General features: G+C 32.5%; 19 protein-coding genes and 1 pseudogene across 32 annotated transcripts; 9 read left to right on the top strand and 11 right to left on the bottom strand.

Annotated features, from left to right (window-relative positions):
- Positions 1-5023: 5023 nt before the first annotated feature.
- Positions 5024-7187, bottom strand: LOC107261467 (E3 ubiquitin-protein ligase RNF170). Of its 4 annotated transcripts, XM_048375006.1 has the most exons (6): positions 6825-7176; positions 6459-6694; positions 5987-6085; positions 5644-5695; positions 5339-5470; positions 5024-5226 (listed from the first exon to the last, which is right to left on the bottom strand). In XM_048375006.1, the coding sequence occupies exons 1-6, from the start codon at positions 7084-7086 to the stop codon at positions 5216-5218; spliced, it is 792 nt and encodes a 263-aa protein (XP_048230963.1). In that variant the 5' UTR covers positions 7087-7176; the 3' UTR covers positions 5024-5215. The 4 variants fall into 4 exon arrangements, with proteins under 4 accessions (XP_048230963.1, XP_015576454.1, XP_015576455.1 ...); XM_015720968.3 differs by having other exon boundaries at positions 5024-5470; positions 6825-7166; XM_015720969.2 differs by having other exon boundaries at positions 5024-5470; positions 6459-6658; positions 6825-7151.
- A 2841-nt stretch (positions 7188-10028) lies between these two features.
- LOC8283276 (blue copper protein 1a) lies at positions 10029-10933 on the bottom strand. The gene is made up of 2 exons (XM_002521802.4): positions 10581-10933; positions 10029-10438 (listed from the first exon to the last, which is right to left on the bottom strand). The coding sequence occupies exons 1-2, from the start codon at positions 10786-10788 to the stop codon at positions 10182-10184; spliced, it is 465 nt and encodes a 154-aa protein (XP_002521848.2). The 5' UTR covers positions 10789-10933; the 3' UTR covers positions 10029-10181.
- A 2981-nt stretch (positions 10934-13914) lies between these two features.
- Positions 13915-14964, top strand: LOC8283277. Its single transcript, XM_002521803.3, has 2 exons — positions 13915-14253; positions 14452-14964. Exons 1-2 carry the CDS (start codon positions 14010-14012, stop codon positions 14715-14717), a joined length of 510 nt encoding a protein of 169 aa, XP_002521849.1. The 5' UTR covers positions 13915-14009; the 3' UTR covers positions 14718-14964.
- A 6320-nt stretch (positions 14965-21284) lies between these two features.
- LOC8283278 (lignin-forming anionic peroxidase-like) lies at positions 21285-22899 on the bottom strand. The gene is made up of 4 exons (XM_048373737.1): positions 22534-22899; positions 22251-22442; positions 21965-22130; positions 21285-21865 (listed from the first exon to the last, which is right to left on the bottom strand). The coding sequence occupies exons 1-4, from the start codon at positions 22765-22767 to the stop codon at positions 21480-21482; spliced, it is 978 nt and encodes a 325-aa protein (XP_048229694.1). The 5' UTR covers positions 22768-22899; the 3' UTR covers positions 21285-21479.
- Positions 22900-30833: 7934 nt separating this feature from the next.
- Positions 30834-32439, bottom strand: LOC8283279 (lignin-forming anionic peroxidase). Its single transcript, XM_002521805.3, has 4 exons — positions 32069-32439; positions 31790-31981; positions 31506-31671; positions 30834-31406 (listed from the first exon to the last, which is right to left on the bottom strand). The coding sequence occupies exons 1-4, from the start codon at positions 32300-32302 to the stop codon at positions 31021-31023; spliced, it is 978 nt and encodes a 325-aa protein (XP_002521851.2). The 5' UTR covers positions 32303-32439; the 3' UTR covers positions 30834-31020.
- Positions 32440-34129: 1690 nt separating this feature from the next.
- Positions 34130-35670, bottom strand: LOC8283280 (lignin-forming anionic peroxidase). The gene is made up of 4 exons (XM_025157849.2): positions 35308-35670; positions 35026-35217; positions 34734-34899; positions 34130-34631 (listed from the first exon to the last, which is right to left on the bottom strand). The coding sequence occupies exons 1-4, from the start codon at positions 35542-35544 to the stop codon at positions 34249-34251; spliced, it is 978 nt and encodes a 325-aa protein (XP_025013617.1). The 5' UTR covers positions 35545-35670; the 3' UTR covers positions 34130-34248.
- An 805-nt stretch (positions 35671-36475) lies between these two features.
- LOC8283281 lies at positions 36476-38578 on the top strand (annotated as a pseudogene).
- A 7208-nt stretch (positions 38579-45786) lies between these two features.
- On the top strand, positions 45787-52787 carry LOC8283282 (CDPK-related protein kinase). 3 transcript variants are annotated; one of them, XM_002521808.4, is made up of 11 exons: positions 45787-46511; positions 48110-48240; positions 48505-48546; positions 48645-48753; positions 50083-50161; positions 50268-50564; positions 50641-50753; positions 51082-51189; positions 51296-51358; positions 51467-51634; positions 52156-52787. In XM_002521808.4, exons 1-11 carry the CDS (start codon positions 45966-45968, stop codon positions 52294-52296), a joined length of 1797 nt encoding a protein of 598 aa, XP_002521854.2. In that variant the 5' UTR covers positions 45787-45965; the 3' UTR covers positions 52297-52787. The 3 variants fall into 3 exon arrangements, with proteins under 3 accessions (XP_002521854.2, XP_025013607.2, XP_025013606.2); XM_025157839.2 differs by lacking the exon at positions 45787-46511 and adding an exon at positions 46564-47377; XM_025157838.2 differs by lacking the exon at positions 45787-46511 and adding an exon at positions 47415-47837.
- Positions 52788-66937: 14150 nt separating this feature from the next.
- LOC8283286 (pentatricopeptide repeat-containing protein At5g39710) lies at positions 66938-70837 on the top strand. Its single transcript, XM_002521812.4, has 3 exons — positions 66938-69697; positions 70121-70211; positions 70463-70837. Exon 1 carries the CDS (start codon positions 67237-67239, stop codon positions 69496-69498), a length of 2262 nt encoding a protein of 753 aa, XP_002521858.3. The 5' UTR covers positions 66938-67236; the 3' UTR covers positions 69499-69697; positions 70121-70211; positions 70463-70837.
- A 2278-nt stretch (positions 70838-73115) lies between these two features.
- On the bottom strand, positions 73116-75041 carry LOC8283287 (protein ALP1-like). Its single transcript, XM_002521813.4, has one exon. The coding sequence runs from the start codon at positions 74749-74751 to the stop codon at positions 73372-73374; it is 1380 nt and encodes a 459-aa protein (XP_002521859.1). The 5' UTR covers positions 74752-75041; the 3' UTR covers positions 73116-73371.
- A 2586-nt stretch (positions 75042-77627) lies between these two features.
- On the top strand, positions 77628-82819 carry LOC8283288 (zinc finger protein ZOP1). Of its 3 annotated transcripts, XR_001535405.3 has the most exons (7): positions 77628-77858; positions 78040-78240; positions 78828-78918; positions 79679-79774; positions 79883-80285; positions 82276-82352; positions 82505-82819. XR_001535405.3 is itself a non-coding variant. In XM_048374404.1 (6 exons), exons 1-5 carry the CDS (start codon positions 77850-77852, stop codon positions 80236-80238), a joined length of 729 nt encoding a protein of 242 aa, XP_048230361.1. In that variant the 5' UTR covers positions 77628-77849; the 3' UTR covers positions 80239-80285; positions 82276-82819. The 3 variants fall into 3 exon arrangements, 2 of the variants coding, with proteins under 2 accessions (XP_048230361.1, XP_002521860.2); XM_048374404.1 differs by having other exon boundaries at positions 79679-79750; positions 82276-82819; XM_002521814.4 differs by having other exon boundaries at positions 82276-82819.
- A 5588-nt stretch (positions 82820-88407) lies between these two features.
- Positions 88408-90050, bottom strand: LOC8283290. Its single transcript, XM_002521816.4, has one exon. It carries the CDS (start codon positions 90018-90020, stop codon positions 88701-88703), a length of 1320 nt encoding a protein of 439 aa, XP_002521862.2. The 5' UTR covers positions 90021-90050; the 3' UTR covers positions 88408-88700.
- Positions 90051-95327: 5277 nt separating this feature from the next.
- Positions 95328-99868, bottom strand: LOC8283292 (pentatricopeptide repeat-containing protein At1g73400, mitochondrial). Of its 4 annotated transcripts, none has more exons than XR_007215853.1 (3): positions 97857-99866; positions 97013-97186; positions 95328-96722 (listed from the first exon to the last, which is right to left on the bottom strand). XR_007215853.1 is itself a non-coding variant. In XM_048374000.1 (2 exons), the coding sequence occupies exon 1, from the start codon at positions 99562-99564 to the stop codon at positions 97885-97887; it is 1680 nt and encodes a 559-aa protein (XP_048229957.1). In that variant the 5' UTR covers positions 99565-99868; the 3' UTR covers positions 95328-97241; positions 97857-97884. The 4 variants fall into 4 exon arrangements, 2 of the variants coding, with proteins under 2 accessions (XP_048229957.1, XP_048229956.1); XR_007215854.1 differs by having other exon boundaries at positions 95328-96311; XM_048374000.1 differs by having other exon boundaries at positions 95328-97241; positions 97857-99868.
- A 504-nt stretch (positions 99869-100372) lies between these two features.
- LOC8283293 (pentatricopeptide repeat-containing protein At5g13770, chloroplastic) lies at positions 100373-102488 on the top strand. The gene has a single exon (XM_048373998.1). The coding sequence runs from the start codon at positions 100407-100409 to the stop codon at positions 102282-102284; it is 1878 nt and encodes a 625-aa protein (XP_048229955.1). The 5' UTR covers positions 100373-100406; the 3' UTR covers positions 102285-102488.
- A 3995-nt stretch (positions 102489-106483) lies between these two features.
- Positions 106484-108075, top strand: LOC8283294 (lignin-forming anionic peroxidase). Its single transcript, XM_002521820.4, has 4 exons — positions 106484-106825; positions 106917-107108; positions 107229-107394; positions 107494-108075. The coding sequence occupies exons 1-4, from the start codon at positions 106592-106594 to the stop codon at positions 107877-107879; spliced, it is 978 nt and encodes a 325-aa protein (XP_002521866.2). The 5' UTR covers positions 106484-106591; the 3' UTR covers positions 107880-108075.
- Positions 108076-109552: 1477 nt separating this feature from the next.
- On the top strand, positions 109553-111033 carry LOC8283295 (lignin-forming anionic peroxidase). The gene is made up of 4 exons (XM_002521821.3): positions 109553-109841; positions 109943-110134; positions 110280-110445; positions 110537-111033. The coding sequence occupies exons 1-4, from the start codon at positions 109608-109610 to the stop codon at positions 110923-110925; spliced, it is 981 nt and encodes a 326-aa protein (XP_002521867.1). The 5' UTR covers positions 109553-109607; the 3' UTR covers positions 110926-111033.
- A 1979-nt stretch (positions 111034-113012) lies between these two features.
- LOC8283296 (lignin-forming anionic peroxidase) lies at positions 113013-114569 on the top strand. Its single transcript, XM_002521822.4, has 4 exons — positions 113013-113355; positions 113445-113636; positions 113725-113890; positions 114001-114569. The coding sequence occupies exons 1-4, from the start codon at positions 113125-113127 to the stop codon at positions 114381-114383; spliced, it is 972 nt and encodes a 323-aa protein (XP_002521868.1). The 5' UTR covers positions 113013-113124; the 3' UTR covers positions 114384-114569.
- Positions 114570-120024: 5455 nt separating this feature from the next.
- Positions 120025-123132, bottom strand: LOC8283299 (SWI/SNF complex component SNF12 homolog). 3 transcript variants are annotated; one of them, XM_048374291.1, is made up of 3 exons: positions 122947-123132; positions 120773-122372; positions 120025-120332 (listed from the first exon to the last, which is right to left on the bottom strand). In XM_048374291.1, the coding sequence occupies exons 2-3, from the start codon at positions 122338-122340 to the stop codon at positions 120260-120262; spliced, it is 1641 nt and encodes a 546-aa protein (XP_048230248.1). In that variant the 5' UTR covers positions 122341-122372; positions 122947-123132; the 3' UTR covers positions 120025-120259. The 3 variants fall into 3 exon arrangements, with proteins under 3 accessions (XP_048230248.1, XP_002521871.1, XP_015576499.1); XM_002521825.4 differs by having other exon boundaries at positions 120773-122856; positions 122947-123131; XM_015721013.3 differs by lacking the exon at positions 122947-123132 and having other exon boundaries at positions 120773-122940.
- Positions 123133-126148: 3016 nt separating this feature from the next.
- LOC8283300 (trihelix transcription factor ASR3) lies at positions 126149-129393 on the bottom strand. The gene is made up of 2 exons (XM_002521826.4): positions 128469-129393; positions 126149-126577 (listed from the first exon to the last, which is right to left on the bottom strand). The coding sequence occupies exons 1-2, from the start codon at positions 129100-129102 to the stop codon at positions 126273-126275; spliced, it is 939 nt and encodes a 312-aa protein (XP_002521872.2). The 5' UTR covers positions 129103-129393; the 3' UTR covers positions 126149-126272.
- A 1628-nt stretch (positions 129394-131021) lies between these two features.
- LOC8283301 (plant UBX domain-containing protein 7) lies at positions 131022-136262 on the bottom strand. Of its 2 annotated transcripts, none has more exons than XM_015721015.3 (10): positions 135936-136262; positions 135461-135564; positions 135236-135346; positions 134058-134253; positions 133883-133960; positions 133723-133791; positions 133191-133334; positions 132958-133057; positions 132043-132308; positions 131022-131550 (listed from the first exon to the last, which is right to left on the bottom strand). In XM_015721015.3, exons 1-10 carry the CDS (start codon positions 136032-136034, stop codon positions 131389-131391), a joined length of 1329 nt encoding a protein of 442 aa, XP_015576501.1. In that variant the 5' UTR covers positions 136035-136262; the 3' UTR covers positions 131022-131388. The 2 variants fall into 2 exon arrangements, with proteins under 2 accessions (XP_015576501.1, XP_015576500.1); XM_015721014.3 differs by having other exon boundaries at positions 132043-132317; positions 135936-136259.
- Between the last annotated feature and the right edge of the window lie 4089 nt (positions 136263-140351).

The raw sequence follows: 140351 nt of genomic DNA, 5'->3' as shown, positions 1-140351 counted from the left end.
AGCCCCGTTCATCTTCGGTGCAAGAGCGCTCGATCAATGAGCTATTACGCACTCTTTCAAAGGTGGCTGCTTCTAGGCAAACCTCATGGCTGTCTCTGCACCTTTACCTCCTTTATCACTGAGTGGTCATTTAAGGGCCTTAGGTGTTGATCCAGGTTGTTTCTCTTTCAACGATGAAACTTATCCTTCATCATCAGTGGCCGACCTTGACCCCTGTTATTTTGAGGTCATGTCTAGTATTCAGAGTTTGCCTCGATTTGGTACCACTATCGCAGCTTGCATCGAAGCAGTGCTTTACCCCTAAATGTGCACTCAACTGCTTCGCCTCAAAGCATTTCAGGGAGAACCAGCTAGCTCTAGGTTCGAATGGCATTTCACCCCTAACCACAACTCATCCGCTGATTCTTCAATATTAGTCAGTTTAGAACTCCATTTAGTTTCACCAAGCTTCATTATGGTCATGGATAGATCACCCAAGTTTGGGTCCATAAGTAGTGACAATTGCCTAATGAAGACTTTTCAGTATGGCTTCGATTCTTCCCTTAACCAAGCCACTGCCTATGAGTCACTGACTCATTTTTCAACAGGCACACGGTCAGAGTCATGGGCTCCTCCCACTGCTTAGGAGCTTACAATTTCATGTTCTATTTCACTTCTCGATGGGGGTTCCTTTCACCTTTCCCTCATTATACTACTTCGCTATCGGTCAACCAATGAGTATTTAGGCTTGCAGGTGGTCCTTGCTGATTCATACAGGATTCCACGTGTCCTATGCTACTCGTTCAAAATGTAAGCTAGTGATGCTTTCGGCTAGTGGTCTCTCACCATCTAGGGTTCACAAAGTAAAATGTTTCAGTTTGCCAATGTCATAACCCGATTTGTGGGCCCGTGACCGGCGCTAGGGAATGGGTAGGTTTAAGGCCTCCGAAGCCCGTAGCAAGCCTAACTAGCCAGCAATCCAGATAATCACATACATAAATATATATTACTTAAATAACTTATTAAATAAGATTGAATAACACATATATTGCAGACATGCACTTAATTAATTAAGTAAATAGTAAATAAATAATTAAATTCATAATTCTATTATTAAATAAATAATAAATAACTAATCTAAATTTATAAATAAATTAGTTGGATAAATAATAAATAAATAATTTAAATCTATAAATTAATTATTTAAATATAGAATAAGAAATAATAAAAATTTTCAAGCAATACCTACAATAACAAAAATATATTAATACGATAATAACGTAATTAATATACGTAATAATTGTTAACCTAAAATGCTAGATAAGAAATTGGCATGACGCATATGTAGAGGATATATGACTTTAACTCACAGTTCTACCGTACTCCACTGTCTGCTCCTACGCATCGAGAGCTGGCTGGACTAACGGATTATCTAATCATAGAAATAATTGAATTAATAAATTTTTATAACTTTTCCTAGGCCTAGACTCCTAGATTAGACTGCCAAAGAAATTCCGATTCGAAAATTCTATAGAAAATACGACAGAATCTCCCTTAAAAATATGGATATTTACCCCTAGTATAATGGGTCCAGAACATGCTAAAAACACCTCAAATATACCATAATTTTTTAACGGGAGTCGGGCCACCAAAAGTATATTATTTTTTTCGATTTTGTAACACAACTCAAATCACAATATAATAATTAACAGTTCAACAAAATAATACTATTCACGATACCACATACAAATATTTTTCTCGCATTTAATTTAATTAATCACAGCCTCAATTTATGCAACAAATAAATAGTTTCTTCTATACTTAATATGTAGTATTTCTACGGTCAGGCTACTAATTAATTAAATAATTAATTTAATTATTAATCCATTAAACATTTTTTAATAATTCTAAACAATTTTTAAGGTCTAATAAAATTATACCGAGCCGAAATCTAAAATTTTGTGCTTCCGGGAAATACCAGATCCGAAAGCCAGTACTGCCAACGGTATCAGATTTCGAATCTAGAGATGCCTACGTGAAGCTTGAGTTGCGGGGAGTCCAAATATGCAAATGTCTTCACCTGAAACTCGTCGAAAACCACTAGATCGAGGCTAAAAGGTTTCAGCTCCAACGAGGCTAGGAGGAGCTAACTTTGGGTTATCGACAGTTGGAAGCATGATTCCAGCGTCAGACTGGCGAAAGGATGACGACAAGCAACTATTTCGACGGCGGCAACAAAGGTGGAGCTTTCCTTTCTCCAACTCGTCGTCGACAGCAAGAAAGAAGAGGAAAGAGGCAACGCCGGCTGGAGGGGAAGAGGACGAAATTTCGATGGGCTGTGGGGTGTGGCGGGTAGGGCTAAGCACGAATCGATCCAATTCGGTTATCTATAAATCACCAGTACTATACCAAACCTCGGTTATTTTAAAATTGAAGCTACCAGTACCGTACCAAATATAAAAGGTTCCAATACCGTATTGTACCAGTTTTACGGTTAAATAAGTTTGGTTCGGTGTTATTTTCGGTTCTAAAAAATTTAAAAAATACAACTTTAATCTTATCTTTAATTAAATACATTTAGAGAAAATATGATTACCAACCTAAAAAAAGTAGCATGAAAATCTAAATTAGAATTGCAATCACATTCTTGAGCAACCTGTTTTGCAATTCAGTCACTTGTAAATATAATAATTTATTTAATATTCAAATACAAACCATTAAAATATATGTTACTGCTAGCATAAAAATATTTTGTAGATGGCAATTATTAAAATAAATAAGTTTACAAACTTTATGTAGCACTAAAATATATGTCCAAAATTAGCAAAGGAATGTTATTACCTCCCCTCAAAATTAGCACTCCATATTTAATCTTGGCATAAGGGACTCACCAATCTCAGAATCTTGAATAACTTTTGCAATAAAAGTAAAAAATTACGTCAATAAAACTTAACAGCATCAACAATAAACAAACATATGTAAAAAGTAAAGAAATATTACCTGACTCTATGCTTTCAATATCCTCTATTAATTTTTCTAGTTGGATAGGTTTATTTGAACTTCTAAGCCAATCTTGACAACAAAGGAGGACCTCCGCTGTTGTAGGAAGTAAAGAACTTTTATATTGATCTAGAGTTCGTTCTCCAGTACTAAATGCAGATTCAGAGGCTACTGTTGAAGCTTGGATAGCCAATACATCGCATGCAACCTTGGACAAGATAGGATACCTTACTGAATTCACCTTCCACCATGCTAAGATATCGAAATCAATGGTGAATTTTTCTGCAAATTCTTCGAAACACCTATCTAACTCAGATATCTTAGACAAATTTTGTTGCGCTTTTTCCTCTAAAAAGAACTCATCAATCTCTTCTTTTGTTTCCATATCATTTGGCCCACTATCATATGTAGATTTTTCTGAGCTCCCTACAACCTCACCCATATATAATTGATCCTGAATTATCTAGTATTCATCTACCATCAACTCTAAAGCTGTTTTCACAATTTTTTCCAAATTGTTTGTCTCATCTTCACCATAATAAATGGTATACTTAACTTTCAAGTACTTTAATTTGCACCTAGCTTTCAAGTACTTTAAATCTAATATTATAGTATGTATACTAGATTACTAGTATCAGTATACTATGTGACATATTAATATACATAACTTATATTTTTTATAGAATATAAAATATATTATAATATTATAGTTATTTTTAATATGTATTATTTTTTTATTTCGATAACAATTGCTTGAATTATATAAATGATAAATATAAAATTATTTTTTTATAGAGTATAAAGTATTTTATAATATTATATTTATTTTTAATATGTATTATTTATATAATATAAATAATTATTAATAAATATATGTAAAAAATTCAGTTATACGGATTGGTCCGGATCAGTACAAGACGGATCGGTTCTGGTACGGTTATTGTATGGTTTTTACAAAAGAACCAATATCATACCGTAATAGTAAAAAAATTCGGATCGGTTCAATTCGGTTATAAAAACTTTCGATTATTTTGCTTCTGGTATTTTTCGGTACGGTTATTCAGTTTGGACGGAAATCACCGAGATCCATGCTTAGCACTAGTGGCAGGCAGCGGAAATGGAAGGGTGTGGGGGAAAGGAGGTGGCGTCGTGGAGAGAGGAGGGGGGAAATGGGTTGTTTTGTAATAATATTCTTTTTTTGAAAGTAAAAAATAGAAAATGCAAATAAGTCCCCCACAAATAAATTGCTACAATGACACCGATGTCTAAATTATTTTTATTTTATTTGTTTATTTATTTATATATATGTAAAATAAATAAATCATCAATATTTAGTGTAATATTAATTTCAAGTTAAATAGAAAAGAAACATTTTAAATAAAACTAATGTGAATATAAATAAAATCTATTATTTTTAAAATTACAAATCTAAATCTAAAATTTATCAAATTACCCTTGATAAAAATTAAAGCAATTAAAATCTAAAATCACGGGTATTACAGCCAGGTTGTCTCTTGCCTGCCCTTGGATTCAACAACAGTTTGAAAGGTTGACCTATTCGAATACCTCTGAATCTATGCTTATTTTCAATTCCCTGAAGTATTTCGTCGCTTACTACGCCTACAAAAAATTGGAGAGCTCTCGAACTCAAGACCTCTATTTCTGAAGGAAAAAGCCTTTACCAATCCAGCTAAAACTGAATTAGTAAGATAATAAAATAAAATAAAAATATTTCTGATGTTACAAAATATACTGACAAACTAATGAAGAATTCATTTAAAAATTCTACCTATTTTATTAAAATTTAGCTATAGCCAATTCAACATAAATTTAATTATGTCCAATGATAGATTAACTTTCACCTTTAATTTACAAATAAATTCCATATATTTTACAAATTTCAACCAAATAAAATGATAATGCAATTCAATGGTGCGAAAAAGAACTAGCATGTAATAGGATCACAGAATTAGAAGAAAGGAACATCTAAAATAGCCTCAAACATGGCGCACACATATATATACATGAACCAGTTGGAAAGATGGAACTTTGAACCTTCAACACTATGGGAAAATTCATTTGGTTGAACTTGCATTCTTGTTATGTACAGATAGATGGTCGAGGTTACAACAAACTTCCTACGAGTATTTCATTTCTATATACAAAGGTAGTTGCAATATCCACTACTTTAAAAACACATCAGCATCAAGAGATTCGTCTAAGAAACCAGATCATTTCAACTCCATCCTGCAAAACTATATACAACACTGTTAATAACCTTCTGCTTCATATACTGAGACTATCCAGTCCGTCCAGGTGCATGTCAAATTCCTACTTCACTCATCTAATGGAAACTCGCCTAAAGGTTGAGTGGCAGCCAGATGCCTGACACGCTGGGCAAGTCTTCGTCTGCGGTAGATGCCAACCAAACGCAGGACAAGAACAAGAGCAATAGCAACATAATCAAACAATCTAACAATTCCCAAACCTCCTGTATATCACCAGCCATAATTCGTACATGTTAGACACATTGAATCAACAAAAAACGAAAGACACAAGTTCAAGACACAGCTATAAACACCTTTTAACACTATTCATATCTATGATTATTGTGTGTTAGCTCTTACATTTGGCAGAAGTACACAAAGTTAAGATGGACCTTACCAGTAGGAATAAAGTTGAATGGAGTGGCAGCATATAAGACACTGAGCATCATCTGCACGTATGAAAGATATCAGAGTATGCTCAGTGAAAAGCTGCAAGATTAGTGACTAAAATTTTCTTTTACTGTCGCACAGTTGAGACAAAATATTTATATACTTAAACAAGGCATAAGACTCATTCATACTAATAAGTTAACATAATGATCTACTGTCTTTACTTAATTATCAGACTATAATATATGAGAACATTCAAAAGTTCAGCACTCTAAAATGACATCAGGAAAAAACTGTTCAAGAACTTTACACACATGTAATCATTTTTGTGAAAAAGATGCTGAACTTACTGCAAAAAGGCGTATTTCGTGAAGGTAAGAGTAAGGTCTATCAGGATCCATCATTTGTAGAAACATTCTCTTGATAAACAATGGTGATTCCCGCACTTTCTGTCCAAGAAAAAAAAAAAAAAGAACGTGCCACAGATCTATTAAATAAGAAAGTTTCTGTCCAAAGGAGCTTAACAAAACATTCTTCAAGTTGCAAGAACAGAAGCCATTAAATCAGGAAAGGACTTAGGTATAAATCTCCATTGGCAAAACTATAAAAAAGATGGATTATATATTGCATATTTAGTCATCAACAAAAGAAAAGAGAGAGATCAGATATAAATCCACCCTTAATGGCTCACATTGGATTTCACATATCCAATCATAACAATCAGCAGGCAGTTTGTATGCAATTTAAATAATGCAAAAAACAGCATATTGTTTTTAAAAGATCAAATCTAAATGGAAGTACTAGAAAAATCACAAAATCTACCTGAACAAGTCCAAGGGCACCGCCAATGAAAAGTCGGTTATACCTATCAACATTTTCCAAAACTTTAGTAACGTCCTGATCTTGGTGCTGGCTATATAAGGATGCCTCTGGTGTAAGCTTAGTAATTCTGGAGGCGCACATAGGACACTTGCAAGGCTTCGATGCTGCTGAATAATTCCAATACTGCAGAATACAACTCCCTGCCACAAGAATTATCTTTTCTTGAATTGCAATTTCTAAAAGACCAAAATCACAGACGACGCAGATCAAAGACAACAAAATTAACATTTTCCTCTATTATGAAACCCTGATTGAAAAAATTAAAAAAAGAAAAATCACAATAGAAAGAGAAACAGAGAAACGCACCGCAATACCAGTGGCCGCATATGGATTTACAAGGAATAGTAAAGGTACCAAAACAAATAGGGCAACAATCATCACCAGGAGGCTGACCGACAACATCACCACTACAGCTAGGGTTTTTCTCCGTCGCTTTTTCATTTCCATTGTCAACAGCAATAGCACTATTACTACGAAGACTACTACTGGAACTTTCTCCATCTGAAACGGTATCATTTGCTTTCCACACCTCCAATCCCTTGGCGAAACGCGCCTTCCATGTATCCATTTTTTTTTTTTTTTTTTAAGTCCAATACTGAAAGGGATAACCTGGGTTTTCTTTTTGTACTGAGATGAACTGTAATAACAGTTTCTTTTTATTATTTGTTTATTATATTGTTTTTTATTTTATTTTTGTTTTTACTTTTCTGTGAGTTCTTTTTTATTTTTTAAGAGAATGAAACTTTAACTTTTATTTTCTAATAATAATAAATTTCATGTGCTTTTTTATCCTAAATATAATCATTTTATTTTTGTAAAATCTTCTTTTTATAAATTTTTTATCTCCCTCTGATCAATATAAAAATATTCAAGAAATTTAATTAACATTTTCTAATTCATTAAATTATTATAAAAATTATTTTTTAAAAAAGTCAAGAAAATGCTTCCTAATTAATTTTTTTCTTAACATCACAATTATGTTATATATTAAAATTTTATATTATGGAGATATATGCTAAATGAGGATTTTAAATTTTATGAATGCTGTTAAAATAATAAATTATGAGAAGTTTATGTTTTATTCTATTAATAGATTTTATGATCTCTTTCTTTAACATTTAATAGAAATGTAAAGTATTAGGAATAAAAATACAATCTCATATTATTATAAACTTTTTAAATATTTATTTTTATTTTTACTTAAAAACAATTGATTTTGACATAATTCATAAAATTACGAAATTCTTATAAAATATATTTCTAATGATATTTTTCATCTCTTATTTATATTCATATTTTATCTTTAATATATTTAGAGTTTGTTCATCAGTTTATACCAAAATAAGAATGTGAAGGTTACAGAAAGAGAAAAGAGATTAATTATTGACAATAAAAAAGTTGTCACGCAAATCAAAGCAAAATCATTAAAACATGAAAAGTATGAAATTTTAATTTGATATATGATGGAGTAAACAATGAGGAGGAGATGGTAAAAAAGGAAAACGCGGCTCTATTAATGCCAAAAGGAAACAGTCTTTTGATGATACTTTTACTCACACAAAATCCATTGCCAGCAACTGAACGTAACACAAATATGATCGGTGTGCGTGTCACGTGAACACATTATCCATGGACCTTTTTCCTTTTTTTTTTTTTTTTTAATGTAATACTAAAATATGTATGTATTTATCAGTACTAATTATATACGGTCGATATAAATATAAAATATTGAGACTCGTATTGCCTAAATTAATTATAATAAGATTTTACGTAGTAAATTAAATTCATCTAAACGTATTCTATTTTTAAAATTTGGTTACATACATTAAAAAATTTTAACTTCAACTTTCATTTTTTTTTTGTCTCTACTTTTTATTTGTTTGGAGGAACAATTATTTTTGTCAAGAGGGAATTTCAATGTAAGAGTTATCCTGTTATCATTCTATACAAGAACCCGTTTCCAAAATAGATTTGCTTTTAGAGGATAAAGCACAAAGATACACGGTAGAGATGGCTTAAGTCCATTTTATTTTTTGTGAAGATATATATTTGTGATTGACATTTTACCAGTTGAACTTGTTTCTCATTTTCTTAGTGATATATATCTTCGTTAACTTTGTTTTTAGGAGCTAGTTGCTCCCTCTGCTAATTCTTTTTTTCTTTTGCAATTCTTTTTTTTTTTTTTAATTGCATTTAAAAATCTGATTTTCAGACATATTCCAACGATAAAACTTTATTTTAAAAATAATTGAGATGTCAAAGCTGAGTTAACTAGCAATTTATGATTATTTTATTTATTATATAATTTCATTTATAATAATATTAGTATAAAATATATATTTATTTTTTGTTTATAGTATTTCTATTTATATGTATATTAAATTTTTATAAAATCATATAATATATTCTTATAAAGTTTTTGTATTTATTATATACTAAAACAAATAAATATAAAAAGTATATATATTTGTCAATTTTAATTTTATATTTAGTTCATTGCACTAATAAGTCTTCATATGTCCATATAATAATTATTTTTCAAAATTCAGATTGTTAGAATTCTTACTATTTCTTTATTATTATTTTTTAATATCACATATACATATGGATTAAAATTTTTTAAATTATTATATTGGATCAATTAATTCTCAAATGTGTCACGAATTTTTTTAAACTGTTTTTATGTTCTAAATTTAGAATTTATATTTTTTTTATTTTTTTTATTATTTTTAATTTTAAATAATATGAATATATATATATTTAAATACAAAGAATTATAGATGTGGAGCTGTGCATAGAATGTGCACAAAAATAAGTCCTGCACAGGGCCATTAAATAGTGTTGCTTGTATTTGGACTTTAATTTTGTTTCTCTGAATTTAATTCGAGTACCGCACACTAGCTACGACCTCGTTATGGCTTCCATTGCAATAATGGCACCATTAAATTTATGGTGCTGCCCTGCTTCCTGGTTTCATCTTGCTGCTTAGAAAATTAAAACATATAAATATTTTTATTTTCTTTCCTCTAAAATGCTAGTATTTGTTAAATATTCTAGAAAACCCACATTTCAAAGTAAAACATATAAAAGTCAATTGTATATAATAATATTTATAGCAATCAATTTCTAATAATTATTTATTAAACTAATAATTAAAGAAAAAGGATACAAAAATTGTAAGATATCAATTTAGGACAGACTAGGCAAGTTGCGTGTGCCACTTGGTTACGTACACAGCCCCTAATGTAGCTAGCTTTCTGTCGGTTGTTTCTAATAAGATCGTCACTGCATTCTTTTGTTTTGCGATAATTAAACAAAGAATTTACTGGAAAATTGGTGATTAAATTTCTTATAATTTGGTTTTAATATTATGAATTTATGAATAACTTGTGCTTTCTTGTAGTTAACTTATGTAATACTTTAGACTTTGATTGATATATTATATGAGAAAAATCTGCCAAATTACAAATTATATTTTTATTAAAAATTAATTAGAAAATAAAAAAGAGATTCAGTAAATGTCTTTTTTTATAGCTCACGATCTGAAATCTCCAACATCAACTAAATACGACACACAAAATGATCAACGCATAATAAAATCCCAACAATATTGTTAGCAACCAAACGTGAAATTAAAGGATAAAAATTCTCGGATCAGCAGCGTTAACCACGAAGCAGCGGCAGCACATAGAATTTCATTTGCCCAAGACCGCAATGGATGCCGTCACCTCCACCGCAGGCAAAGTAGTAAGGTTTCCATTTATTCAGTACAAACCTGAACCCCTTACCGCCTCCCTGCTTCCCATCCGCAACCTTGACGGCCTTAGTCAGGTTGCATGTAACGAAACTGCTTAGATTTGGTAGCAAGTATACACTATGAGGATGCGTGCTGTTATCTTTTGGTAGTTTATACTTGAATACTGCAAAATTTTATATTACATTAAAAATAAAATAAAATTATGGGTAAGATATTTTAGCTGTACATCTAAAATGATAAAGTGAAGTCCATTTTGCTGGAGCCTGTTACACCCAAACTAAAATAAAGCATAATGGTCAACTTACCAAGGGTATCATTAACATAAAATGGGCTATTCCTGAAAGCCCAATCGGTATAATCAAAGCCGAAAGTCCACTTGGCGGAACCGCCTACAACAATCTTCTTAGGAGTACGTGTGCATTTAGGGGGGTGGGAGTCATGTTTGGCTACACTGACTCTCAACATGAAAGCACAAAGCACCAGCAGTATATATCTTTGGGCGTATGCTGCCATATCCCTTGGAAAAGAATGAAATTCAAATCTTTTGTAGAAACTGGGGGGAAAGATTAGATATGTGTTGCTGTGAGAGGAGTAGCAAATGGAGGTTTATATAGGGAGATAGAGAGGAGAAGGCAACGTGGAAATTGTCAGATTGGTGTTTATTTCTGTACATTATAATAGGAAACAAGCAGAAGCTCATTGAGTGAGTTGGGTTCTTTTTTCTCAATCTCTAAGCAAGTCTTCCACTTGCATCCTTAATTGCTTCTTTTCCTTCGTTTTCACGTTATGTTTACAAGGGACGGAAGAATTCTTTTTATTTCTTTTCTTTTTCTCTTTTCTATTGAGAGAGTTATATTACCAACAAAAAGAACAAACGAAAGAAAAAGCCCCATCATATGCTATTTAACAAAAATACATGGCGAAAATTGATTGGAATGACCAATGAATTTGCTTTTGTTGTTTAGGATCTAATTTCTACAATGTAACTTTTCAATATATAGACTAAACATAATTAAGATGCAGGATGTTAATTGAACTCAAATATACTTAACCATTAATTAAAATAAATATATATATTTTTATTGATAAGATCATATTGCATTCATTATAACCACATGATTAGATTCAGATTGTCTAAAATTTTATTATAAATTTATACAGATAATTATATATTCTCTTCAATCACGTGTATATTGAGATTTTATTTCACATTCAGTTCAAATACTAATTAGAGTCGAGTTAGAGTGATATATTCATTCATTTTATTAGGTGAATTATAGAGAGTTGTAATTTTCAATATATTCATGTATTCATTAAATAAGAATTATAAAATTTAAAATTAATTTACATTAAAAAGATTTTATTTGAGAAGTTTAAGTAAAAATATTTTAGTATTTGATTTTAGGTTTAATTATTAATTAAATCTTAAAATTTTACACTTTTTAATAATTTTATCTAATTATTTTAGAATAAATACATGTACCTTTAATTTATTTTTAAAAATATTTTTCAATAATAATTTTTAAAAATTTTATAATGAGAAAAATGATATGGCAAGTCAATTTTACTTACTATCATAAAAATGAGTTAGTCAATATTTATTATATTTAGATGTAAAATATGTAATTGAATACACATATATAAGATTTTTAATAATTATATTATTAAGTCTAAACTAAGTTATTTTTATTGATTCATACTCATCTATTCTATGAAATTTCAAAAATTGTCACTAGAAAATATTTTTAAAAATAAATTTACTAATTTATTTTAAATTTTAAAATAATTAAATAAAATTATTAAAAATATAAAATGTAAAATTTAATTTATATTTAAGTCTTAATTTTTAAATATTAAGCTATTTTATATAAATTTAATTTAAATTTTTTAAATAAATATATAGAAATACTAAAAAAAGAACTCTAAAATTTACCAATATATTATTATAGGGAAGGGTGGAATTTACGGGTAGTCGGTCAACAACATGGAAAAGGCTGAATGCATGTGCATTTGTGGAAGTGCAATGTGGGTTGGTGCCGCCAATAATGGTGGCAAAGTTTCCGTTAATCAGCAAATAGTCAACTAATAGTAGAGTTGTTTTTCTCATTTGAAGTCTCTAATTTTGACCAAAACAAAGTCAATCCTGCGAATTTAACTGAAATACTATTTTTCTTTTTCTTTTTCTTTTCTAAGAAAAGAAAAATGAAAGTTAAATACTAATTGTTCTATGAATCTGAGACGTCCTTGTGACGTGATGATGATGGCAAAGTTACTACTAGCATTTGTCATCATAATTTCTTTTTTTTATTTTTTACTGTCCTCGAACAATATTTGGTTATTGTATGGTTAAATCTTGGGCAAGCTTTGACAACTTAAATGAAATAAAGGATATTAATTTACTAATCAGTCCACAACCTTTACTTACTATAGCTATAACTATAATTGTTTTTAATATATATACATACAGCCCAAAACAGATAATATTTTAACTATCTATCTTATCTCTTTAAAGCTGTTTGATTACTGAATAAATAGAATTATTGGCATTTGATATGTTAACAGATATTTTTAAATTTATATGAGTGAGTTTCTTCCATTAATAAAAGTTTTTTATTTTTTTTTTAAGTCAAATTATACGAATTAGTAAGAAAAATTAAAAAGATTCCATGTAATATAAAAAAAATTAATTAATTAAAATATTATCATGAGATGACAGTAGTAATAGTAATAATAAAAATAATAATAAGTTTAATCACATAATTGTAATAATACTAATATTATAATAAATAACTAACATGATATATATATATATATATAATTAAAATACATGATGTAAAAAATTTAACAATAATTTATCATATATAAATAATAATAAATTTTAAATAAAATAAATTAACATAATTATAAAATTTTAGTTATGATTCCACTTCCGATTCCTTATTGCCCAACAATTTTTTTTTTTCAAATTCCCCCTTGTTCCAATTGTTATTGTGATTTTGAACTTAATTTCTCTGAATCAAATGAGCCTTCATTTTCTTTCTCAAAGTTATTTTGGTCATTCCTCGATCATTCGTTAGATCAATAGTAATTAAAATGCTAATAATGAGTCTTTTTGTTAATGTTATTACAATTTGACTTCTTTATAAAATTAAAAAAATCATTTTATGATTTAAAAAATAACCACTAAATGAACAATATTGAAAGTTAAAAACATAGATTCTTTTACTATTTAAATAAAGTTTTATTTTTATATTATTTAATCCTATTTACTTTTATTTTTGTTGCTCATGAATTTGTACTCCATCTGTTAAAAAATTGATTCAAAAACTGTTTTTCTTGTTTATTTTTGTGGCTTATAATATAGGCAAAGAAAGGCCACTGTTATAGTTTAACTTAAGATTTTGGAAATGGGAGGAGGGGCTGTAAGAAAGAAAAGACAAGTCCCATGAAAGCATGGTTGATGTGTGAAATGTGGAAGAGAAATAGAAATGAAGGACCCAACGTGGACTGGAGACTTAATTACGGAAAGGAAATCCAACTTATTTGAAAAAAAGGGTCAATTTGGCAGTTCTCCACATTGTCTTTTCCTTTTTTTCCCTATATATAAACAGCCATTAGCTCATCCTCTTCAGCAACACAAATAACAATTATTCAGTCTTTTCCTATATATCACTAAGTGTTTCATATCTACATAACATAAATTCCTTCAATTTCTTTTTCCACTTTTGGTAAATATGGGTCTAAAATACACACAAGGATTCTTGCTGCTCGTGCTCTGTGCTTCCATGTTGGGAGTCAGTGTAGCCAACAGGAACTGGCAATATGGGTGGAATAGTCCTAAACACGGCCATCGTCACCCTAAGTACACCGATACTCCTAAAAAGATTGTAGTAGGCGGTTCCGCCAACTGGACCTTCGGCTTTGACTATACTGTTTGGGCTTTCAGAAACGGTCCTTTCTATTTAAATGATACTCTTGGTAAGTTCGTTTCTTCTTTATCATTCTTAATATCAATTGAGTTAAGAGTATAGCATTAAAAAAACACTCAACTTTGTGCATAACAAGTCCTCCTAGAATCGAAATGAGTCCACATATAGTTACTTAAAATGCATAAGTAAGATATTGACTATCTTACAATATTCGTATCAAGATTTTAACGTGGCATGAATTTTGCAGTATTCAAGTATGATCTGCCAAAGGATAATAGCACACATCCTCATAGCGTATACTTGCTACCAGACCTATGGAGTTTCTTGACATGCAACTTGACTGAGGCTGTCATGATTGCGGATGGATCACAGGGGGGTGGCAACGGGTTCGAGTTTGTACTGAATAAGTGGCAGCCTTACTTTTTTGCCTGCGGTGGAGGTGAGGGCATCCACTGCAATCTTGGCAAGATGAAGTTCTACGTGCTGCCACTGCTTCGTCGTTGGCACTACTGATCAGACAATATTTTGATAGATACTTCGGGGAGTTATGCACTGCGCTTAACTAAATAATTACAGGAAATTTCGTTTCGTGTCTTTGTGTTTGCTGCTAATAAGATTAACATGACATTTTTCTTTGTAATTAGCTGATGATCAGCTAGAGAAAAGAGATTATGTTACACCTATTGGGTCTTTGTGCTTTTGATATTTTATTTGTTTATGGAGAATATAATAATGAGAATCTTGTTGAAGATTATTGAAATAGTTCTAACGAAGAAAAGTGTACTGTCAATGCATTCCTTGAGGTAATTTGAGTCAATTTCTTTTTCTCAATAATATTTAGTTGAAGTTGCACTAACTTTGGCATCTTTTGACATTTGGCCACAAAAACACAGAGTCTGAAGCAATTTCTCTACCCGTTGAAAAGTTTATATTGTGGAATTGTATAATTGGAAGAGAAATTAAAAAAAGATTGGACAGTTTTTCCAGTTGCCAGTGCACATAATAAGATAAACACGAGTTGCAATTCCAGTGGATTTTGTCATATGAACCTAAGAAATTAGTTATTTGTGAATTTATGTTTGTACGATTCAGATTGTATCATGAAATTCTAATTCCTTTGGCGTCGATGTAGTTTAAAGAAAGAGACTTTATGGTTCTAAATAGGTAAATAATAATAATCTAGTTATTTTCTTTTTGGTTGATAAAGAAAAAAAGGAAAAAAGAAAAAAGAAAAACCGCACTCTTTCTATTGGATGAATCGATGCGGGAGGTGGTAGTATATAATTAGGCCTTCTCATGCTGGGCTGACCCATATCTGTCTTTCTTCTTCCAACTTTACTTTTTCTATAATTTTATTTTATTTTATTTTTTTGTTTGACATGGTTGATAATTTGAAGTGGTAGTAGGTGTTTGTACTGTTCCTTCTATTTTTTTGAAAAAAAAATAAATGCCATAGCACAAAAAAAGAAGAAAATAACAATTAAATATAATCTTTTAATATAAATTGAAGAAAATAGATTCATTAAAACTAGAAATACATGGATTGTAATTGTTTTTGTTCTGCAAAAAGAAAAAGAGCTAAAAAGTGCTAAACACGAATCTTCTGAGGGAAGGAGATCCTGATACAAATAGGTACGGAAGGTTCTTCAAAAAAGTGAGCCAATAGGTACTCGCAACAATTTTGGCCATAGCATCAGCAGCCTGATTGGCCTCCTTGTATCGGGGGTGTAATTAGAGAAGACGCAACAATATTTTCATGCATTCAATTATCAGATAGAATTACAATCGATAACGACATACAGCTTAGAAGAGATAAATTTCAAGAAAAAAGATATACGAGGAAATTATAACATTCAGTTGAGGAACTACAGATTCGCCTTATTTCCCCACGAGATGATCATGGCAGTTGCGAGATCTGAACTAGAAGTCGTACCAAGACATTGCCATATGTGGCACCACCACTGAAAAGAACTTGATCTGATTGAAGAGACCTTTCTTTCGTATCACATTCTTGAAGTAAAATATTGCTGTCAGAAGAATGGGCGTGTGACTAGATCAAGTGCAGTTAAATAGGACAACGATGTCTGCGAGTGCTGGTGGCGAATCCAGCATCAATGTCAGTGCCACTGCTGTATATCCTTAGAAGCTATGTACTTGCAGTCTTTGAATCCCTGCTTTCAAGCCTCACAGTCCAAGATGGACCACCTACCTACATGACGATTAAACCTGTTCATGGGCCTGGGTACCCGCCCAGGCCCGCATTCCTCGGGCCGAGCTTGGACAATAAATTTTGTATACAAGCCCGGCCGAACTGAAAAAGCTTCGTAGTCTTGGTTGGGACTTGGATTTTATATAAAATCCAAACCCCGTGGCCGATTAAAATCATCTTTTCACGCATAAAATATTTTGTCTATTTACTGCCACAAGTCCACTTACTGGTAAAGAAATTATCATAACAAAGCAACAGCAAGGACTTCTTCTTCTCCAGCATATTATGCCGTTGGACCTATGGTAGAATGGAAGTAGGCTGTCTCTGACATACCTTTCTTCTTAGCTCTATTTGTCATTTTTTTTTCTTCTCTCCTTTTAAGATCGGCTCGCTCGTTATTGATGCCGCTCCGCCATCATGCCGACCACATCCACCACCGTCACTCACCATCCTATGGACCTCCTTGCATGACTCATTTCACCTGACCTCGACGTCAAGCTAAAAGCTCTCAGAGAAGTTAAAAAGCAGATCATCGGTAACCTCGGCGCTATCCCAGCCGTCTCCTCCATCTTTTTTTTTTTGCTTGTATTGCAGAAATGTTACTTGTCAGTTAGAGTTAGATCTGGAAAATTGTTAATTTTTGTGTTACATGTGAAGTGATTTATTTATTTTTAGAGATCTGTGCGGTCGCATTTTTCCAGATCTGTTCGTTTTTAATGGCTTCAAATTTGCCTAGTTATTTATATATATTGCTGTAGCTTGAAATGGAACACTCATTTTGTTCACCTCAAGATTCTATATGAGTTATTTGATAATTTGGTTTTGGTGGATTATAAACTGAAATTTATATTTGATTATTTAAATGGAAATCTGATATTTTCTGTTTTTTTTAATATAATGCAGATTAAAATTTAGTTCATGGCTGAGGAACAAAATTCTATAGTACCCGAAAATGACAAATATAAACAGCCCATTGAGGATGGCTTTGCAGAATATGAAGTTTCCAAAAAGCGAGCAAAGAGTACTTCAATTGTTTGGGAACATTTTGAGCTAATCGGAAATGATACAAATGATGCCAAAGCGAAATGTAAGTACTGTAAGTCTATTTTGGGTGTTGCTACAAAAAATGGAACATCACATTTAAGGCGTCATTTAACTAAATGCTCAAAACATGGAAATGCAGATATTAAACAATTTCTTATAGGTAGTGAAGTATTAAGTGATGGGAGTAATTCTATAAAGAATTATAAGTTTGATCATGATGGATTGCGCCATTGCATTAGCATGTTTGTTGTTGAAGGTTCTCATCCTTTTACTATTGTGGAAGAAAAGGGTTTTAGACGCATGTTGTGTAAGGCGTGTCCTCAATTTAGAGCATATAGTAGGCACACTCTAAAAAGAGACATTCTTTCTTTGTATGTGAAAGAAAGGGATAACCTTAGAGAAATGATTTTCAATGCTCCTGGTAAAATTTGTTTGACAACTGATAATTGGAAGAGTCAACATACAAAAGTTGAGTATATTTACATTACTGCTCATTTTATGATAAGTGGAAACTACAAAAGAGAATTTTGAGATTTAGAGCATTAGTTCCACCTTATGACGGCCTATGCATAGCTGATGAGATTGACTTATTTTTATCTCAATGGAATTTGAAGCATAAAATATTTTCAATCACTGCTGATAATGCTTCTTACAATGATACTATGATTTCTATCCTTAATGGTCGTCTCGCAACAAAAGAGTTTCTTGTATGTAATGGAGAGTTTTTTCAAATCCGTTGTTGTGCTCATATTTTAAACTTAATCGTACAATCAGGTTTGGATAGTATCAGTGATATTATTAAGAAGATCAGAGAAATTATGAAGTATATTGATAAATCACAGATACGTAGAAAAAAGTTTTTTGATGTTGCAAAGAAAAATTTTCACTTAGATGTTAGGAGAAGATTTAAGTATGATTGTCCTACGAGATGGAATTCGACTTATACAATGCTTGATAATACTTTTTACTACAAGAATGTGTTTGATTATTTTGGGACTAGAAGTCATGTACTTAGATCTTATAAAATCTCAGAAATTGAATGGAAATATATTTCTATGATTCATAAATTTTTGAAGGTGTTTTATGAAGTGATAATTATGTTTTCGGCTCATAATACTCCTACTTCAAATTTATTTTTTAGAGGAGTGTGGAAAATCCATTCAAAATTATTAGAAGTTGCAAATGAGCCATCTCACCTTCTATGCAATACCGCTAAGGCTATGCAATCTAAATTTGACAAATATTGGGCTAATTATAATGGAATTTTGAGTTGTGTTGCACTTTTAGATCCTAGATGCAAAATAAATTTTTTGAAGTATTGTTATGGTAAAATATATGGGAAAGACAAAATGGATGAGATGGTAGAGAAAGTTATGGCTACCCTTCGTAAGTTGTTTGACGAGTATAGACAAGAAACTAGTTCTAGTATTAGAACTTCAAATGAGGAACCATCAAGTGGTGGTAATTTTGTTAGTGACATGAGGGATGAGCAATTTGAAGATTACAAAGAGTTTTTGGGTGAAACAACTACAATACATGGTAAGTCACAATTAGATCTTTATTTTGAGGAACCAACTCATAATTTGACTGAAGATTTGGATGTTTTGGAGTTTTGGAATAAAAGTTCAATGAGATATCCCGAACTCTCAAAAATGGCACGCGATGTTTTAGCAATTCCGGTTACAAGTGTTGCTTCAGAATTCACTTTTAGCATTGGAAATAAGATCATTACCGCTTCTAGAAGTTCTCTTAATTCTAAGACGGTTCAAGCTTTAAATTGTCTTAAGGATTGGATTCGTGCGAAGGCAATAAAAGTTGTTTATTTATAATTCAATCTATTTTCTGAATTTTATTTTCAAAAATAAGTTTTATAATTGACTAATTTTTATTTTATAAATTTTGTCTAGGTGATTTTACACCCAAATTTGAATCCAATAGTTCAAGTGAGGATGATATTAGTGATATTGATGGCGAAGAAGAAGCAGAAATTATGGATTTTTAGGTAAATTTATTATTTATATATTGATTTAGCTTACTAGTTATTTTTATTTATATAAAATACTTATTAATTTAAATATTTTTTATTTTGTAGGAAATATGAATTTGCCTTGAAGGTGCTTCATCTATATTATTGTGCTTTTATTTCAGGTTTTGGAGTTTTATTTAGATGGTTAAAAATATTAATTGATGTTTGTATCTTTATTATTATGATGAACATGATTATTGGGTTTAAATTTTGAATATTTGTGTTGAAATTGGAATGGAATTTTGAATATTTATGTTGAATTATTGGTCGGGCCGGGTCAGGTCCGACCCGAACCCGCACAGGCTCGACCTCTTTTTGCAGGTTTAACAATTAGTCGGGCCAGACCGGGCCGGGCCCCGCTTTTTAAAAAATTTCGGACTCGGGCTTGGGCTCAGAAATATTAAAAATTTATCGGGCCTGGGTGGGCTCGGGCTTGTCCAAAATCAAGTCAGGCCCGGCCCGAGCCTGCCCAGGCCCAGCCCATGAACAGGACTAATGACGATTAACATTTTGGCTAGTTTCTGACATTTATATCCTAAATTCGAATGGCGGAAATGGCATCTCAAGGTAAGAAGGAATATATACTTGCATAAGCAGGGTGGTGATTAACTTGTATACAGATCAGGTAATTATATAGCATGTCGTCGTTTCTGTATGGGTCACTATTTTATCTATGGGAGCAGTCTTATGCAGGCAGCCAGTAACTGTCGAAATTTGATGCCCCTGATAACAACTTGAATGAGACTTGAAATTTTCTTCTTTTCATAAAATAAGAATTGTCAAAGGTTAACTTATGATAAGAGTTAAATATAACGAAGTAAATTACCTTTTCATGAAAAAGGTAAGATTTGTTTAGAAATCCCATTGCTCCATCTCTTTTCTTAATATTATTGTAAATAAAATTGTTTTCAAAACTACAACGTAACAAATATATTTTTTATATTCACAAAAAAAAAAAAAGAATTCTTATTTACTAAGCTAATTTATAACTAATAAGTATTCTTACTAGTAAATGATTAAGGCACGTATGAATCATTTCTGTCAATTTGGAACTTTCTCAAATGAACATCTCCTTTTTTTTTTTTTTTATTTACTAGTAACTTACATCTATTTCTGTCCGGACATGTTGCCAAGAGAATCTTAATTAGATGAAAGCTCAAAACCGGGTCCATTTATATTTTGCGATGGCCTTAACCTAAATCAAAATAAATATCAGAATATTAAAAGTTCATCCTAGTAATTTTAGATGCTTTTGGGACATATGGACCGAGTTGATTTTATTTAGTGATCCTTACATTATTTCTAACACCTTGATTTGCTCTCAACAAACTTCTGCCTTATACATCTTATTGCAGGTGCCTACAAATGTTGAAAGTGTTTCTAATTATTCCACTCCTAAATCCATATCTTCACTTCTTTCACATAATTTCTGCAGCATTTTCCTCATTTCTTGAATGCTTCATAAGTTTCTTTACCCATCTCACACCACTTTTCATTTTCTTTACAAAACTTTTAGAATTTCTTCCCCACTTCCGAATCATATACAAAAGCTTCTATTTTCATATGTCACTTTCTACTTCCTTATTCTATTAGTAAAGTAACCATCAATAACTATCTAAATAACTCCTGCTCGTGGATTAAGAAATAAAACATGAGTCCGAAACCTAGGATTTAATATATGAACTTTAATAGAATTTAGATAAAAATAAATACACTTTTTAATTCAGTCTCACAAAATAACTGGACTTGAACCAAACCTAATTACAGATGTAAGTATTTACATTAAAAAGACATTTGAGGATAAGAGTAATAAGCTAATATTTGTATTCTTTTATTCAATAATTGAAAAGAATTACAAATGACTTACACAAATAATATATTAGTACTTTACACTTGATGAAAATAGAAAGAATCAGAAACAGCAAATTTATAGAAAAAGGAAATCACAAAAAAAGTAGTAAAAGGATGTTTAATCATTGGAAAATAAACAAATTAATTACTTGTTGACGGCACTGCAGATTCTCCTTATTTCACCACGAGATGGGTTGATAAGATTTCCCATCTTGACCATGGCAGTTGCGAAATCTGAATTGAAAGTTTCACGATTTTTGCTATGCTCCAACACAATGCTGTCCGTAGAACCTCCGCTGAAAAGAACTTGATCAGATTGAAGAAGACCTTTCTTTTGTATCAAATTCTTGAAGTAATTGTTGTCGAAGGAATTGGGTGTGACTAGATCGAGTGCAGCTAAATTTGCATCGCCCCCGATAGCAGGACAACGGCGTCTGCGAGTGCTAGCGAATCCAGCTTCAATTTTAGTGCCATTGCTGTATATCCTTTCGCGAAATGTAAAGCATTGAGCTTGTCCTAGAGTATGGGAACCTGCATTCGGCAAAATAAACAATTTTAGCATCATGAACAAGAAATATATAAGCTATTAACTAGGTCTGCCGGGCTCTTAGAATAGTTCCAAGCTCCAACCTGATAAAGCAACCATGTCCCGAGCACTTAGGCCTTTGCTTCGGAAGCGAGATATAAGTCTGTCAAGGCCATCTCTAAAACTAGGAAGGTCCCTGTTGGCTAGGGTTCTACTTGCAGTCTTTGAATCCCTTCTTCCAAGCCTTACAGTCCAGGATGGACCACCGACCTGATTCGTACAAAAACAAGTATATTTATTTACATGATTGATATTAACATTTTAATTAGCTTGATTCACTAGATTCGAATGTCGAAATTGGCATCTCAAAGAACACATATTTATACTTACATAGGCAGATGCATCTCTTGCTGCAACAGCAAGGATATCAGCGCAGGAAACAACTCCAGGACATATCTTCTCCACTGCAGATTTCGCTGTGTCGATGACATCATAACCTCTAGCAGAATCCTTATTGGGCAGTGCAGACTTCTCGCTCTGGATAGATGAAGTCTCATCCAGTAAAATGGAGGCATCACAACCCTGCAAGACCCAGGATTTAGTTCCCGACATGAGATTAATATATACAAGCTTAGGACCGTAGCAATTGAACGGGGATACAAGGGGTACGTACCTGAACAAAGCAATCATGAAAATGCAAGCGAATGAGAGATGCAGCCATTCTACGTTCTCTTGCAATAGCAGTTTTAATGGAAGTTCTGATAGTAGTGAGGGCCTTTGGACATGTTTTGTCATAAAACTTAGAGCTGAGTTGGGCCTGGCATGCCGGGTTCAAAAGCAGCAACATAAACATGATGGCTGCGGCTTTTGCTGGAGATAGAAAGAATTTGGAAGCTGAAGTTACCATTTTCTATGGTTTTTCTCTATATAGCGGGAGTAAAAGAAATGTATTAATGGAAAGAGATCAGAGGATGAGGGTGTTTCCGATACTGGAAAATTAAGCAAGATAATTAAGAGTTGAGATGGAGAAGAAAAAAAGGTGGCGATGAACTTATATAGAGATTAGAGATCAATAAATTGCACGTGAGAAGCAGTCTTATGCAGGCAGCCAGTAAGTGTTCCAAGTTTGATGCCTCTAACTTGATTCAGACTTGAAATTTTCTTTATTTCACAAAATTTGAATTGTCAAAGGTTACTCATAAAGTTGAATATGCAGTCCAGTTGTAGGGGGTGATTTCATATCACTAATTTAATCTCTCAACTATGTGAAATAACCATGCATTTAGAAACAATGTAAGGATAATTAATATAAAATATGTGCTTATTTGATTCACCTTTAATATCTCAATATTTAATTGCTCAAGTATTGAGTTAACAATTTCTTATAAACACTTTTCAAATTTATAATTATAATTAATGAATGTTGAGTTATCAAACACATTTTAATAAATTGAAACCATTTGTTTGATAATAAGTTGGGGATCAATGATTGTGGCCCTCTAATTACCACTGGCACTGACTGCTACTTAATAGTAATGTGATAACTCATCTTTGTCAATTTGTTTTTCTTTTTCTTAGAAAAAGAAATTCTGATTTATTTTCATATAACTTAAAAGGGACATATGTTTCCTTAAGACATGTTGACAATAGTTGGATAAAGTTGAAAAATCTGATCCACAATGGTCCTTACGTAAACTAAAAAACTTTCTGCTTGCACTCTATTAGTATTATTTATTTTCGTCTTCTTGTTAATAATTCTACATAATTAATGCACGTGATTAAATATTAGTCTTAACCTGGAGGTATTATAATGTGCCAAAAGAAAGAATGAGTAAACTTATTATTTGTATGATAATCAATGCACTGAATAAATAAAAGAAACTCATCAACAAATAACAAGTAACCTAATTTATATTCGCTTAATTCTTTTAGAAACACCCATCAATTTTGGCGTTTAATGTATTCAGCAAAACTTTTGATCGTAAAGTTATAGTCAAATGAGACATCAACTTTTTTTGTTTAGATAATTTTAAATAGTAAATTCTAGCCATATTTTATTTTAACCCATTAATAAAATAATGGCAACTTCTAAAACCTTTTAAAAATAAAATTGATAACCTGTTATTAGAGATTACCAATTAAAATGGAGTTTGCTAAAACAATATATGATAGTTTTTAAAAAAATTATATTCTTAAAATATATAAAAAGTTAATTTAATTTATAAAAAATATAAAAATAATTGTCATTTTTCGTAATTTAATAATAAATTTTGCGATTATAAAAAAATTTAATATTTTTCATAAATTTGTCAATTTTTTAATAAAACATTAAATTTTACAAAAGTTATCATTTTTTCATATATCATTCATTTTTTTCATAACTAGTTTCACCTATGAAAAGCTAGTGTAATTTGTGAAAAAATATGAAGATAATTGTCATTTTTCGTAACTTAGTCATATATTTTACGATTATAAAAAATTTAATATTTTTCATAAATTTGTCAATTTATTTGTAAATCATTAAATTTCACAATAGTTATCATTTTTTCATAATATCATTAATTTTTTCGCAACTAGTAGCACTTACTAAAAATTAGTATAATTTGCGAAAAAATATGAAGAAGATTATCATTTTTCATATTTAGTAATATATTCGCGATTACAAAAAATTTAATATTCTACATAAATTTGTCAATTTTTTGTAAATCATTGAATTTCACAAAAGCTAATCATTTTTTTTGTAATATCATTCATTTTTCTGCTAATTAATATCACTTATGAAAAATTAGTATAATTTATGAAGAAATATGAAGAAGATTGTCATTTTTCGTAATTTATTAACATATTTCGCGACTACAAAAAATTTAATATTTTTCATAAATTTATCTATTTTTTCCTAAATCATTAAATTTCGTAAACGTAATAATTTTTTATAGTATCACTCGTTTTTTCTAAATTAGTAACATTTAAGAAAAATTAGCATTATTGCTAATTAGTGAAAAATATAAAGAGCATTGTCATTTTTTATAAAATATTAATTGTTTTCATAATTAAAAATTATAAAGAGTTCAATAAGTTGTCAGTCATCTTTACTTATAAAATTTAAAAGATAAGAATTAATGGTGTTATTTTGTTTTACCTTAGAAAGCACCATCAAAAATATAATAATAACAATAACAAACTGTTGAAAGCAGCAAGAAGAAAGGCATAAAAAAGGGAGAAGTTTCAGACACTGTACAGGCAGAAAAGCATGTGCAGGGTTACTCATCACACACCTCAAGAAAAGGGAGCAACTATCCCTGTCAAAGGGAAAGGTCACTTCAACCATCCCTAAATCAAAAAGGAACATTAGACATAGGTCTCAAGGCAGCCATTGTATAGATTAGGCTACCGTTGCAACCTTGTGTATATAAACAAAAACAATCAAACTGTAATAATTAGAATTCATATACTCAGTAAATATACAATTCATCGTCTTAAATTCAACATGATATCATAGTAGGTTTAACCTGTACTCATCATCTACCCAACATTCTTAAGCCATGTCTCAAAACGATAAATTAACCAACATAACACTAAAAGGTAACTCAAACTATTTTGAATGGTCAAAATCAGTGTATATCGGTCTCAGCGGCAGAAGAAAGCTGGGATTCATCACTGGAACCAAACAAAAACCAAAACCAAAAAGGCCAGATGCTCCAATAGAGGAAGAGTTAGAAAAAATGGAGGAATGGCAAACGACAGACCATTTGGTCATGTCGATGATCACCAACACCATGGAAATACAAATTTCCTGATTCTGCATTCTAATGGAGTCATCAAAGGCCATTTGGGAAAAAATGAAGGGATTATACGACCACCAATAGAACTTTGCCCACATATTCAAACTTAAACAAGAACTGTCACAAATCACATAGGGAACAAAAAGTTCTTCGGAATATGCAATAGAAATACTAACCAGATGGGAGGAGTTGCAAAATTACCTTCCCCCATCAAATAACTCAGAAGAAAAAAAAAGAGCAGTGCAGGACCTCGTATATACCTACCTGGAAGGACTGGACTCAAGCTACGAAGGCTTGAGATTGCAGATCCTCTTGTCGATAGAGCTCTCTAGAATAGACGATGTGATAGCAAATATCAAGCGCGAAGAAATAAGAAGGAGCACCATGAACTCAGCCCTCGATGTTACAGATAGTCGAGCCTATACCACTCGACGAGAGCAAGCCCGCCAGAGGGAAGGACCGAGCGCCATCGAGCGATGTGACCACTGCAAGAAGCAGGGCCATCATCGCGATGGCTACTGGCATCTCCACCCACAGCTAAGGCCGTCTCTGGGGTGGGAGAGCTCTAGAGGCGTGAATAAAGGGGAAAGAGGCGAGGAGGAGAAAAGGTTCGGCGGACAAAGTGGAAAATAAAATCCTAATGAGGGGATAAATATGACAAGCAACGGGTCGGGGACATATAACGGGGTAGGGTTAATTGGTAGTGGGTTGGGTGCTTATAACGGGTCTGAAGGTTATGAGCAAACCCGACTCGACTCTATGACCCAACCCGGCTTTGCAACAACTCGACCCGACTCTAACCCATCTGACCCGACCTGATTTCAAACCGGATCCAACATTGACCCGACCCGACTCAGACCCAGACCCGACCCGACAGTCTCGCTCCAGCTAAATGAATTATTATCTCAAATCCAAGCGCTAGTTCAGCATCAACAACCCAGTGGGTCAAGTTCGGTATCTAATTCATTTAATTTTGTACTACCATATTTAAAAACATGTCAAAATGATTAGGATATTGATTCCGGTGCCTCTGATCACATGAAATGGGACAAAATAAAATTGTTAAATTTCTATCCCGCTAAAAATCTTCAACATATGACAGTTGCCAACGGAAACAAAATCCAAATTCAAGGTAGTGGCACCACTACACTACTTAACAAATCTCTAAAAATGTCTTGTTCTTACCTAACTTCAAATCCAATTTATTGTCAGTTGGTAAAATAACTAATGATTTAAATTGCAATGTTATTTTTTCACCATCTTCAGTCATGTTTCAAGATCGAATTACAGGGAAGACAATTGGTAAAGGACATTATGACAATGGACTATACTATCTCAAAGACTCCACCATTCACTATCTTGTGTCGACAAGACCAATCGATCAAGGCAAGCTAATGCATTTACGTTTTGGGCATCCGTCCGACCTTGTCTTGAACAAACTGTTTTATTATAATTTAAATTCCAGTCATTATAATATTTACAAATTTTTTAAACACACTCGCCTTCCTTTTTCTCTATCTTCTCGTGTGTGTAAAAAAAGATTTGAATTAATTCACTCTGTATTTGGGGATCTGCACCTGTTACATCTTATAATCATTTTCGATACTGTGTCACTTTTATTGACGATTATATTCGCACTACTTAGGTCTATTTATTGAAAGGGAAAAACGAGGTATTACATGCTTTCAAGAATCTTTTAAACTTTATTAAAAATCAATACATCGAAAAAAAAATTCGTTCTGACAATGGTACAGAATACATAAACCAAAATTTTTCAGAATTTCTTAAAAAGGAAGGCATCCTTCATCAAACTATTTGCATCAATACCCCAGAACAAAATGGTGTCTCAAAAAGAAAAAACAAACAACTTCTTGAAGTCACCCATACACTACTCTTTCAAAATAATATCCCCTCCACCTTCTGGTCTGATACACTCCTCACTGCCACATACCTTATCAACCAGTTACCCAGTGCCAAATTAAAAAATCTCAGTCCTCTAGAAGTCCTCAAGGGAAGAAAAATTAAGTTAGGACACATTCGAGTCTTTGGCTGCACTACTTTTATCCATCTTAAAAGACTTAACAAATTTGATAAAAGCTCCGCCAAAACCTTATTTTTAGGATATTCCGTAGGAGAAAATGGGTATAAATGTTATGATCCCCTCACACACAAAACTTATGTTTCCAGGGATGTATCGTTTCTAGAACATGAACCCTATTACACGAAGAATGACCATCATAGTGCTACTCCCAACCACACTTATGGGCCACACACATTTCTATTTCTGCATAACCAATGTTTGCGCTCGAAAAGAAATTCCAATCAGACAATCACCAGGGGAGCAACATCTCAACTTAAAGACAATACCTTCAAGGGGAGAGAATATCACAAGCAGCAAAGAAATCGAACCTCCTCAGGAAGAAATTGCCTTAAGAAGATCCACTCGACCAACCAGGCCTCTCATCAGGTTAGGGGATTATGTAACCCATAAGGTATCATTTCCAATTCAACAATTCATTTCTTATGATTTAATGTCACATCAGTATCAAGCCTATCTGGGAAACATCACGGCACACACAGAACCCACATCTTTCTATGACGCAAACACTAACCCTAAGTGGTGCAAGGCCATGAAAGAAGAGTTTTATGCCCTAGAAAAGAATAACACTTGAGATATTGTTCCCCTACCACCAAAAAAAAAACTGTAGGGTGTAAATGAGTATACAAAATAAAATTTAATTGTGATGGATCAATCGAGAGATATAAGGCCAGATTAGTAGCCAAAGGGTTTACACAAACCTATAGCGTTGACTACCAGAAAACCTTTGCACCGATAGAAAAAAGGAATATTGTTTGCATTTTATTATTTATTGCTACTAACTCAGGATCAAGTCTATTCCAAATGGACTTAAAAACGTATTTCTCCAAGGGACTCTAGAAGAAGAAGTCTATATAACCCTTCCTCTAGGCCACAAGTTCACATCAAACCCGTCTTTGGTATGTAAACTAAAAAAGGCAATCTATGGCCTAAAGCAGTCTCCAAGAACATGGTATGCCAAGCTAAGCCTTTTCCTTCTAAATATCAATTTCAATAAATGTACTTCGGATTCCTCTATGTTTATAAGACACAACCACACATGCACTATCATTATTCTGGTATACGTGGATGATATCATCATAACCGGTAATGATAATGAAGAAATTGAAAAGGTTAAGCAAAAGTTAAAAAGGAAATTTAATATCAAGGATCTAGGTCAACTATCATACTTTCTTGGAATAGAAATAGCCAAATCACATAAAGGCTTGTTTCTATCCCAAAGAAAGTATGTACTCGACCTTTTAAAAGAAACTGGAAAACTATGAGCTAAACTTACAAACACTCCAATGGAAACTAATGTCAAACTTAAGTTGGATGATGGTAATGCATTAGATAACATAGGACATTATCAATGCTTAGTAGGAAAGTTGATCTATCTAACTATCACTAGACCCGATATTTCCTACGCAATAAGTATGGTAAGTCAGTTTATGCATACTCCTCGCACCAGTCATCTAGAGGCCATTGATAGAATACTTAGGTATATCAAGGGAACCCCAGGACAAGGAATCTGGATGAATAAAAATAACTTTAACACTATAATTAGCTACTCTGATGCAGATTGGGCAGGAGACAGTGATAGAAAGTCAACAACAGGATTCTGCACTTTCATAGAAGGAAATTTAGTAACATGGAAAAATAAAAAACAAAGCGTAGTGGCAAGATCAAGCGCAGATGCAGAATATAGAGCCATGGCATCTACACCAAGTGAACTCACTTGGATCAAGCAAGTTCTCCTCGACATGAAAATAGAATGTAAAGGACCTATGCAGATGTACTGTGACAATCAGGCAGCTCGACACATTGCATCTAACCCAGTGTTTCATGAACGTACCAAACACATCGAAGTCGATTGTCACTTCATCAAAGAAAAGGTACAATCAGGCGAAATCAAAACACCATTTGTCAGAAGTCATGATCAGCTGGCCGACATATTTACGAAAGCTCTCAACAAAAACAATCATCAAGCCATTCTCAACAAGATGGGTTCCATCAACCTCTACGAACCCACCTTGAGGGGGAGTGTTGAAAGCAGCACAAAGAAAGACATAAAAAAGAGAGAAGTCTCAGACATTGCACAGGCAGAAAAGCCTATGCAGGGTTACTCATCACAGACCTCCATGAAAGAGAGCAACCATCCCTGTCAAAGGGAAATGTCACTTCAACCATATCTAAATCAGAAAGGAACGTTGGACATAGGTCTCAAGGCAGCCATTGTATAAATTAGGCTACCGTTGCAACCTTGTCTATATAAACAAGAACAATCAAACTGTAATAATTAGAATTCATATACTCAGTAAATATACAATTCATCATCTTAAATTCAACACAAACCAATTGGATTAAAATTTTCTTTTCTTGTAACGGCAACTTATTTTCTCTTCAATTATTTTTGTTGATGGTCGGAATTTATGACTTTAGGGATAAAACCGAACCAACTATTTTGGACATAAGTTGGCAATCTGCCGTGTGAGAGTTTTGCTCGTCCTACTCATTGCCATTCCTAATTCCATAATTAAGCCTACAAAAACATCAACGCTGAAATTAATTTGTTCGCAACATCAAGTTGCATTGTTAATTAATTTGAACCCTAATTAGTATTGGTTATAAACTGTAATGTGATGTGTAATTTCAAATTGGTTCCTCATAATTATATTTATTTTATATATGCGATATCAATTAAAAATTAAATATTGTGCTTGCGGGTCGTGAGCTAGTATACATTGTCAAAAAAAACATTCAATTGTCTTTGATGTTTTCGTTGTATTGTTCATTTTTGTCCTTTATATGATTGATATTTTATGAACGAGGACAGTGACAAGACCAGCCATCGACAGAGACATTTTTCTGGCAATAAACTTTTTACCTGCTTCCTCCCCGACTAAACATGGTCTTAAATAAGCAGCCTCCAGAAGGAATCGACATTATTTCTAACATCAAGAATCTAAGCAGCCTCAGACACTGTTATGTTAATAAATTCCCAGCCTCAGACATATCAGTAAAAAAATTTAATAATTAATAGATAATGTTTTTGTTTTGGATGATGTGATAGATGGAGTATTTATATTAAAAAATAATTAAAAATAAGAGTAATAAGCTAATAATAGTATTCTTTTATTTAATAATTAAAAAGAATTACAAATGACGTAAACAAATCACATATAGGTACTTTACACTTGATGAAAATAGAAAGAATTAAAGAACAACAAATTTATAGAAAAAGGAAATCACAAAAAAAGTAGTAAAAGGATGTTTAATCATTGGAAAATACACAAACTAATTACTTGTTGACAGCACTGCAGATTCTCCTTATTTCACCACGAGATGGGTTGATAAGATTTCCCATCTTGACCATGGCAGTTGCGAAATCTGAATTGAAAGTTTCACGATTTTTGCTATACTCCAACACAATGCTGTCCGTAGAACCTCCGCTGAAAAGAACTTGATCAGATTGAAGAAGACCTTTCTTTTGTATCAAATTCTTGAAGTAATTGTTGTCGAAGGAATTGGGTGTGACTAGATCGAGTGCAGCTAAATTTGCATCGCCCCCGACAGCAGGACAACGGCGTCTGCGAGTGCTAGCGAATCCACCTTCAATTTTAGTGCCATTGCTGTATATCCTTTCGCGAAATGTAAAGCATTGAGCTTGTCCTAGAGTATGGGAACCTGCATTCGGCGAAATAAACAATTTTAGCATCATGAACCAGAAATATATAAGCTATTAACTAGGTCTGCCAGGCTCTTAGAACAGTTCCAAGCTCCAACCTGACAAAGCAACCATGTCCCGAGCACTTAGGCCTTTGCTTCGGAAGCGAGATATAAGTCTGTCGAGGCCATCTCTAAAACTAGGAAGGTCCCTGTTGGCTAGGGTTCTACTTGCAGTCTTTGAATCCCTTCTTCCAAGCCTCACAGTCCAGGATGGACCACCGACCTGATTTATACAAAAACAAGTATATATATACATGATTGATATTGACATTTTAATTAGCTTGATTCACTAGATTCGAATGTCGAAATTGGCATCTCAAAGAACACATATTTATACTTACATAGGCAGATGCATCTCTTGCTGCAACAGCAAGGATATCAGCGCAGGAAACAACTCCAGGACATATCTTCTCCACTGCAGATTTCGCTTTGTCGATGACTTCATAACCTCTAGCAGAATCCTTATTGGGAAGTGCAGACTTTTCACTCTGGATGGATGAAGTCTCATCCAGTAAGATTGAGGCATCACAACCCTGCAAAACCCAAGTTTAGTTCCAACATGAGACTAACGTAAGCTTAATAGGAATGCATGTAGCAATTGCATGGGGATAAAAGGGTACCTGAACAAAGCAGTCATGAAAATGCAGGCGAATGAGAGATGCGGCCATTCTACGTTCTCTGGCAATAGCAGTTCTGATGGAAGTTCTGATAGTAGAGAGTGCTTTTGCACATGTTTTGTCATAAAACTTGGAGTTGAGTTGAGCGTTGCATGCAGTGTTCAAAAGCAGCAATATTAACATGATAGCTGCTGCTTTTGCTGGAGATAGAAAGAATTTGGAAGTTGAAGTTTCCATTTCCTTTGCTTATCTCAAGAATGAAACGATAATAATTTTAATTTAATTGTTGTTTTTCTGAAAAGAAAAAGGCAAGAAAGTTTTAGAACCGTAAAAAACAAGAAAATCAGATGGAGAAATGATAGAAGGGTGGAGAAGAAAGCAAGGTGCTCAGAACCTTATATAGAGATAAAGAATAAGGTGCTGCTGAGCACATGAGGAAGGGTTTGCGTAATCGCTGCAGCCAACCGTTGTTCAAGATTGATGCCTGTGAATAGGACTTGAAAATTTCATAGTTATGATCAAACAAATTATATAAACAACAGTCAAAAATGCTCAGATTATAATCCAGCTGTACAATTAAAGCTAAACAGACAAAGATAATAAAAAGGAAAATGCTTGCTTACGGTATTTGTCGCTTTGTTCGTAATTAATTAAGGATGTTTGTCATTTGTTTCTGATTGACCTTCTGGTGCGAGAGAGAGATTTGATTGCTTACGCTATAGCCCAAAAGTCAAAAGGGTTCAATAACGGTGTGTGAGAGAGAGATTGATTCCTTGATTGAGATAGCAGCCACGTTTAATTTGTTCCTTTTAGTTTTCTTTTATGGTTTAATAATTAGACACCAACATGCTTAATTTAACATTATATATTTCAAATTAAATAGATTCTTAAATTTTAATTTGTGTTCTCTTACTTGTAAAAAAATTAAATTTCTCACGTGAAAATACCTCCATTTGAATAAAATATATAGTCCAATAAATTGAAAACTAGGACATTTTTCTACTAATAAGCCAATATAAAGTTTAGGTGAATAGAGTCAAATGTTCCATAATTTGACAGATGACCATCATTGCCTAAATGTATCTATCTATTAAACCTTCAACATGCACTTTATAATTAGCACTTATTCTCCACAACTTTTTGTTAGTAATCCTAATATAAACGTGATTCTATATTGAAAATCCAAAATTGTTATGATAAATTTATTACACAATCTTTCATATACAGTCAGATATATATTTATATTTTTAAATTTTAATCATTTAATCAATTTTATACTCTAACTTTCAATCTAATATATTTAAATTTATTTTTCTTTGTCATATGTCTATTCAGAAAAATAAATTTTAGGTGTAAATTAAACTAAATTTGAATTAAAAACTTTTTAAATATTAAAATATCAAATTGATTAATTATTACAATTTTAGAAGCATGAATACAAACTCAGCAGTCATATATAGATTCATATTTTATATGCACTACGCCACTGGTATCGCGTGCAAAGAAGACTAATTGGCATCTATGTATATTGTTATTAAATTATGCTAGCAAAATTACCCCTTAAGCATATAATTTATCCCCGTCACATCGAGGGTAAACAAATTAAAATAAAAGATAATATACTATTTTATTATAATTTTTCTTTTTTCGGTTTTCCTTTTTGTTTAACACTTGATTTTATATGATCTGGCAAGAGAATTCCAACTTTGGTCATTAAAAGAACTGCAAATTTTCTCTCCTTCAGCCTTATGGTTAGCCATTTGATATTTTAAAGATAAACACTTTCTATGGTGACTTTATTTTTAAGCATTTTCATGGTGATTTTATTTTTAATAAAATAAATTATATCTAGTCAATAACTATTCTTAAATGATAGAAGAATATCTTATTTTACGATGAAAAGAGTGAAAAATAAAAATAAAATAATAATATTAAATTGCTTAATAATAATGAATAAAGAATATTTATTTCAGACTTGATGAAATACAAGAAAATTTGAAAATTTTCATATATATAATAAATTCTTTATTATTAATTAATATACAAAAATTGAATGAATTACAATTGAGAATGAATAAAATAATTAATAATTAATAAAAAGAAATAAAAAAATTGTGGGGGAATGGAGTAGGACATGTGCAATTAATTATTACAGTTTATCGATGGCAATCATGAAGGACAAACTAGTTGACGGCACTGCAAATCTTTCTTATCTGCCCAGCATTTCCATTGATAATATTTCCCATTTTGATCATTGCAGATGCAAAGTCAGAACTAAAAGCTGCAGGACTCCTGCTATATTCTGAGACAATGCTATCTGTAGAACCTCCACTAAACAGAACTTGATCTGATTCAAGAAGACCTTTCTTTTGTATCAGATTCTTGAAGTAATTGTTGTCAAAAGAATTGGGCGTGACTAAATCAAGCGCAGCCAATTTTGCATCACCACCAACAGCTGGACAACCACGGCGGCGAGTGCTAGCAAAACCAGCATCAATGGAAGTGCTATTGGTGTAAATCCTATCACGAAATGTGAAGCACTGAGCTTGACCTAGTGTATGTGAACCTGCAACATGGAAATGAAAATACTGACTTAGCAAGACTGATTTTGCTAAACTATAAAAGGCTAGGCTTTTATATGAGATATATATGTTGGTTTGATTCTAACCTGATAAAGCAACCATGTCCCTTGCACTAAGGCCTTTACTCTGAAAACGATAAATAAGTCTGTCAAGGCCATCTTTAAAACTAGGAAGTTCACTGTTGGCAAGAGTTCGACTTGCAGTAGTTGAGTCTTTTCTTCCAAGCATCACTGTCCATGATGGACCACCCACCTATACAATGTGATTGACAAAATTAAGAATTAATCATTTGCTGTATTATTTATTGTTTAGATTAATAGATATGTATATATAAGAAGATTGTCTCTAGGACTAGAAATCTATTTTTTATACACATACGTAAGCAGAAGCATCCCTTGCTGCCACAGCTAGGATATCTGCACAGGATACAATTCCAGGGCATATCTTTTCTACTGCTGATTTTGCTTTGTCTATAACTCCGTAACCTCTGGCAGAATCCTTATTGGGTAGTGCAGTCTTTTCACTCTCTATCGTTGGAGTCTCGTCGAGTAAGATAGAGGCATCACAACCCTGCAAAATATCAAGGGCATTCATGAATCAGTTGACTGAAGAGAAAAAGCAGACTGGATCTTTAATATAGTTACTCTAACGTATGCATACCTGAACAAAGCAATCGTGAAAGTGCAGACGAATGAGAGAAGCTGCCATTCTTCGTTCTGCTGCGATTGAGTTCCTGATTGAAGTCCTGATAGTACTGAGAGCATTGGGACATGAATTGTCATAAAATCTAGAGGTGAGTTGAGCCTGGCATGCTGAGCTCATCAAGAGCAGTAACATAAACATGACACCTACTGCTTTTGCGGGTGATACTAAAACATCAGGTACCGGAGTTGCCATTACTTTTCGTATTCTCAAGAAGAAAACTATGGGTTTTGTATTTGTAATGAAGAATTAAACAATTAATGTAGCTTTTGGGAGGCTTAACACGAGCAAAAGAATAGAGAGATGTGAAAGTTGATGAAGAAGAAAATAAGACGATGAGCAGCTTATATAGGGAAATAAGGTCAGCCCGCATTAGAGCCACTATACGCGTAGCTTATGACCAAATCCAATCCAATCAATTTACTTCGGTTTCTATACCAATTTCAATTTCAGCTTTGGCATCCATAAAATAATTAGATATATTAGTTTGATTGCCTCAAACTTGACAAATTCTTATATAAGAGAAATGTTCATATAGAATACTGCAGCTGTAATTTATGTGTAGTGTTGAATTATCGTTCTTAGTAATTTCTTAAGATAAAATTAGTCTTATTCCCACAAGATTTAGCAACTTTGCTTTGATTTGGAACTATATGCCCCATGGGAACTTGAAGTTATATAACATTTTGATGGTCAAGTTTGTAGTTCTTGCCCGTTGGCCTTTGTCTTGGTAAATCTGTGACCAAGTTTTTGCCTCCGTACTGGGAAGATATATATTTATATATATAATGATAGCAGCTACGTTTTTGCTATGTAGATAAAGGAAATTTCGTAACTTATTGCCGTTATTATTATTTCAATTATAAAATTAGATTTATTAATATAATTTAGTTAATTATTTAATATTTAATATTAATTTATAATAATTTTAAAAATAATAGCATACTAAATATTTTTAATTTTTTAAAATTTTTATTTATATTATTGCATTAATAAAATATTTCTTTATTAATATTACCTTTAAATTAATACTATTAATAAATTATTTCTAAAATATTTATCTATTAATTTTAATATTATATAAACGAATACTATAATATTATATTTTTTTAAAATAATTTTATGTATCAAAAATTAAATATATATATAAAAAAAATAAAATCTTACTGTTTGTGGAGAAGCCAAATGTAGTCTCGTATTAGTAGAGAAAACTCAAAGTTTGAGGAGAGATTAAAGGAGCAAGCCACAACGGGCAAACATCAAACCGGGAAAGAAAAAAGTTAATTAGATCTTGAGCGACAGTCCAATGGGCTACTGCAGTAGCCCAATCTGATTCTAATAGCAGTCAACGACAATGATCAAAGAAAAGCGCAGGGAAAGAAAAGAAAAAATGAGTGTGTTTGGAGGAGACAGCTGGAGAAGAGAAGCACAATACAGAAAGAGAAGAGTTGATGATGTTCTGATAGAAGGTCTTGATGTTTTTCCTTACAAGAAGCTTTCAAGTGGCAAATATGCATGTCTTTTTTGTCCTCACAATCCCATCCTTGATTCTCCTCTCATGCTCTCTGTAAGCATTCAATGTTTTTTTACTTGTTCTTTTCTTTTCTTTTGTTTTATTGTTTCTCGAATATTCTTGTTCCTTTTTGTTATCAGAGGTTAATTCACTTAATAATGTTAGCACTTAAAAGACCCAAATAGGATTTAAGTAGAAATTCCTGATTTCCAAACCCTATCTAATTTTAATTTTTTCTTTCTTTCCTTTTTTTTTAGGAGTAACATGAAGTTTCTGTGATGAATGCCACCTTAATAAGGTTGGGATTATAAACTAGTTAAGAGTTTATAATAGTTTATATTGAATAAACTTAACGGGACCTAGTTTTGTCTGCAAATGGTTAATTTTATAGAAAAGACTGATTTTGGGCTTCTGGGCAAGCTAATGGATAGTGTGTTAACATTCAATATGTCGGAGCCAATCAATTAGGTTTTTCTGTTTGGAAGCGAAGCTTTTTCATATATGAAAGTAAGTATTTGGGTTCTGAAAATGTTACTTTCTCAGACGCATTGCAAGGGATCACGCCATATTGCAGCAGAGTCTAGGCTGAAGGAAAGAGAATTGATGAGAAAAGATGAGATTGATAAGATATTAGAATTATCAGACTTTCCTGTTGGCTCTATGAATTCTACTAATTTGAACAAAAAAGTAAGATTAGGCAGTAAACCATTGATTGAGCAGACAATGAAGGCTCTGCTTCTGAGGTACTCTGCAGTGAAACTTCCCAGCAGAATTCTGGTAATCAAAAATGTGATGTGACATGGAGCATGGGACAGGTTGTTATTGTGGCAACAACAATTGAAATTCAGAACATCTGATGCATCACTTGTACAACAACAATTGGAATTCGAAGAGCGCAGAGAGCGAAAACTCAAGTTTATAGAAGCTGGTTGGAAGCGAGACTGTCATGGAAAATGGTTCAAGGATGAGAATATGAGTTTCCTTTTACATTAAGCATCAATAACCTATTCCGGCAATTCGTAGTTTCAGCTTCTATGTCAATGTTATCATGGCTGTTGCTTAGACCTGCTCATGGCCGGGCCTGGGCAGGCTCGGACCGGACTTGACTTTATTTTGAACAAGCCTGAGCCCACCCAAGCTCGAGAATTTTTTAATATCTCTCAGCCCAAACCCGAGTCCGATTTTTTTTAAAAAGCCCGGCCCGGCCCGACCAATTGTTAAACCTGTAAATACGGATCGGGTCTGGGCGGGTTCAGGTCGGGCTTGAGTTTAGTTTTATTTAAATATATTATTAATAACAATAAAATTATAGACAAAAATAATAGATAGTTAAGTGGTATGTAGTACTTAATTATAAGTTGAAGGTGACATTTCAAAATGCTAGGTATGACTTTTTTTTTTCCTAATTAAACTAAACATCGGGCCGGGCCGGGCCGGGCTTGGATTTTTATATAAAAGCCCAAGACCGGTCCGAAGACTACGGGCTTTTTTCGGGTTCGGGCCGGACTGGGCTTGTATATAAAATTTGTTGTCCAAGCTCGGCCCGAGAAGTGCGGGCCTGGGCGGGCCGGGCGGGTACCCAGGCCCATGTTGCTGTAGCTTGGGAATAATGAAGTAAACCATTCTGCTAGCATTATCACACTATTCAAACATAAGAAACCTTCAACTTCTTACATGTTTAATGTATCTAATGCTGCTATTTATGCTTACAATTCCTTGCAGGTAGAATTTGACTCTGATGAAGAAGATCCAAATGCATGCTTTGCTTGAAAAAAAAAATCAGCAAGGACCATAATCTTGGAAGATTAAAATGGGTTTTGGATAGCACGACCACTGTCAGTGGGTTGGATTTACTCTTAAGTTGCTGCTTTCTATGATTTCCAGGCACCGTAATGTTTCTGTTTCTGATCTTGGGGTGTTATGTACAGATGTTATCACAGTTACAATCAGGTAGTGGAGGAAGCAGATTGTATTTTAGAGGTATATTTATGGTTGACCAAGTGAAATACAAGATGCTTTAGCTGGCAAAATGGGAGTTCAACTAGAGTTTGCTTAAATGCTTTACAGTTAGCAATTACCAATAATGGCAGCGATGCAATTTGTAATTCTTTTTGTCTTGCTTTAAAATTCTTCATTGTTCCAAGAACATGCATGTATTCTTCAAAGTTTTAAGTCACAATGTGTACCGGCAAATTGCATTTTCGACTTAATTCTTATTTAAGAAATGAGCTGTGGTTATACCCGAACTGGAATTAATTATTTGATGGAGAGCTTGATAAGAATTCAGACCCATTATTGCTAAGATGACGCAGAAATCAAATTAGAACATAAAGTTTAGTTCCTCAAATCTATTGGCTGTACTCTAAAATGCCAATTACTTCCAATTGGCCTAGAGTTTCCAGAAGAATTATCAATAATCATTTAGCTTGGACTCTCAGCACCACAAAATTAGCAAAACCATGTGTATGCTTTCCAACCATGAGAATTTTTCTGCAATGTGAATAACCCATTGCCTCTTTAACAAAAAAATGACATCACAGATTCTTTGTCTTAAGCTGTTACATTCCTGGCAATTATTTATGTTGGTTGGCTGTCCGGAGATCTTTAATATCGTAGCATCTTCTTGTTGGATTTAGTACATTCGACCCTTATTCGATATATCTAAAAGAATTGATGTAAAATAGGAATCAAAATTAAATTTTGTGGGTCAAGAACCATTTACTTACAGATAATTTAAGTGTAGTTTGTTTTTAGCTCTTGAATGCTTCACTGCTTATCCAATCTGAATCAAGAATTGGATTACCCGACAAAGTTATTAAAATTGGACTTCTAATATCTTTCATAAGTATTAGATTATTTATCTATAATTGAATAGCAAATTTTGAGGGTTAAACTGGGCTAAACTAGTTATCACTATCCCTGCAACAGAAGTGCAAAAACAGAGATAAAAAGATATTGGCTTGCACTGTAAACAAACATCTTTATGAGAAAGAAGGAGAGGAGGGTACTTGATATGTTATCCTCTAACAATGACATCTAGTGGCCAACCAACTCATTGATGTTTGATAGCCAATGATGATATCAAAAAACAAAAGGAATCTCAAAATCATTTCCATTAATTTGGATAATAATTTTGAAGATCTTTTGAGAAACAAGAAAGTTCAGGGGGAAAAGGCTTCATTAAATGATGAAAATTGTGTGTATATACTTATCAAGTAATTAAAAATATACTATGTATTTTTTAATGAATATCTATTTTTTACTGTATGCTGTATTACAGAATCCACTTTTTATATGCGCCAAATTTTATTTTATGTCACAGGGGACTTCAAAATATTATTCAACTTCAGTATTTTAAATCTTAATAAAATCGATTATATAAGTAATAAAGTTAAATTTTAACAGCTGTGAATGTAAAATGTTGAGTTTAAACTACAAACTAGTCCATGATTTAGACTCTTGTATATGTGAACTGTGCTTATGACCCTCGAATTTTAACTCAAATGTATAAATATTTAATAATTATTTCATTTCCTTCACTTCATTTACCAAAGAGTTAAATTATTATTTTATTTTATATTTAAAATATAAAAATATTATTCTACTATATAATTCATTAAAATAAAATAATATACATATAATAAGAGTCTAGGAGAAATAAATAAGCTTTAACATATATAAAGAGTTGAAAGCTTAGTTTGACACCAAGAGCATTATTTAAGAGAGGCCCTGCCTATTAACAACAGGCACTCCTGGCTCCCACATTAGCTTGGCGTTTATTCTTATTTAATTTGCTGCCACATCACCCTAATCACACAACTGGATAATAATGCCGCCGGTGCCAAATTATTTTTTTAAAGAAGAACAATATCATTATAATTTTCATATATAATTATACATCTATATAAATAAGATGATAAAAGTTTGATTCCAAATTTTAATTGTATAGCTGTATTAAAAAATTTATTTATAAATTTTTTTTTGATACATTTTAGATTATATATATATATATAATTTCTAATAAAAAATTAAATGAGTTATAAAATATGAATTTTTCTTAATTACGTTCAAATTTAAAATTTAATTTAATCTATATAGAAAAAGAAAGAGAGAGATATTAAGTGTGAAAGTACAAAGCAAGTTATGATAAATAATAATCTCATATTATAAATCATCATTATAAAATACTGCAATTTACAGATAATTGAACAGAAAATATAATATTAAATATTAAATATTTTAAAATTATAATAAATCAAGTTTAAAGTAATTAATTCACATACTTTTGTGAGAAATACAATAAATACACATTAATTTAAGTAAAGTTTGAAATATTAAAATCCTCTTTGATTTTGGGTAGTAATAAAATAAGAAGGAGAAGAAGAAGAAGAAGAAAAGCACACGCGGAGTAATCATTGAAATTAACAGAAAAAGTAGGGAAGTCGGGTATCAAATAAAGAATCCAATTTCACCGACTATGCTTTTCTTTTTGCCTTTGTTAATCAGAAAAAGCTTCTTTTGCCTTTGCATGTGATTTTGGCCCTTTCTGCTTCACGGCCAAAGATTGCATTGCTCAAGATTTTGGGTTAGTAATTTGTACTAATTAACAATGAAGGATACGAATCTTTCACCTAAAACTATGTTTCCTGCAATCCATTTTAATATGAACATTTTTGACATTACATTATCCCATAATCTTTTTATAAACCATCCATAAACATGCATTTAAGTTGGCTTTATATATATCTATGGACTACGCACCATAAAAATATAATTTCTTTACGATGAAATTATTCCATCAATTCTAAATCTAACACTGGTTTCTATAATTCTTCTATTTTTTTAATATCTTAACTACTAATATTATTTATTGAGTTCATTTTTATATGTATAGTCTAATTGCCAATAGATAATAAATATTTTATGAAAAAAAAAAAGATAGTATTTGGTGACGTTAATACATCTCTTCAGTAGCTGTAAGTTTAAAAAATAATTTGTATTATTTTTCTCACTAGGGGGGTGTCTTAGTGGATGGTGTTCAGTGGGATCTATTCAGATGAAATTATTAAGGTTAATATGAATATGAACTATTTAATAATTATGTCAATTTATCTCAATTCTAACACGATACAAATTTTTAACAAGTAATACGAATACGACACGCATAACACATTTATTTAAATGGATCGTGTATAGGTTATAAATCTGACATAACCTGTTATATAAATAGTATAAGATTTAATGTATTTAACATATAAAAAAATTATATTTTTTCAAATCAATAAGAGACAAATATCAAATCATAATTAAAATTTTCAGCTATTATAAAGGATATTTTTAAAATTTATATAAATAATATCAAATTATTTTGTTGGAGTTTTATTTTTTATATGAGAGAGGTGATACAAAAATAAAAAAGTAGAAAACTTTGTTAGCATCGTCCTACTAATTAGATTTTATTTTTTATATTTTACTTTTAACTATTTTATTTTAATTTATTTTTATTTTTTAAAATTTACGGATTGTAAATGAATTAGATTGGATTGACATTGGCCTAATACTATATGAAAAATTAAATGGGTTATAATTGGTTTGCAAATTAACTAGTTATATAATTCGTTTCAAGCCGTGTTATAAATGTATCAATCCGTTTACTGACCTGAACATGCTAAACTCAATTTTAATCCATATTCTTTTTATGTTTGACAAATCAAATTCACATGTCATAACTCATTTTAACACTCTCTGGTAAAGACAGCATTAAAGCTATACACAATTAAGAAGATCCATGCTTAAGATTATCAAACTTACCTTCAAGATTTTATAAAGAGAATTATTTTTTTAAAAGCTTGCGAAACATTGATATTAAGACGAATATTTTCAAAAAAAGAAAAAAGAAAAAAAGGGGAATAGGCGACTTTACCACTAGACAACAACAGCACCTTGTTTTTCGCTTTTCTTAGACTAGTGTCCTATCAACTAATATCATTATTATCCTATGATGAAAAATTAATAAAATATTAACTCTTAAAAATAAAATTATTGTATATGACTGCCATCAAACCAACTATTAAAATTATTTTAATTTTTTATTTATTAAAATAAAAAATTATAATTAATTTAATTCATAATGAGTTGACATAGTTAGTTATTATTTAAGAATAATTCCATCCAAACATTTCAATTATTGGGAGAAACAACAATAATTTCATATAAGCGCATATTAAATATTTAATCAATAATACCAGAGTTAGTGAAGATCAAATTTTAAACCTTTCAATTATAAAGGCTCTAATATATTACCATATCAAATAATAATTTAACTAAAAAGCTTAAACTATTAATCGACGTTCCAATAAGATGTTAAATCATGAAGTAAATAATTTTATTATTTCATAATAAAACATATGAATCCAACGTAGAAAACAAATTACATAGTACTAGTTCTTTGGTTAAACAAAAAAAAAGAGGAAGATTCTAGAAGTACAAATGGACAAAACTGAAGGGCATGTCTCTATATTTTTGAGCAGTTTTTAATATGGTAGTGCGGTAACAGTATAAAAGCTTGGAAACTGTGAATGCCAAATTAATTTTTCCATATATGCATCGAGTAATCTGTCTCCAATGTGTAGTAATCCATTTAGGTGGCGTAGCTTACTTACATACTCATTTGTTGTACACCCGAATCATCCTGTTGCTTAGAAAAACATGCATACTCAAACCAGAAAAAAAAAATATATATATATATATATATTTAATTTTGTTATACACACACTGCTGCCTGTGTATAGGATCCACAATTTTGGATATATTGTAAAATCCATTATTAATCACATTTGTCCAATTGGTTCTTGCCACATTTATCTGTCTAATTGATTCCAAGGCAAATCATGGCTCATACAAAAATTCAAATATGTTGAAATAGTGAAAGAAAAAGGGTGATATCTTATCTAATCTTTATTTTTTCTTTTAAATTGCTTCAGAGGTGTATTTATACTCTAGCTGTATGCTTATATGCTTTTCTAGTTAGCCATTTTTCTTAGAAAAAGGAAAAAGCATTTGACTAGCTTAGAATCCCATGGATGTAGATATCCCAGAATTTAAATATCATAGAATACAATGAACACTTTTTAAATTGTAATGACTAAAATAAGAACTTCTATTATAAACTATTACTCAATTCTACATTTGAATTGTGTTTTAATTTAATTATATCTAAAAACAAAAGTTTGATACATTGCAAAATTAATTAATAATTAAGAAAAAAAAAGTGACATTATCAAAATTGAAATTAAATGCATATCATACTACCATTTGTGTTATTATGTCTTAAATTATACCCCACAAATTTGATATTATAATTGTATAACATGCAAATCTAGATGATCTTTTTTTTATTAGTTTTCAATTATCACACAGTATTAATAATTGGTAATTTAGTTTTAGGCAGAAACAATGAATGTAGAGAATTTGTGGAGCAGAAAGTTATGTTAATATTGAGCACAAACACAACTGCTGTGTCCATTTCAGAGTTGGTTAGCAGAAAGTAATCGTATTTAATAATGTTTGACTGGACAAAATAAGAGCAGCCAAATACAAGTAAACAAAATTCATGCATGGTTGTTGACCTAAACCTATTTGTATTTATTTTATTTATGCATCACTTGAAAGCATATGTTAAAAGATTATAGTCTAAAGCTCAGCCATCGCTTTCACTCTTCCAATCAAAAGGCAAAGCAGCTGTTGCATTAAGTAATTAAGCTGAGTTTAATTATATAAAACAGGTGCTGTGTCAATTCGATCCCAATACACTACAACCATATATCTCCAAATATACAATCACCCTTAGATAACTGCTGTTCATATTACTTCAAAAGAATATTCAGAACTAATCCACTTAATTTTAATTATGTCGAATTATCAGTTTAGTTTATCCAACTAAACTTTTTTTTCTTATACTTAGGTTAACCAATTACGCAAGTCTAATTGAACTCTTTTATTGTTTTATTTCTATAATTTAAACTTAATTAAAAATATCTAAGTTAATTTCTAGATTATTAGATCAAATTTAGACTCTGACAAACTAAATATATATTATTTGTGTGTTTAATTTTTGATATATAAATTTTTTATTTTTAATATATATATTTATTTTAACATATGAGATTTAAGTTTATACGTAATATTATGATATTTTTACTAATTTATTGATTAATAATTCATATTTATAATTAAATATTAATTCTAATTTTAAAAGATAGCATATTAATAATAAATTAATTTTCTAATTAGATACTAATTATTTTTAAAAAATATTTTAATTAATAAATCAGCTTTTTAATTAAATAATAACTCTAATTATTGAAAATAATATTTTAGATATTATATTTACTAATAAATTTAATTTATGAATTATACAATAATTTATAATTTTAGAAAATAATAATATTAATTATACAATAGTACTAATTAGTATAGAAATTTATTTTTAAAATAATATTTATATTATTGATAATATTTAAAAAATTAAAAATATCTAAAAATAGTTAGTTTATTATTATATAAAATACTACAGATTAATATTAAATTTTAAATTTTTTATTAAATTGTATCTATAAATTTAATTTTTTATAATCGAAATATTAATTACAATTGTATATGACACACGGATAAATAATTAAATAAATTTTAATTTTAATTAAAAATTTAATTGTTTATTAAAATTAAAATTTTATTATTAAATCGAGCTCACATCTAATTATTTTGAAAGAATTCCACCAAATTACACCCTGCTCTCGTATTTTACTGCTAATATTTTATTGATTATTCTATCATTTAAATTAAGTGAAAAAAAGAAAAGAATAAAGGAAGTCACGTGCATGGCTCATGGGTAATCAATCAAACACTGTACAGCTCACTTTCTCTTAACGCCTTCTAACTCCGTATCATACACCAACAAAGTTCATCCTTTTCCTCTCAATCGGTTCCTTCTCTCTCTCTCTCTCTCCACACTCTTCAAAGCATCAATACCACCACCACCACCACCACCACCAGATTTCCCACACAATGCCATAACCACCACCGCGTTCAAGGACAGAGAAAAATGGGGACTTGCACATCAAAGCCACCAAAACCCAACCCATATGCACCCCAGAACCAAAACCAACATCAAAATGTCCAATCAAACCAAACCCAGAACCCAAAATCACCGCTCACACCACTCCCAAACCCAAAGCAGTCACCTTTTTTCCCATTCTACACTCCAAGTCCTGCCTATCTCTTCAAGAAATCACCTTTCACTGAATCAACACCAGTTAATAATAATTCCACTCCTACTCCTATGAGGATCTTCAAGAAACCATTCCCTCCGCCATCACCAGCCAAGCACATTAGAGCTGTTCTTCGTAGGAGAGAGCAGAGAAAAAAGAAGAAAAAAGCCTCAATTCCTGAAGAAGGTGAAGGTGAAAGTGAGAGTGAAGATGGTGTTCAGTTGGATAAAAGATTTGGGTTCTCTAAAGAGTTTACTAGCAGATTGGAGGTAGGAGATGAAGTGGGTAGGGGTCATTTTGGTTATACTTGTTCTGCTAAGTTCAAGAAAGGTGATAGAAAAGGACAACAAGTTGCTGTTAAAGTCATACCTAAGTCAAAGGTTCTTTCTTTTCATTTTCTTTATATTTAATTTGATTTCTTTCTATCGAGATTTAGTTGTGCAGGTGCTTTTGTGTATATTTATTTATTTATTTTATTTGTTTTCCTTTCTTTCTTGCATTATCTGCTTTTCTCAAAGTCTGAATCTTTTGTCTTTATTTTTTTCTTTCTAATTATTAATTTTGAGAAGCAGCCATAAGACTTTAAGTTTGAATCAATAGGAAGAGGCTATTTGGAATAATGACGATCAGTGCGCAGAATTGCTGCTTGGAATCCTTTGTAGGTAGAAAATTGGGATTAAAAGTTTTATTATGAATTGGGTGATTGGTGCTTTGAGTGTGATAGACACAAAGTGACCGTATTGTTTATTTATTTACTAGTTCTTTTTGGGTCAATGGGAAAAAAATTGATCTTTAGGCCCACCTCGCTTTCCTTTGGATGGCACAGGTTGTTTGGATATGTTTTTAAACCACAATTTTGGGCCAGAATCCGTAGTCTACAATTAGAAATCTTTATGTTTGCCAGCTAATAAAGGTATGTACTCTAAAAGGAGTGGGAACTACTGTTTAACTTTTTTTTTTTTCTAGAGACTTCTTCTAGTTACCTTCTGTCGACACTTGAGATTTGACTGTTGCTACTAAAGGATGAGGAAAGGAAATGGTTCATTAGCTGTGAATGGACCTGATTATTGAAAGGGATCAATCTTCCATATGGGGTCTTTGCAAGCCCTGATAGTTGTTGCACCATTAGGCTTGATGGTGCAGTGAATGGAGAGGAATAGCTTATGATGGGATTAAGACATGTTTTCATGAGATTTCGTCTTTCTTGAAGGAGTGCTGTTTGAGGGTTCATTCTGTTATTTCTCCAGTTAATATCAAGAAATTTATTTCCTCATTTATAGCTTGAAGTAAAGTTGTTTTTACACTTCCTATATGATTGAGCTTTGGCTCTTTTGACGTTCTCCTGCTCAATAAAGTACCGGAGTTATAGAAAAGAAATTTGTGTACTTTATCGAATGAATAGATCACCATTTCAGATTAGTAGAGTGGTCGTATATGGAGTTATTTGACAAACTCACCCTTTCAAATAATCACCATTGTACGCATTTTCCTGTGGACAACTCTTGCTTTTGTTGTCTTAAAGTAAAAGGCATGTCGTAGTGCTCATAAATGTTGATTGCAGTAACTTGTAAGAGGGAGTTCTAAATGAACTTTGTTTTTGGGAACATTGGACTTTGACATTATGGACAAGTTGGCAAGTATATGGCATTATGTACTTGAATTAATTTTATTTAGAAGGAAAGCAGAAGCAATATGTAGCTTATATGGTAAGCTGCAGCGTTCCTATAAGTGTTAGGTCCCTCCTTCTGGTTAAGAACTACTAAATTTTATTTATATTCTAGTCTTAAATTTCTAAGAAGTAATGCTTATTCTCCTTTCTTTTTTTTGCCCTTTATTCATAATATGCAACTTTAATAGAATTCATAATTGACCTGGTGGAAAAAATTTAGCATTTTCTCATTTCTCTCCTAGTTCTTCTAAAGTTCTAATCTTCCCTAGAGCAATTTGTCCCATTTTGAAATGTTTTTTTCTTTGGCAGATGACTACAGCTATTGCAGTTGAGGATGTGAGAAGGGAGGTGAAAATATTAAAGGCCTTGGCAGGACATGGCAATCTCATACAGTTCTATGATGCATTCGAAGACATTGATAATGTGTATATAGTAATGGAGTAAGCTTGAGATCCACCCAGTTTAAACATGTTATTCTTTGCTGTATGCCTATTGTTAACTAATAGGGTGAAACTTTTATCTCCTAGTTCAGATAAGGACCCTGATCATTCTTGTTTGATGCCAAACCGTTGCCCCTCTTGTCTATATTCTAATATTCTTTTTTTCTGGATATGTATGATACAATCATTGAGAGGCATGTGTATTTGCTGCTTTCTGCAAGCATTATAAGTTTTTTGACAGTATAAAACACATTTCTTATTCAGGTTATGTGAAGGAGGCGAGCTTCTAGATAGAATACTTTCAAGGTTATTCTTTTAGCAGTTGTAATAAATGTTAAGTTGGTCTCAGTATTTATTTCATTCCCCATTATAGCTTTTGACTGACTGTTTGACAACCGTTTTAGGGGTGGGAAATACTCAGAAGATGATGCAAAAGCTGTCTTGGTGCAGATTCTAAATGTTGTTGCTTTTTGTCATCTACAGGGTGTGGTCCACCGAGATCTTAAACCAGAGGTAAAATATGTTCTTATTATTTTTCATTATTTCTTTCAAGAGAATCACATGCATGCTGAGATTTCATTTACCCCACCAGAAAAAAAAAAAAGGAAAGCTAGAGCAAAAAGAACTTGTACAATATTCTGATATAGGAAATTCAAAGTTCTGTGCACTAGGAATTTATTTAATCATTTGTGAAACCTTGGAAGTAAAGTGGAGTAGTTGACATTTTGCTCTACTCTTCTTTGAACTATTCTATTTCTTTTGCCCTTTTCTGTATATTCAGCTGTTGCTCGAGTATGCTTGTTAAACATAACTTACCTATGATTCTTTTTTCTTTTTTCTGTTAAGCATTTTCTTGGGATGTATCACAACTGTTATATTTGGAATTGAAAGAAATATCTGAGTTGAATAATTTTTGTGTCTATTGATATTTATTTTGACTGAATTGCTCCATACAAGAGAATATATATCCTGGCCGTAAGCCCAAATGAAGTTTAGGTTCAATGTTGTTCTTTGTAAGGTGTAGTACTTTTAAAATAAGAAAAGAAGTAAGAAATTAACCGCAATTACTTGATCTTAAAAGTAGATTAATTCTTTTCGGCATTGTTTGGAATAATCATGTGCATCCTGCTATTTTTGCATGACTGTCATTTCTTTCAAATTCCTTGTTCTTAAAAGTTGAAAGAATGGAAGTCTAAAAACTCTTGGACTTTCCATACATGCCTATTGACTAAGTAGCATTTAGTTGAATGGAATTCTTGCTTTTTAAACTTTCTGAACAAGGGTTAATGTATTCCATATAAATTTTTGCGTAAGAACACAGTAAGCAAAAAAGAACAGTGATACAACACACATGACATCCTAGTTTTAAATTTTTATGTTGCTCTTTGTTAGAAGTTGTATTTATCCCACATCGCTTGGTTACTAGGCTGTTATAGTGTATATAAGTGGATTGGGCACCCTCTTCCTTTGAGCTAGCTTTTAGGAATGAGTTCTACCCAAACCCATTTATAGCGATGGTGGGTTTGGACCTAGTAGTTGTATTTTATCCCACATTTGCGATGGTGGGTTTGGACCTGGCCTGTTTGCATGTCACGCTAAGCATGAGGGAAGGTGTTAGAAGTTGTATTTATCCTACATCGCTTGGTTACTGGGCTGTTATAGTGTATATAACTGGATTGGGCACCCTCTTCCTTTGAGCTAGCTTTTGGGAATGAGTTTTACCCAAGCCCATTTATCACTCTTCATTTATAATTATCTGCAAGTGGTGGGTTTGGCTTAGATGGTGCTGTAATTATAATTGATCGCTATGTTGTAATCTAAAGTATTTATTCACTTGTTCAGAACTTTCTATATACTTCTAAGGAAGAGAACTCTCAGCTGAAAGTCATAGACTTTGGCTTATCAGATTTTGTCAGGCCAGGTTTGTCCTTGTTGGTAACATCTGATCAAATCACCAGTTGCTGTGAGTTTTCTATTACATGACCTTGGAATCTCAACTGGGTGTTTGTGCCTATGATGATTTCCAGATGAAAGGCTTAATGACATTGTGGGGAGTGCATACTATGTGGCACCTGAAGTCCTCCATAGATCTTACAGTACAGAGGCTGATGTGTGGAGTGTAGGTGTCATCGCATATATTCTACTATGCGGTAGTCGTCCATTTTGGGCCAGGAGTGAGTCCGGTATTTTCCGGGCAGTCTTGAAAGCTGATCCAAGTTTTGATGAAGCACCTTGGCCTTCTTTATCTCTTGAAGCAAAAGACTTTGTCAAACGTCTATTGAACAAGGATCCCAGGAAGCGAATGACTGCTGCTCAGGCTTTAAGTGAGTGATTCACTTTCTCATAATTGTTAGGTGTTCACTGTTATTGTGAATTACCACTATAACATTTTGTTTGCAGGTCATCCTTGGATACGGAATCATAATGATGTTAAAGTACCTCTTGATATTTTAATTTTCAGACTCTTGAAGGCTTATATGCGCTCATCTTCATTGCGCAAGGCTGCTTTAAGGGTGTGTATACATTAGTGATGACAAATAACCAGAAAAGTTTTGAAATTTTCTACATGTTAGTGGAAGTATTTCATCACATAATATTTTTAACGTTGATGTGGAGTATCTGCCTACTAGGCTTATAAAAATTTAGAAATGTCATCCTTTTTTCTAATCTTCTCTTTTGCATACTCTTTCTGATGAATTTGATAGCAAAGCTTCTGTTTTAAACCTAAGATCCAGTACAACTATGGAAAACTAGCTGGAAGCTTGGTTTCCTGATTACTATGAGCTAAGCTTTGTCTGTTTCCTTATAATCAACCTGCCAATTTTTTTGTATGTCTTGCAGACATTGTCTAAGACATTGACTGTAGATGAACTGTGTTATCTGAAAGAGCAATTTGCATTATTAGAGCCAAACAAAAATGGCACCATAACCTTGGAAAACTTCAGAATGGTTGGTAACCTTCCCTCCTCTCTCTCACCCAGCGACCCAACCCCATTTTTATGATATCATGACTGGATAATGGGAATTTTTGTGCTGTTCTTTTTTCTGGGTGCAGGCCTTGATGAAAAATGCAACGGATGCAATGAAAGATTCACGCATCCCTGATTATCTTACTTCAGTATGGGCCATGTTGCCTAATGTGTTTGTGGCAATTCCATATTTTATGTGCTTATGAGCATGTAGTTTAAACTTGTACCGACTTCCTCTTTTCTTTTCTTCATGTCAGCTAAATGCACTTCAATACAGAAGAATGGATTTTGAAGAATTTTGTGCAGCTACATTGAGTGTCCATCAGCTAGAGGCACTTGATCGTTGGGAGCAGCATGCCCGCACTGCATATGACCTTTTTGAAAGGGAAGGAAACAGAGCTATTGTTATTGAGGAACTTGCTTCAGTAAGTTGGAATTTTCTCACATGCAAATTTCGAACAACTCGCCACATTTTCATGTCGTAGTGTATCAGTAACACAGAAGTAACCTCAATGAATATGATGCCTATAAGCTGGTATATTGACAACTTAGCTATCCATTTAATAGAGGCTTGACTAAATGTGATTCTTAACTATACTTGAAAGTCAGTAAATGAAAAATAATAGGTCAGGGTTTTGTCAAATATGCTTTTGACCAAGATTCCTATTATATGGAATCCTTCTGAAGGGGGTCTCCTGTGCTTGATTATAGAAAAGGAAATTTACCGTTCTTTTCCAAATGGGCATTCATATCATTCATGCTCTTATTCAATCTTCATTTATTGGTTTCAAGTGTTTCTACTCAGATGTTCATGTCAGAATTGGCCCAAGAGCAACTTATTTATCCACGGAAATGTATTGATTTTCTAACAAATGCTTGCAAACTCTTAAGATTTGGAAAAAAGCCAGACTCCCTGACTCTGAGATTTTTATGACTCGAATTTCAGGAACTTGGACTTGGCCCCTCTATCCCAGTTCATGCTGTTCTCAATGACTGGATAAGGCATACAGATGGGAAGCTTAGCTTCCATGGTTTTGTCAAATTGTTGCATGGTATATCCAGCCGAACCATAGCAAAGGCACAATGAAGATTAGGTGTGTTTTTATCCTGCTGGAAGTGTCAAATTTGCTTTGTTTTTTCTTGTTGGCAAACATCAAAGAAGATGCGTGAGATACAATATTTTAGGTTAGACATTCGCAGCGATGAATTTGGAGCTTTATCAGTAATCACTTCCACAGCCGCCCTTCAGTGATGATTATAAGAGCCTTCAGTCTTCGTACTTGATTCTTCATGGAGCAAGAATTGACAATGATCTGCCATTTGCCATTGATTCATTATACATACGTAGAAGAAAGGTCATTGGCATTATGTTGTAAAATTATAGTTTAGTCTTTGTCTAAGCAGGCAAAAGCTATTTTCATTTTTTACTACTATTGATATTATTGTTTTTCTACACATATTCCATTGCTTGCTTCTCAAATCTTTGTAAAACAGATCAATTTGCCTTCTGAACTCTGCATTAAGGGATCGAACAGGTCCAATTTCTAACTTGTGCAAATAGATTCAAATTTTAACCAAGGCCAATTGTTTGTGAAATCAAATTCCTGCAAAGAAAGTGAGTGGACATTTTTTTTTTTAATATTTATTTGTTAGCCTTAGGCCATGTCAACGACTAATGTCCGCAGTTCCACCATCCACCTCGGTTGACGTCGAACAGCAGCGACACCAGTGCTCTCTTGCTTTATTTTATCAAAGGGGAGCCGAGAGCTGTTCATGGCATAATCCTCATGCTGTAAACTCAAAGCATGGACAGATCCTCAAGTTAAGACACAAGCGGCCTCTTGCCATGGGGGTCTTTCTACTCTTTCGGATCTTTAAATTACCGAGTTAGCTCTTTTGGATTACACCATAAATGATCGTAGAACTATTAGAACATTGCCATTGGATCAAGAGAAGAGAAATGAGAAAGTTAGAAAGCCATAAGAGAGTGTAGAGAGAGTTTTAAAGAGACTTGTTTAGAGGAAAACTTGCTTTTTCTATTATTATCAAAGACTTCTCCTTATATAGAGTGGAGAGTCGGTAGAAAATGTACAAAGGTTAGTGGGTATCCCACTAAGATTAATAATACAAAGACTATCAAACAAAAGTTAGTGGATATCCCACTAAGACTAATAATACAAAGACTATCAAACAAAGTGGACATCCCACCGAGACTAATAATACAAAGACTATCAAACAAAGGTTAGTGGACATCCCACCGAGACTAATAATACACTTCACTTACATAATAAGGACAAACAATAATATAAAAGAGTGGTCAAATACGTGGTCAAGACGCCATCATACGAGTCATCATCCATTGGTCGGGAGTCTTGCATGAGGGCTTCGCCGTCCCTGGTTAAGGTAGGGTCATCCAGAGGAGTTGGAAGATCGGAGAAATGAAATGTTCTATGGATTGTTCAGTTGATTGATGTCCATTGAAGGTGCAGACTAATGGTGCGTATACATTAGTCGTCCTTAATTCATTCTGTATCGCAGGCCCGTTTAGTTCTTCCGTGATTGGTGGAGGAGCAAGATGTAAAGGACTATCAAGCGTTCTCCAATAGCGAGGATATTTTGAGTTGCATAGGTGTCTTCCGATAATGGAGATAGGGCCTCGTAATATGAAAATAGCATGGTATTCAAGCTCCGGAATTATTGTCCGAGAATAACTGGTGCCCATGAATAAGTTTAAGGAGATCTCCTGTCCACTGGTATGGAGTCTTGAACTGTAAGGAATCTCCATGGATAAGACCCCGAGTTAGCTTCATTATTAAAGAAGTGTAAGAGATTCATAATAGGCACCTCTATAGCATGATGATGATCGTAGATAGGCACCATAGAAACCATAACTCACTTTCATGCTTTGGATGTTCAGGAGATAAGTGGTAAATCAAACACCAAGGGTAGTCCGGAAAGAAGAAGTTGGGTTGGATTGGGAGTGAGAAGAACTATAGGGTGATTCCGAGGGCTTAGAAAGTCCGGATAAGAAATCCGGGATTAGGTTTCTTATCCCTTTTATATGCTCAACCTTAAAGTCATACCTCGAACCATGATTTTAATCGCAATAGTTGGGGCTCGTGCAAGGTCTTCCGGTTGGATTCAAGAATCTTGGGAAGGAAGAGTTGTCCATCCGAACCGGGGAAGTCTTTGTCCAATCGGGAAGAATTCAAACTTTTATCCCGCACTTGACCGCGAATTTCCTTGTAGGTTGTGTGATAATGTTTTTCCCAAGAGGAAAACTGACCCGATGCATATCCACACAGTTGTTCTTTGTCGTGGAGCTTTTCTAGGAGGATGGCCCCCATGCATAGTCAGGATGCATCCTGTTTGGAGAATAAGTTCTCCCTACTGACGGGATTGTAAGAGGTGGCGGATTGTGGGCCGGCCTCTTTTAATTTTGACAACCGTTGTTTGTTCCGCTCCCCATGGAGGGGGGTTCTTTTCGAGCATCTTTGAGAGGTGGCACGTGTAACTGAGCGGTGTGGAATGGCCTCTCGAACATAATTCAGGATTCCAAGGAACTGTTGAATTTGTTTTACCGATAAATTTTCTTCCCGGAAAATTATCAAGTTCCTTTGTCAGTGGGGACCATATGTATCGGCCATTCTTGAAATGCATTCCAAGAAATTCAATTTCTCGTTGTGACAAAGCTCTTCTTTCGGATAGCATAATGCCATATTTTTGGATGATGGCAAGGAACTGTTGTAAATTGGTGATGGTCCTCTCACTGCTTCCGAAAATAGAAGGATGTCGTCGATATAGATCAAAGAAGAGTAAAGGATAGGCCCAAAAATCTCAATCATTGTCTTCCCGGAATTGAGATGGGGCCGTCTTGAGCCCAAAAGGCATAACAGTCCACTGGTATTGGGCATTAGGGATACAAAACGCAGTTTTGTATCTCTCTGTGGGCTGGATACCGAGTTGCCAAAAGCCTGCCTTTAGGTCAAATTTGGAATAGTACTGGGCCTTTTGGATGTGGACCTTGAGATTTGAGATTCGAGGGAGAGGGAATTTGTTGTCTTGAAGGAAATGGTTTAAAGGTTTGTAGTCTATGACAAGCCTCTTTTTTCCTCGGATTCTTTCAGACCTTTTCTCCACATAAAAGGCTTGGCAAGCCCATTGTGAAGTAGTGGGCTCAATTAAACCCTCATCAGAATGTCGGGGCATTCCGATCGGGCAAGGGCTAGGTCATGGGAGACATTCCCATGTGTGTGGCTTTAGTAGGGTTAATGTCTTCATTAAGTTTGAAGGGAGGCCGATATAGAATTGTGGATTTTTCCACGGGAGGAAGAGGATGTTGGAAATGTGAATGGGATTCTGGACTGAACTGAAGGAATTTTTCTGTGTATGAAAGGAATGGAGGAATAGTATTCGTCACAGAAAACAGATTTGAAGTTTCAGTGTATGACCTAAACTGTCTTTTGAACTTTATACCAGTTGGAAGGATTTGGAGCTTTTGAGCTTGGTGATAAACATCAAATCCTATCAGAATATCCTTGCTTGGAAGATCTGAACCAATGATGTGTGTCCACACAACGCAATCGTGAAAGAACTGAATTCGATCTTCCGCCTCGATCGAGTAGTTTTGAAGGTTTGACCATTGGCCGCCTCAAGAACCGATCATGGGGCTTCCAATACTCCGATGGGAGAACCATTGGGTTCATCATGCTTCTTTGAGCTCCAAAGGTCAAAGAAAGCTATTACCGAACAGCTTGGAGTATTTTGAGATGATCTCGTATGGGAATATATGGGACTGGAGGAGGTTTTATAGTAAATTGAAAAGTTTCAGGAGGTGGAGGAGAAACAAAGAAAGAAGATAATAGGGTTGGAGAAAGAGGATATTGTATTGCATCTTCCGAATATCCTTCCCGACTTTCTTCATGCACCAATCATCGGGATTGGTATTTCACTATCATCCGAATCAAGAAGATTCTTGTGAAGACTCTGTGGAGTCCGAGAACTCCATTCTAACCCAAATAAGCTTCTGGGGTAAGATCTTCTTGCCTCGAAAGTAGGGACTCTATTTCTTCTTGAAAGAGTCTGCAAGAGATAAGGACATGCTAACTTGTTGTATCATCCTTGCCGACTTTTCCGGATTCCCCGGGACAATTTTTCGCATAATGTCCCTTCCTTTTCGCAGATGAAACATCTATCGACTTGTACCCCTGGTTCCGTTTTTTACGGAAGTATTTAAATCTCTTTGGGTTCTTTTCCCTGAACTTCTTGTTGCTGCGCGTGTATTTCTGGAAATGATGTCCAGATTTCTTCTTGTGATTTGTACAGACGCAGTTGGTGGCTTTGCACTTGATCTTTAGGTGGTTTTTGTTGCAAGCCTTTTGGACAATCAAGTCCCTTTGAGACAACCTTTTGAATAATTCCTGTTGATCACACATTCTCTTAATGGAAGAGAGTGTGAATTGCCAGATTTCTCCAAGTGTAATAGAGGTGACTGGTCTTTTTGTAGCCGCAATCATATTGTTAACCTCAGGTTGTATCTCATCTGGTAGAGAGGTGATGAAGGTATACTTTAGTGTATCATCACCATCATGTCCTCCAATGACATAGTAGAGCTTGGACATAGCCGAATAGTGCTTTTCCAGATCCTTCATCTTGAATGAACAGCATTTTCGATCAAAGAACTCTTGTTTCTGCTGTCTTATGACAAGGTCATAACTTCCAAGGAACTGGTTATGGAGGATCGTTACTGCTGCTGATGGAGTCGGCAGAGTGACAAATTGAAGCCTAGTGTATTCAGGCTGAGACTGAAACCAATCTCTTAAGCTTCCGGTAAACCTTGTGACAAATTCGGCAAGGACTTTTTTGAGTGTGGCCCCTTCAAGGGTCATCTGAAGATCAATCCATGCCAAGAATTCAGAAAGCTTATCCTTCCATTTTGATGGTGGCAAGTCATCAAAAGTGAACCAAGGTCCTGTGCTAGCTGGCTTTGGCCTTGGGTTTGGAGCTCCAGTGGGAGCAAAGAATGACTGAGCATCTTCATCTTCAGGTTCTACTACTTCTGGACTGGGATCAGTAGCAGAAGTGTTCATGAGAATTTCAGTGATGTCCGCCATCTCTGAATCCGAAGAAGATTCTGAATCATACGGACTGATGAGAGATTGCTCTGGAAATTTGTCTTTAGGGGCTAGAGGAGGAGAGGATTTCTTTTGCTGGGTTTCTGTGTTTTTTGGGTAAAGGTGAGAAAATGTGCCAAAGGGCTGATAAAAGGGTTTCTTGTGGTTGTTCTGGTTGTGAAAGAAAAGGGAAAGAAGAAAAGTATGAAGGAGTAATAGCCGATGAGGTTGAAGGCCGATATGAATGTTGGAATTGCAGACCGGTCTTCCGGAGATCATTTTCAATTTGATCTATTTGCTTCTTCACCGGAAATCTCCTTTGCTTTTGCATGAAAGAGGGGGTAATCTACCGAGGTATCCGGAGTTCTTTGTCCAGAGCTTGATACTTTCTTTGTCAAGGATGAGTACGATTGCAAGACTTCGTGAAAAGTATCCAAACAGGATCCATGTTTTGAACCAAGTGCGGGCTTGATCCAATTTGCCATCTATCTTTTCAAGTAAGTGTTTTGGACAATAGAATTAGATGTCCGCCAGTTGAGAACTTCTTGAGGGGGTGTCAGTTCTAAGTTTCCGAAGGTGAAATCCGTGTAGGAAGGATTTCGGATCTTTTGTTCTCTGTTTTTCCCAAGGGAGGGAAATCCTCCGGTTGTAACATGAAACATTCTTGAACCAAGGGTTGTACTGTGTCTGATTGAGAGATGAAGTAGGTCCAAAAGTTCATGGCGTTGTTATACCTGGCCCAACGTTTTGTACCTCCTGTACAAAACTGGACGGGTACCGGGTTTCCAGCCTATAAACCTTTGGATCCGACTCGATCTCCATTCGCAAGTTGCAGGAAGGGGTTTGCCATATTCAATGTTGAGTTGTGCCATAATTTCTTTGAACTCATCATAAGAAACGCCAATGACCGTTTTTCCTTCTCTGGCAAGAAACTCAATTGCCTCGTCGAACATTGGCAGTGGCTTTTTATTCTCTTTCTGTGAACCATCTGGATCTCGATCATCTGGCTTAGGATGAATCTCCGAACAAGAAGTATCCGAGACATCCTTTTCGATTCTTCGCTGATGCCGAAAAAGTGGGTTCAAGATAATCCATGTCATCATGACATAGGCACTGGCTTGCACATTTCGGGGCTACATCCCGGACAAAGTGTCCTCGACTTCAGGCAAAGATAAATCTGGTTGCCAGATGCTTGAAAGGAGTGAATAGGGACCTTCTCCCTAGGCCGTGATACTGGTTGTATCATTGATGCTTGGAAAATTGACGGTGCTGAGGAAGATTCCTCAGTTCTTGTAAAGATCGTCTTAACAGTCCCATCCTTTTGCTGTATAAAGAGGGGATCTGTGGCTTGAACTGGTTTTGATTGAGATGCTTGGAGCTTCTCATAATTTGTTACCCACTCAATAGGAATTAGTTTCTGTAGATCTTCCTTTTCAAGCTGTCGAGGAGCTTGAACTATTGTAGGGGTTTGACCAGAATCAGCCATGATGTACAAAGCATCTGATGAGGCTTGGAAGCCTGGGATCTGCAGGTTAAGTGCATGATCCTGCAATTGATAAACGATCTGATGGTGAAGAGTCGCTGAGAGAGCATTTTCAACTTGACTAGCTCCCGTGATTTGGACTTGTACTTTTAAGGCAGTGGATAGATAAGGATCACTCAAAGAGAGGTTAAAGTTTGGAAAGAAAGTCAGAACAACACTACCAGTGTTGAGTGTTGTGACTATTGTCCCAATCACTGCATGCTCGTACTTGAGGTAACGAGTGTCCAAAAGCGACATCCGTGCTGTAACAGGCAATCCCATCCTTCCATGATAGGAAAGGACAAGTCTCACAGCTCCGAGATGGAGATGAGAATAGCCTTGCTTCCGCCATTGTTAACCTCAGGTTGTAAGCCGAGAGCTGTTCATGGCATAATCCTCATGCTGTAAACTCAAAGCATGGACAGATCCTCAAGTTAAGACACAAGCGGCCTCTTGCCATGGGGGTCTTTCTACTCTTTTGGATCTTTAAATTAGCTGAGTTACATTCAGTCATTTTAGAGTCATTTGGTCCGTGAAAAAAGGATGGGAATGGGAACAAAAATGGGTAGTTTTTATTATTGTGGTTTGTTTCATTAAAGATCACTCTAGAATTAAAATGAATCCTTGTTTCAAAGGACCAACCTCTCAGATCGGTGATGAGAGATGGTCACTTAAGAACTGTGATGAATTGCATATGTTAAGTCGTCATCCTTTTCTCTTGCTGGCTCGCTAGACCATCATATCAATGAATATCACTTATTATTTTTTTCCCTTAAAATATAAAAAAATCAATTTTTATAAAAATTAAATTAAATTAATTATAAATAAGTAAAATAATAATTTATCATTTAAATAAATATTGTTTTTATATATTTATTACATATAATAAAATTATAAATCCATTATTTTTTTAAGTATATACTAATATGAACGATAAATAAATTCAGTTCCAAATCCATATTAATCTTAAAAATCTTAATCTAGTCTTTTTGAGACGAAAAATATAATTATAAACGGCGTCATTGGTTAAAATGCATGCTTGTTTGGACGATTGCATCATTGTCTTTCAAGCTCGAATCACACTTGTACATTAACAACTAGTAGAGATATTATTGAACTTTTAGGAAGCATACATGCACGTGCGCCTTTTTTCTTTTTTCAAAAAAAAAAAATAAAAAAAAATCATATGTTACAAAAGATATCTGATAGAGAGATATTACCCTTTTAGTTTATTCAAAATATATATACGAATAGAATAAATAATAAACAAGAATTCATACATACAACTAAAATAATGATACAAATAACACGATTTCTTTATTTTTCTTTTCACCACATAGCCTTTGCTAAATGAAAGGAACTTATTCTATATATATATATATATATAAATAATACTTATCCTAGAAGAAATCTTATTAGCTATATATATAAATATGTACTATTTCATCAAGGTTTGAGACCCTTGGATTAATATTTATCCTAATGGAGCATATGTTTCCTTTCCACAGCTTTCTATTATCAATTATGAGAATTTGGTAGTCCTTTGCCCTGATGGTCCGGTGGTGAATCACGATCTTCCGTATACATTTCTTTTTCTTGAAATCTTGATACATTTTCTTCTCCCCTGCAACAACAAATAATGAGAATTAATACTTGATAAATATAAGTATGATTAAATGTTTAGTAAACCGCATATAAACAATATACTATATACAAAATTACATAAAAATATTCATTGAACTCACTCGGTTTGAAAATTTCGGTTCGACCATCCCATACTATCTCAAATGAAGATAATGAAAGCAAAAGCAATATGATAATGCCAACAGTAAGGAAGCTCTTGCCAGCCATCTTTTTCGGTTCTCTCTCTGTGTCTTGCTAATGACTTTTCCATTTATTTTTTTTTTTTGATATTCACTCTTGCAGAAGAGATTAACTAGCTTCTGATGTATATTACGCATTTGCTTGTGTTATGATCTATTTTTACACGAAGAAATGCATCCGAAAACTTAGAAAATGAAGACCAAACCATGTAACTTTTTCTATTCAAAACCAGAAAATAAAAGCATATTTATGCAGTCCTTAACGCGGTAAATACCCCACCTATTTGACTGTTTAGTCATTGCGAATTGTTTGATGAACTTGATCAGGTTATTTATTTTTAACTTAGTCAGTCAATTAATCAAGACTTGATTTAACTTTTGACAATCATAACTGTGATAATAATTTTAATTATTATGATAGAGAAATACAAGTGTTTAGTTGCTTTTATTTTAGTAAGTAAAGCAGAAAACATTATGATTAATTTTTATCTGAAAATAGAAAGTCAAAAACATGTTACACTGTCCAATTTGCATGTCTGTAAATCTTTTTCTCTATAAGATGTTCTTTTGAACTTTTTCTTGGGTTTAAAAATATATCATATGATGTTGAAATGCAGTTTCTTCTAAAAGATATTATTCATTAATTACAAGTCATTGTTTAAAAAGAAATAATAACTTGAGGTCATAGTTTGATACATTTTATATGACTTTACTTATACGTAAGATTAAACTGAGTATTTATAATCTGAAGAAAATAAAACATAAACATTGAAAGAAAAGAAAAAGTGAAGGTTCTATTCAATTTAGAAAGATTCAGAAAATTCTTTTCCTATATTCAATTTGGAAATGTTTTACCAGTAAAAGTCAAACTATATTGTTCGTGACTGCTAAACTGGCTCATAATGCTTTGTACACTTGTTTTAGGATTTAAAATGCTCTATAAAAGGTTTCATCTAATCATCTTTTACTGATTTTCTTTTTTCTTTTGCATTTTGTAATAATTGTCTGTTAAAATTCACATATTCTTATGTAATACAGATTCTTGCTTACTGTTGCACATATGTTTTCCAGTAGAATATAAAGTTTTATAGTACACCCAATTAATTTGTTTTTCTTTAAAAAAAAAAAAGAAAAACACTACATCTAATTTGATAGTAAGAAACGAATATTTAAAGCCAACAAAACTCTAAAGAATTTTGACACAGATCTCTCTAGCGGGTGTATGAATTGCTGAAAACAAAGAATTGAAATTTCCTTCAAGAATTAGAGCTAAATTTTGAGGTCAGTCCTTTATGTTGTTATAGCAAGGCAGGAAAAGGTCAAAGTTGTATGTAAATTAGGGTTTGTTTATAGCTAGAATTTTCTTTTGGTTGCAACTGCATGGCTGACTTGTACTATTCATGCATGCAGCTGCAAAGCTAAGTTCCTTCTTTCCAAGTTTCAACCTTGTACAATTGACTAATTTTTGGATCTGTTGATTCTTTTTTAGTTACAAAAGAATATAAACATGCTAGCCGTAAAACCCAAAAGAATATAAACTTGTTGTTTGTCAGTTTTAGAATAGGATAATGGTCAAGAGACTATCTGCAGTTGTTTGATCTTAGAAGTAGATTAAATCCTTTAGGCATTGTTTGGGACATATCATTTTGCATCCTGTCTATTTTAGCATGACTTCGTATCTTTCAAATTGTCTTGTTTTGACGTTGGATTTCCCAAACTTGAGAGTTGATTAAATAAGAATCCAATTTGCATCTTTTTGAACTTTTCAAATAAGGGTTTAATCTAGTACGAACAGAGCAATTAAGCAAATAGACAACGTTAGGAAACATTCGCACACATGACATCCTAGTGTTGATCATTTTTTGTGTCGTCGTTTCATTTATAATTCAGTGCTTATTTTTGGGTTAGATAGTTGGTGCTGTGTATATGATTCTTCTCTATGTTGTAATGAAGTTATTTATTCACTCGTTCAGAACTTTCTTTCTGCATTATCCTTTTGAGGAAGAGAACTCTCAGCTGAAAGTAATAGACTTTTGGCTTATCGGACTTTTCAGGCCAGATTTATCCTTGTTGATAGCGTCTAAGCAAATCACTACTTGCTGCGAGTTTTGTGCCACATATGATATGGTTTGGAGTATAGGTGTTATAGCATATATTCTACGATGCGGTGGTCGTCCATTTTGGGCCAAGACTGAGTCCGGTATTTTCCGGGCAGTCTTAAGAGCTGATCCAAGTCTTGATGAATCACTTTGGCCTTCTTTATCTCCTAAACTGAAAGACTCTGTCAAACGTCTGTTGCACAAGGACTCTAGTAAGCGAATTCTGGAGCTCAGGCTTTTAAGTGATGCTTCATTTTCTCATAATTTCAGGTCTTCACTGTCATTGTGAATTGGCGTTATAATATTTTGTTTGCAGGCCGTCCTTGGATATGGAATCATAATGATGTAAAACTACCTTTTGAAGGCTTATGTGCGCTCGTCTTTCTATTATATGGAATCCTTCAGAAGAGTGTCCCCTGTTTTTAAATATTTATCCACGGAGGTGTATCGATTTTCTCTGACAAATGCTTGCAAAGTCTTGTAGTATTTGGACAAAACTAGACTCACTGACTGTTTGAAATCTTTATGACTTAAATTTCAGGAACTTGAACTTGGCTCTCTATCCCAGTTCAGAAATCTATACTTTCTTTGCACAAATACTTCTAAGCATATTAAATAGCAAGAAAAAAATTATTTAAATTAACATTCATGTGTAACAATTTATCGGTCGCAAAATATTAAATTATTTTAATTGAATTTATGCGATTTATAGTAGATATGAAAACTTTTCTATTTTACTCAAAAAATATGTGAAAGCATCAATAATAACTCATCAATTTATAAATTTCACATAATCATATACAATCGAAATGATAACACACAAAATACAATTAGTCTTATTTGTTGCTTTTATTTTATTTTGTTTACATATATATCCTTTGGCCTTAGCGAAAAGGAACTAACTTATTATATATATATAAATGATATCTTTTCTGGGAGGCATATGTTTAAGTGGTCTGGCTCTTAGCTATACGTCCTATTTCAACATAAGAATGTGTTGATGCCCTTATTTGATACTGATACCACAGCTTTCTATCGTTACTTATTAGAATTGGGTGGTTGATTTTTGTGTTGGTCTGATGGCGAATCATGAATTTCTGCATATATTTCATTTTTCTTGAGATTTTGATGCTCTCCAGTGATCGTCTTTTCTCCTACAATAATAATAAAATTTATATTTAATACATAAAAGTATCAATTAAATATTTAACAAACCATATCCACAGAAATTTCAAATAGTTGAACTCACTATGTTTGAAGATTTTGGTACGACCAGCACAGACTATCTCAAATGAAGACAGCGAAAGCAAAAGCAATATGATTATGCCAACAGTAGTGAAGCTCTTGCTAGCCATATTCTTTCTCTTTTCTTTCTCTCTCTCTCTCTCTCTCTCTCAAAGGATTAATTAGCTTATAATGTATATAATTCATCTGTTAGTGTTGTCTATTTATACACAAATAAATGCATGTAGGAAACTCAGAAAATGGAAACCAAAATGTGACTTTTCTATTCAAGAAAACCTTAGAAAGAAAAGCTCCAGTCTTTAACGTGGTTTAGGGTAAATACCCGAGCTTGGTATATTGCCTAGTTACTGTGAATTGTCGACTCGCTATGTAAAACCCTAGAATGTAAATATTTTGATACAAATAAGAGGAGGGAGATTTAAATTTAAAATTTCACTTGCGATTCTATAGGTGCTCTCTAAAAAAATATTTGATTAGCTTGATCAAGCTATTTCTTTTTGAACTTCTAAATTTTGATATTATTTTTTATAATAGCAATATTAGTGGAAGATTTTGGCAAGTTATTTTGTAAAGACCCAATTTGATTAATACTGTAAAATCTCTCTATAGAAATAATCTTTATATAATTATAAAAAAAATAATTCATTATAAATATAAATAAACTCTATGTTATAATAAATTATAAATTTTTACATCCTCCTTAGAAAAATATTTCTCAATATAGTAAAATTTATACATATATTTTTTGAAAATATATATTATGTTATATTATCTTTCTGGTTTGTCTCTTCAATTTTATTTATATATTATAAAAAAATATTAATATATTTTATCTCTGGTTTTTATTATTTCACTGATAAAATTAAATATTAAATTAAAAAAATTTAATATTCAAATTTCTATTAAGCCATAGCTTATTTTATAATTATAAATTTTATTTAATTTTAAATATATGACTGTAGAGAGGTTTTAATATAATATATTAGATAATGATGGAATAATAATGGAGAAACTAGTATATTATATTTTCATTTTCCAATTTGCTTTCTCCATTACCATGTTTTCCAATTTTATAAATCTGGTGCCTATGAAACGGAAGACTGTCCTTTCAGTGATCCTTATATTAAAGGAGTCTCAGAGAAGTACAAGTTTTCCAATGTTTATCTGCAATTTAAGATTCAAAATATTCTTTTCCATTTTGTATTTGGAAATCTTTTACTGGTAAAAGTCAAACTGCAATATTTTTCTTTTTGTTTTCTAGGAAAAGTACAATTAAACAGGCCCGTGATGCTTTATGATTATTTAATTTTTATTTTTAGAAAAATATTTCATGAAAGGGAAAAGTGAATAGAGAAAGAAAATTGTCAATTTAATTTATATTTTATAGAACTTATAAATAATTACTGTTGCATATATTTTCTAATTAATAAAATTAAAAGTTGTAAAGCACATTCGATTAGCAAGTAAAAATAAAAACAAATATTTAAAAAAGAATTTCCAGTTGTCCTAGAAAATGGTCATAGTATTCTTTCTTTTGACAAGAATCTCTCTTCCCGGTGTAAGAATTGAAAACTCTGCCAGGGACAATTCATGCACGCAGGAAGCTAGCCACCAAATGCCAGCTTAATTTCCTTTCCAACTTCCAACCATGTACGACTGAATCCATTGAGCAATACACCTTACATGGAATTTCTTTTAGTTTTGTTCAAGAATCAATATATATATATATATATATAATTAAATAAAATTTATGATTATAAAAGATTTAATCTAATGAAAATTAAAGTATTAATTTTTTTAATTTAATACTTTATTTTGTTAGTAAAATAATAGTAACTAAATATAAAATATATTAACATATTATATAAAAAGATTAAAAAAACAAAATAATGTAAAAATAAATATAAGTGCTGTGATACCTGTTACTAAAAGTGTTTGGTGCAATAAGTGATATAGCTGTTTCAAATGTTAGTATATAGATAAATATTTTTATTAAAGTAAGATTTAAAAATTTATAATTTATTATAAATTTTTATTTATAATTAATCTAAATTAAAATTATTATTTTTATAATTATATAAAATTTATTTATATAGAATATCATGGTAGAAATTTTTTATGGAATCATTGTTCTTGAAGTCAAGTCATTGTCAATTAATTTAAGTAACTACCCAAGAAAGTTTTCATCGAGCTCTTAAGTTGAGGTGATAATAATGAACAAGAGAGAGTTAAAAAATTGGCATATTTCAATACCAAATCTAAGTCAGGATAATTTCTCGAAAAGAGAAATAGAATCTAAATTAAAGAAATAAAATTAGATAGAAATTTTACGTTTTCTTGTTATAAAATATTTATGACTTTTATTTAGCTTAAATATTGTTGTTATAAGTAAAATTTAGCTTAAATTTCTCAGTTTGTTTTTTCTGGAAGATAGCTGATCTTATATACTCTTTTATTAAATTATAATATTTTCATAATTATAAATTTTATTTGATTTTAAATGTATAATTATACTTAATTGAGAGTTTTGAAAATAGACTTCATACAAACCGCCACAAACAAAAGGGTCTCTCTCTTACTTGGGTAATATAATCATAAATTTCGGAATGAGCCTCAGATTTCCCAAAACATATAGAATTGGATAAATGTAGGTCGTCAGCAAGGTTAACTTAAAATCACAGGAGATCTTTAGCGGCAATTTTGGACGTGCATGTCACAGCTTTTCTTCTGCGGACAGTTTCTACTAATAGCGACAGACTCGACAGCATCATAATTCATCTTGCCAATACAAGCCAAGGAAGACATAGGATTGGCTGTAGGAGATCACCCCGATTTCAGATTGGAATTTATCAGCATGTCTCTGCTGATAAGAATTTCTTGATAAATTTATCGTTCCATATAATAAAGGTAAGTTGATAATAACTCTGACACATGATTTGCTCTTAATAAATGTCCATGACAAGTCTTTAAATGAAGAAATCTGATGCTGATTTCATTGAAATAAGTTTACATGTTATTGTTTCTGTATATGTTCATCTCTAATATTTTTTGGTAATAAATTATATTTTCTTGACCAAAAAATGAAATAAAATACTTGAACCCCATATCTGCAATTAAACTCTTCCTGTTTCAGATTTAAGGAAAGAAAAAAAGGAGACTCTTCTATTTCTTCTTCTTCTTCTTCTGTCACTCTTTAGCTAATCCTATTTTTCTCAACTTCCCGTAATGCCCCTTCGGAATCGCCAAATTTTCTATTCCTTCCATTCCCTCTCATCTTCAACACATACCCTTTTAGCAGAGAAAGCCCTAACCTTTCTCAAACGCCATCCTTACCAACTAAATTGCCTCGCTTCTCAATTTACCCCCGAGGCAGCTTCTAATTTACTACTCAAATCCCAGAATGACCAAACCCTGATTTTAAAATTCCTAAACTGGGCTCAACCCCATCATTTTTTCAATTCTCACTGTAAATGTCTTGCCCTTCACATTTTGACCAAATTCAAACTCTATAAAACAGCACAAACCCTGGCTCAGGACTTAGCCATCGTTACGATTGATGATAATGGTGAATTTGTCTTTCAATGCCTTAAAGATACATACTTTTTATGTAACTCAAGCTCTGCTGTTTTCGATTTAGTGGTAAAATCTTATTCCCATTTGAATTTCATTGATAAGGCTTTAAAGATTGTTTCTTTAGCTAAAGTTAATGGATTTATGCCTGGTGTTTTGTCTTATAATGCTATCTTAGATTCACTTATTAGGTGTAAAAAACCAATTAGATTTGCTGAAAAAGTGTACAGCGAAATGATTGCAAGTGGGGTTTCTTTAAATGTGTTTAGTTATAATATTTTGATTAGGGGATTTTGCAGTGCGGGCGATTTAGAAATGGGTTTAAGGTTTTTTAAGGAAATGGAGAGGAATGGGTGTTTGCCTAATGTGGTTACTTATAATACTATGATTGACGGATACTGTAAGTTGAAGAGGATTGATGAAGCATTTGGTTTTCTGAGATCAATGGGATTGAAAGGTCTGGAGCCTAATTTGATTACGTTTAATATGATTATTAATGGGTTGTGTAGAGATGGAAGGCTGAAGGAAACAAGTGAGGTTCTTGTGGAGATGAGTCGTAAGGGTTATGTTCCTGACGAAGTAACTTATAATACACTTGTCAATGGATATTGCAAGGAGGGTAATTTTCACCAAGCTCTTGTTTTGCATGCAGAGATGGTGAGAAATGGTCTATCACCCAATGTTGTTACATATACTTCATTAATTAATAGTATGTGTAAGGCTGGAAATTTGAATCGAGCAATGGAGTTTTTTGATCAGATGCATGTCAGAGGACTTTGTCCAAATGAGAGGACATACACGACAATTATCAATGGGTTCGCGCAACAGGGACTCTTGGATGAGGCGTACCGGGTTTTAAATGAAATGACCAGGAGTGGATTTATACCTTCAATTGTGACTTATAATGCCCTCATTAATGGACATTGTGTTTTGGGGAGGATGGAGGAGGCCATAGGATTATTACAAGACATGGTGGGCAAAGGGGTATTACCTGATGTTGTAAGTTATAGCACTATCATATCTGGATTTGCTCGTAATCAAGAGTTGGACAGGGCATTTCAAATGAAGGTGGAGATGATTGGCAAAAGTGTTTTGCCAGATGCTGTTACCTATTCATCACTTATTCAAGGTCTGTGTGAACAAAGAAGGCTAACTGAAGCTTGTGATATGTTCCAAGAGATGTTGACTATAAAGCTGCCTCCTGATGAATTCACTTATACGACTTTGATCAATGCTTATTGTAAAGAAGGCGATTTGAACAAGGCTCTTCATTTGCATGATGAAATGATACAGAAAGGCTTTCTACCTGATGCTGTTACTTACAACGTGCTTATAAATGGACTTAATAAACAAGCTCGATCGAAGGAAGCGAGGAGGCTTCTGCTTAAGTTGTTTTATGATGATTCTATCCCTTCTGCTGTAACATATAACACACTGATAGAAAACTGCTGCAATATTGAATTTAAGAGTGCAGTAGCTCTTGTGAAAGGATTTTGCATGAAAGGTTTGATGGATGAAGCAGATCAAGTTTTTGAATCAATGATTAACAAAAATCATAAACCAAATGAAGCCATTTATAATGTTATTATACATGGTCATTGTAGAATTGGAAATGTTCTGAAGGCATACAAGCTTTACAAGGAAATGGTTCATGTTGATTTTGTTCCTCATACTGTCACCGTTTTGGCTTTGGTAAAAGCACTTTTCACAGAGGGGATGGATGGGGAGTTAAATGAAGTCATAGGAGACATATTAAGAAGCTGCAAGCTGACTGATGCTGAGCTTTCTAAGGTGCTTGTTGAAATCAATCAAAAAGAAGGGAATATGGATATGGTTTTTAATCTGCTTACTGAAATGGCCAAGGATGGACTCATTCCAAGTACTGGAACTCCTACTAATGCTATTGCTAGGGGATAGTCTGGTTTACAGATAATTCATCCTATCTGCATTCAAATATTCACTAAGTGTACTTTGTCCTTTTAAGAACATAATGAAGTGAGCTAAATTCCATAGTTTCCTTGCTTTTGCCGTTCTGATACCTAAAGTCGAGTCCTGTGGGCCCTGCAAAGGATCCTGATCCTGACACTTACACACATTTCCTCTGATACAGATGCTGGTAAATTTAGTACTTATAAATCACTAGCTATCTTTGCCAACACTTCCAAGAAAATTGTATTTAATCTTATGAACTTTACATTCACCAGCTGTCCACATGCTAGGATATTTTTAATACAGGACATCACATTGCTACTGTTCATAGTAAAGTATATGTGTATAAAGTAGATTCTTCAAACTTCTATCTGTTTTAAGTTTGATATCACATATCAAAAAATTTTGCAGTCTCTTACTTGAGCTCTCAGTATGTCTCTCAAAAGGAGATTGAGAGGCAAGATAACCATATAGAAACCATGCCTGCAATGGAAGCCATGTCCAACCTTCCACCTCCCCCTGCTTTTTTTTTTTTTTTTCTTATCAGGATTGGTTTTGAGGAAGTGAATATTTTCACTGATTTACTTTATCTCTTTCCTTATTACTCCAGCTTGTTAAATTGAGTGCCTGATGACTGTTGAAGAATGGCTGTAACAAATCTTCCTGCTTGATTAATACAGCTTTCATCTTTCTTTGGTGAGGTAAAGATTCTGTATCATGATATCATTATTAATTAATGTACTTTCCCCCTCTTATGGTTTTCAATCTTTAACGAGCTTTCCATATGCTCATTTGCATCAATTTTTTTAGTACTAAACTCTTTAAGCCTTCAGTCAACTGCAGTTACCTTATAAGCTTCTACTGAAAAGGTCAATGTGGAAACAAGCTTGTCATAACTTTTGAAACCTTCCATCGCTTAGCTTTTCATATGAGATCATTGGTTGTTTTGCAGTTTCTGAAAACTATGAACAGCATACATATAGAAGAAGAGGAGCTATAAAGCTGAAGCAACACAGGCTTGTTTCGTTGCCGGGCTTGAGTGCCACAGAATAGATTAGCAGTGCTTCACATTGCCTTTTTGCCGTTCCTGAAGCCAATAATATGGCTTTGAGAATTGTCTCCAGTATTTTTTATTCAAACTCAGATTAGTTTTCAGCAACTTTATGTAAGTTCCATATGGTTGCCAAATTTGATTTATGCTTCCATATTAGTATCCTGTATTAGCAAGAGAGAACCAAGATGGCTATTCGACTGTGTATCCACCCTAGAATTTGCTGAAAACTAAATTAGCATTGGATCTTTCACAATCCACATGCGCCACAGCAAATCAGCTACCGATGTCCCCTAAATGAAAATCCACTAACTGATTAACCAGTGTTATGGTATTACTCTCTATTTATTCTTAAAACCTGACACTAAAAAGAAAGAAAAATAAAAGAAGCTACAGAATGCGAAGAATAATAATCATCCTTTCTTCATGTTTAGTTGATGTTGGAGACCTGTATTCCAACGTCATGTAAAGCAATCACCAAACCCTGATTATATTTGCAGCTGCAAATTGCTGAAGAATAGTACCGACTCAACCAAAACATCCTCAAATTCAGCAACTATACACCAGAGTACTTATAGATGTGAGAAAGTAATCGATCATAACATAAAAATTCTCAAGAACTATTGTGGCTGTTCATATTGCAGTCAAAATATAGTAAACATTCTTTTCACTGCTTGACACAGTTGGATACAAAAGAAAATTACAGATCGAATCTACACCACAAATGAGATAAAAGTGTAAATGCACAATGAACAAATAAATTATTCCCAGAAGGAACGTATGGCAGAAACGTGGGAGAACAACTACAATTTCTATAGTCCAATTTTATGGCTTCCATTAATGTGACTTGTACACAAACAAATTCAATAGACAAGAAAACAAAACAGATATAGCAAGAGAAAATACCTATGATCAGGATTTGGGACAGTGATATAAAGGACCATTGCTTCACTAATATAAAAGCAAAACCGGATGCATGAAAAAACAATATATGAGATGAGAGGTGACAGCCAATAAATGTGCTGAAAAGTAAAATCAGAGGATACCATGACGAGAGACTAATGGAAATTAAAAGAATCAACAAAGACTTGCAGAGGTGCAGGGTAGCACTCGCAGCCTGGTTAGCAAGTGAAATTTCTTCCAATTATTCATGTTGCTTATTAGATTTTTATGCAAGTTCAACTTCTGAATTTATATTTCATTTGAGTCCACCACCAGTTGCTCTCAAGAGAATAATAGAGAGAAGGTTCATTTTCTGTTTAAAAAATCAACTAAGAATTTTTAAACCATCTTCAATTCATGATGCTATTTCACTAGAAAATTACATAACAAGGTAGCTTGTGCCACCAACTAGTGATCGTAACAGAATACCAGGTTTCTACTACAGAGAAAAAGAAAAAGCCACAGATTGCAAGATAGCATGGTCAGCCAACAATAGCTATGAAACCAAGACAATGACTTTATGTTTAACAACATGATGACAAAAGATTCATAAATGTATGCTCAGTTGATGTTTGATACCTACATTCCAAGATTATGTAAAGCAATCACCATAATCACATTCCAAGATTATGCAAAGCAATCAACGTAGTCAAATTCCAAAATTATGTAAATAAATCACCATATCCTATAGCTAAAAGTTCTAGAAGACTAGCATCAGTTCGATCCCAATTTCCTAAATCCAGCAACCATACACCAGAATTCTAACAGATATAAGAACCCAGTCATAGTGCCTAATTTCTTAAAGAGTTATAATGCCTTTTCATATGCAGTGAAAATATAGTGAAGCATTCTTTACAATACCCATTCACAATAAGAGGCTTAATAGTTTATCAGTCAGGACGGCAAAGTAAGATTGCATGCAGATATATACACTGGAAATGACATAACAAGGGTATACAGTAGAGCAACAACAAAATACACAATTATACCATGATTTTTTATCAACTGAATGCCAGTAGAAGATGATAGCATACTTGTATAATCCCCAAAGACACTCTTCCAAAAGAGAACAAATGACAGAAACTTAGGAATACAGCTATGATCCAACACTGTCCAGTCGGGAACAAAATCTTTATATATGCCTTCAAGCATCTCTTTGGTTACCAAACAACTAATTTGATGGCTCTTGTTTACATGGATTGTGATTATGCATAAATATATATATTTCGAACAATGGTGCAACAGACAAATACTTCAGAAATGTAAGAAATGAGAGATCACTACCAGCTGAAGAAAGGAAAGGAAAATTAGAAGATACCGAGATGAGAGACTGCTTTAAGTTGTATTGAAAAACAAAGGAAGAAAAATACCACCAACGAATTACATAGATCAATATAGATATTTTAACATGGCTAGCATTGACAGAATGGTTAGCATGTGAAATTTCTTCCAACAGGTACTCAGTGTATTATTCATGTCACTTGTACGATTCATATGTTCTCATCAAAAGTTTAAAGTTAGAATCTACATTTCATTCTGTCCACCAGTAGTAGCTCTCAAGATGAACAATACAGAGAAGACACTAATTTTCTGTCTAAAGAATCATGTAGGATTTATAGCAATTCAGCATTGATGAAATTCAACTCATCATTCTATCTGATTAGAAAAGTACATGCCAAGTTAGTGTGCCTCATCAACTACGGAAAAATGATTATATATGAACTTTAGTAGTCCACAAATCTATATTTCTAAAATGTAGTCAACAAACAATGGAAAGAAAGCCCACAAATCAGCTAAGGAAGTTAGGATAACTATGAACTTTATCCTTACATAAACAATGAGGATAGATCCCTTCCTAATGCATATATCTATCTCGACGACAGCCTTTGATGCAAATCATCAGCCAATGCTTGCCTCAAGCTATCCCCAAAATAATGAAACGACTTCTCATTCTCAAGCACTCTTGCTGGCGATCCACTTTCATCTGGTTCCTTCCAAATCTCAGGCTCAGGCTCCCTAGCAACCTGGCACAAATTATGCAACACACAACACGCAACAATCGTCTGCGGTGCATGATTAAGACCCACATCCAAATCCTGCAAGATCTTCCACCGCCCTTTCAATAACCCAATAGCCTCCACAACAGCAGACCTCCCTTTCATCAACATCCCATCAAACAAATTCTGCGCAGGTGTCCCAGACCCATTGGGCGAAAAGGGTGTCATCAAAAACGACAACAAAGGATAACACCAATCCCCAACTACATAAGGCCTAACATGATGACCCCGAACGTTAATCACCTTCTCCCACACAAGATCGGCAGAAACAAGTCTATTGTACAACAAGCTATCCCTAAAATGTGTAGCATCATCAGTGCCACCAGATGCCTTCACACAGACATCCCAAAAGACCTTCTTGTGATCAGCCACAACCTGCAGTAAAACTGAGGGAAACCCGTATTTGCACTGATATAAATTGGCTCCATTTTCTCTACGAATCTTAATAGGGCTACCATCAATTGCACCGCATATATTAGGCAAAGAAGTAAGTTCTTCAAAAGCTTGAGTAGTCTCAATTAACCTCCGCCTACTAACAGGAATTTTAATAAACTCAGGGTAAAGTTTAGTAGCCAACAAACGAGTAACCATATTAGTAATCTTGGAAACCAAATAAGGCTCAAGAGAGTAGCGAGAAGCAAGGGCTTTGGCGGAGTAGCCAAAAGCAAGGCGAGAAAGAACCATAGCAACAGCATAATCAGAAGGTAAAGAAAGGTTAGAAGCAGTAATGTGAGGTTTAAGCTTTTCAACAACAGTAGTAAAAACGGGATACGACAGACCATATAGTGATCTCCATTGGGCGTCGCGAAGAGGAGCTTCTAGTGACCAGATGTGTTCAGTGGAGAGGGCTCGAAAGGCGGCAACAGAGTATGCCGCGTTTTCCGGAGGAGGAGGGGAGTTTGTTAGAGGGGTAGAATCGTCATTATGAAAGTTGGTGGTTTTGGATTTACTTTTGTTTGAGGAGATTTGATTTTGGGGTTTGGAGGAAGCGAGGAAGGAGAGGAGGGAAGCGAGAGTGAAGAAGAGGAGGGGTGCGGCGGAGGAGGAGGATGAGGAGAGGAGGGAAGATGGCGATGGAGAGGTGACGGAGGATGAAGATGAGGAAGACGAGAGGATTGTTGTTAATGTTGGGTCTAATGTGTTCTGGAGATGGAGGAGATTTGATAGCATAAGTAAGAATGATTCATCCATTCGAATGATTTTCTTTCTTTGAGGAATTTTTAGGGTTTTGCAGATTGGAATTTAGGGAGGAGGAGGAGGAGGAGTGGGTAGGTGGTGGCGGCGGCGGCGGCGGCGGTGGTGCGATTTTTCAGTGGAAGTTGGTATTATGATTAAACTGAATAATTTGTTTCGCTATGATTAAAAAAAAAAAAAAAAACTTTGTTTCGCGATCTCTGTTTTCATTTTCCAGCAGTCTTTTTGCTCAAGCCAACACTGTGCTTCGCCTACGGCATAAGGTTCAAATTGGCCCCTGAATTTATTTCCTATGCTTAATCTCACTTTTTAATTTAAACTCCTTTCGATATTATTTATTAAAAAAGAAATTTAGATTATAAATAATGTCATATTTCATTTAGAAAATAGTTGATATTTTCTATTTATTGAAAAAAGGTGGCTCTTGTCAGGAAAAAAGGAAGAAGAAGAAAAAGTGCTGCCCGATCTCTTGCCCTCTCCTCAGTAAAAAAATTATAATAAAATATACAACTTTTAATTAAATTAGTTCAAGAAGTAAAAATGAGTCAAATTAAGTTTATTTACAATTTCTTATTCTGGATGTAACTTTTTGTAGAAAAGAAATATTTGTATTTTTATTATATATATATATATATATATATATATATTAAATTAAAATAACAATTAATTTATTTATTAAAGGATAATATTTTAACCTAACACAAGATTGTATAAACTAATTCAATTTATTATGGCATAATTAATGAGTATAAATTTCAAGTTCGGTCTTCCATCTGGATGTTCCTGCTTATGCCCGGAGAGAGAATGGGCACGACTCCCCCTCTTCCCATTCTACTGTCCAAAACATGCCGGTCATTCTAAGTTCTGGGGTCGGATAGGACCAGACCAAATCGGCTGGATATGTGGAATCTGAACGGATCAAATCCAATCGGATCTGATCGTAGCTTCGAGTTCAGGTTCGGCCGGACCGGAAAGGAAGGGGACAACGAACCTCCGCAAAGGTTGCTTGCTAACTCTGAGCCACTTGTTATAAGGAAGTGCAGTTTGATTGTCGAGGGGATTAACCGGAAGGAAAAAAGAAGGTAGATTATTCGATTCTATTTAGGATATAATTCATTAACATATATTATGCATTTAACTTATCAATATAAATTTTGAATTCACAAATTTAATCTCATAATAACTATTCATTAAAATTTAAATAAAATTTTAAATTTACATTACATTCTTTCATTTATAACTAAAAAGAAATCGACATAAATCAAACATGAGTTATTTATAATGTAATTGCTCCTTTGACCGAAAGTTGCACTATTATATTATGCAAAATTCATTAGCAAAAAAGAAGTAAAATGAAAGAAATTAACGTGGAGGAAGAAAATAAAGTTAAATTTTTTGTAAATAAACGATCAATTTATGTCTAAATTTATGTGTAAATGTCAAATTTAATTTAAAATTTTCAGAAAAAAAAAACCTCATAAGTTTATGTCCAAAATTAAATATATATAATTTAAACTCATTAACAATAGCCTCTTGAATTTGTGTCTAATAGTCAGATACATCTAAATTTAAAGTGAAATAATATTAAATTTTTAGGTTTTAATTGAATTATAAGAATTAAAAATTATATTTATTTTATTAATTTAATATCTAATGATGTGATTTACAATAGCATATTTAAAAAAATTTAAAATTTAAATTTTTATTGATCCTTAATGATAAGTATTAAATAAGTTAAAGTTCAACTTTCTAAAAATTAAATGAATCAAATTTTAACTTTTTTGACAAATACATCCATAACTTATTATCTTTTAGTAAATTAAATTAAAATTTTAAATTTTACCAAATACGCTTTTATACAGTGCGTCACAAAATATTTTAGTTTGCGTTTATTAATAAGTTTTATGTTTTTTCTATAGTTTAATTAATTCTTTTATTTTACTCTTTAAAATTCACATTTATTTATAGCCTTTGACTTTTTTAGTGATTTTTTATTGATTATAAAAATCTAAATATTATATAATTTTATAATATTTAATAATTTCTACCTATAGACGTCTTGAAAAAGAAAAGAAACACTTTATTTTAATCAGAAGGTATCAGAGCCATTAAAAATTTTCTTTAATCGCACCAACTATTTTTTTCTCTCTATGCTTCTATATTTTAAATTTATTTTATTTTATATTACTGAAATTTAATTTGTACTAAATAATTAATTATATTTGTTCATGCATGTTTTACATTATCAACGAAATTAGAGTTTAAATATAATTTTTTTATTTTCTCTTACACTTTATAAATTCTTAGATCATTTATATTAAATTTTAACATTTAAATCGATAATTTATAGACCAGATAAATGAAACCAGACTGATTAAAATAGATTGATATTGACTAAAAACTATAGAACTAGTTCAAGGTCAATTTCTCTTCAACTGGAATTGCCATTATCAATTTTAATTCTATCTCATAAAATAAAAAAAATTTATTTTAATTAACTTTTTAATTTTAAAAGAATTAGTTAAAATCGACTAGAATCAGAATTGTGAACCATGACCGGCCAACTTCATAGCCACATCTTATAATTCTATATATATATTAAAATAGTTATATATTTATATTTAATATAAAAACTAATATTAATATAAAATATTTAACATATATATTTTATTAATTATTTAATTTATATTAAAATTATATTAATTTAGATAAAAATTATAATTATTATAAGATATAATAAATTTAGTTATAAAATATAAATATAAGATTAATTTATAAAATTGTAAAATATTATATCAATAAAATATTTTTGTATTTGTTTTTAAGAAACAAAGCAGTTAAATGCGAAAATACGCATTCCCCATAATCGAACCGGATTCTTTGATAATTATTATTGCATCGACGGTTGGAACATAACAGACACGGATCACCCTCTTTCGCCAAAACAAAGAAGAGAGAAAGGAAACGGCACTGAAGGAACCAAGACCTTTTTAGGGTTTTACTACAATCCACCATTCGTCTACCACGTTCTCCCAATAATCATCAATATACAAATTGAGAGTTTAACATCTTCATCAACTCTCTAATTCTTAGACATGACCGAGGTATGTTAATCCCAATCACACACACACAAACACACACTCTCTTGCTTTTAAAACGCATAAATTTGATGACTTTCTATCATTCTTTTTCTCATTCTTGAAGATCTTCGATTGAGTATTTGATAATTTGATTTCACTTTCTTATATTTCAATATAATTATGCCTTTTGTATTTAATTTTGCAGTACTGGGTTAGTCAAGGTAATAAATGGTGTGACTTTTGCAAAATCTATATTTCAAACAACCCTTCTAGTATCAGAAACCATGAACTTGGCCAACGTCATAAAGAGGCTGTTTCAAAGAGACTTGCTTCTATGAGAAAAGAGAATGCTGCTAAAGAGAAAAAACAGAAGGAAGCAGCTCATGCTCTTCAACAAATTGAAGCTGTAAGTCTTTGTTTACTAAAGCTATATACTTTTTGATTATTGGGTACTTTTAGATTTTGATGAAGTAATGATACGATGTTTACTTGAGATTACCTTAATTATGTGAGCGCGCAGGCTAGAGAGATTAGAAACGTACCATTTTATCATCGGAATTTTGAAACTTGAGTAAGATTGACGGTGATTGTTTCTTAGTGGAACACTTAAAGTGTAGGCTGGATATTTAACTCAAAACGGTGTCTAAAGTTGACCTTTTAAGAAGGCTTTGGTAATGCAACTTCTTGAACAGTGCAAGGCATAAAAATTATTGTTCCAGTGTAAAGGAAAGGTTGAATGTCTTTGTCATGTATGTTATATTCATTTTATGTGTTTACCTATATGAAAACTTTCATGGCATTGCCAATTATGCAATCTAATTTTGGTTTGGTATTATACTAGTAGTTAATTTTAAATAACCTCCCTCTCTCTCCCTCTCACACACACACCTCTCACCCACCCACTTTTCTTACATTTAGTTGTACTATCAGAGTATGCTTTGATTCACTGGTGTTATCTCTGATTATTTTCTTTTTATTTGATATGTCTTCCAGAAAGCTAATCGTAGCTATCAGAAAGATGTAGCAAATTTTGAGGAGGCGAGTAAAGTTCATGCACTAGATCTTCAAGAGGATGCTGAGGAGGGTAAGCAATAAAGGATCTCCTGTTTCATAGGAAATTAAATTTATTTGCTCTAACATTGGGGCAAGTTTTATATAAGCATGCAGAATGTATAACTGGTAGCCTGACACACTAAGAAACTATTTCAGGTGTGTATACTTATATGTAACTTTAAGTTTTTCTTCAATAAAGAAATAAGAGCTGTATTTTATAAATCATTACCATTGGATGAGTTATTAAAAGCTATTAATAGTAGAAATAACAAAGTAAAACCAAATGATAAGAAACCAAGGTTACCACAGAAGGTAGTGTGTACTGGACATACAATATTTAGTTAAGTTTCAGTTATAAGCTCAACTGCTTGTAGGTTTGAACTTGGGAAATATATTGACAGCCTATATTAGTGACTATTTTGTGGCAATGGTTGTGCAATCTCATTGGTCATTTGATGACAATGTACTTAGTGGATTTGACTAGGCAAACTATCAATTTAGGTTATCATGTCCTTGTGATTTATGTTTGCTGTGCTTATACCAGCAGACTTAAGAAGGCCTGAAATATTATCCTTAATATAATTGATGTGCTAACTTTGTAATCGCTACCATGATTAATCTTTAGGGCATGATTCAAAACCCTCATTTTGTCTATTGTATTTTGCCTCACTGAGAAAAAAAGTAATGTTACCAAGTCCTCTACCTAATCTTTTTGACGGGCATTTTATGTTAGTTCCTTCTTGTTTTGATTGTTCTACCTTTCAAACTGATACAGCTCTGAATGATGACAGAGTGGGATCATGACAAGACATCAGGCTACTACTACAATCAAAATAATGGGTTACATTATGATCCAAAATCAGGTTTTTATTATTCTGATGCTATAGGTATGACGAATTTGACTGGAAGTTTTACACAAGTCTACTCTTGTTCTCTGTTTTGAGACATCTATATTATGTTGATTATGGTGTGTTGAACTATAAATTTTGCCACAGGCAAGTGGGTGACTCAGGAAGAGGCATATGCTTCGATTAAGATCTCATCAGATTCCAAGCATAAAGGATCCATTTTGAAAAAGCCTTTTTTGATATCAGCAGGAGGTCCGATAAAGGAAACCACTACTGCTACTCAAAATGGACCTCCACCTGGTCCAGTTGTATCGGCTCCTTTAAACCCCATGAGATCTGTCAAAGGAGCTACTTCAGCAGTTGCTGTTAACAAGAGAAAGAGGCAGGACGCACATCCAAAGGTTATATCTAATGAAGAGAAAGCTGCCCTTAAAGCAAGGGAGGCCGCAAAGAAGAGGGTTGAGGAGAGGGAAAAAAATTTGCTTGGCCTATACAAACGCTGATTTGGAACACCTGAAGCATAGAGTTTTCCTTCTGCTGAATATGAGGGGTATGCTTTGATTACGTTCTTTCTTAATTTTATATCATTTAATTACACATTTTGTTGTGACTGGATGGAAGGATTTGAAATTGAGAGATTTGGATATGATAGTAAGTGGTAGATTCATTAGATTCATGACTGAATAAAAACTTTATTTGACAGCTTCAGATCCCCCTCAAATAATCTCTCATTCATCTTTGTGAACCCAATTAAATAGAAGAGGTTAATTCTCATTTAAAGAAACTATTTGAAAATATATATCTAAGCATAGCACATATTGTTATTTGGATTCTGATTTGAATACTATATTAGAATTTCTTTGTTAGTCTGCTTCTTAGGTTGACACATAACTCTTGTCATGCTTCTTCGTTTACTCTCACGTATGATTGGTAGTGCATGTAGCTTGTATTATGCAAAATGTGTCACTGAAATTGGGGTTTGATGATGCATTGTTGGCCTGAACTATCATTTGGTAACATACCATAATTTTAAGCACATAGTTTATATTGAGGTAAGTGTGCTTCCCTTTCTGTAGACATTGACTATAAAGCTTTCACCTTTCTTTTTCCTAAAATGGTGAAGTGTTATCCAATCCATGGCTGCTTTGACAGTGATAAGGACTACGGTGAGCCCATGTAATAATGTACTCATGTAAACAACCATTAGACCTCCCGTTCCCCATTCACACCTATGGGGCTTACTGCCACATGGTTTACCTTGATTTCAAGGGAATGAAAACATCTGACAGTAGACTAGAAGGAGATCCTTTTGCAAAGCATATCTTCACGGGAGTAGATGTATGGGTGTAGGGAAATTTTGCTTACTTGGCAAGTCCTACCATTCTCAATTGTGATATGATGCATAACCAATATCTATTGGGGGCTTTTGGTGCAACTTTTCCATCTTATTTGTATGTTGATAGTCTGGTAATAGCATAATTGAGGATCGCAAGTTTGCCTCGACTGTTATCAGGCAAGACACCATTTAAAGTGAGCACCTAGGCATGGTCTTTAGAGGGGCATGAGCTATGCATTATAATTTTACTTTGTTTTATTTTTGCAACTGTATTTTTTTTTTTTTTTTTTTTTTTAAATTTTCATTTTAAGCCTTCTTGGTTGTTTTTAGTATGTCAAGAAAATATGTGCAAATACCTAATTTCAACTATTAAAAGGTAACTATCACTGTATGATTCTGTGTCCTAATAGTCACAAATTAATTGAAGCAGTCTCTGTCCCTCCCAGTCAACCTCACTACCTGGACCAGGGGCAACCAAAAGTGCTTCTAAATTTTAGGTTTAATCCACCACAGGTGAAGACATTGGGAGTTTTAAGCTCTAAAAACAGAGAAGATAAAGATGATGTTAAGGATTAATTTTAGTGGATCTAGCTTGGAGAGTAGGATATTTGTTTGCTTTGTATTTCCGTTGGCTATGCTTGATGGTGGCATCTTCCTTGAACTAACAAGTTCTTGTGACTTCTGTGAAACTAATGATCTTTAGGAGACATCTTCTTTGCAAATTCATGAAGCTTGAGACTGGAATTTGGAGTTTGCTATTCTGGTCTTGTTTGTCATGATCTCTTAGCTCCTTTTCTTCTCATGATTTATGCTTGATATAGTTTTAGTAATAGTTATATGTTATGCACGTTGGTGTTTTATTATGGATATGCATTCAATGTTTGAAAACACTATATAAACTTTTCATAGACAATTTAATTCAGCTATGCTTTGTATCCTTATGCACACTTGTACCTATAGCTATAGACAGTTTAATGAAGCTATGCTTTTTATGTCCTTATGCATCTATGCCATAGGTACAGCATATGACTTGACGCAAGTAGTGCACTTGACAACTAGGCATAAGTTTTTCTCCTGGATGTGATATCTGAGTAACTTTAAAATGACAATATTGACAAGTGGATGGGTGGTATTTGTGATAATTAGAGTGCTGAAAACAGTTGATGGGTTTCAGTTGCTCCTTTTAATTTCATTTCTTTTGCAGATACGGGGAGTAATCGGACAGCTGAGAGGAAATGGTGGAATTAGTTTTTGCAAGTGCCAACCTGCAGACAGTCCAATGTATATTGGTTTCTAATCCAGTCTGCATCCTTGTCCATTCCTTTTGACTGATGGATGCTAATCTTTTATGGGAAGGAAAATAGATTGTTGTAAATTGTAATGTGGGCCAATACTTACATTCAAACTGACAGATGATCGTTGTTTTGTTCCAGAAAATGGAGCAAATATGCAACTTTGGGACAACTTGGTATGGAAACCCTATTGGAAAGAGAGGCTAAATGAAGTAGCGAGTATATTTGCTTAAGATCTTTTCTGTTCTAACCAATGTATACCTCACCCATGGCCCATATTTAAGGAATGCGAGGCCTCTATGATGAGCTGAATAACTGAGCATTTCACCACTGTTCCTTTACTGATAAGAATTCCACTACGGAGAAATAAGCGAAAAGTTTTTTGTAATGAAGTTGAAGTGGAGACAGAAACATTGCATTATTCTTGAATCTCATATGCTTTTCCAGTTTTCTCAATCCTTTTCTTTAAGATCTGTAGCTCAGTTTAACTGCTCTAACCTTTCATGGGTAGCAACTTCATGAAGTTTCCTGGCAAAGATTTCTCAAACTCCTGTGGCAGTACAAGTTTGCATCTTAAATGCAAAAGAAAGAAACGATCAAACACGTGCAGTTTAGCATGTGTCTACTGTTGACTTGGTCGGCACTTGTAATGAGAAGTCGTAGAAATCGGCTATGGGCGTTGACAGGAGGAGAGAACAATATTGTGAATAAATGTAAGCTTGTGGGGACTGTGGTTGGAGCACGTGGTTTTCCATTATAAAGACTCAACTCTTTTAACACACGTCAAAAGTGTTGAATGTTTGTTGGACATTTCAATTCGTATCCAATGAGTTTCAGATTTCAATTAAATCTAATCCATCCAGAATAATCTTGGCACGGATTTTACAATCTAAATAAATCGTAAAATGAAGAACTGCCATGGATAAAACGGTGTAATTATGCTGGATTCCTATTGAAATATACTAATGGCATATTTGGTTGAGCTGCTGGTTGGTAGCTGGTGGCCGATACATTAAATCGTTTGATAGAATTTAATAGAATTTTATTAGCGGTTGATGTTAATATGTTAAATGACTATAAAAATATAATTATTAGTTAATTATATTATAATGATCTAAATTAATAAAAATAATTTATAGTAATTAAAAGTTTTATAGTTAATTTTTTTTAATTCAATTGTATTTATTATTAAAAATATTTATAAAAATTATTTTAAACATTTAAATTTAAATTTAAATTATATTAATAAATTTTTAAATTTCAAATATTTAACTTTAAATATTATAATTATTTAATTATTAAGAATAATTTCAATATAATAATTATTTATTTTAAAATATAAAAATTTAATTATATGATATCAATATAGAGTAAGTTATTATAAATAAATTATAATAAGAATAATAGTTTCTAAATAAATAAAAAATCAAATAAGCTATCGGTTGCTAAGAAAAAACTATAAAAAAAAACTAATACAGTCAACAGCTGATTGAGACTAAAGTAATTATCAGCTGCTAATTCTTAAATATTTACCAAATGCTTTAATATAGCAATTCAGTGATGAATTAACTATCAGCTGCATCAAATCTCTGAACCAAACACTCTTTAAATAATGAGCATTAAAATAAAGAATATTAATATTATTTTTAATTGAAATTTATTAAAAAATTTATTGTATTTATAACTGAATTCATATATTTTTTACACTAAATATAATTATGGAATTCACTTTAAATGAAATAAATATTGTATTTAAATTAATTTATAGAAAAAAAAACTCACAAAGATAAATGATATGAGAGAAATATGGAAAAAAAATTAATATTAATTTATTAATAAAAATTTATTTAGAAATTCTACCAATTATTTTAAAATTTAGTTTAATTATTGATAATGAATTAAGATTCTAAATGAACTTTCATTTCAACTAAATACATAAAATTTAAATTTAAAAATAAATTTCATAAAATTATTTATTTCAACTAAACATAATAAAAACAAAAATGTACAAATTAGCATCTTTTCTAATAATTAGTAATCACAAAGAATTTTTCTCAAATATTATTAATTATTGAATAAAAAATTTACTAATTATTCAATGAGAAATAAAATTAATTTTTCAAAAATTAATTAATTAATTTGATATTACATATAAGAGTGTTGATTGTACATAATTAATTTAGAGATTTCTATTTTAGCTCTCCATAGAAGTTTTAACTGCTACCACTAAGGCTGAATTTTCTTTAAAAAAAGGAAGAGGTTAGCCATCAATAATTGTTTTTATAATGAATTTCTCAGTTTAATTTAGTACGTCATTCGTTATAGATAAATTAAATTAAATATTGATATATAATATTATTTAGTAAATATTATAGTATATTAGTTAATTTATTTATTACCATTAACTATATATAATTAAAAATAAACAATTAATAATACTATAAGTTACTGTGTAATTAATTTTGTTTAGGAATGACATTTATAAATTTCTCATTAAATTGGTCTTTTAAGTTTAACACATGGGTGCTCTTAACTGCCATCGGAAGAAAGATGCAGGGACCAGACATAGACACTGAGAGTCCCATATGATTGTTTTATCACCACTTGCTCTGCTATATTGTTTATATGTAACAACCTTTGACTTGTCTGTCTTCACCAGGTCATTTTTTAGTTCCTAATGCTTTCCACTCGAAGCATATTTGCATCAAAGCTTTGAAATCCATCACATCATTCTTTTCTTTTTTATATATGATAAAGATGTAAATCTTCAAATAAAGGCAGTCAAAAAGGTTTACAATACTAAGCCAATGAAGATCGCTTATTAGTACAGAGGCAATCAAGTAGACTTGCTAAACACGCATTCACAATGTCTTTGTTTGTCTAACAAGAAAATGGGTGGTAAGAGAACGTAATCCACAGATAAGTACATAAGAATGTACAATTAGGGCAGGTGTATATTCACCCCCCTTTCCGTTGTTGCTTCGTCCACATGAAGCTCTCCCTTTCATATCATTTGATCGGATTTTGTTGTAGCCATTCCTTGTTGAAGATGACTGCAGAATCTTCAAATTTAACTAAAATCTTTTTATCAATCAAATTAAACTGAGGCTTAAACTCTTAACTGGGTCTGTAGTAAGTGGTCTATTCAGAAGGCGACAATGGCATCAGAGTTGATAAAAAAAGCATGGTCATGTAGACTTTGAAAAGTTGATGGGGGTTTACTTGTAACTTCAAAGCACAAGTTAGGAAACAGTCTGATAGGTTTTCAATCGTATTCTAGGAGCAGGACAATAATTTACTTCTCTTATTTCTGCCTTCAGTAAAAAAAAGTCAACAGCAAGCTTTAAAAATGTGTTAAAGAGGGTAGGTGAAGATGACTAGTTAATAAACAAGACTGTCACAGCTCAAAAGCAGATGCTTTGCATATTTAGGAAATTAAATTGGATTCATAAAACCACTCCTTCACACTTAATTAAGATCAATTAGCAAACATATCTTGTAGAATAATGGATTTCCTTTTTTCTTTTTTAGAAAAAGAACAAAAGCCTGAACACTGACCTAATAATCTTTAAAGAATTATATAATAATATATTCTGAAACTCCTTTAATGAAACTTTTAAAAGTGCTGAAATATGTAATTAGAAACTTGCTAAGGGTTATCTCTTAAAGATATATGTGATTTGGATTAATTCATCTAGATTATAAAACTAAAATTGCATTCATCAACATAATGAAGAACTATTTATCATCATGATCACCAACAACCATGCATTCATCCTACCTGTGGAGGATAAAAAATCACAAAATCTTTTGAAGTGGTATCACTAAGATAGCCATCGTAAGCATCATCATTATCATACATGAGACAATTTTATTTTTATTTCTTTATGGGGTCTTTTCAATGGAAAATTATTATTCTCTATGGGATCATACATTCAAGGAGTATTTCATCTACATCAGTGCATTCAATATAATGCCCAATTCATCACCATATATTTTTATATATATATAATGCCCAATTGCATATCTACTCCTCCTATAACTTTTTGCTCATCTGCAAGGATTAAAGTGGATCAAGAAAGTGTGAGAAATTATGAGATATATTTCATGTGGGTCTTCTCTATAATCGACATTGCAAGCCTTTTACTAAAGATGAGTTTGCATGCATGCCTGTAACCCCCTTTTTCCCTACAGAAGTATAAATGCCTTCGAAAAAGCAGAACCCTGAGAGCATCACAATCAACTTTTCTTTTATTTTTGTATCTTATATCTTCATTTCTAGCAATCCCACTTGAGTTTTATCCAGTGCAAATCAACTCTATTAGACTGCAATAAGACGTGAAGAAAAAATAATTTGAGTCGATAAAAATTTATTCAACCTCAAAGAGTTTATTACTCTAAAAACAATTTTAGTATCAATTAAACGACACTTTAATATCAGGCTTAATTATTAATTAAATTCTGAATTTTACACTTTTTAACAATTTTATTCAATTGTTTTAAGATTTTAAAATAAATTATAACAAAAAAATTGACATAGTAAATCAATTATGCTTATTAAATAACAAAAATTAGTAAGTTAACAAAAAATTTATCGCTTTTAGTTGTAAGATGTATGAAATGATGCACATATGTGAGATCTTTAATGACATATTATATTATATTTTTTGCTGATTCATTATTATTATTTTTTTAATAAGTACATTTGAATTGCAATGTCATCTTTTTTATCATGAAATTTTTAAAAAAATTCATCGAGAAGTGTTCTTGAAAATAAATTAGAAGCATCGGTATATATTTTAAGATTTTGAAACTATTTGAACAAAATTGTTAAAAAAAGTGTAATTAGAATTCAGGATTCAATTGATAATTAAGCCTTAACATTGACAGAATTTTTATTTTCATATAGTAAATAGATTACAAAAATTCATATTTTAAAATAATGAACTTATAAATACAATTGAAACTCCATATACAGATGGGCTCGAAGTTAAGTCATAATTCTTTTTTGATAAAGGTGCTTTTATCCGTAGGAGGGCAACCAAGCATATAATAAAAGTAAGTCTATGACCCTTAAAATGCCAATTGAATTGTATAACTCATGACAGAACTCAAAAGAACAGAACTTGAGCTGCCCATGCTTTTTGCTTTGGGTGTTAAAATTTAAATAAGTTGCCTACTTCAATTTGCATTCTATTCTCAATTTTTTGGAATTTTCAAGTACAAAAGGGCACTGGGTAGTTTACACTTTACAGAAGACTTTGGTCCAACAGAGATCGTTTCGGGGAACTGTTCATCATTGCAGGTCGGTAGTGATGAGCAAATCATAGCCATAAAATGAAGCAAAAGACATGCTTTGTTAGTTAGTTTGAGATTATTGTTTTAGAGGAAGCACAAAATGTAAATACTTTGAAGTAGTTTATTGCAAGTTGTGTTTGACAATTGGTGCCAAAAACAAATTACATGAACTTTACACTGTTTAGATCATAATTGTTCCGCAAACCTAATGATTATGCCACGGAAATCTCTTTCCACCCCACCCATGTGTATTGTTCCCTTTTCTTTTCCGGCTATGCCATGTTGTGTTAATCATTCTCCCAACATTTTTACTTTCCGGAGATCAAGCTGAGACTCCATTTGATGTCTTGTTTTACAGGATGTATAGCAAAGTTAAATAATACACTCAAACAGTTTTTAGTTTAATTTAAGTGGAGTCGTTTTTCAAACTGCAATTAATTGTATTGATATATTTGAATGATTAGCAAGCTTGATTAAACAAAAAATGAGAGAGAAAGAGACGGGAAAACATAATTGTAACGTAGTGTATGCATGTAGATGCATCATAGTGAAAGATACATTTGAGAAAATTTGGTCGGTGTATCAAATACAATATGTAAAAACAAAGCGATGAGGTAAACAATGGTTATATTATAGATTTAGAGCGAAAGTAGTGCTGGAAATTTTCAGTCAATATTGTCGGTACCGATGTCAAACATGTAAAACCATCATTCAATTAAAATAAATAAAGAAAAAGAGAGTAAGAATTATGGTGTGCCAAATTAATAAATTAAGCTAGTAGATAAGCACAACTGCTACATTCTGCTTAAAACCTTTTATTTGCTAAGGCACATCTCTGATACACCCAAACACAAGAAGATAATCTTGTAAAAGACTTGTACATGTCTTCTTTCTTTCTTTCCTTTTTTTTTTTTTTTTTTTTTGTATCATTTATGTATCATCATCAGAAGGAGCTATTTATAATACCCATTAAAATTCAAATAAATAAAAGAAGATATAAAAAGAAAAATTATATAGAAACCAGATCGGGCAATCTGGATTATCCACGTGCCAAAGACCCAATTCCTCTAGAGATTTCATGCACACCAGGGTTGAACCCCAAGCAACCCAGTAATCCTTGCTTGTAAGGCAAAAATGTTTTCCTCTTCATCTCCTCTGAAACTGCCCGGTTGGCTGTGTAATGTAATTCGTGAGCCGATACAGGGCCTCGCCGCCTGGAGGAGCCGCCTACACTGCTGTCTGTTGATCGGAAACTTGCATTCTTGACATCCTCTGCTGCCTCCCTTCTGGATAAAACTGCATATTTAGTTAATGGATCTTTTCCTGTTGCTCTCCCCTCTGATGCGCTTCTGAACAACAGGAAGTCTTTTAGCTTCCATTTCTTGTAACCTTTTGACGAAAATGATATCGCAGATAAGATAGAAGATGCATAAGAGGATTTAGGATTGGGCGTTGTTGGAGTGATAGTCTTGTCATTATTTTGTGAGTTATTCTCTTCTTGATCAAGAATAAAGTCGGAGACTCTTAATGGAGATAAAGATCTGCTTCCTTTATGAACATAATTGGAAGACTTATTCGAAGAAGAAGAAGAAGGACCAGAGATGGTTCTTTCTCTTCCCCGTTGCTGTGAATATGCATGTTTTCTTCGTTCTTGATTTTGTTGCTGTTCTTTAGCTTCTCGTCTTGTAGTCTCTTCAATGGCAGCTCGAAAAGGATCAAAATCTTTCTTCTTCTGTGCATTTCTTGATCTCGGCGATGACGACCTAGGAGAAGAAACTGAAGAATCATAACCAGGTGGTGGTTTTAATGGACGGATCTTGCCACCATCAAAAAGTTCATCAGCAGATAAAGAAGTTCTATCTAACTGACCACTAAAATCAAACTCAAAATCACCATCGTCAATAAAATCAAAATCTTCACTATCATGGTTCGTATTCTTTCTTGCTTTTGGAGTTCCAGGCTTCTCTTCCCAATCAAAAGGAATCGAAGAAGAATTAGTAGCAAGAGAGACATCATTAAGCTCTCTGAAGAAAGAGGAAGAACGAGTAGGACTAGTAGGGGCACTCGAGAAGAAGTTGCCAAATCTTTGAGGACTTGAAGGAGCAGTCATGTAAGGAGAAGAGCAAGTGCTATCAAAGTTGAAGTCCACCGGTACTGGCGGGACTGCCACCACCACTTCCATTTCCATGTATGGGGTGTGGGGAGAGGAGGGTATAGAGAATTTCCGTGGGTTGTGAGTAGCAGGAACTGTAGGGGTCGAATTCACGGGGTTTATAGAGAGAGATGGAAGGTTAGAAGGGAAACAAGAGGAAAGATATGAGAAGGTGGGGAAATTTTTGACTAGAGAGAAACTAGTCATGGGTTTAATGAGAAGGCGGCTTTATAAATTTGTCCAATGCCAATTTGTGTTTGTGGCCTGCCTTGTGTTTGTTTTTGCTTCTTCCCTCTCTTTCACTGCCAACCGTTGATTTTGACTCCATATCATATACAACTACGAGATTAGGGATTAATACCCCAACAATTTAGCAATTTGCTTTATTTTTTTATTATTATTTGAGCATTAATTGTATTTGCTCTCTATTTCCACATCAATTCTGTTAGTGAGATAATTATTTTCTATTTTTCTTAATTGGCTTTGAGTAATGTTGAAACTCAAATTTCACGGATTTGAAAATGAATTTTATTTTTATTTTTTTAATTTTCATCCGTGATGTTACTACACCATATTAGATACTAGATTAATCTATATTTGAGTTAGGGTATTGTAAATAGTATTTATCAATTTAAATATATGTCATTTGTACACATTTTATCGGTGTTAAATACATAATATCAAATATAAAATAATTAAATATTATGACATTCATTTATTTAACATACTCAAGAAAATGGGTTTTAATTTAAATTGTTTAAAACGTGCAATATAGATATGCTTCCAATGCCCTTGTAATTGTCTGAAAAAATCAGAAAAAAAAAGAAAAAGAAAAACGTCACTTAATTAAAAGCTAACCTTAATCAACTTCTTTGCAAGACAATACTCCTACATCATACGTTAATTCTTTAATGCCATCTTGTCTCAATGTTTCTTATGTATTTAGACACTCAACAACCCTCATTTTTCAATTATTTTATTTTTAGATCGTTATACATGTGGATGGAAATATCATCAACAACACCCACAGAGTAAATGTGGAATTCTGTAAATGCTTTCATATTTTATTGAAAACCGTTAATCCAATAAGTAATCTCTATATGGTTTAATTTAAAATTTAAAGCAGGGGAATCTAACTTGACATAATGAAGCATAATTCTCCATGCTTCTTGTGAAATAGAAAAGGAACAGGAAACCAGAAAAGAAGCTTTAAAGGCCAAAGTGATGGGCCATTAATTACTTTCTGCCTGTGCATAAAAGTTCTTCTCTCCTCATTCTCAAGAACTAAAAAAAAACACCTAAATTATTACTCTTATCGATTTAATAGCATCTAATGCATAAATCAAGTAATAAATAAATTTATTAAGTTATGCTTAATAATTTATTAAAATATTATTTATTTAATCAATAGAAAATATAAAACTGAATATATATTTGGTCCTTTAAAAATTGTCACGTGACCATCTGAAATATTGTTTGTCTTATAGCCACTTGAATTAGCTCGTCGACCCTATAAACTCAGTTTTTTATATTCTTAAAAAGTTCCCAAGCGATCATACGCATTTTCATTTTTCAATTAGTTACTTCCATAATATAAACATGAGATGGGAAAATTAATAATGATAATTTATGTGGTAGAGATATCCAAAAGGAGTCAAACCTTACATGGCCCTTGGTATATAAGATTGCTGGTTGGTAAAACATAAGATAAGTTTGCTAATTATGGCTTCTTTTAACGATTATTGCGCAGGTGCATGATGTATCATACACAATTATCTTCTTTATTGTCATTTGTTTTTATCAATTAATGTTAATATTAATCTAAGCTAGACGGGTCCTATCCTTTCAGCTGTCTTCATTACTGTGTTGTGATCTGTTTGGCATGACATAAAAGAGAGTTTTAATATATAGTAGTAGTAGTAGTAGCAGTTGATTTCAAGTATGATTAGTAATTACTTACTATGCTTAATGATAATGACCATTCATTAATTTGACCCGAATACATAATTTCTGGCTGTTTTTTCTTCTCTGCCATCAAAGCTGTATAATTACTTTCTCCTAAAAACAACCAGACACTTTTACTTCAGTCTTCAGCCATTTGTGCTCTCTTATAAGAATTCTACTGGAGGGAGATGAGGTTTCAAAATTCCCATACTCTTCCTCTTCTTTTACCCTTTTTTTTTTTTTGTTTAGAAAAGAAAATCAGAAAATATTATCTGTTAGCCAAATAACAAGAAGATCGAAGAGATATTTGTTATTAGAAGGTTTTAATTGCAAATGAGATACAAAAATAATGTTAAAACTTTTATATTATAGGAATTAACTAAAAAATTATAGTGATTATTGGTGTTTTGTTTTTCATGCTTTAACTATTTCGAAATTTATTAGCAATAATGTTATCCGACAGGCCACAGCCTTTATAAAATAATAAAATATCCAACGGCTAATAAAAATAATTACAAGGAAAAAGAAGTGATTTCTGACTTCCGGCATATCTCTAAAAGAATTATCTGCAACTAGGAATTTATAAATCTCTTGCTAATTACCTACTATTTCATCTTCGTCCCAAAGAAGCATTCATTCAGTGTTATCGTCGAACCATAGATGAAATCATTTTTTAGTGTAAATAAATAAGGATAAAAGGAAGGCAACGAAATGCTAGATTTGTCTTACAGTGATTGAAAGACCAACAAGCATGGTCGTCAGTCTAGAATTTTTTGATAATTTTGCCAGTCTCTTTGTGCAATTGTTGGCCTCAGCACACCGAATGACATCAGTGCATAAAGTCATATTTTATATACCAATTTTCTCAATAATTACGGCAAACTAATTCCATCCATTTCACATCCTTACGAATACAAATAAAATCTAAGTAATGCAATATACAGTTGCCTTATTTTCGTGCATTTTGTAAACAATTCCAAATCTAGAACATAACGAAACATCAATTTTGGTGGCTAATTAAAGCTCCCTTTCTATTTCCATATGGTCAAGACGAAGAGCTTCTTTATCTATCTATTCATGAGCAATTTTATTAATTAGATCATCCATTATCAACTTGTCTGAGATTTCATCGTTTAAAATATTAGTTTTCAAAATTAAAATGGTTAAAGAATAACAGATTTAACCAATTAATGAAATATGTATATATATAAGATAGGAAATTGAAAAAAAAAAAAAAAAAAACTAGTATTTCTCTTTGCACTACATTATTCGCTGCGCATTATGTTTACCAAGAACCACTGCTCTTGCTTTTTCTTTTTTCTTTTTTAATATTTCCATTACAAAAATATATGCTGGTTCTACCCAAAACACGAAAAAAAGAAAGAAAATTCTTTAGTATATAATTTTGCGGCCATGATTATTGTATTTATTTTAGTTCACATTTGGTCTTTTTCAATAGGAATAAATAAATAAAATGGTTGGTGTGGTTTCCATCTTCAGACGCTTAGGGCGCAATTGCACAAGATGCGGCAGTGATTGAAACTTTAGATTAGACAGAAATAGCCTTAACAAGGAAATCCAAGTAACACATGTTATTATTTTAAAAAATAAAAACCTAATGTTCAACATTGTATTGGCTTGTAAAAGTGCATGCACGTCAGGTGTAATTAAATAGTTGGTAGTAGGATAATCTTTCAAGATTTCAATTTCAAGAAAAGCTTAGTTTCTAAAATTGTGGCTTTCCGTTTGTTTTCAAAATTCAAGGAAACAGAAGGCCGAGTCTTTGGGAATTAGATTTCCATGGGAATTTTATAATATGATCTGATTTATGTTAATTGTATACCAGCTTGAAATGAATACTTGTCTCATTATACACTGTATACAACAGTTTAAAATTTAAAATAAAAATAAAAATTGGGAATGATCCGAGTCCAGATTTGATTTGATTTGATTGTGGGGATTTTATTTATCTGTTTTTGTCCTGAGCTCTTTTTATTCCCCTGCAAAATAACTATACTTCCATATAATGAGCAAGGCTTGTCATCCTATTTTGGTAATTTGATAGGAAACTATTGGCTAGGAATTGGACAACAGGTTCTTCTTCCTTGACAAAGCAATGATTGAGTTTTCATGCTTTAGCTCTATTATCTCTTTTTTTTTTTTTTCTCTAATTTGACAGTAAATTTTTCAAAAATATATTCTTTATTTAGAAGAAAACGAATATTTATTTATAAAAATCAACAAATATTATTTTAACATAATAAAAACATATTAGCCACTAATATGAAATAATAATGAGATTAAATGCTATTTTTTCTTCTTAACAAATTAAGGCTATATGAGGATACCAACAAACAATAGAAGTGATAATTAGACATAAAAAAAAGTAATATTGTCGGACCTAAAATTAAATTACCATCTTCATTCAACTCTATGTTTTAAAAGAGGAAGAGAAAAAAACACTAAAATACAAAAATAATGTAAAATGAGTATTAAAAGTTGATCCGGTAAAATTGAACTTATTAATTTAATGAGCCCAACAATTTAAATTATCTTTTCAGACCAACCTCAATCTATTTGAATATATAATGTACAAAAAGTAATCCGAATAGTATTTAAGAGGACTTATTCTTAATGCAATTTGTTTGTGTTCACTCTAATATTATAGTTACCGTGGTGTGGTGTATTATATGATGGCTACATTAAGATTTTAGAGATATTATTGGACTAATATTGACTCACTCGTATAATTCCCTGATGATACATGCTAATTAAGAATTAAGAATTCAATTCCCAACACTTTTCTCTATAAATGAGGTTTTTAATTTTTTTTTTTTTTTTTTTGGGTTAGTATACGTACTCTTCCTTTGTTTTGTTTTCATTTGACGTTGACAAATTAAAAAAAATGATAATGTCAATCATGGTGTACTTAATGACCTATCCGATGTTGTTATTATATGAAATGAAATCGACACATGGATTTGAGCCTTTTATTTATTTAGTCAACCAAGTTATAATCATTTAGAATGATTTTAACCACCCTGCTAATCTCTCATTTCTAAACTAATTAATGCCAATTTAATCTCGCATCCTTTTACTTAAACACATAGAAATTTTTCTTCACTAATGTTAGGTTTGGGTACGTGAACATAATTGAGCAAGTATCATTGTGCTTTTTGTCAAATATTATTACGAATTAATTAAAGCCAATGATTATACTGATGACTCTTAATGCTTACTATTTTCCTTCTGGGAATTCCATAAACCACTACCAATGATGAACATAATCAATCAACGGACAATACAGGCAAAGTGGCATGTGTTTGGAAAGAGGATTATAATAGTGATTTGGACAAGAAGAAAGAGCAAACTGTAGTTGGGGTGGAGTTGGAAAGATAAGCCTAAGCATCAATTAATTAATTATCAGTAGCATGCAGCTTCGAAAGCGGTCCATTAATTTGCAATTTGGTAATATAGAGTGAACACAGACTACAGTATCATTATGCGAATATTACCTTTTTACAGAAAATAAAAAGAAGGAAATTTTCACAACGTGATAAGAATAGAGAATAGGTTACAAGCTATGGTCCGCCTGCATTAGAGCTGCAAGCATAAAAAACTTAATACAGCTTTGGAATAGATTTAGTAGTTTTGGGCACAAGATGGAAAAGAATGGACACAAAGAGAATTGAATGAAAGAAACAAAAGGTATCGCTGTTATACACAATTTTAACAACAACTAGGTGAGTTCAATTAATCACACGCTAAAAATGGTGTTGCTTAGGACCCACGGCTGGCTGCTGGCTATCTTGTCTGACATCCGCCAACCATATCGTACTGGTGACCAAGAGGATGCCAAGGCCTTTAACCTCTTCCTTTTGTTGTTATCTTTTAGCACAACGTAAGGCCTCAGCCCAGAATCAGAACAGTAACCAAATGGGTACAAATCCTCTCTCTCAATACACCCATTAGATTCAGATCCCCAGGAGCTCACCTTATGCACATTATCCCGGCTCAAGGTTTTAGAGCAAACCTTGCTGAGTTTACTTACTCCTTTCTCTGTACCTCTTTTCCCATTACTTTTTCTCCAGTTGTACTTCAGAAAGACATTCGTATTCTGCTTGTAATCCTTGACTCTCTTAGCCGTCTAGCAGCACCAACCTTGAATTAGCACCACCTCTGCTGGCCTAGATTTCAAAGCACCAGCTGCATTTAGTTTCATCCATCTAGCATGATAAGAAGTTGGATCTGACAAGTGGAGCCCTCTACGCAGAGCATTTTCCTTGATGATGTTATGTCCTGCCAGGCATCAACAACCCGCTGCCTTCAATCCCTTCCAAACGTTAGTTTTAATCCTTCTGATTTCTTTCATTCAGCGTGCACAAGCTCCTTTCTTCATCGCTATAATCAGCAGACGACCGTACTGAAGAAACTGACTGGTCCTGGAGAGAACTAGCAATCCTAAAACACATGATGCCTCAATACCTTGACAACCAACAGTAGAACTAAGAGTACCGACGGCCATGTAATGCCCAGCTCCACAACTGACGGTCTCTGGAAAAGATCTCAAGAATACTATCATTTGATGATACTCAAATTTAATCGTGACTAGATGAATGAAAATATCCAGTTTGTGGGAAAGAACGTGAAGAAAGAGCAACATATCAAGTTCTAGGCAAACTATAATTGGTGTAGTTCTTCAGTGATATAATTCACTTTTCAAGCTTGCTTTAGCCTTTCAAAAGGAAAATTGCCACCTTCACATTGCACAAGCTGAACCATTTGCAGTATCCATATTTAACCTCTTATGGAGCACACTCTAGTGCAGTGTCATGAAAACTTGCACCATGCATCATCCTACATATTAAATGGACAGTCCTGTTTTAAACAGCCCTGCTTGGTGCAAGCTGCCTCCAAATCCTCTCCAAGCAGATTCTAGTAATTTATCACTATAAACACTATAGACTGCAGAAAACTCATCAGTTAATTTCCCAACATGTGCAATGTATCCCATATTCTTTAATGTAGTACTATAATTAACAAGGTAAATGCTAACTGTGATTTCCATCAAACTGAATGCTTTGAGATGCTTTGGAAAACAAGTAGTGGATTAACCATCCTCCTTTTTATACTTTGTCTAGTCAATGTAGCCACAATTCATGTCTTTATAGAGTGTTGCAAATCAGACAATGCTAAAATTTTATGGAAACCAAAGTATTTCCAGGCAATATTCTATAAGGCTCATGAAGACTAACCTGTGTCACTTGTAATCCGTCATAGAAAGATATTCCATATTACTTTCATTAATCAGTTGAGGCACTTCAGCGTGGGGTCACAAAATTCTAAGTTTGAAGAGATTAATGAGAATTTAACTGCTGCAAAATATTGCTCCACTGAAGGGAATGATTCTGGATTCCCTTTGCATTCCACTGAAGAGATTAATGCGAAAATACTTTGATTAGAAAGGAAGTCCAATGCATTTTACTACAGAAACAACAAACAAACTATTTTTTAGCTTCTATAGGTATGTCTTTAGTATAACCTATGATCCTAACTAGGAATCATTTATTTAATTTCAGCTTGTCTAGATAATGGTGAAACTGTAATGGGTACTAAAAAGACTTTGGAGTTCAAGTGAAAAGAGTGACATGGAAAGAGAGAATGAGACGAGTCAAAAACTAATAGGACAGAGGAGCCATGAATTTAGATTAGTGCAGCTATTTAGCCACACTAGAAAAAGATAAGTATCAAATTGATGGTTACGCAGTTAGGTGACAGTGAAAAAAAAAAAAAGGAAACTTTCCCAATGTATCAAAAGAAGAAGTGAACAACAAGAAGAAACAGGAACACTGCAACACCCTAGCATGGCACTAGTGATAACCATAAGAGCAGCTCCATTCTAGTTTCAAGATTTTAACACAGCAAAATTTGCCATATTGGCTATCATAATTAGACATTGGTGAAGACTGCAGTGGGAAAGAGTTTAACAGAAGTTTGTCTGTAAGCACAAGGACTCGAAGAACACATGGAAGATCATGAAAATTGCAACTCCTTAAAAGAATTATAAGTAAAAGAAGAAGGCAGGGAATTGTTACAAACCTTAAGATAGACAAGACCAGCGTAATGTTCATGTCTTCTTACCCCCTCTAAAGCTCATGCTCTTACGTTTCTCGTTTAGTGCAAAGCGTCTTGCCATAGAAGAATTATAATACTTCCTCATGTGCTCGGAGAGCTTGTGGATGGTTTGGAGATCACCAATCTCTGAAAGCTTCATCAAAAAGGAGTCAAACTTTTGATAAGGCAATTTCATTCCCTTAGTCATAACATCTTCTATCAGAAGACATGCATCCTGCACTTTATTGCAACCAAAAAGCCCATCAATCATCACAGAATATGTATCAATGTCCTTCGCACAGCCTCTGTTATGCATCTCATCCCAAGTATCGAATGCTCCATCGGGATCACCCATCTCGAAATACATGGAAATCAGCATATTGTAAGTCTGCACACTAGGCAAACAATCCACCTCAATCATTCTTCCATACAGCCTAAGTGCTTCATCGCTCTTCATATTCTCACAAAGAACCTTTAGAAAACAGTTGTAAGTAACAATATCAGGAGGATAACCTTTGTTTCCCATCTCTTGCAGAACTCTATAAGCCTCATCAATCTTTCCTGCCAAACACATTCCTTCCATCAATTCTTTATAGGTTGAAACATCAGGGAGGCAACCACTATTTATCATATGCCCCAGAAGCTTAGAGCATTCATCCATTCTATCATTCTTTACAAGAGCTGCAATCATGATTGCATAAGTTTTTGCAGTGGGAGAAGACAAGCTTGAACCATTTGTCCTCATAAACTCAAAAAGTTCAGCAGCCTCTGTCACCATCCCTGCTTTACAGTAAGTGTCAATAGCAGTATTATATGTAAAATAATCCGGGGTATGACCAAGTTGAATCATTTCCTCCAAAACCCGCATTCCTCTAGTTGGATCCCTAACCCTACACCAGCCGAAAAACAATATATTATACGTACTGGCATCAGGCTTCACCTTATTCTTCACCCTCTTAAAAATTGTTTCAGCATCCTCAACCAGACTACATTTGCACAAAGCATCTAATAGCAAGTTAAACGCATTAATTTCCGGCTGTGTCTTCACCCTAATCCTCTTCTTCTTAGCAAATTTCTGAACATGAGTCAAATACTTCTGAGTGTAATTTCTCAAAATTGTTAGCAGAACCTCAACAGGAACAATATTCTTGTTATTCCTTTTCATATAATCAAGCATATCACAGACTATTCTAAACTGCTTCACTTTATACTTGGTACTAGAAAGAATGTCCATCATTTCATTATAAGCACAAGGCTCATGGGTATAATTTTGTTGGCGCCCAGCCCACATAAAGAATCTAAAGGCAATCTTTTCCTCAAAACGAAGCCTTAGTAGTACCTCAACAACCAAATCAGTAGTCAATTCTAAATTAAGTTGGTTAAGGGCTTTCTCCATATGATTAGAACTTTCCATAACAACTGCATATGTTTTATCAGCAACATTGTCTCTACAGTAATTTCTATTATCAACTGTTTGTTCTGATAAAGCAATTAGAGAACAATAAGAAGTAACAATAACAGGCGAATAAGAAGCCAAAGAAAGCGATGAGTTGGGTGAATTTATACGAGAATATGCAAGAAATGACGGACCCACTTTTCTAGAGATAGTAGTATTACACAATGAGATTGAAGAAGTAGAATAGAGATGATTTCTTTTATAAAAAGATAGATTTGGACAAACTCTCCTCATCATAACCTAATGTTCTGCAGTTGCTTTCAATAAGAATTAGAATCAGAAATACCGGTTCGGAAACGCGCCGGCGAAAAATCTGGCCGTGTTTGATTTCGCTCAATGACTGGAGAGAGTTCAAGAGCCGGAACAGGGAGCTTCATTCTCCGCTGCGTTTTTGTTTTTCTTTCAAGTTGCCTATAATTCCTTTTTCTTTACTTGTTTATTTTCTTTCCGTTGGGCCAGTCCATAGCCTATATTTCACCGGTGATATATGGAACAGCTGGGCCTCAAAGGAGGTCGTTGATGAATTTAGGCCTTGGAATTTTATTCTTTTTTCTCTTTCAAATTAGACTTTGATTTCGGTCTTTAAATTATTAGAATCTATGAAATCAAAAAAAAAAAAAAAAAGTTTAGTTTTTAAATAAGTCCTTCATTTTATAAATTTCAAATTATGATAAATTTTAAAAAACAAAAAATTTAATCTTTTTCAGACATTAATAAAAAAAATTTTTAGAAACGTATTACTTAATTCATATTTACATATTTCTCATATAAATTGATTTGAACTTGGAGGGTAGATTGTGTGTCTCCAACTGAAAAACTTCATAAGCTAAAAAAGATTTAGCAATTAGACCATTGTGCAGAGGCAAGCAACTCCTACAGGTACTATTACAAGACTTGAAAAGTAAATTAATTTCATTTACAAAACTTCAGTTGGAACTTGAACACGTGGCACTTTTGAGAACAGATAATTTTGTATGTCCACAGATCATCCACATGCCATTCTTCTAGTGGCTCCAACGATTCTAAGTTGCATGGCAAAATCTAGTTGAGATAAGTTGTGTCTGTTCTGTGCAAAATGTATGGCATACACAAGAAACGTATGGCATAATGAAATTTCATTGCTAATGGCAATTTCAAGATCTCCAGATTGGTCAGTAGCTTCCATTAAGTCTTGCAGAAAACCCCACAAGATCATCGTCTTCACTCCTTCATGGAAAACCCTTCCATTTTTGTCACTCCCATGCTTCTCCAATCTTTCTCTATTTCAACTCAACGCTTCAAGTTGCCCTTCTCCAATCCTGGAAGAGCCATCCACAAATTTTCCTGTCATTCAACTAGACTTCAGAGTTCAAAATTCTCAAGAATATCAGATACCAGACTCCAAGAGTTTAAATAAGTTCTTATGTGGAATACTTCGAGATCCAAGAACTGAACATTTAGCTTATGAGTACTACAAGAAAGCAACGGAAAGGCAAGAATTTAGACCTGATAAACCAATGTTAAAGCTTCTAATAAGGTACTTGATGCAATCAAAGAATTGGGATTTGATTTTACCAGTTGCTGATGATTTCAACAAGTATAATGTGTTGCCTGATAGCAATACTTGTTCAAGGCTTGTTTATAGTTGCATTAAAACCAGAAAATTCAGAATAGTAGAATCTCTACTTGAATGTTTCAAATGTTATAGTGAAATTCCTGTCTTGGCTTTTGATTCAGCAATGAGAGGATATAATAAGCTACATATGTATAGTAGCACAATATCTGTATATGAAAAAATGAAAGCAGCAGGCATCTTCATGGATTCTGGGGGTTATTGCCATATAATGAAGGCATACCAGAAAATTGGTAATACTGGAAAGGTTCTTGCATTGTTTCATGAATTTGAAAGTAGAGAACTAAAACATTCAAGATTAGCTTTAACCCAAATTTATAGGGTATTATGCGACTCATTAGGGAAATCGGGCAGAGTTTTTGAAGCTCTTGAATACTTTGGAGATATGAGAAAGAAAGGAATTTTGGGGGATTCTCAAATTTACGCTTCTTTAATATCTTCATTTGCAAGCATTCGAGAGGTTCATGTGGCTGAAGAACTATTTAAAGAAGCTGAAGAGAATAAAATGTTGAAGGGCCCTGAAATATTTTTGAAACTTGTGTTGATGTATGTAGATGAAGGGCTATTGGAGAAAACTCTTGAGATCGTGAAAGTGATGAAGCGTCTAAAAGTGAGGATGTCTGATTGCATATTCTGTGCAATTGTTAATGGATTTGCTAGGAGGAGAGGGTTTCGTGCAGCGGTGAGAATTTATGAGGAGTTGAAATCTGATGGCTGTGAACCTGGACAGGTGACATATGCTTCGATAATAAACGCATATTGTCGAACTGGGTTATATTCAAAAGCTGAAATGGTGTTCTTGGAGATGCAGGGAAAAGGATTCGACAAATGTGTTGTGGCATATTCTAGCATAGTCGCAATGTATGGAAAGACAGGAAGGACAAGAGATGCAATGAGGCTCGTAGCGAAAATGAAAGTAAAGGGGTGTGAACCAAATGTATGGATATACAATTCATTGTTGGATATGCATGGGAGAGTCAAGAACTTGAGGCAGGTGGAGAAGCTGTGGAAGGAAATGAAGAGAAGGAAAGTGGCGCCTGATAAGGTAACTTATACTAGTGTAATTGCCGCGTACAATAAGGCTAAGGAGTTTGAAACGTGTGTGAGATACTATCATGAGTACAGATTTAATGGAGGAGTGATTGATAAAGCTGTGGCAGGAGTCATGGTTGGGGTTTTCTCGAAAATTGGCCGAATCGATGAGTTGTTGAAGCTTCTTCAGGACATAAAAACAGAAGGCACACAGTTGGATGGAAGACTATACCGATCTGCTTTCAACGCCTTGAGAGATGCAGGGCTACAAATGCAAGCCAAATGGATGCAGGAGAGCTTCGAGGCAATATAATATAGATATCATAGCCAATTACTACTATAATTTTCAAGGCAAAATGTATATGTTCTTCTAACATCAGATTTTTCAATGCTAGGTGCCTTGTGTAAGCGGTTCTGTTTTCCCGCTAAAACTCGAGTGGATGTTTACGTCTGTGTCTGTAAATACATACACAGACAGCATATGCACATGTATATACAAGGAAGTTGTTTTCCTGTTTGTGGGCGTGCTTATGATTTGCTGTTAGCTGCTCTCAGTTAACATAATATTACATACACATTGGAATAGGAGATCCATTATGTTAGTGTTGGTACGAGAACTGTGAGTTGAGTAAGATGAACAATGATAATAAAATAAAGATGAAAATTGGGGCAAGTAATCTGGAAAACATTGCAACTCCAATGAAGTGAAGGTTCTAAGCTCTGTACGCTATGAGGCTCAAAGTTAAATGGCTGGGCCTAATTAGTTACCAGAGTGACAATTAATCTATAAACACCTGTGGTGAGAGGAGAACAAAATGCAACTACTCTTTACTTATTATTTTTTTTTTAAATTGTATAATGTGGGACTTCTTTGTTTTGAAATTGTATAATGCGCATTTAAATTTTTATATTATAATAAATTAAATCTACAAAAATTATTCATTGAATAAACTTCTTATATATTTATAAAAATTAGTCGTGTTTATTTGTGTTTTATATAATTATTATAATTATTTTACTGTTATTATTTTAAAAAAATTTATTTTGATATATGTATTTATTTTTCACACATAATATTTTTATTTTTTAAAATTATAATAAAATGAGTTTAACACATAAATATTTTTATATATTTATGAAAACTAGTCAATTACCCGTCTGTTATACTACTATAGTAATTATTTTGATTATAAATGATAATATAAATTAAATTTATATATAAAATCAAATAGGTTTTAATATTTTATAATTATTTAAATTCTTAAAAAATAATAATAAATTAAATATTTTTAACGTCTTTATTAGTATTTTTATATTTTGAGATTTTATTAAAAGAATAATATAAAAGTTATCAATCAATTAATAAAAACTATAAAATTATATATAAATTTAAATTTTACGTGTCAATAAAATACACGTGTTAAAATGAAAATTATATGTGTCAGAACATAGTAACACATGACGTTTTTATTAGACAAGATACATATTAATATCTTTTTGTTCAATTACATGTAGTAAAATGTTCATTTTTTTCATATGTATAATGTCCATTAAATGTAATATTCTATAATAATTAATTTTTTATATTTAAATATTTATTATTTTGTGAATTTAATATTCATTCGATTAATGTTCATATTCATTTTGTTTCGTGTATTATTCATTATTAATATTTATTATTTAGTATTACAATATTCATTGTTTGCATATATAATATTTATTAATATTTTTAAATAAAAATATTAATTAGTTATGAAAGTCTTTATTATTTTTGTGATGCATATTGAAATTTTTTTATAATTGATATAAAAATTCATCATTTATAAGCATATTATTCATTAGTTTGTCAATGGATATTTATCATCAATGAAAATCATATTCACTAATTCATTCAAATGAATATATATAATATGAAGATAACGCAAATAGTCCTTATACAGTTGGTAAATAAATAAAAGATTTTAAGCTAAAGTTATATTTTAAATATTTATATTGTGGTACACATATTTTTTCAAGAAAATTAAGTTAACAAACAATAAATATTAACGTTTAAACAATGAATATTTAAACACATATTTAATTAATATAAATTAAAATATTTAATATAATTTTAATAAATATAAATTATTTTTTCAGAAAAGACTTATGTCAAACCACTTAGCTTCATAGACCGGATTGACTTAAGTGCATTACTAATTGGAATCATATATCGAAGAACTTTCATGTGATACAGCTTTTTTTCAATTTTATTTTTAAGACTTAAAAAAAGTTATTTTTGATGATTTTTTTCAAAAATATCATTTAAGTTGCATCATTTGTGAATCCAGCTAAATGAAATAGATTCATTATTTTTATTTTATATCTTTATATTTGATATCCATAAATTGAACGATATTATATGTTTTTTAAAACAACTAATTACTTTCGATAACAAGAAGATATATGTTTAAAAAATATATTAAAATATAATTAAAATATATAAAAATATAAATAAAATAAAACTAAAAAATTATTTAAAAATACTAAAAAAGAATAATTTTATATTTACAGCAGCTATTTAAATTTTATGACTATAAAAAAAGGATAAAAATAAAAATAAAGATAATGATGTCATAATTTTATTAAAAAAATGATACTGATAAAACATTAACAATATACTATATTATAAATTCATAAAAAAACAATATAAATAAACAATCTCAAATTTTAGTTGGTTAAAAGATGTTTACCTATTTTACAACTCATTTTCCATATATATATATATATATTAACAGAACAATGTGTAAGGCTGCTGAGTTAAGACCATGTTTAGTCGGGGAGGGAGCAGGTAAAAGGTCTATTGCCAGGAAAATGCATCTGTAGATGGCTGGTCTTGTCAGAATTGTCTTGGTCATAAATATATCAATCGTATATAAAGGCCAAAAATGAACATTATAACGAACCATCAAAGATAATGTTAGCACAACTGAATGTTTCTTTTTAACATGCATATAGCTCAACCCCCGCTATAGCACAATATTTAATATTTTATTTAAATATAAAATAAATAATTAATTTGACTCTATTTCATATTTAATAAATATATGTATTTAGTTAATTAATATTTATAATTTTTATTTTTGATTAAAATAATTAATACTTATAGAAATAATAATAAAATATAAATTTATATTAAACTTAAATAAAAGATTTAATTTTTAATTTTTAAATACTACAAAATATTTAGTGTTAAATGCAACTTGATGTGGCGAACAAATTAATTTCAATGTTGATTTTTTTGTAGGCTTAACTAAGGAATTAGGTATTTCAATGAATAGGAGGAGCAAAACTCTCATACGGCAGATTGCCAACTTATGTCCAAAGTAGTTGGTTCCTTTTTATCCTTAAAGTCATAAATCCTGACCATCAGCAGATATAATTGAAGAGAAAATAAGTTCCATTTCAAGAAAACAAATATATAATCCAATTTGGTTTATTATTATTGTTATTATATTTTTAAAACATCAAAACAAATAAGGTTGATGTCTCATTTGACTATAACTTTACGATCAAAAGTTTTGCTGAATACATTAAACGCCAAAATTGATGGGTATTTCTAAAAGAATTAAGCGAATATAAATAAGGTTACTTGTTATTTGTGGATGAGTTTCTTTTATTTATTCAGTGCATTGATTATCATACAAATAATAAGTTTACTCATTCTTTCTTTTGGCACATTATAATACCTCCAGGTTAAGACTAATATTTAATCACGTGCATTAATTATGTAGAATTATTAACAAGAAGACGAAAATAAATAATACTAATAGAGTGCAAGCAGAAAGTTTTTTAGTTTACGTAAGGACCATTGTGGATCAGATTTTTCAACTTTATCCAACTATTGTCAACATGTCTTAAGGAAACATATGTCCCTTTTAAGTTATATGAAAATAAATCAGAATTTCTTTTTCTAAGAAAAAGAAAAACAAATTGACAAAGATGAGTTATCACATTACTATTAAGTAGCAGTCAGTGCCAGTGGTAATTAGAGGGCCACAATCATTGATCCCCAACTTATTATCAAACAAATGGTTTCAATTTATTAAAATGTGTTTGATAACTCAACATTCATTAATTATAATTATAAATTTGAAAAGTGTTTATAAGAAATTGTTAACTCAATACTTGAGCAATTAAATATTGAGATATTAAAGGTGAATCAAATAAGCACATATTTTATATTAATTATCCTTACATTGTTTCTAAATGCATGGTTATTTCACATAGTTGAGAGATTAAATTAGTGATATGAAATCACCCCCTACAACTGGACTGCATATTCAACTTTATGAGTAACCTTTGACAATTCAAATTTTGTGAAATAAAGAAAACTTCAAGTCTGAATCAAGTTAGAGGCATCAAACTTGGAACACTTACTGGCTGCCTGCATAAGACTGCTTCTCACGTGCAATTTATTGATCTCTAATCTCTATATAAGTTCATCGCCACCTTTTCTTCTTCTCCATCTCAACTCTTAATTATCTTGCTTAATTTTCCAGTATCGGAAACACCCTCATCCTCTGATCTCTTTCCATTAATACATTTCTTTTACTCCCGCTATATAGAGAAAAACCATAGAAAATGGTAACTACAGCTTCCAAATTCTTTCTATCTCCAGCAAAAGCCGCAGCCATCGTGTTTATGTTGCTGCTTTTGAACCCGGCATGCCAGGCCCAACTCAGCTCTAAGTTTTATGACAAAACATGTCCAAAGGCCCTCACTACTATCAGAACTTCCATTAAAACTGCTATTGCAAGAGAACGTAGAATGGCTGCATCTCTCATTCGCTTGCATTTTCATGATTGCTTTGTTCAGGTACGTACCCCTTGTATCCCCGTTCAATTGCTACGGTCCTAAGCTTGTATATATTAATCTCATGTCGGGAACTAAATCCTGGGTCTTGCAGGGTTGTGATGCCTCCATTTTACTGGATGAGACTTCATCTATCCAGAGCGAGAAGTCTGCACTGCCCAATAAGGATTCTGCTAGAGGTTATGAAGTCATCGACACAGCGAAATCTGCAGTGGAGAAGATATGTCCTGGAGTTGTTTCCTGCGCTGATATCCTTGCTGTTGCAGCAAGAGATGCATCTGCCTATGTAAGTATAAATATGTGTTCTTTGAGATGCCAATTTCGACATTCGAATCTAGTGAATCAAGCTAATTAAAATGTTAATATCAATCATGTAAATAAATATACTTGTTTTTGTACGAATCAGGTCGGTGGTCCATCCTGGACTGTAAGGCTTGGAAGAAGGGATTCAAAGACTGCAAGTAGAACCCTAGCCAACAGGGACCTTCCTAGTTTTAGAGATGGCCTTGACAGACTTATATCTCGCTTCCGAAGCAAAGGCCTAAGTGCTCGGGACATGGTTGCTTTATCAGGTTGGAGCTTGGAACTATTCTAAGAGCCCGGCAGACCTAGTTAATAGCTTATATATTTCTTGTTCATGATGCTAAAATTGTTTATTTTGCCGAATGCAGGTTCCCATACTCTAGGACAAGCTCAATGCTTTACATTTCGCGAAAGGATATACAGCAATGGCACTAAAATTGAAGCTGGATTCGCTAGCACTCGCAGACGCCGTTGTCCTGCTATCGGGGGCGATGCAAATTTAGCTGCACTCGATCTAGTCACACCCAATTCCTTCGACAACAATTACTTCAAGAATTTGATACAAAAGAAAGGTCTTCTTCAATCTGATCAAGTTCTTTTCAGCGGAGGTTCTACGGACAGCATTGTGTTGGAGTATAGCAAAAATCGTGAAACTTTCAATTCAGATTTCGCAACTGCCATGGTCAAGATGGGAAATCTTATCAACCCATCTCGTGGTGAAATAAGGAGAATCTGCAGTGCCGTCAACAAGTAATGAATGTTTTTGTAACTCTCTTAAAGTTTGGTCAATCGTAGATGAGTGTGCTCTTCTTTTTCTATAAATTTGTTGCTCTTTTTCTTTTCTTTTTTTCCAATCTCAAGTGTAAAGTGCGCATATGTTATTTGTGAAATGTCATCTGTAATTCTTTTCCATAATTGAATAAATGAAAAGATTGTGTTGCCCTTTCTCACTGTTATCTTTCTGGACCCATGGCCTTTTTTAATAAAGAAACACGAACAAATTCATTGAAGAAACAATGAAATTGAGTAAGAAGGATGAAAAGAAAAATGTATAGCCCAGGCCCATCTTAAGAAAAGCTTGACTACTTGAACCTCCTTTAACCCAGGAGCGAGATTTTTTTCTTTCTTTTATTTTTTTGTTTAATTTTATTTCAAAAGAAATAAAAATCTTATATTTCTAACTTCAGAAAATGCTTCGAATTAAGATATCATCTGAATTTTTAAAAATAACATAGCCTCCGACCAAATATATCCTAGTGATTAAGTATATTAAATTACTTATTTGATTAGTATTATAGGCTTAGCTGCTTGTTAGTTTCATATCTTGATCAAAATCTTAAATTTATTTATTTTTCTATTTATTTATAAATTTTAGTTATTTAATTAAATAATAAATTAAAATTAAAAATATTTTATTTTTTATACCAAAAAGGAAAATATTCAAAAAAAAAAATCAATAGGCTGTATATTATATAATATAAAGTAGTTAGTCTTTTATATTCGCCATAAAATAAAAAATCATATAGATGATTTGAATGTAAAACCTTTTACTTTCAAAAGTTAATGTTTTTGTCACTTGAAATAGGCTAAAAATATTAAAAAATATTTTATTAACTTAACAAATTATATACTTCAGTTAATTAATATATACTTTTAACTGGTTCCAATTCCATTAATTTTACAAATAATTTTCAACTTGAGTTGTTATAATTATGCCTAAAACTATTCCGGCATTATTGTTGTTTAAAGAAAAAAGCATATTTAAGTAATAAGCCCTTAAATTGGAACAAGAAAGATTCAAATTGCGTCCACTCTCCGAAAAAAAGAAGATTCAATATGCATGGACGTCCCATTTTCACCATGATATCAAGATTTGGATCGCTTAAAATTATTTGTTTAGCATTTGAATCAAAAGAAAAAGGATTTAGCCATAGATGATAACAAGCTTTTGACTCGTAAAATATTGCCACTGGAGAGTTGACATAGCAATTTCTATTGGCAAAAACCCATCGCTATCTGGGTAATTGCCTAAAAACCCTTGACTTTGATTAATATAATGTTTTGGTTTTAAATAATGTTTTTGAGTATAGTTCTTAGACCAAGCTAACATCGATCCTTCGGAATTTTGCAGTACAATTTGATTAATATATACAGGAAAATAACAAATTAATCGCAAAAGAATATTTCTAAGTCTGATATATCCACACTGCATGCATATTATTTGTATTGTATGGGAGCGCAAAAGTCAAGAAAAACGAATTTGGTCTCATTAAGAAATCGATTAAGGCATCAAAGTTGAATAGTGATTACGCGTAACCGCTTGATGTGGTGACTCGGACAATAACAAATGCTAATAGATTAGAGCTGACCCTTTTCTCTATATAAGGTGACAAGCTCTTACTTTCTTCTCCATCTGAATTTATCAGCTTCAATCATTATATATCACTTCTTCTTTAATTTGCTACGTTAGCTTAATTACGAAATGGCAACTTCAGTTTCCAAAATCTTGTTATCTCCTGCAAAGGCAGCTACTTTCTTGTTCACGTTGCTGATTTTGGGCACTGCATGCCATGCACAACTTACCTCTACATTTTATGACAGTTTATGTCCGAATGCACTCAGTACTATTCGAACTTCCATCAGGAATTCAATTGCTGCAGAACGAAGAATGGCTGCGTCTCTCATTCGCTTACATTTTCATGATTGCTTTATTCAGGTAATTAACTTGTCAACGTTGACTAACTGATGTTGGTGTCCTTTCTTAAAATTAATATATAGCTTTCAGAATTAATTCATGGATCTATAATTGACTTGCAGGGTTGTGATGCCTCTGTCCTGCTTGATGAGACTTCAACTATCGAGAGTGAAAAGACTGCACTACCTAACAAGGACTCTGCCAGAGGTTATGAAGTCATTGACAAAGCAAAAACTGAAGTCGAGAAGATATGTCCTGGAGTTGTATCTTGTGCCGATATACTCTCTGTAGCAGCAAGGGATTCATCTGCATACGTAAGTGCATATATATATATATATATACACATAATCTCTTCTTCAAGTACCATTCTTCTGAAATATTACTTAACCTGAATCCAAATGATGACACAGAATAATTAATTGTGACATATAAAATTTCTTTTCAAAAAATTAATATCAGGTTGGAGGTCCATCATGGACAGTGATGCTTGGAAGAAGAGACTCAACTACTGCAAGTCGAACTCTTGCCAACAGTGAACTTCCTAGTTTTAAAGATGGCCTTGACAGACTTATTTCTCGTTTTCAGAGTAAAGGCCTTAGTGCAAGGGACATGGTTGCTTTATCAGGTCGGAACCTACCAAAACTTAATCCATTATTAGTAAATCACTGGCTTGCATACGTAAATACATGCTAATAGTGTTTCTTTCCAAGTTGCAGGTGCTCATACATTAGGTCAAGCTCAATGCTTTACCTTCCGCGATAGAATATACAGCAATGGCACTGAGATTGATGCTGGGTTTGCTAGCACCCGCAAGCGTAGTTGTCCAGCTGTTGGTGGCGATGCAAATTTGGCTCCACTTGATTTGGTCACCCCCAATTCTTTTGACAATAATTACTTCAAGAACTTGATGCAAAGAAAAGGTCTTCTTGAATCAGATCAAATTCTTTTGAGTGGAGGTTCTACAGACAGCATAGTCTCAGGATATAGCAGGAGTCCTTCTACTTTCAGCTCCGATTTTGCATCTGCCATGATCAAAATGGGAAATATTGATCCTCTTACGGGAACTGCTGGTCAAATAAGGAGAATCTGCAGCGCTATAAATTAGCTACCTCCGTTCTTGAACCTTATGATCACTTCGTCTACTATTAGTTGTAGATGGATGCATTAACTTGTTGTTCCCTTTATTTATAAATCTGCAGTTTCTCCTTTTTAATTCATCAAATGTAAAGAAAAAAAAATGTTTAAGTCCTCATGTGTAATTCGTTTCTTTTTCAGTAATTTCAATTTTGTTAATAATTCATTTTATTAATTTAAGATTTTCGCGTTCAAGTCTCCAATTTGATGCACACCTCAAATCTAATGGAGAGATGTACTAAATAAATAATTCAAATGTTGCCTGTAATTAATTTTTCTTTTGTACTAAAAGAGTCTCAAATCCTAATCTCCACCTAAAAAACAATTGATTATGAGGTTGACAATGCTAAAATCAGCACAATCCATTTCCTAAACCCCCCAGCCTTTTTTTGAAAAGGACTGTTAATCGTAACCAAAAAAATTGACCATCACTCTCAGTAGTTTTAGAATTAGAATCCCTGATTATTAATGATTAACGCTGGTTGTCATGTCACTAATCTGAAGTTGAATTAAAAAAGGATTGAGTTATAGCCCTCCATTTTTTATCATGTTTTTTTTTTTCCATCTTAAATATTACAAGATGCAGGATACCAGTGTCTTCCTCCATCTTTTCTTTTTTCCTTTTGCCCTTTAATTTTAAAGAGACATGGGCATCTCATATTATATAAGCGAAAATATATATATTAATCTAATATGAACTCTATTTGTTAAACTTAGGAATGGGATCAAACATACTGTATAGAGGTATTTGGTACACTTGGAAATGGGAATAGGAATGGATGTTTAACTTTCAAAGAATCCTATTGCAAAACTATTTTTGGGACAACCAAATAAAATGTGGCAGTATTAGAATATCCAAAAATCAAAAATTTCTTTTAGTGGATAATTCTTTTGTACGTTTGATTGCATACCTTGTAATAAAACAGGGTGGACCTTGAATTATGATTACAACTCCTTTGAAGGCTCAAAATATATTTGAGTTAGAAACATATAATTTTAGGAGATGGCTGAATATTCTCATCTCATCTCTAGTAGTACTTGCTCGGGTCATACACTCAGGGATGTATGTACATTATAGGTCTTATTTCTGGAAAACAAAGAAAAAATAAAATAAAATAGATTTAACAAGTCAACTTTTTATTTGAAGTTAGAGGCTAATAAAATCATAGTTATATAAAATGATTGATTAGATAAAGTTGATTGTGATCTTATACAACAAGGCAAGGCAGTACTCTAAATAATAGTTGGCATGATCTACATGCAAAACTACAAATGCTCAGGGAAGACCTTGATTCAATAATTGCATGCTTGTGAATGTCCTTGGTAAAACATATGGGGTTTTGCTCTTCTACTTTTCACGTAGTAATTGTTAAAATAAAAGAAATGGCAGAAACGCGTGGTGGCACTGGCAATCATCCTATCTCTCCTCCGCTCGCCGTTCATAAACCCTTTGACTTGAGGGAATCCTATGATTATTTCATTACCAACAATTTAGCAGACAAGGCCAAGAATCTGCCATAGCACGAAAGGTTTGACCATTAACATGTCTTTAACTTCAAAGTTCTACACAGGATTGGATTGTCAGTTTATTTTTATTTTTGAACTGGCGTCAGTTAAATTATTTTAGTACTGTTAGTGGGCATAATGCCAGGTTAGCACTTAATTAACTAGTTACTAATGAGTCATTTATGACCACTGCCCATGGCTTCTTACAGCTGTACTACATTTCTCTTTTCTTTGACTGCTTAATCCATTTTATCACCGTAGAATTTTCTAGTTGCATGCATCCAGAGTTAAAACTTTAAGATAATGCATGCTCCTATCCCAAAATAGAGGAAAATAAAATATTATTTATGCATGTCAAAGTCCATGTTCCTCCAAAAACAGAAAGCCGGTGGAAGGGCTGATTGAGATAGTTAAGATCCGGTCATAAAATAAACAACTTATAGCGGCTATACGCGTTCGTGGCTCAAAAATAGAGACCTGGACAAAGCCTAATGCGCGCTGACCTTATTTCTCTATATAAGCTGATCATTGTCTTCCTTTTTCTCCATCTTCTTTTATTTCTGCACTCTTCTCTTCTAGTATTATTTTAGCTTTACAAATTAAAAGTTTACAAAAAGAAACGTAGTTCTGTTAATCCTTGATATCATATAAAGAAAGAATATCAATGGAGCTACCAGTTCCCAGTAATACTTTAGCATCTAAAGCAGCGGCTTTCTTGTTTATGTTTCTGCTTGTAAACATAGCATGCCAAGCTCAACTTACCTCCACGTTTTACGCCAATTCCTGTCCAAATGCTCTTAGTACTATCAGAACTTCCATCAGGAATTCAATTGCAGCAGATCGGAGAATGGCAGCTTCTCTCATCCGTCTTCACTTTCACGATTGCTTCGTTCAGGTACTTCAGTGTACCTTTGATATCACATACCCTGATCTGTATATCAAGGTATGAGCATTGCTTCATAACTGTTTTTCTTGATTTTGCAGGGTTGTGATGCCTCTATCTTACTCGACGAGACTCCAACTATAGACAGTGAAAAGAATGCATTACCCAATAAGGATTCTGCCAGAGGCTACGGAGTAATAGGCAAAGCAAAATCTGAAGTAGAGAAGATATGCCCAGGAGTTGTATCTTGTGCAGATATACTAGCTGTGGCAGCAAGGGATGCTTCTGCTTATGTAAGTGTATATATATATATATATTCTCATACCAATTAATCAACATATAAGTAATACCAGAGGTTTAATTGTTTTACACATTGTGTAGGTGGGTGGTCCATCATGGACAGTGATGCTTGGAAGAAAAGACTCAACTACTGCAAGTCGAACTTTAGCGAACACTGAACTTCCTAGTTTTAAAGATGGCCTCGACAGACTTATTTCTAGCTTTCAAATCAAAGGCCTTAGTGCAAGGGATATGGTTGCTTTGTCGGGTTAGAACCATCATATTCATCAAATGAGCCTTTTTAGTTTCATTAGCAATTTAATTAAAACATTCTCGAGATATGTAAATAATAAAAAGAATTTTCATTTACAAATGCAGGTGCTCATACACTTGGTCAAGCTCAATGCTTTACATTCCGCGATAGGATTTACAGCAATGGACCTGATATTGATGCTGGATTTGCTAGCACTCGCCGCCGTGGTTGTCCAGCTATTGGGGATGATGCAAATTTGGCTGCGCTTGATTTAGTCACACCCAATTCTTTTGACAACAATTACTTCAAGAATCTGATACAAAAGAAAGGTCTTCTTGAATCCGATCAAATTCTTTTCAGTGGAGGTTCTACGGACAGCATTGTGTTGGAATATAGCAGGAGCCCTGCAACTTTCAATTCTGATTTTGCATCTGCCATGATCAAAATGGGAAACATCCTCAACGCGAATGCAGGGCAGATAAGGAAGATTTGCAGTGCTGTTAACTAGTCTGTGCTGTCCTTTTTAGTGTTGTCATCTCTCATTGATTAACTGTAAATGAATATTTGCTAGCTATAACATAAGTATCCCTCAACAAATTATTTGTCATTCCTTTTATTATTTCATCAACTGTAAAACACTGTACTTCGTTTACTCTTTCTCATACTCGTAATTCATTTGATTAATTTAGTTTTAGCTTGTTATTATGATATACATACGTAATTAATTGCCATAATTCCATTGACAATTTAGTGATTATATATATACACATACGTAGTATACAAAACCTGATATACAAATAAAGAGCAAAAATATTACTATATAATTGTTCTCAGTATATATTTCCAGTACTCACTCCTGCAGATTTATTTAAATTTCTCGTACTAATTCATAAAATTGTCCAGATATTGATTTTTCTTCCTATGAAATTACAAGATTCATGTTTTCTTTCCCTTGTCTCCAGTAAGGCCCTACATATGGTTTATTAATTATAATCTAAAAAGAATAATTCTTTTTTATGTTACAAAAGATTAATTCAAAATAAATAATTTTTGTTAATGATTTTAATAAATATTCATATATATATATATATATATATATATATATATATATATATATATGCATTGTATTAATATTCTCATATTTGATTAAACAAATAATAATTAAATTATTAGGAGCATTCTCAAAGTACTTTTTCTTTTAAAGAGTATGGTTTTTATAATAAAATGTATTTTAAAGAATATTAAAATATAAAGAATAAAATATCTTATTTAAATCTAATTGACTTTTTATATTTTATATTATATTTTATTTTTGTTCCATAAGTATTAATGATTTTATTTTATTTTTTTAATTTTTATCTATAGAAAAATAAAAATTACAAATATTAATTAATCAAGTGTATAAACACTGATAATATATTTAATAAATAAAAAATAAAAAATAAAGTTTGACTCTCTATATATAAAAAAATTAAATTAATTTTTATTTTTTATTTAAAAAATAAAAAATGTACTGAAGTGTGATTTTATTATATAAATTTTTAAAATAAAAATATTTAACGTATATAAAGAATATATTAAAAATACTTTAAAGATAATATTATTTATTTTTTATTAAATAACAAAAGTATAAATTTATTCTAAAAGAAAATATGAAGTTCCCAATTGCCTTCAAAGTTTTCTTTTCTTTGTGTCAAATGGGAAGCAAAAGGTAGCTAGGTCGTGTTTGAATTCATCCATAAACAGCACAAAAGCGAGTGGGAGGATTTAATTTGGTCGTAACAGAAGGATGCACGGCAGCAAAAAAGACCGGTGACCACAGTTGTTCAGAATTGATGTATATTTGACATGTATCTTAAACTAATAAATATTTATTAATTTTAATAATAAAATATATATCAATTATCTAATATTAAAATTTAAAATATTTATAATATACTCATAATTGACTCTAATTTAAAGTTTTGATGTATATTTATTGTGTTAGAGCTTTCCAGTGTTAAGCAATAATAAAAGAGTCAGGATATTAATCTTTATATTTATTTAATGTTTAGCTTAATAGAAATATTTATTATATTAGTAAAATATTAAAATAAAAAATAAATTTAAATAGAATTGTTTATTCTTTATATTTAAATATCTATTATGTTGCTTTTAATTATAGAAAGGCTTTGAAATCTAATTATTAATTCTTTAACAAAAATAGTAGTTGAAATGAATTATTATATAAATAAAATTGTAATGACTATTAAATAGTTATAAAATAAAAAATAAAGTGACAGTAGTGATAGCATATGTTATCCATATAAAAATAATATTGATAATAACGAGGCATTTCTTTAATTCTTTTTCTTGTATTTCTGTCAAAAAGAAAAATTTCTTTTTCTTGTATTAGCCTTCCTAAAAGCTTCTCCATTTATTTAAATAAGAAACTTAACATTGTACATCATGAGAATCAGAAAGAAAATGGCAACTCCAATTTATCTCCAGCAAAGGTAACAGCTGCAATATTTATGTTTCTGCTGTTCAACGCAGCATGCTAGACTCAACTGACCTCCAGATTTTATGACAAATCGTAATCCTATTACTCTCGCTACTTTTCCAATTTCTATTAGAACTATTGCACAAGACAGAGGCGCAACGTCTCTTATTCGTCTGCACTTTGATGCATTCCTTTTTCTGGGACTTACTGAGACTGATACTAATTTAAATTTTTTTTTTGCTGTGAGCATTAATAGTTCATGCATGAATATCCTTGATTTTACAGGGGTTGTGATGTCTCTATCTTGCTTGATAGGACTCCATCTTATCCAGAGTGAAAAGCTGCACTGCCCGATAAAGCAGAAACTGAAGTAGAGTATGTCCTGGAATTGTTCTTGGGCAGATATCTTGGCTGAGGTGGCTGCTGTTCTTATTAACACTCTGCTCAATTGATATCTAGCACCTAATCTAAACCCAGAGACCAGAAAGTTCATTCATGATGAGAGTTATCAAAAGATATCAGGTGGCTGGTTCACTATGGACAGTGAAGCTCGGCAGAGAAGACTCAACTAGTGCACAAGTCGAGCTCTACCTAACAGCGAGCTGCCTAGCTTTGAAGATGGCCTTGACAACTTATTTCTCGCTTTCAGAATAAAGGCCTTACTGCAAGGGATATGGTTGCTTTTTCAAGTTCTCATAGATTATATCAAGCTCAATGCTTTTACATTCCGCGATAGTATTTACGGCAATGGCACTAGCATCAGAACGACTACTCCACTGAGCCACCCCTGCTTGGGAGCTTGGATTAGACGGCATATCCTTTGATAAGAAAGGAGCTCTACTTATGCAGTGCATCTTTTAAATTCTAATTCAACGAATGTTCATTGGGCAATTCTGTCAGACTAGTCTAGATGCATCTCTCGTATGCATAGTATGAACCTTTCATGTTAGTTATATAAATGGAACAAGCTATTTAATATGGCTAATTGCTTTTTTGTGGAAGCTTTGGGGATTCAAGTTCCATGGGGTCTTCGGATCCTCCATTTTACCATTCTCTTTCAGATCATAATGCTAAAGAGAGAGACAAGTCAATTTGTTAGTTGTTTTGCTTTCATTTGTTTAATAGGCAACATCCTTCTCTTTCCCTTTATGACACTACGAAGATGTTTAGGTATATTAATAAAAATGTGTCTTTTGTTTTTCTTTTCTTGTATTTATATATACATGGAAAAAAATCATAGCCAATCTAGAACACGGTGCAGTACAATACACCCTTTACTATATGTAAATAAGGGTGATGTATTGTAGTGTGAGAGATACTAATTCCAAAACAGCTGAAAAGCAGAGACAGAGGAAGCGAGGGACATAGCATGTGCTGTCTAAAAGGAGCTGGCTTGGGATATGGAGCATGTGCATGTTATTGCCTTGGAAGTGAATAGCTCAAGTGTTGGGCGTCTAATTATGCAAGACCACCGCCTGATCAATGAGAACCCGTCTCTTGTTAGAGCAGCAAAGGACTTATTATCTAAAAGGTAAGGAATATTGATCATTGTCGTAGAAAAGCTAACATCACTGCTGATTGTTTAGCTACTATGGTTTTTTATTGGCTTTGGGATTCCTGTTTTTCAAGAACAAATAGACAGGATTTAGAGATGGTTGACGTTGTCTTTTTGCGTAGCCGGCAGCGCAGTGTCTGTCTGCCTCATTTTCTGTTTGTATATTGACTAACAGTCGAGCACATGCTAAAATCATTTTTTCATGCTTTCGAGTGCAATACTGAATACATTATTTGATAAAACTTTATACCCGCACAAAAAGACAGATAGACACTTTTCATTTCTACTTACACATGCCACTGTAAATGAATTAAATATTTCACGAGTTATTCGGTGTTTGAATCGATAAAAAATCCGTTCGAGGTCATTCGTTGATTTAGATGAGCCGAGCTTGAGCTCGACAGAATTTGGTTCGTTAGCTCACAAACTTGCTTGTTTACTGGCTTGCGAACAAGCTTGTGAGCTCGAGCTCGAGCTTGATTCGTTTATAAAGCTTGTAAATACGTTCATAATATTACTTGTTTATAAAGTTCGTGAACATGTTTATTTATAAGTTTGGCAAGCTAACTCGTGCACAAGCTCGTCAAAAGATTCGAGCTCGAATTTAAAATAATAATAATATAACTACAATATTTAAATATAGCTATTAAAAATAATAAATAATAAATAAATATTTTCTATAACAATTTAATAAAATGAGTGTTTTTCAAATTAGATAAAATAAAATTAACTCATTAATACAATTTTTATTTTACTTATGAGTTATTATATATTATAAAATTCAATTATATTTTTATGACAACAAAAATATTCTAAATGCATCATTTAATTATACTATTTTAATAACAAATTATTTATTATTAAAACCTTAATTAGTATACAATAGGTCATGATTGACCATGCACTAGCATAGAAAAGAAAAAATTAAACATTATGTCTAAATAAATATAGTCAGTGGTACTGCTATTATTGCAAAACTTTATATATCTTACTCTTAATACATAGTATTTTCATATTTTTTGCTTTTTAGATATCTCATATTTGTCTAACTCGAATTTTAGAATCAATAGAGAGGAGTGTCAATGTCAGATTATATGGTTTCTTTCAAAAAAATTTAATTTAATTAAAATTTTAGATTGAATTTACGTTTATATTTATAAATAGTAATCAAATTAAAAATTAAGCTAAAATAAATCAAAATTGTAATTTGTATAAATTAATATATTATTATAAAAAACTTTTAGCTACTTTATTATATCACATTTCGACTATTTTATATTTTAAGATTTATTTTAAATTTTATAAATATTATTCATTAAAAAAGTGAGTGTCACTAGAAAATAAAATAGTATGGTTGATTTATATATTTTTTTAAATTAACACAGACTTGTGATATATTTAGTATGGTCTTTTTGTAATTTTTATGCAACGATGATTTTTACTTTCATTATTAATGTTATTTTAATAACAATTTTTTTTATGTTTTGCTATATTTTTAGAAGCTGACTTATATTTTTAGAAGCTGATTTTAATTATTTTTATTACAAATTTAATTTTTTTATTCTTTTTACTGAATTTGATACTTTCATCATTTTTTACTATATTTTTAAATATTGCAATTGATTAACTTAATTATTAAAAAATGCTTAAAGAGTCTTGAGCTTGAATTATGTTTAACGAGCTTGAACTTGAATTTTTTTTTATTATGCAACTACTTAACGAATCAAATTCGAACCGAACTAGCTGCAAACCGAACTCGAGCTATTCGCGAGCTTAATTATTTTCAAACGGGCAGAGCTCGAGCTCCATTATAAAAGCTCAAACCAAGCTCGAGCCTCTGCCATAATTAAACAAACCAAATCTGAACTTGTTAATATTCGGCTCGGCTCAGTTCGATTACAGCCATACTTACACAATCAGCTAATCCTAATAATTTCTTCCTTGGCATCTAAACAAAATATAAACTCAGAATATTTGTCAGTCCTGCATATAAGCACACTACTCGCACACAAAAAATACCACAGCCCTATCATCTAGCAGTTTATTGTTATGTCCTAACCTACAAAAAATTAACAACAGAGCAGCAAACATCCATAAACTAGAAGAACAGTATTGAGCCAATTCTTTTCACTAGCATAACAAGTATGAGGACACCTATGCCTACACAAGCTACAAAGCATATTTTGTTGTTTTACAAGAAAGGAGTTATTCCTCCCATGGCCATCATCAATGGAAATGATCATACATTGTCACACTTCCACAAATGCGAGGCTGAAAATATACAGATGCTAATTGAAAGAATTGACGACAAACAGCCTAGCAGATCAGCAGTTAAATAACTTCCAACTCACGTGCTTCCAGGAGCATCACTTCCAGCAGTTGGCTTACGATTCAAGTAGCGGATAACAGCATCTTCAACCCTGTTCAATTACCAAAAAATAAACTATGGTTAAACATCCTAAGGCCTCATTGAATCTGCATCTGAACCCTCAGAAAGTAAGTCCACTATGTTACATCTTGAACCACCCATTCCCCTTTTCTCCTCTTTCTTCTTGTAGCAACAAGAAATTATGAATTATAGTAGCCTTTGTGTGTGATAGTGCAACCAATAACAGGTTTCAAGATCAAATCTAACCATGACTTTTGAGGTAACAAACAGTGTAATTTCCATTTGTTATCCGCCAAATGATAATGTAATGACACAAAAGTACTTTGGCCAGGACAATTATCTCTCTCTAAAATAAGGTTGATGACAAGTTGATTCTGAAACCCAGATACCATGGATGAATAACACTAAACTGGTAGAGACTGACAAGAGAGAGAGGGGTTTAGAAAGGGAATAAATAGCGATTGAGCTTACCATGGTTGGTTGAAGAAATCTGCACGGCGCTCTTTCTCAGCACTTCGACTACCTTCTCCAGCTACAAGCTTCAAATCCCTGCTTTGAGATTCAATCAGAGCATTAATAAATTCAACAGGTGATTGACTGAAGCCAAGAAAGAATGCCCGCCTCCTACGATGTTCGTGAATTTTCCTTATAGCTGAACATATTGCTTCATCGCAGGTATCAATCTCTTTGTTCTTCTCTGCATTGGCCAACAAAGTAGACAACTCCCTCTGGATTGGAAAAGGGACATCCACCACCACATCATAGCATGCAGTTCCAGCTGGACTATTCCCTGAAAGCTTTATCTTATGCTCCAAAACTATTGGCTGAGGTGAAGATAAATGCTGAGATATCTTCTGTGAAACCATAGTGAACTTCATCTTTGCTTCCCCAAATACTTTATGAAGAGGTGGATCACAATTGAAGAAGGAAGGGTCCTCAGGGTTCTGAAGTTTCCTAGCCTTCACATAATGCCAGATTGCAGCTATTATTCTTGGACGGGTGTCAACCTCGATACCTAGAACTTCCATCAGAGCAGGAGAGAGCTTATATTTCTCAGGCACATAGTTCATTTCCAATCTTATAGTTACAGTGAACTCTTTATCTCCCTTTCTCTTCACTTCAAAACCCTCATGTGGTGCAGGTGTTCGAGAATGCTCCCATACAATCATATGATTATCAGGATATAATCTCTGATCCAACATAATAGTCACTCTCTTGAAAAAAGATGAAAACTTTGGATACAAGGGATTTGATTTCTGAACCACTCCAGGCTGGTCAGGATCTATCCCATCTTCCAATATTCTCCCAACAATCTTCAAAGTCCAAGTTGGGGGATCAGCATTCGGCTTCTTAGGAATTGTTCTGATCTGATTGGCAAATGTGTTAAACACATAAATCCGAAGTGTTTTCTGAGTACAAGGAGGGCTTTTAAGCGCCTCCTGGATATCAACCTTCTTTCTATTTAAAGCAGCATCAACACGAGCCTCAAACTCAAGCAGCTGTGTGTAGAGTGCTGACTCGGGCAAAATTGCTGCAACTCTATCTTGTAGCTGCTTCTCTGGGAGCTTCTGCTTCTTCCTACGAGCTGCAGGAGTAAGATCCATATTTTTCAATGGGGAAATCATGTTAGCCATGGGAACACCCGGGGGCCTAACTGGGGGCTTTTGGGGCAGCCGTTTGGCATTCATACTACCAGGAGTTGTAAATGAAGGTGAAGATGATCCTAAATTGGCTATGCCAGCATTCTGAGCTTGACTAAGAGAGAGTCCTTGTAAGTGTGCTTGGAATTGTGCTTGAGCTGATTGAACTTGCGCAACATGAGCTGCTTGAGCCCGTGCTTGTAAATGAGCTGCTTGTGCCTGTGCCTGTGCCTGTGCCTGAGCCTGAGCCTGTGCATGGACCTGCTGTGCTTTCAACTGAGCCTGAGCAGTGGCTTGTGCTTGAGATAGCTGAAACTGACTCTGAAAGCCAGTGCCCATTTGTGCCTGAGACTGTGACTGCGAGAATGCTGGGTTAATAGGCGCCGAAGGATTAACCATCCCAGCATTCCCAAATGGCGAAGAAGATTGCCCTAGACTCATTGGCGGTGGATTGTTATTATTATTATTGACAGACATAGCTTTATATTACTATCCCTATCACTATCAGAACTACCTAATATATTACTCTTAACAACAATCCAAAACTATCAAAATCCAATCTTTACATAAGCTCACACACCAAAATCTGTTATTAAAAAATACAAACCCATAAACAATTTCCCACCAAAACCCTAAAACCCAGAAATAAAATCCCAGAAAAATCCAACCCTTAAAATGGGAATTGCAATCCCATTCTGAATTCCATTGACAGCTCAAAAGTTTCTAATTTTTTCTAGATATCAAACAAGTGAAGTACCCCCGATAAAACAAAATATATTAAATTAAACCGTAAAACCTTAATTCAAGCTGGTAACTAGAATTATACTCCAACACTTCGATGGGAATTTTTCACTTTGCGCTCAAAACCAAACTATCGACAACCCAGCAAAGCTCTGACCTTTAAATTGACCCAACCTACAGATCGAGTTATTCACCAAGAAATTAACAGACTTTTAGACATAGATAGCTACTAGAGAGAGAGGCAGAGAGAGAGAGAGAACATACCAGGAGAATTAAGCAAAGAAATAGCTGAGTTAGGTATTGTGTTAATTATGAGAGCGAAGAGGCTTGTACCCTAGTCCTTTGTTCTTCTTCTTGCTGATGCTCGATAACGGGCTCTGGACGAGTTGGGTGTAATTGGAAGATTTTCTTTGTATGGAGTCGTTCTGCTAAAAGCCCAAATCCGGCGTCGGTTTAACTTAGCCTGGTAAGGCTTTATTTCATATTCTGAAATATAAAAAATTTATCGCAGCTGTACAATTGAGGATTTTGTTAAGAGTATTAAAATTGTAATGTACCGTGATAAAGTTAATCTCTCAAATTATTGATTATTATTATTATTTTAGTTATAAATATTTTTAATTTATAAAATCTAAATTTTTATTTAAAATTATCTATATGAATAAAACTTAATTAATTTTAAATTAAATATATATAAATATATTCCAATAAAAAATATGATTGATCATACGTATGTTAATTAAAATATTAATTATATTTATATAAATTAATAATCTAAAAATATAAATTAAAAAATTAAAAATTCTAGTTTATATTGCAATTATAATTTATCTACATATTTTGTAAGATTATTATTTTATTTTATTTATTTATTTATTATAAATATATTATATGATATTAGTTAAATTTAATTAATTTTTAGTTTTTGAAGAACTAGCATTATATGCAGTCCCTTAAGAACTAGTATTAGTCTTACTTCTTGAAAAATTAAATTAAATAAATAACTAAAAAAATTTAAATAATTTTAACTATAAAATTTCTGAAGAATTAAATATTTTAAAATTTAGTATCCAAATTTATTAAAGAATTAATATTTTTATTTTATATTTTTAGAGTACTATATTAGTTTCTAAAAGATCGATTATTAGTTTCTAAAAGATCGATACTAATTGATATATTATTTATTTTATAGAAAAGTAAAATATTATAGTAAAATATTCAATCATTAATTAATAGGATTAAGAATAAATAATATAGATCGCACACCATATTGAAAGATAAAAAGTATTTTCTCACTGAATAATGGAAGAAATTTATATCAATATAAAATTTGGTAGTAAAAGAATAACTGAAATTTTTGGAATAGTAAATATATTAATACTTGAATATACATATTTTTTTATTAAAAATATATTACTCTCTCTCAAATTTCATAGAAATTTATTGAGCCTAAAAGATATTTACCGAAATAGATATTATATTAAAACTACAAATGTGTTAAATATTGAATATCATTATATTATAATTCTTGCAATAGAAAATAAATGTGTATTGAAGAAATTACCTATTTTGTTCACTAGCTTATATTATTGAAATAAATATGGTAGTAAACTAGAAGTTTACTGACCCAAATATTTTTCTTATTTGGTACGATCAATTAGGTCATCCTAGGTCAATAATAATATGAAAAATTATTGAAAGCTCGTATGGTTATCTATTGAAGGACCAAAAGATTTTTCAATCTAATGGATTCTCATGTTCTACTTGCTATCAAGGGAAGCTGATTATTAGACCTTCACCGAGCAAAATTCAAAATGAATCATCTAGATTTTTAGAACATATTGTAGACCATTTAAATATTTTATGGTATTAATATATACATCAACAAGGTGATCACATATATATTTATTATCAATCCAAAATCTATCATTTCCTATATTACTTGCTCAAATAATTTAATTAAAAAATTATAATTTTTAAAATATGTTATTAAGACAATATATATTAATAATGATGTTGAATTTACATCTCATGTCTTTATTGTTTATTGCATCAATTGGAATAACTGTTGAACGTTAAGTAACTCGTGTTCATACTCAAAATTATCTAGTAGAATCTGTTATTAAACACCTCCAATTAATAGCTAAATTACCAAACCTTTCAATAATTATTTGGGAACATGCAATTCTACATGTAGTAACTATTATTTGCATCAAGATGAGTGTTATGATAATATTAAAGTGTTTATGTTATATTAAATATCTATCATTGATTTTTTTTATGTAAATGGAACTCTATCTTTATACTTCTTTATGCCTATAAATATGTGTTATAATTAATGAAATGATACAAAAAAAAAAATTACTCTCTTCTCGCTTTATTCTCTTTATTCTTGTTTATTATTACACAACATATTTATTGATTTACATACAATTTTGATGTGGTATAGTAGTTTCTTCCTACTTTGCTTATATAGATAAGTATAAGGTTGGACTGTTATCGAATTGTTTGAGGCTGCTATTTTTGTGGTTGGTTGGCTTATATTACTCATCTCAATACTGGCTGCTAGAGCTCTTCTCCTTATGATAACGAGAGATAAAACTTCTCCCTGAAAGAGGAACCCTTTCCTCGATTTCCAAATGGCCCGCATATACTAATTAAAATGTGCAATACAGGGAATGACTTCTTTTCTGTAATCCGCAGGCAGCGAATGACGTATATGAATGAAGCCACCACCTCTGGCCAACCCTTAAGTACACATCTATTTACAATGTCCCCATACAAGTGCGACCATTTCATTTTGAACTAAAAAGCATGCAGCAGATGCCCGCATCTCTCTTCACTTGTTAAATTACGTTGACGATGTTCATTGGATCTCCTCACTTGATTATATCCGACCGACGGACCCAATCTAAACTTGGCCCGGCGCACATGATTATCAGGTCTTGTATTCATGTATAGCTATCAAAATCAGCTAGGAAAAGTTAGATTGTCATATCAGTACAACATTTCTCCTGCTAACTTTTACAGTTAATAGATGAACTGAACTCACTCCATGTTCCTCCAACTGTATATATGTTGAGATAAATGAGGCAAACCAAAACATGTTTAAAAAAAAAAAAAGGACCCTCTTTAGAAACAAATTAAAACATCAGATGTATTAGCCCCTTGATTAAGAATTCAAGGTCCTAGATAGGGAGGAAAATAATAATAACTTTTGGTCTCACATGGATCATAATTCAATTTTAATCCATAGATATTTAATTCACTGCATACGAATATAATATATAACATCACACAATTCAGCGCTGAAGTGAAAAATATAATAATAATAATAATACTGATAACAATAATTAATGTCTGTCCATGCAAACCCTAAATATCACCAATAATTTCTCCTTACCAGTGAGGTCGAATATTGGGATATATAGATACCAATATTGATAAGCAGAAAATTAAAAAGATAAATAAATAAATCGACATTTCATGTCAATATATATTCAAAGAATCAATAGTCGAACTCAAAAGAGTCTGCAGCATATATAGAATCAGGACAGGATGGATGGATGGATGATAAAAGAATTGTTTTCTCATGTTTGATTCGATATGAGTGACTGAATTGCAGTTGAAAGCTTGGTAACAGCCAAAACAAGATCAGTCATTCCTTGTTTGTTCACTTCATTTCTTGTTTCTTCAAGTTGAAGCCTACGTTGTTCGAACTCCAGTAGTTCTTGATGTCTCTTATGTTTTTTCTCTTCGCAGTTTCTTATTGTCTGAGCTAAAAAAGAAGCACTCCGCTTAATACTTGCGCCAATGTTTCTAACTTTCCTTCTTTTTGGTCCTGTATTACCATCGTGTTTATCACTTGATTCTGTCGCAGATGATTCTGATCTTTCTACAAGATTAAAGAAACAACCACACACAATACACAAAGTTATAATTAACCAAAAGAAAAACCAAAATGAACAAAAGAGGATGATGATTAAGACTCTAAACATATACATGCAATTTTACAGGACAGAATCTCGATTATATATTGAGCTAATGGCTGTGCTCATTGCCAGTTTTTCATATAATATATGTTTTGCTTAAATTTATGTATAGAAGATGTATGTATATTATATGACAGATAAAAATACACATTAAACTCTTTTTGACAAAAAGTTGAAGCAAGGACTAAGTAGCTAGGTTTATGATTCATGTGATGAGTTATTTCTCCCATGGAGTATGAGGGAACCTCGACAGCTGTAGTAGGATACAATACTCATTTTGAATCGAGAATGGTCAAGGTACAATAATGTATATATTAAAAAGGGTTGGATTACTAGGGGGGAAATATAAAGGGTGAGAATCCCATGCGATGATAAACTTTTGGCAAGGGAAAGAGAGAGCCCTAGTACTTTTTTTGTGGAGTACAACTGGTGAGAAAGAACTGAAAAGATCAGTCTTTGGGGTAGCATGTGGCCGTAGGGCTTGCTGCCAGTGGACAGTGCACCCAGTAAATTCAGGAATACCCTTTGCAGCACATTCACTCTCTCAGTCCACAAGATTTTGACTTTTCCATTAGTACATTCATCTATAGATTTCGCTTTAATACTAAAATCCCAAAAAGAAAGGACGATTATATATCTTGATGAATTGCTTCAATAACTGCGTGATTATATGTAAATCTTAGATATGATAATAATAATTTCTATATTCCTTCGAATAATCCGATTAACTTTAGGCCTAATTGATTAATTAACTGTATCTCGAGTGTTGATTACTAAAATCAATCTCGAGATAATAAATAAAAAAACATGTGTTAAGTTTTCCTTTTCCTCTGAATGATCAAAATAAGGTTTATGGCATCTACTGGAGTGCCCAAAAGACCACATCAAAGAATGATGAGGAAGTGTTTATAACTGTGGCTTGCATAATTGCATTCAACCTGCTAGTCAAATATAATATAGGAAAGAAATCGAATGTCGGCTAAGCTATAAATTTCAAATCTTTAAGTATCTGTGCAAAAGGTATGGTATTTCATAAATGCTAGCATATGTTACAATATGCATGTAATGATTCAATACAAACTTTGAGCACATACAATAATGTGACAGCAAGCTTATATTAAAATTAAAAATAAATAAATAAAAAGGGGCATTTTGATGAAACAAAGCACATACATCAACCGACTCAAATGTGGAAAAGAAAGTTTTGTCTCTTAAGAACTTAATGTTTTACGCATGAAAACGGAAAAGAATTAAAACATAAAAAGTTTTTGAATGTAATGCTTTCTCAAAGGGTTGGTTGTACCCTGCCATTTTTAGGCAAAGATCGAAGAGAATAGGAATCATATTCGACTAAAGCTTTATAATTAATGCCTGCAATAAGAACAATAAGATTGACATATTCCTTGCCTACTCTACTCTCACACCTTTTTTTCTTTTTTTTCTTCTTACACTCTAAAAACCCAATATTTACCTAATTATTCATTCAAATTCAATATAATATATATCTTTTTAATTATCATTATTTATTCGATTCCACAATAAACTTTCAATGTCAAAAGTATTATGTACAAAATACCTGTTACGGGGTAAATCAGACCGTATATAAAATTATTACATAACAGAATGATTTTTAAACAGTATTAAATTGTGGCAGAGAGTTTTTCAAACCTGCAAGTTTGACCAAAATTATTATTTTTTATATCTTAAACACACAACAAACAAAAAAGTTCTCATTTGGGACTGACACTGACATTGTAACAATACTACTACTGCAACAAAAAGATACAAAGGTACCTGGAACCGCCGGGGCGTCCATCACCACAGTTTCCGGCATAGCTTCCCGGACAGATGTCACCGGAACTGGGGGAGGTGCAACTGCTGAAACATGCTGTTGTTGTGGCGTTGTAGTGATGTTTGTATTGTATCTTCTTTGAACAACTTCGTTAAGAGCTTCAAAAACTTCAAGGGACATATTAGAAGGAAGATTATAAAACTTTCTTTGATGTCTCTCCATTGTCCAATAAGAAGGAAAAGAACTAGAATCAGAATCATTGGATCTTGCTTGATAATCACGAACTTTCTTGAAGTCACGAAGGAGATTATCCCATTTATCATTGCATTGGTTTTGGCTACGGAAACAGCCATGAGCCCAACAGTAGTTCTCCACCCATTTCCACCGGAGTTCCCCTGGTTTAGAAGTGGAAGCGACGGTGCTGGGTTTGGAACGTCGCTCATCGTCGAGTTTCTTAGCAGTTATAAGGGTTAGGGTTTCTTGAATTGTCCAGTTTCCTTTTCTATATTCACGGTTGCTGCTGCTACTGATGGTGGTGGTTGTGGTGGTGATGGTAGAGAAAGGGAGAAGGGGGAGGTGTAAAGGTGGTGGCGGTAGTGGCGGTGGTTGTTGGAGTGGTGGTGGAGGTTCGGACATATGGTATAGGCATATGACAAGAAACAAAGAAAGAAGAAACTAAAATAAAGAGAGAAATAGATGAAGAGAAGAGTGGGGTTCCTTTTTTTTGGATGTTTATTGGGAAGAAATGAAAGAAAGAAATGGGGATGTGGTGGTGGTGGTGGTGGTGGTGGGGGAAGGAAGAATTTTGTTGTTTAGTTTGTCACAGAAACAGAGACAGAAGAAAGGATTGTTTCCTTTTACTGTTTCATTATTCAAAAGTTTTTTTTGGCTTGCCGAACTCCTTTTGTATCTAGAAAAGAAAATCAGTAATATGTAAATATATATTATTTCTTTCCATGTATTGTCTCTCTCAATCTTTTGTTCTTTTTATCTAACTATTAGTTGTTCAACCCCTGCCTTGTTCTTCTTATCTTGTTTTTGAGATAATTTGTTATAGACTGTGTACAGTAATAATAGGCTAATATAATGACTCTTTTCTACAGTTTAATATCAATTAATAGTTTTATTATGATTAATTTACAACTTCAATCACTTTTGTTCTTATTATATGCATACTTAATTAGCTATTACAATACTATTCATGTAATTATTCAGTATAATAATTACTTTTCATATATATTAAAACTTGGGTGGTGTTGGAGTAAATTTTATACACATTTGTAATAATTTAATTTCTAAAGTATATTTAAATAGAAAAATCATACCCCATTTTTTATCAGAAAAGGAGGAAAGCAACCCTAGCTACACTCTTAAGAGAACATTACTACTCTACCATCTTTACTCTTAATCCTGCAACGATCTAGTGTAGGTCAATGAACAACCTGCATATCTTAAAAGTCAAATCTGAACTTTAATCACAAAATCTAAATAAATAATAAAAAGTAGCAAGAGATTTAATTGTGAAAATACATAATTAGCAACTGAAAAAGTGAGAATAGAAGGACAAAATGATGAGAGAGAGAGGAGGAATTTGAGGAAAATAAATCATTACAGCGTCCGATCTGAAAAAGAGCACCACCTCTTTGTAAGAAGGAAGATCACGTGGCAGCATTATACCGAGAGATCATTCTACCTCTTCGAATTTTTTCTTTCTACTCATTATTACTATTTCTCACTAATTTAATTTAGCTTTTCTTTTTTTTTTTTTGTTTAAAGAAAATTATTAATACCAATTTAGCACCGTTAAATTTCACTTTTAATTTCTCATAGTCAATCCTTGTTTTATAGGTTTAGTCACAAAATTATCTATTGACACTGTCCCGACATATTTGTTATCAATTAAATGAAATAATCTCATTTTCCAAAACAAAAATGAAAAACTCTGGAATATCGAAATTTTATTTGTCAGTAAAGTACGATTAAATTTTATTTGAAAATATGAGTACTGAAATGGATAAGAATTTACATATTCTTTTTAATTAATGATTGTCCAATCATATGATGTAATATGTTTTAAAGATAAATCATTATAGAAAAAATACATTGATGCTTAAAACTGATTATTTCAAGAAAATGACTTTTTTTTTTTATATTATTATCTCCAGTTCTTGCCTTCCCTGAATTTGTCAGAAGCTCAAGGGCTCCTCTTCCCTTTGCCAAGTGCCAAATTTATGCAACTCTTTTATCAGATAGTTGAATATATTTTTAGCTTATCTTTTTCCTTCTGTTTTTCTTTATATCTTAATACTTTCCTATATCTTTGGGCAAAGCTGTTTAGCTTCTTCCTCCTCGTCAGAAATTTGTTCAGATAAATTATATTTAATGATTTTGTTGGGTATTGCTTTATGTAAAAACGAGAAAAGGAAAATAATGGGCCCAAACTTACCCCATTTTAGCACAGCCTCCACTCACTCTCAAGCAGGGAACCGGAAGAACACAAAGCTTAAGCAGAAAAATGCAAAACCGTCAACAATAGCGATTAAAATAACACAGGCTAAAGAGAACATTTAAGAACACTATCTTTTCTTTTTTCTTTTCTTTATCCTTTATCCCACCCTTTCCGACAGAAGGAAACGAAGATGTAGAGATTTGAGGTTTGAAATGAATCCCCATAACTGCTTGTGGAGCAGGCTCAAGCCCAATAACAAGAATACTAAAATAGAAAAGTGTTGGATAATCTCGGAACTGCATAAAAAGCAAAGGATTCATGCTGACATGGAGAATTTACAAAATAGGCAAAGCAATGTGCAACTTCAAGGTTCCAAAGGGACTCTGAACAGAGCAAGCCAAAGTGAAGATAACATGGATGCTGGCAACTCCCAATCCAAAAGAAATTCTTGGAAATGGCAGTCATGTCCATCTTCATTCCCAAGCAACTGAGATCATAGAGTTAGCCAGGCCTGACTCTCCAAACGTAACTTTACTGTCATAATCCAGACTCTTTGCTCCTGGGATTGCCTGTGTCAAGCGAAATGGCCTTGTCCCAGCTTCCTCTAGTTGAGAAGTGCAGAATGACCACAGCAGCTGAAGAAAAATAGAAATGCCAAATTCAGAAACTTATGCAAGATACAGTTAAATTAGTTTCACTGCTCCCAACTTTGTAGGCAACAAGGGTAATATCCCTGCTAGTACAGACTGTATTATGCCTTGAAGAAAAGAACAATTGGAAAGTCAAGAAAATCTATTAGTCTTTGCACTCTAGATGTCTTTGTCTGACTGCAGATTTTGCATGCAGCCATATAACTCATTACTTGATGGCTTTGGGCTCTGAGAAATCACAAGAATAAGATGCTACGCAAAAAAGAATGGAAGAATCGATTTCTTTTATAGATGTAATCACACCATTTTACATCTACATTCAAGAAAGAAAACGGGAAACATCCCCTGCAGTGGTCCAAAGAAACCAACCTGAGCTCAATGACAAATAAAGGTTCCATGCGGTCATTAAATGTAATAATAGTTGCCAGTTCAAAGTGCATATGAGACTAAGAGGGCAGCTAACATGAGCATTTTAACCTGTATTGGATCAGTTTTTAAGAAATTTCTCTGGATCCTGCGTCCATCAGGAAGACGAAGTCCAACCCTGCAAAGAATGCTCCTTTCACCCTTGGGTTCTTCAGGCAGAGGTGGATATGCCAGTATCTTAGTTGAGCATGATTTTTCATCCTCGTCAGCACTAGCTGCTTCTTTACCGTCAGAAGGCATTCTATTTGAGTCTTTCATACCCTCCATAGAAGCAGCCAATGCCCGTAACATCTCTTCGTCTTCTTCATTAGTTTCATCTGAGGTTTCTACAGGAAATGGATATATTCATTGCTATCATCACAAGCACATAATAACAGCTTCGCCGAGCATAAAGATAGCATAAAGAATAAATAAACACCACATAGAGCCGCACAAATGCAAAATGCAAAACTGAGATCAAAGTCCAGCCAGACAAGTCAAAAGCATTGATCTCCACTGATTATCAGCGTCTTTCATCAAAATAAAGTTGCCCGGTATAGATAATTATATCTAATAAAAATTGTAAAGAGAATGCGCAGAAGATAAGTTACATGTTATCATAAAATTTTGCAAGTTAGTCATTGTCAGATGTAGGTAAACTACATCCTCTTTTCCGTGAGTGTTTGATTCCCCTGCATCCCGTCCCTCCGCCCAACACCCCCCCATAAAAAAAACAAATGAACAAACATACAGACATTTCCTCAACCCAAAAGGATGGGAAGAAAAACTAACCAAAACAATGACAGTGGCATATGCTTAACGTTTAGAGCATCTTTTTAATTGATACAGCATGTCAAACAAACTGGTGAAAGCAGGCCTAGGTTTTAATGCCTTTGTAAGCTTCAGCAGTGGGTAAGGTTTAGGAATTTTAAGTTTAACTCCATCAGAGATTCAAGACAGTGTAAAAGGACAACAATCCTAACTTGCCTTTGTTTTTCTGCAAAGCCTGAGAACTTCCCCTTGGACGTTTATGTGACAAAGTAACATGATGATCCCTTGGGCCACCATCCATATATGGTACCAGATCCTATCATTTGAAAAATGTGTATTTAAATCAGCCATTGGAAAAATTAAAACTTGAGGCCCTTTTCCCAGCAATATTATTATATGATACAATCATGTTGAGAATGCAGAAAAATTAATATCAATTTGCAATGTACCTCAAGCAGACACTCAGGCTGCACCATTCCACTCCATGCACGCATCTTCTGTCCTGTTATTGGATCGATAACAAGCACCACAGGAATAGAATCCAATTTATAATACGTGCAGACTTTCTTGCCTCCACTTGTGTCATCGTATACCTATGTCACCAACATCACATCAAAAAATGGTGCAGTAATTAAATTTTGTAAGTTACCAACACCAAAAATAGAGATCCAAATTTTAAAAAACTAAATCATCACCATAGATGATGACCTATGGCATCAGAGCAAATTAGAGTCAATTAACATGTAAATGCATCAGCCACTAATTGGTCTGTTATATCCCCTGTGCTCTTGCATCTTCTATTTCTCCAACTTTTAACCGACTTCATGGAAAAATAAAATATGGAATTAACTTTTTCAAGTAATCTGAGTTACTCTTTTAATTGCATGTGATTGGCGTATCAGAAGGCTACTATAAGGAAGTCTTAAGATTTCCCACCAAGTCAAATGAACCCAAAAACAGGTACTGAAGCATGAAATATACCTGCCAAAAAATGAAGTTAGTACTGATGGTCTGAGCAACAGCTTCATTTGCCCATGTATCCCGATTAAGCTTCAGAAAGGAATGAATACAGCTTCAAAAGTTAGGATACCAATAAACATTATGAAGAATCTCAAACCAAATGGGACATATCCAAAGCTACCATATGAGAGCTGAACTCTTTAGTTGATTGTATATTCACCAGCAACCATTTGTCCTGAACAGAGGCAACACCTTTTGCCTGAACTCCAGCAACCCAGAAAATCCCCATCAGATAGGTTTAAATAGGTATAACAACAATAAATTAAGTAACAAAAAACTTGAAGTTATTTGCTTGCCTTTTCAAATGACCCATGGAACATTAGATGAAGTGGAGGGCGATACAATGAAGCAAGATTATCACGAGCAGTATCTGCAGTAGAAGTAGCCCCTTGATCAGATTCCCAGACCCCAGGACGTTTCATTTCCTCATCAAAGTTACGAAATGCCACCAATGAACTGGACTCATGAGGAGGATATCCTGTCCTTGATGTTCTAATCAAACAAAAAGACAGTGACATCAGCTTGACAAAAGAAACAGTAAGAATAAGTTTTCAAAACACTAAAACCATAAGAAAAAGGACCTTTTTCTGCTCTTCTTTTACCCTACCGAAAAAAATTAAAAACAAAAGAAAAGGAAAAAAAGAAAAGAGAGTCTTGCATCTTTAGGTGCATTCATACAACAGATTTGCAAATTACCAAGGCACAAAAACTTCTAAGGATGTACGAATAAAAAGAAGCCTAGAGGAAAATAACAAGCAGACATGACAACTGAACCGTTATGCACAGCAAAAGGATTAGGAAAAGTTTCTGTGTTCATAGCATTTCGAAAAAAATTCATTCTACCCAAACCGCTCAAAATTAGCAAACTGAAGGAAAAGAAAGACAAGGTATTCAGAACTCAAAAGAACACTGAACAAATAATAATCCAAAAGAAAAAAATTTCAGTTCTTCACATAACTATTATTTTGCAGCATGTACTCTTTAAAAGAGATTCTCGCACTGCCCAACTTGGAGAAGATGCTGAAGAACAACATTTTGTAGCTTCATTAGACAACTAATTAAGACAACAAACACGCAATTTTCGTCACATAACTATTATTAAGCAGCATGTACTCTTTAAAAGTGATACTTGCACTGCACAACTTGGAGAAGATGCTGAAAAACATTTCTCATCGAACAACGTTTTGTAGCTTTGTCAGACAACTGAATTAAGACAACAAACACACATAATCACACAACACAGCTGCAATAAAAAGAGCATCCTGATCAAACTATACACAAGTGCACTTGTCTGTTAAAAATAGGAAATAGGAATGCCTTGAAATTTAGCAAATATTTAAGAAACAAGATTTATGATCCATGTATAATTCTACTTTTCTCTTCGTATTCGATAACAGCATACGAGTATAAATTGATGATTTTAATACAAATGAAAATAGAAATCACAATTTCTCAATGTACATGGATATTATACCTATAAAACATTGCATCATCATATAGAGTATCCCTCACAACCGGCAAAGGAGGACGCACATCATCTGCACTATTTTGTCCAATCTTTTCATTTTCATTGTCCTTCAATCCACTGAATCAATAATGTGGGGTAACCGAGAACAAAATAACAAAAGAAAAATCATCAATATCAAAATCAAACAATCAGACACCAAACATTCAGGTATCAAAAAGAATCACAACATACCCAGCATTTTCTAAGGGAGGAGACTGTGATGCAGATGCTACCTGCCCAGTTTCATTGCCAACATAAAATAACTGAAGAGCTTCCTCAAGTTTCCAACTAGTGGCCTGTTCCATCCCAAAGCTCACCAGCATTATTAAGTTTTATACAAGAGAATAATCAATACATAGCACTGAACCATTGAGTTCCATTCGCAAGCAAACAGTTATTGGAGCTCTAAATTAATGCTGCCAAGCTGACCAATTTAAATCAGCTAGCATTAGCAATATATTCCCAAAGAAAGACTATTCTCTGATCTCCTATCACAACTAAAACATGAAAATATAACACGCTCAGGACTCAAATACTATATCTACAATACTAACTACTTCAAAAAGTAGAAAACTTTAGTTTCCTAGTAACTTAATATTCATAATTTCACTTATACCCAAAACATAAAAAATTCTAAATAGTGTGTAAGATTATAATAATACTTAACCTGAAGGAACTGTATGGCAGTATCGGCGGTTTGACCAGCGGCGATCTCGAGAAAGCAAGCAACCATGCTTTGCTCATTGTCTGATAATATTCCCTCCATTGTACCCAAAGAAAATCTCCCAAATCCAAACCCTAATCGTAGTAAAAGAGAAACTAAAAGCTCCGATAAGTATCAATTTTAGTTTTGTAGATAGAAACTCTTTATCTCATATCTAGGGTTAGAGAGAGAGAGATTGTTTACAGGAAGAAGAAAAGAAAAGAAAAAAAAAAAAAGGAAAATAATAAATAAAGAGAATTTTGTTGAAGAGTTTTGTTTCTTTAATTAAGTTTTTATAATTTTCGAGAGCCTCAAAGAAAAAGGATTCTATAATTTCAGGGGAAGAAGTAATTCTATTATTTAAACGAAAAAATAGGAAATTTTCTTTCTGGTATAAGAAATAAGATATTTTTAAAACTTCCTTTTTGTTATATTTTATGCCTTGGTAATAAACATTGACATTTTATGATTTTATTCAAAATCTTTAATTTCGATAATTTTACTTAATTTGAGAAATTAATTTTATCTTATTATTAAATATAAACACAAACTTTTTCAAAAAAGCATAAATACAAATTAAAATTCATACCTGACATTCAGTCTTAAACTGAATTATACATCCAAAAACTATAATTTTGTATTTGTTTACTTAGTTAAAAATTGAAATTTTCAAATTAAGGTAGAGTTAACTAAAATACAATATGTAGATAAATAGAACAAATTCCATAAGGAAAACTAATTGTCATGATAAGAGATAACTGCAAATAGTTTAGGACTAGACTTAACCTAGAATTGTTCCATACAAGTTAGACTCACACTGAAATTAAGACCTTAATTTCTATTTGGTTAGAACTTGTGGGGGATTAGTCCAATTATAACCATTGATTCAGTTTTGTTTCAAAAATTAAATATTTTATTCTGATCTAGAACCATAATGGAAGCAGAACTATCCAGCTTCTGAAATGAAACCGAGCCATTTAATATAGTTTAAGTTATAGTTTTACCAAGCCAATAGCTTGACTCTTAGTTTGGAGGCAAAATTAAATTGTGGGCATCCTTAATGATGGGATTAAAATTTCTAAAGGCTAACCCGCACGACACTAAGACAAACTTGCTTGTGCAGATATTAAATTAGACTTTGCTAATTTAAACTCATGCAAATATTAATTGCTCCTCTCTAACGTTTCAGCTTTATATAGTAAACACTCGCTCAGCATATTCATAAGCAATACTGTCCATGTTTGGCGCGGTTAACCACGGATAGTTCAGGTGGTAATTGTTGTTCATATATTTGCCGAGGGCTCTTTTTGGCGGGTCCAAGGAATAAAAAGCAACCCTAAAGTGGAACTTATTATGGCCATATTGAAATATAGATGGTCCTTTAATAGAGAGTTTGATCTATATATGCATAAATACATGTGTGAATCGAGTGCAGCTTTGACACAATATTAGTTGCTTTAGGCAAAATGTTGGTTGATTTGCTTAATGCAAACGAGTGAAATAGTTAGGAGTAAAATAAAGGTCATATTTTGAATCAAACGTGTCGATCCAATTTAATTTGAAAAACTAATTGTTGACTTACAAATTAACTCGCAATGAAAGACGTACTGTTTTATACTAAAGAATTATTTTCATTCTTCTAGCTGATTCATAAAATTGCTGCTATTAATATGTAAAACTATCATAATGTATACCGTAATTTATTATGTATTATACAGATAAAAAGAATAAATAGAAAGTTAAATAGAATAATAATACTAAATAAAATATTTACTAATATATAACTAAATATTATTAAAAACAATATCTAGCTATTTCTTAACTTTTATAAAACTACTTCATCAATCACATATCTTAAGTGTTTATAGTTTATTTTTATATTGAATAACTAATACAGATACAAAATTTTTATTAAGAGTATTTTAATCTATCATATTATTAATTTATTTATTTAACAAACTAATATGCATATTGTAAAACTTAATAAATAAAAATAATAAAACAATAAAGTTTATGTTTAATTTGAGAAAATATAATAAGAATTAACGAGAACAAATTTTTCTCGTTAGTAAAAGAAAAATTGTGAGAGAAATGTCCAATTGTCATTAATATAATTAAATAGAAGAGCTTATCGAGAAAAATAAAATAACTTTATTTTTTGAATTCCATGAGCCTAAAACAAACTTAGAAGATAATAATATATAATTTATTAGTTTTTATCTCATAAAATATGGAAGTATTTATGTTTGTATAAAAAAAAAAAACTTCAAAAAGTAATTGTTTGAACTTTTATCAATTATCGGTAATTTAATTTTTATTAAACAGGTGTGAGTTAAGTGGTGAGAACAATTTCAGTGGTTGAACAAAACATCTTTTTAATTTTGATAATATAGGTTACGGCTTAGATAATTCATTTACATATAAATGAATTCTAATTGACATAGAATGTTAGTTTTATAATTTACAAGGTGTACCATAAATCTAATAATTTTCATTTTCATCTATTAACACTATATTTTGTCAATTTTAATAATTAATAAATTGATTCTGGAGGTGCATAGACCATTTTGACTTGCACCCTTATTTTGTCATATATCATAGGTCAGGTTGGCTTAGATAAGCTTAAAATGGTTTTCTCTTTATCTTCATATATCATATATATATATATATATATATATTTATCTTTTTTCTATTTGATCTCTCACCTAAGCTTGCAAAAGGTTGTCATCTCCAAATCATTTTTTACTCCCTCTGATTTATTTTCTCCACAATTATCAACTATCACAGCATTTCTTTAATGGTGAATTACAGGAAAAGGAGACTCTGGATGCAAATTTCCAATAATTTAAGATTAAGAATGTTAACAATTTGGATTCATCTCAAATTCTAATTTATTTTTTAACTTGTTTGAACCCGATAAAAGACTACAATGATTTAACATTTAAAATTCTATTTTATTTTAAATTTATTAAAAGTTTGAAATGAGGTTGAAATAATAAATATTCAATAATAAAGATAAATTTATACAATCTTTTATGTTTAATATATATAATAATTAATTTAAATATTTTATTTTACTGGAAAAGAAAACTTTTTTTTTTTTATTTTGTAAAAGGAGGAGGTGCTTTTCTTTCTGCAGAAATCAAGCGGAGTGGTCAGATAAATTTGAGTACCATAGTAAATAAAAAAAGAAGAAGCAAAGTTTAAGGAAATAAACAGTTGAAAACTCAACAGAAATTACTTTTCCAGGTTTCCTTGAAGGACTACCGACGCATGTTTGCAACAATTGGCTCGTATTGTATGTGTTATCTTGTTGCCTGCATTGATAAAACACTAGTCAGTAGTCATACTCACCTTGATGCTGCTGACTGTAACTTGCTATTAACCAGCAATTTGCAGCCATTGGTTGATAAAATCTTTGGTCTCCTTTTATCCTTTTTTTACTAGTCAACTTGTCAGATAGTTGTCCAATTTGAAATGTTGAACTATATTTCAACCTGGTTTAATAGTTTACAATCCTTTTATCAAAATTGAGCAACGTCACTAATTTATGTTATTTTTTATTCAATAAGTTTACATCTTTCATCATGCTTACAATATTTTTATTAATTTTAATTTTAACTTTCTTCATTTTTTAGGCTACACAGACTTAAACTACAAATTTTTTCGGTTAAATATATCAAACTAATTATTATTAAAATGATTTAAGCTTTTTCAAAAACTCAACATGTATTTTGTTTTTGCATGAAAACGGAAGATAATGGATGGATGCATGATAAGTTCCTCACACAAAAATAAAATAAAAACAATAGTAAATGATACTTAATCAACTAATAGATTGTGACTAATTTTAACGATAACATTTCTATTCAATCAAAAGTTATCCCTATATGATTTGTCATATAACTAAAATATTTAACCAACTACCAGCATTTTTTATGGTACTTTTTATTTTAAAGAGTACAATTTCTATAATAAAAACTATTTTAAAGAATTTTTTTAGTATAAATATATCTAGAGTTAATTTAAAGTGTGTCCGGTAAGACTCTTATGGATGGTAAAATATTCCTTCAAGAATTTTAACGCAGTTGCATATTTAAAGTTCGAACTCGAAATCTTTATTAAAGTAGAAAAGACCCTTACCATCTTATCTATACACTTTTGAGTATATCTTAATAAATATTTAAATATAAGGACTAAAATTATTTATTTAAAACCTATAGACTCTATGTATTTTATTCTTTTATTGTTTTTATTTCCATAAGCATTAATAGTTTTTAATTTTTTTTTTTAATTTTAATAATAGAAAAACAATAATAACAATTATTAATTAAATTAAATGCATAAAAATTTACAGTACATTTATTAAATATATAGAGA

This window comes from Ricinus communis, chromosome 5 (genome assembly GCF_019578655.1).
Source record: "Ricinus communis isolate WT05 ecotype wild-type chromosome 5, ASM1957865v1, whole genome shotgun sequence".
In the NCBI taxonomy this organism is placed as follows: domain Eukaryota; kingdom Viridiplantae; phylum Streptophyta; class Magnoliopsida; order Malpighiales; family Euphorbiaceae; genus Ricinus; species Ricinus communis.
The sequence above is the reverse complement of the archived record's forward strand: the minus strand, read 5'-3'. Positions and strand labels throughout refer to the sequence as shown.

Excerpts from the sequence above, each read along its gene's own strand:
- LOC107261467 (XM_015720968.3), bottom strand. The coding sequence starts at position 7,086 with ATGGATACATGGAAGGCGCGTTTCGCCAAGGGATTGGAGGTGTGGAAA. Across the intron at positions 6,695-6,824 it reads ATGCGGCCACTGGTATTGCG|AAATTGCAATTCAAGAAAAG; the intron begins GTGCGTTTCTCT and ends TTGGTCTTTTAG. Across the intron at positions 6,086-6,458 it reads GTGCCCTTGGACTTGTTCAG|AAAGTGCGGGAATCACCATT; the intron begins GTAGATTTTGTG and ends TTTCTTGGACAG.
- LOC8283276 (XM_002521802.4), bottom strand. The coding sequence starts at position 10,788 with ATGGCAGCATACGCCCAAAGATATATACTGCTGGTGCTTTGTGCTTTC. Across the intron at positions 10,439-10,580 it reads TTATGTTAATGATACCCTTG|TATTCAAGTATAAACTACCA; the intron begins GTAAGTTGACCA and ends AAAATTTTGCAG.
- LOC8283277 (XM_002521803.3), top strand. The coding sequence starts at position 14,010 with ATGGGTCTAAAATACACACAAGGATTCTTGCTGCTCGTGCTCTGTGCT. Across the intron at positions 14,254-14,451 it reads CTATTTAAATGATACTCTTG|TATTCAAGTATGATCTGCCA; the intron begins GTAAGTTCGTTT and ends TGAATTTTGCAG.
- LOC8283278 (XM_048373737.1), bottom strand. The coding sequence starts at position 22,767 with ATGGTAACTTCAGCTTCCAAATTCTTTCTATCTCCAGCAAAAGCCGCA. Across the intron at positions 22,443-22,533 it reads TTCATGATTGCTTTGTTCAG|GGTTGTGATGCCTCCATTTT; the intron begins GTACGTACCCCT and ends TGGGTCTTGCAG. Across the intron at positions 22,131-22,250 it reads CAAGAGATGCATCTGCCTAT|GTCGGTGGTCCATCCTGGAC; the intron begins GTAAGTATAAAT and ends TGTACGAATCAG.
- LOC8283279 (XM_002521805.3), bottom strand. The coding sequence starts at position 32,302 with ATGGAAACTTCAACTTCCAAATTCTTTCTATCTCCAGCAAAAGCAGCA. Across the intron at positions 31,982-32,068 it reads TTCATGACTGCTTTGTTCAG|GGTTGTGATGCCTCAATCTT; the intron begins GTACCCTTTTAT and ends TGGGTTTTGCAG. Across the intron at positions 31,407-31,505 it reads GGACATGGTTGCTTTGTCAG|GTTCCCATACTCTAGGACAA; the intron begins GTTGGAGCTTGG and ends CGCCGAATGCAG.
- LOC8283280 (XM_025157849.2), bottom strand. The coding sequence starts at position 35,544 with ATGGCAACTCCGGTACCTGATGTTTTAGTATCACCCGCAAAAGCAGTA. Across the intron at positions 34,900-35,025 it reads CAAGGGATGCTTCTGCTTAC|GTGGGTGGTCCATCATGGAC; the intron begins GTATGTGTATAA and ends CACATTGTATAG. Across the intron at positions 34,632-34,733 it reads GGACATGGTTGCTTTATCAG|GTTCACATACACTAGGTCAA; the intron begins GTTAGAATCAAA and ends TCCATGTTGCAG.
- LOC8283282 (XM_002521808.4), top strand. The coding sequence starts at position 45,966 with ATGGGGACTTGCACATCAAAGCCACCAAAACCCAACCCATATGCACCC. Across the intron at positions 46,512-48,109 it reads AAGTCATACCTAAGTCAAAG|ATGACTACAGCTATTGCAGT; the intron begins GTTCTTTCTTTT and ends TTTCTTTGGCAG. Across the intron at positions 48,547-48,644 it reads CTAGATAGAATACTTTCAAG|GGGTGGGAAATACTCAGAAG; the intron begins GTTATTCTTTTA and ends CAACCGTTTTAG.
- LOC8283286 (XM_002521812.4), top strand. The coding sequence starts at position 67,237 with ATGCCCCTTCGGAATCGCCAAATTTTCTATTCCTTCCATTCCCTCTCA.
- LOC8283287 (XM_002521813.4), bottom strand. The coding sequence starts at position 74,751 with ATGGATGAATCATTCTTACTTATGCTATCAAATCTCCTCCATCTCCAG.
- LOC8283288 (XM_002521814.4), top strand. Across the intron at positions 78,241-78,827 it reads CTCTTCAACAAATTGAAGCT|AAAGCTAATCGTAGCTATCA; the intron begins GTAAGTCTTTGT and ends TATGTCTTCCAG. Across the intron at positions 78,919-79,678 it reads TCAAGAGGATGCTGAGGAGG|AGTGGGATCATGACAAGACA; the intron begins GTAAGCAATAAA and ends GAATGATGACAG.
- LOC8283290 (XM_002521816.4), bottom strand. The coding sequence starts at position 90,020 with ATGACTAGTTTCTCTCTAGTCAAAAATTTCCCCACCTTCTCATATCTT.
- LOC8283292 (XM_048374000.1), bottom strand. The coding sequence starts at position 99,564 with ATGATGAGGAGAGTTTGTCCAAATCTATCTTTTTATAAAAGAAATCAT.
- LOC8283293 (XM_048373998.1), top strand. The coding sequence starts at position 100,407 with ATGGCATACACAAGAAACGTATGGCATAATGAAATTTCATTGCTAATG.
- LOC8283294 (XM_002521820.4), top strand. The coding sequence starts at position 106,592 with ATGGTAACTACAGCTTCCAAATTCTTTCTATCTCCAGCAAAAGCCGCA. Across the intron at positions 107,109-107,228 it reads CAAGAGATGCATCTGCCTAT|GTCGGTGGTCCATCCTGGAC; the intron begins GTAAGTATAAAT and ends TGTACGAATCAG. Across the intron at positions 107,395-107,493 it reads GGACATGGTTGCTTTATCAG|GTTCCCATACTCTAGGACAA; the intron begins GTTGGAGCTTGG and ends TGCCGAATGCAG.
- LOC8283295 (XM_002521821.3), top strand. The coding sequence starts at position 109,608 with ATGGCAACTTCAGTTTCCAAAATCTTGTTATCTCCTGCAAAGGCAGCT. Across the intron at positions 109,842-109,942 it reads TTCATGATTGCTTTATTCAG|GGTTGTGATGCCTCTGTCCT; the intron begins GTAATTAACTTG and ends ATTGACTTGCAG. Across the intron at positions 110,446-110,536 it reads GGACATGGTTGCTTTATCAG|GTGCTCATACATTAGGTCAA; the intron begins GTCGGAACCTAC and ends TCCAAGTTGCAG.
- LOC8283296 (XM_002521822.4), top strand. The coding sequence starts at position 113,125 with ATGGAGCTACCAGTTCCCAGTAATACTTTAGCATCTAAAGCAGCGGCT. Across the intron at positions 113,356-113,444 it reads TTCACGATTGCTTCGTTCAG|GGTTGTGATGCCTCTATCTT; the intron begins GTACTTCAGTGT and ends TTGATTTTGCAG. Across the intron at positions 113,637-113,724 it reads CAAGGGATGCTTCTGCTTAT|GTGGGTGGTCCATCATGGAC; the intron begins GTAAGTGTATAT and ends CACATTGTGTAG.
- LOC8283299 (XM_002521825.4), bottom strand. The coding sequence starts at position 122,418 with ATGTCTGTCAATAATAATAATAACAATCCACCGCCAATGAGTCTAGGG. Across the intron at positions 120,333-120,772 it reads GATTTCTTCAACCAACCATG|GGTTGAAGATGCTGTTATCC; the intron begins GTAAGCTCAATC and ends GTAATTGAACAG.
- LOC8283300 (XM_002521826.4), bottom strand. The coding sequence starts at position 129,102 with ATGTCCGAACCTCCACCACCACTCCAACAACCACCGCCACTACCGCCA. Across the intron at positions 126,578-128,468 it reads GGACGCCCCGGCGGTTCCAG|AAAGATCAGAATCATCTGCG; the intron begins GTACCTTTGTAT and ends TTAATCTTGTAG.
- LOC8283301 (XM_015721014.3), bottom strand. The coding sequence starts at position 136,034 with ATGGAGGGAATATTATCAGACAATGAGCAAAGCATGGTTGCTTGCTTT. Across the intron at positions 135,565-135,935 it reads CTGCCATACAGTTCCTTCAG|GCCACTAGTTGGAAACTTGA; the intron begins GTTAAGTATTAT and ends GGGATGGAACAG. Across the intron at positions 131,551-132,042 it reads TAAAAACTGATCCAATACAG|CTGCTGTGGTCATTCTGCAC; the intron begins GTTAAAATGCTC and ends ATTTTTCTTCAG.